At 49.2% G+C, this 136,679-nt stretch overlaps 9 protein-coding genes and 1 non-coding gene across 23 annotated transcripts in view; 5 read left to right on the top strand and 5 right to left on the bottom strand.

The window, feature by feature from the left end:
- Nucleotides 1-11,926: 11,926 nt before the first annotated feature.
- NPR1 (natriuretic peptide receptor 1) lies at nt 11,927-28,303 on the bottom strand. Its single transcript, XM_003892689.5, has 22 exons — nt 26,659-28,303; nt 25,775-25,974; nt 25,182-25,295; nt 24,640-24,775; nt 23,890-23,981; nt 22,972-23,107; nt 22,659-22,743; nt 21,394-21,514; nt 20,299-20,373; nt 19,980-20,057; nt 19,431-19,535; nt 19,095-19,166; nt 18,826-18,982; nt 18,394-18,549; nt 17,937-18,105; nt 17,057-17,203; nt 16,845-16,968; nt 16,310-16,378; nt 15,850-16,024; nt 15,507-15,605; nt 12,724-12,815; nt 11,927-12,567 (listed from the first exon to the last, which is right to left on the bottom strand). Exons 1-22 carry the CDS (start codon nt 27,377-27,379, stop codon nt 12,505-12,507), a joined length of 3,186 nt encoding a protein of 1,061 aa, XP_003892738.1. The 5' UTR covers nt 27,380-28,303; the 3' UTR covers nt 11,927-12,504.
- A 6,561-nt stretch (nt 28,304-34,864) lies between these two features.
- On the bottom strand, nt 34,865-34,936 carry TRNAM-CAU. The gene has a single exon. It is a non-coding gene; the product is annotated as a tRNA-Met (tRNA).
- Nucleotides 34,937-35,147: 211 nt separating this feature from the next.
- ILF2 (interleukin enhancer binding factor 2) lies at nt 35,148-44,351 on the top strand. 2 transcript variants are annotated; one of them, XM_003892687.3, is made up of 14 exons: nt 35,148-35,269; nt 35,969-36,028; nt 36,320-36,362; nt 37,585-37,689; nt 38,065-38,142; nt 38,486-38,588; nt 40,719-40,784; nt 41,110-41,226; nt 41,921-41,999; nt 42,261-42,348; nt 43,098-43,159; nt 43,244-43,358; nt 43,580-43,670; nt 43,820-44,351. In XM_003892687.3, exons 1-14 carry the CDS (start codon nt 35,265-35,267, stop codon nt 43,978-43,980), a joined length of 1,173 nt encoding a protein of 390 aa, XP_003892736.1. In that variant the 5' UTR covers nt 35,148-35,264; the 3' UTR covers nt 43,981-44,351. The 2 variants fall into 2 exon arrangements, with proteins under 2 accessions (XP_003892736.1, XP_021779659.1); XM_021923967.2 differs by lacking the exon at nt 38,065-38,142 and having other exon boundaries at nt 43,820-44,343.
- Nucleotides 44,352-44,544: 193 nt separating this feature from the next.
- On the bottom strand, nt 44,545-47,821 carry SNAPIN (SNAP associated protein). Its single transcript, XM_031653017.1, has 4 exons — nt 47,456-47,821; nt 47,157-47,203; nt 46,779-46,897; nt 44,545-45,171 (listed from the first exon to the last, which is right to left on the bottom strand). Exons 1-4 carry the CDS (start codon nt 47,596-47,598, stop codon nt 45,070-45,072), a joined length of 411 nt encoding a protein of 136 aa, XP_031508877.1. The 5' UTR covers nt 47,599-47,821; the 3' UTR covers nt 44,545-45,069.
- Nucleotides 47,822-56,073: 8,252 nt separating this feature from the next.
- Nucleotides 56,074-68,154, bottom strand: CHTOP (chromatin target of PRMT1). 7 transcript variants are annotated; one of them, XM_021923924.1, is made up of 7 exons: nt 67,793-67,907; nt 65,505-65,586; nt 63,710-63,863; nt 63,021-63,104; nt 59,878-60,064; nt 58,936-59,073; nt 56,085-57,244 (listed from the first exon to the last, which is right to left on the bottom strand). In XM_021923924.1, the coding sequence occupies exons 2-7, from the start codon at nt 65,567-65,569 to the stop codon at nt 57,039-57,041; spliced, it is 834 nt and encodes a 277-aa protein (XP_021779616.1). In that variant the 5' UTR covers nt 65,570-65,586; nt 67,793-67,907; the 3' UTR covers nt 56,085-57,038. The 7 variants fall into 7 exon arrangements, 6 of the variants coding, with proteins under 6 accessions (XP_021779617.1, XP_021779632.1, XP_017802757.1 ...); XM_021923925.1 differs by lacking the exon at nt 63,021-63,104 and having other exon boundaries at nt 56,074-57,244; nt 67,793-68,154; XM_021923940.1 differs by lacking the exon at nt 58,936-59,073 and having other exon boundaries at nt 56,074-57,244.
- Nucleotides 67,916-84,365, top strand: S100A13 (S100 calcium binding protein A13). 3 transcript variants are annotated; one of them, XM_009181854.2, is made up of 4 exons: nt 74,862-75,026; nt 75,550-75,665; nt 76,622-76,835; nt 84,110-84,365. In XM_009181854.2, exons 3-4 carry the CDS (start codon nt 76,683-76,685, stop codon nt 84,251-84,253), a joined length of 297 nt encoding a protein of 98 aa, XP_009180118.1. In that variant the 5' UTR covers nt 74,862-75,026; nt 75,550-75,665; nt 76,622-76,682; the 3' UTR covers nt 84,254-84,365. The 3 variants fall into 3 exon arrangements, with proteins under 3 accessions (XP_021779652.1, XP_009180118.1, XP_009180123.1); XM_009181859.4 differs by lacking the exons at nt 74,862-75,026; nt 75,550-75,665 and adding an exon at nt 75,779-75,868; XM_021923960.2 differs by lacking the exons at nt 74,862-75,026; nt 76,622-76,835; nt 84,110-84,365 and adding an exon at nt 67,916-68,198 and having other exon boundaries at nt 75,550-75,664.
- S100A1 (S100 calcium binding protein A1) lies at nt 70,463-74,773 on the bottom strand. Its single transcript, XM_003892682.4, has 3 exons — nt 74,651-74,773; nt 72,481-72,634; nt 70,463-70,804 (listed from the first exon to the last, which is right to left on the bottom strand). Exons 2-3 carry the CDS (start codon nt 72,619-72,621, stop codon nt 70,661-70,663), a joined length of 285 nt encoding a protein of 94 aa, XP_003892731.1. The 5' UTR covers nt 72,622-72,634; nt 74,651-74,773; the 3' UTR covers nt 70,463-70,660.
- A 1,820-nt stretch (nt 84,366-86,185) lies between the features above and the next one.
- On the top strand, nt 86,186-88,909 carry S100A14 (S100 calcium binding protein A14). Of its 3 annotated transcripts, none has more exons than XM_009181821.4 (4): nt 86,186-86,316; nt 87,217-87,328; nt 87,776-87,922; nt 88,139-88,909. In XM_009181821.4, the coding sequence occupies exons 2-4, from the start codon at nt 87,299-87,301 to the stop codon at nt 88,274-88,276; spliced, it is 315 nt and encodes a 104-aa protein (XP_009180085.1). In that variant the 5' UTR covers nt 86,186-86,316; nt 87,217-87,298; the 3' UTR covers nt 88,277-88,909. The 3 variants fall into 3 exon arrangements, with proteins under 3 accessions (XP_009180085.1, XP_009180079.1, XP_009180093.1); XM_009181815.2 differs by lacking the exon at nt 86,186-86,316 and adding an exon at nt 86,802-86,862; XM_009181829.2 differs by lacking the exon at nt 86,186-86,316 and adding an exon at nt 86,902-86,924.
- Nucleotides 88,910-89,979: 1,070 nt separating this feature from the next.
- On the top strand, nt 89,980-96,185 carry S100A16 (S100 calcium binding protein A16). Of its 2 annotated transcripts, none has more exons than XM_003892676.4 (3): nt 89,980-90,196; nt 94,917-95,095; nt 95,401-96,185. In XM_003892676.4, the coding sequence occupies exons 2-3, from the start codon at nt 94,943-94,945 to the stop codon at nt 95,557-95,559; spliced, it is 312 nt and encodes a 103-aa protein (XP_003892725.1). In that variant the 5' UTR covers nt 89,980-90,196; nt 94,917-94,942; the 3' UTR covers nt 95,560-96,185. The 2 variants fall into 2 exon arrangements, with proteins under 2 accessions (XP_003892725.1, XP_003892726.1); XM_003892677.4 differs by lacking the exon at nt 89,980-90,196 and adding an exon at nt 93,780-94,220.
- A 34,147-nt stretch (nt 96,186-130,332) lies between these two features.
- The window catches only part of S100A2 (S100 calcium binding protein A2), a 6,733-nt gene continuing 386 nt past the window's right edge, over nt 130,333-136,679 (top strand). Inside the window, exons 1-3 of one of the 2 annotated variants that reach the window (XM_003892675.5) lie at nt 130,333-130,564; nt 133,073-133,226; nt 136,583-136,679. The exon at nt 136,583-136,679 is cut by the window's right edge and continues 386 nt beyond it. In XM_003892675.5, the coding sequence (XP_003892724.1) occupies nt 133,083-133,226; nt 136,583-136,679 (241 nt within the window). In that variant the 5' untranslated portion in view covers nt 130,333-130,564; nt 133,073-133,082. Of the gene's footprint in view, nt 130,565-131,043; nt 131,763-133,072; nt 133,227-136,582 lie in introns of those variants that run through there. The other variant, XM_003892673.5, reaches the window with a different exon arrangement.

Genomic DNA, 136,679 nt, shown 5'->3' with positions numbered 1-136,679 from the left:
AGATCTCAGCTCACTGCCTCCTGGGTTCAAGCGATTCTCCTGACTCAGCCTCCAGAATTGCTGAGATTACAGGCATGCACCACCACTCCCGGCTAATTTTTATATTTTTAGTAGAGATGAGGTTTTACCATGTTGGCCAGGCTGGTCTGGAACTCCTGACCTAAAGTGATCTGCCTGCCTCGGCCTCCCAAAGTGCTGGGATTACAGGCGTGAGCCACCTCACCCAGTCTATAACTTACTTTTAATTACATGCAAATTAAGAAGTGGGCTATGCAGAAATTTCTAGGAAAAGGTTGGTAATTTTCAGGCCATCAGGTTGTTGCAATGGAAAGGGGCGGAAATATCCGAGTGTTGCCATGGCAATGGTGAACTGACAGGGCACACTGTTGGACATGTCATGGAAAGCTGCTTCTCTTCAGTCTGTTTTAGCAAGTCGTCAACTTGGTCCTGTTTCTGAGCCCCACCTACTGAGTTGAGTCCTGCCCGCTACCTCTCTAGGACCATTGGAAGAGGTGGGGAACCAGTCTGGCTTTTCTATAAATGTGAAAGGCATTTATATTAAATACCTAACATCAAACAATTTTTTTTTTTTTGAGACGGAGTCTCGCTCTGTCGCCCAGGCTGGAGTGCAGTGGCCGGATCTCAGCTCACTGCAAGCTCCGCCTCCTGGGTTCACGCCATTCTCCGGCCTCAGCCTCCTGAGAAGCTGAGACTACAGGCGCCCACCACCTCGCCCGGCTAGTTTTTTGCATTTTTTTTTTAGTAGAGACGGGGTTTCACCGTGTTAGTCAGGATGGTCTCGATCTCCTGACCTCGTGATCCACCCGTCTTGGCCTCCCACAGTGCTGGGATTACAGGCTTGAGCCACCGCGCCCAGCCTCATCAAACAATTTGTAATTAACATTGGAATGATGTTCATCAGATTTTTTTACATTTTATTTTCATTTTTTATTTTTTTGAGACAGGGTCTCACTCTGTAGCCCAGGCTGGAGTGTGGTGGCAGGATCTCAGCTCACTGCAACCTCTGCTTCCCAGGCTCAAGCAATCCTCCAACGCCAGCCTCCCTGGTAGCTGGGACTATAGGCACGTGCCACTGTGCCAGGGTAAATTTTTTTTTTTTTTTTGAGACGGAGTTTCACTCTTGTTGCCCAGGCTGGAATGCAATGGCACGATCTTGGCTCACTGCAACCTCTAGTTCCTGGGTTCAAGCAATTCTCCTGTCTCAGCCTCCTGAGTAGCTGGGATTACAGGTGCCCGCCACCACGCCTGGCTAATTTTTGTATTTTTAATAGAGATGGGATTTTGCCACGTTGTCCAATCTGCTCTCGAACTTTTGACCTCAGGTGATTTGCCCACCTCGGCCTCCGAAAGTACTGGGATTACAGCCCTGAGCCACTGTGCCCAGCCTTAATTTTTTGTATTTTTAGTAGAGACAGGATTTTGCCATGTTGCCCAGGTTGGTGTCGAACTCCTGAGCTCAAGTGATCCATCTACTTCTGCCTCCCAAAGTGCTGGGATTACAAGGGTGAGCCACCGTGCCTGGCCTTATTTTTAGTTTTTTAATTTTTTAAAAATGCGGGTTTGGCCGGGCGTGGTGGCTCATGCCTGTAATCTCAGAACTTTGGGATGCCAAGGCAGGTGGGTCACCTGAGGTCAGGAGTTTGAGACCTGCCTGGCCAACATGTTGAAACTAAAAATACAAAATCAGCCAGGTGTGGTGGCGCCCACCTGTAATCCCAGCTACTTGGGAGGCTGAAGCAGGAGAATCACTTGAACCCCGGAAGCGGAGGTTGTAGTGATCTGAGATCACACCACTGCACTCCACCCTGGGCCACAGGGCAAGTCTCAAAAAAAAAAAAAAAAAATTCAGGGTCTTGCTCTATTGCCGAGGCTGGAGTGCAGTGGCTATTCATAGGCTGGATCCCATTACTGATTAGCATGGAAATGTTGACCTACTCTGTTTTTGATATGGGCCAGTTTACCCCTCGTAAGGCAAGCTGGTGGTCTCCTGCTCCCAGGAAATCACCAGATTGATGCCCAATGTGGTGGGGACACCTGATTGCATAGTGCACTACAGCCCAGAACTTCAGCACTCAAGTGATCCTCCCGCCTCCCCACCCCAAGTAACTGGGCCTACAGGCATATACTACCAGGCCTGGCCAAATATTAACAAATACTATATTTATAATTGTAGAGACAGGGTCTTGCTATATTGCTTAGGCTTGTCTCAAACTCCTGGGCTTCAAATGATCCTCCTGCCTTGGCCTCCCAACATGCTGGGATTATAGATGTAAACCACCATGCACTGCCAATAATGACTATTTTGATGTCAGAATCTTAGGTGATTTTTTTTTTTTTTTTTTTTTTTTGGTAAGTCTGCGTCTCACTGTGTACCCAGGCTGGAGTGCAGTGGCATGATCATGGCTCACTGTAACCTTGAACTCCTGGGTTCAAGGGATCCTCCTGCCTCAGCCTATTGAATAGCTAGGACTACAGGCATGTGCCACCACACCTAGCTAATTTTTTTTTTTTTCTTCTGTAGAGATGAGGTCTTGTTATATTGCCCAGGTTGGTTTTGAACTCCTGTCCTCAAATAATCCTCTTTCCTGGGCCTTCAAAGTGTTGAGATTATGGGTGTGAGCCACCATGCCTGGTCTCTTAGGTGATTTTTTATTTCTTCTCTGTAATTCCTTTTCTAAGTGTATGTTATTTCTAGAAATAATAAGGTCACTAATCTTTTTATTTATTTATTTATTTTGAGATGGAGTCTTGCTCTGTTGCACAGGCTGGAGTGCAGTGGCACAATCTAGGCTCACTGGAATCTCTGCCTCCAGGGTTCAAGCGATTCTTCTGCCTCAGCCTCCCAAGTAGCTGGGACTACAGGCTGGTGCCACCATGCCTGGCTAATTTTTGTGTTCTTAGTAGAGATGGGGTTTTGCCATGTTGGCCAGGCTGGTCTTGAACTCTTGATCTCATGATCCACCCACCTCGGCCTTCCAAAGTGCTGGGATTACAGGTGAGAGCCACCTCACCCTGCCCAAGGTCATTAATCTTAAAAAAAAAAAGAAGAAGCTAGGCCTGGTGACTCACGCCTGTAATCCCAGCACTTTGGGAGACCAAGGCAGGCAGATCACGAGGTCAAGAGTTCGAGACCAGCCCGGCCATCACGGCAAAATTGCGTCTCTACTAAGAATACAAAAATTAGCCGGGTATGGGGGCACGAGACGGTAGTCCCAGCTACTCGGGAGGCTGAGGCAGGAGAATTGCTTGAACCCGGGAGGCGGAGGTTGCAGTAAGCAGAGATTGTGCCACTGCACTCCAGCCTGGGCAACAGAGTGAGACTCAGTCTCAAAAACAAACAAACAAACAACAACAAAAAAAAACTCGACCAGGTGTGGTGGCTCACACCTGTAATCCCAGCACTTTGGGAGGCTGAGGTGGGCAGATCACCTGAGGTCAGGAGTTCGAGACCAGCCTGGCCAACATGGCAAAACCCCATCTCTACTAAAAATACAAAAAAATTAGCCAGGCGTGGTGGTGTGCCTGTAATCCTAGCTGCTCTGGAGCCTGAGGCAAGATAATCGCTTGAACCTCGGAGTCGGAGGTTGCAGTGAGCTGAGATCATGCCACTGCACTCCAGCCTGGGTGGCAAGAGTGGGACTCCGTCTTAGAAAAGAAAAGCCTCTTTTAGATACATGTGGTCTCCAAAGTTCTAATTCAGCTACTGAAATACCTCTACCGTTGCTTCTTCTCTCAATTATCACACAAGTGGATTAAGTTCATCCTGAGTTTCATGATGTGTATAAAAACTCATTCCAAGCTCAACAAAACAGAGGATCTCCCATCCAACAAGATGTGCCTTCCTGGCTGGGCCTGGTATCTCATACCTGTAATACCAGCACTTTGTGAGGCAGAGGTGGGCAGATCACCTGCGGTCAGGAGTTCGAGACCAGCCTAAAACCTTACCACTGCTAAAAATACAAAAATTAGCCAGGCATGGTGGCGGGTGCTGTAATCACAGCTATTGCTATTAGGGAGGGTGAGGCAGGAGAGTCACTTGAACCCAGAAGGTGGAGGTTGCAGTGAGCCGAGATTGCACCACTGCACTCCAGCCTGAGTGACAGAGTGAGACTCTTATCTCAAAAAAACAAAGAAATAGGCCGGGCTCGGTGGCTCATGCCTGTAATCCCAGCACTTTGGGAGGCTAAGGTGGGTGGATCACCTGAGATCAGAAGTTCAAGGTCAACCTAACCAACATAGTAAAACCCCATCTCTACTAAAAATATAAAATTAACTGGGTGTGTTGGCAGGTGCCTGTAGTCCCAGCTCCTCGGGGGGCTGACGCAGGAGAATTGCTTGAACATGGGAGGCGGAGGTTACAGTGAGCCAAGATCTCACCACTGCACTCCAGCCTGGGCGACAGAGCAAAACCCTGTCTCGAACAAACAAACAAACGAAACCCAAAGAAACAAACAAAAAGCAAAAAAAGGTGCACCTTCCTTAGATGGCAGTTTCAGGGTCAAGCCCCCTTTTCCACAAATAAAATGAGCTTCTGTTCCCTCAAAAGGAATTGTGATGATTGAAACATTTCCATCTTCTTCTTCTTCTTCTTCTTCTTCTTCTTCTTCTTTTTCTTTTTTTAGATGGAGTCTTTCTCTGTCGCCCAGGCTAGAGTGCAGTGGTACGATCTTGGCTCACTGCAACCTCTGCCTCCCGGTTTCAAGCGATTCTTGTGCCCCAGCCTCCCAAGTACCTACAATTACAGGTACCCGCCATCATGCCTGGCTAATCTTTTTGTATTTTTAGTAGAGACAGGGTTTCACCATGTTGGTCAGGCTGGTCTCGAACTCCTGACCTTGTGATCTGCCCACCTTAGCCTCCCAAAGTGTTGGGATTACAGTTGTGAGCCACCGTGCCCAGCCAAATTTTTTTTTTTTTTTTTTTTTTTGAGAACGAGTTTTGCTCTTGTTGCCTGGTCTGGAGTGCAATGGCGCGATCTTGGCTCACCACAACCTCTGCCGCCCGAGTTCAAGTGATTCTCCTGCCTCAGCCTCCTGAGTCGCTGGGATTACAGGCACGCGCCACCATGCCCAGGTAATTTTTGTATTTTTAGTAGAGATGGGTTTCACCACGTTGGTCAGGCTGGTCTCGAACTCCCAACCTCAAGAGATCCACCCGCCTTGGCCTCCCAAAGTGCTGGGATTACAGGCGTGAGCCATCGCACCTGGCCGAAGATCACGGATATTTTTTTTTTGTTTTTTTTTTTTTTTTTTTTTTGAGACGGAGTCTTGCTCTGTTGCCCAGGCTGGAGTGCAGTGGCCGGATCTCAGCTCACTGCAAGCTCCGCCTCCCGGGTTCAGGCCATTCTCCTGCCTCAGCCTCCCGAGTAGCTGGGACTACAGGCGCCCGCCGCCTCACCCGGCTAGATTTTTGTATTTTTTAGTAGAGACGGGGTTTCACCATTTTAGCCAGGATGGTCTTGATCTCCTGACCTCGTGATCCGCCCGTCTCGGCCTCCCAAAGTGCTGGGATTACAGGCGTGAGCCATCGCACCTGGCCGAAGATCACGGATATTTTTAAAAGGATTTCAGACCTGTAAGCAGTTAGATTGCATAATCTGTACTTTTTCTTTTTCTTTCTCTCTCTCTTTTTTTTTTTTTTTTTTTTGAGACAGAGTTGCCCTCTTGTTGCCCAGGCTGGAGTGCAATGGCGTGATCTGGGCTCACTGCAACCTCTGCCTCCCTGGTTCAAATGATTCTCCTGCCTCAGCCTCCCCACTAGCTGGGATTACAGGCATGCGCCACCATGCCTAGCTAATTTTTTTTTTTTTTTTTTTTTTTGTATTTTTAGTAGACACAGGGTTTCTCCATGTTGGTCAGGCTGGTCTCAAATTCCTGACCTCAGGTGATCCGCCTACCTTGGCCTCCTAAAGTGCTGGGATTACAAGCATGAGCCATCACGCCCGGCCTAATCTGTACTTTTTCTAATACAAAGATTTTTAGATCTTACTAATATCTCTCATTAAGGGGTTCAATCAGGTGCTGCATTTCACTTTCAACTATTCCCCAGACATAAGCAACTCCTTAAATCTAGCATTATGGGCCAGGTACATTGGCTCACACCTGTAATCCCAGCACTTTGGGAGGCCAAGGCGGGTGGATCTCTTGAGGCCAGGAGTTTGAATCAACCCTTGGCAACATAGTGAAACTTTATCCCTACTAAACTTTTTAAAAATTAGCTGGGGGACAGGCATGGTGGCTCACGCCTGTAATTCTAGCACTTTGGAAGGCCAAAGCAGGTGGATCACCTGAAGTCAGACCAGCCTGGCCAACATGGCGAAACCCCATCTCTACTAAAAATACAAAAATAAAATACAAAAATTAGGCCAGGCGTGGCAGCTCATGCCTGTAATCCCAGCACTCTGGGAGGCCAAGGCAGGCGGATCACGAGGTCAGGAGCTTGAGACCAGCCTGACCAACATGGTGAAACCCTGCCTCTACTAAAAATACAAAAATTAGAGGCCGAGCACAGTGGCTCATGCCTGTAATCCCAGCACTTTGGGAGGCCGAGGTGGGCAGATCACGAGGTCAGGAGATGGAGACCATCCTGGCTAACACGGTGAAACCCTGTCTTTACTAAAAATACAAAAAATTAGCTGGGTGTGGTGGCGGGCACCTGTAATCCCAACTACTCAGGAGGCTGAGGCAGGAGAATGGCATGAACCTGGGAGGCAGAGCTTGAAGTGCGCCGAGATTGCGCCACTGCACTCCAGCCCAGGTGACAGAGCGAGACTCTGTCTCAAAAAAACAAAAAAAAATCAAAAAAACAAAAAGTAGCCGGTCATTACACACACCTGTAATCCCAGCTACTCAGGAGGCTGAGGCAGGAGAATTACTTGAACCCAGGAGGCGGAGGTTGCAGTGAGCCGAGATCACGCCATTGCACTCCAGCCTGGGCGACAGAGTGAGACTCCGTCTCAATAATCATCATCATCATCATCATCATCATCTAATTAAAAATACAAAAATTAGCCAGGCTTGGTGGCAGGCACCTGAAATCCCAGCTACTCAGGAGGCTGAGGCAGGAGAATCACTTGAACCTGGGAGGCAGAGGCTGCAGTGAGCTGAGATAATGCCATTGCACTCCAGCCTGGGTGAGGGAGTGAGACTTCATCTCCCAAAAAGAAAAAAAGAATTAGCTGGTGGGGGTGGTGTGCTCCTGTAGGCCTAGCTACTCGGGAGGCTGGGGTATATGAATCACTTCACCCCAGGAGTTCTAGGTTGCAGTGAGCTAGAATTGCTCCACTGCACTCTAGCCCAGCCTAGGAGACAAAGTGAAACTCTGTCTCAAAAAAAAAAAAAAAAAAATTCTAGCGTTATGGTTTCTATAATGTTGACTCTTAATCATACCAACAAACACTTACCTAATTGTTATTACCTGCCAGTGTTCTGAGGATGTAACAGGAATTATTAAGTCATGTAATTCTCAAAACATACCTATGAAGTAGGTTGTATGATCATTACTGAGTTACAGAATAGAAAACTGAGGGCAGAGGGAAGTTGAGTAGTTTGCACAAGGTTACATTGATTATGAGTGACAGAGCTGGGATCTAAATCCAGGCAGGCTATCTCCAGAGTCCAGTCTCTTACCCAACTTTGCACTGCCTCTCATTTGATAGAGGAGTGTAATTGTGCCAGTTTTGAACACTGAGATCTGCATGGTATTTTGGCCTAGTTTTTGCCTGCCTGAAGTTTAGTGGGCTGACCTGATCATCGGACATGCAATAGCCAAGGCATACCATATGTAGTCCACATTTGGAAGCCAAAGGCAGATAGTCATGCTGGGATGATTGCATCAGTTTCAGACAGGGTGCCACTGTCATGAACAGATGTGCCTGATTATGGAATCTTCCCTTTGGAAAGGTTCTTAAAGGGCAACCAGCCTATCCTCTGACTCACTGGTGCCAGTGGATGTGGTATGGAAGTGGGTGGCTGGGGTCTTTTCCTATCTGGACTCTCTCACTACTTCTCTAACCTTGGTCTGAAGTACAGTCAAGCAGGTTTTTGCCACCACCTCCCCTGTTCCTGGCAGAATGCAGTCTGGGAGCAGGCACGGGATGTGGGCTCATCTTCCTCCAGAGCGTTCTCTCCTGGCTTTGTGCAACACCAAATTCATCCTCATCCCGACCCTTCATGTTGGTGGTAAACACCTCGCCTGGAATCTTACTTGTGTTCCAACCCAAAGAGATTAAATCTCCCTGGACAGTATTCTTCTTTATAAATAAATGGTTAATTTATTTATTTTTATAGCTCCTGCAATTTAATTAAAAAATTGACTTTCAGTCTGCAAAACTGGCCTCTGCTTAATTAGATTCCATGGATCTGTCCTGAAAGGTATAAATCTTTTTTAAAAATAATTGTTACTAAATATACTGCTATGATAAATAAATTACTCAAACCCTTTGACGTAGAGAAAAGAGCGGGTGGGGGAGGAGGTTATTTGTCTGTTTCTGTCAGCTCCATTTTTGTTCCAGGCCCTGGCCTTGTTCGGGGCTGGCTGGGCGGGGGTTCCCTCTGCACAGCCTCCAGCTGGCCCTCCCACCCGCCTGCTGAGCTGCCTTCTCAGCCCGCCCCACTCTTCTAGGGGCGTCACGTGGGCTGATGAGATAATGTATGTGAAAGCCGTTGTCAACTGCAAGGCATAATTGAATGCCAATTATTATTGTTATTATTACCATACTCTGGGGAAACCCTGTGGCCCCCATCCCTCCCAAACGTACTAGGCGGGACAGCCCGGGAAACTGAGAGGCTAGACTGCCCCTCCCACGTGGGCGGAGGTTCCTGGCACAAGACGGTCTCCGCGGCCTGCGGGGAGGGCTTTATTGCTACCCTCCTGCCCCCTCACAAATGGCTTTCCCAGTTCTTCCTGGCTTCAGGGGCCTTCCTCCGGAAGGAAATCTCCTTAGTTCCAGTGAAAGTTCTCGGGCCGCTGAAATTATCGACTCCTTAGGCCCCTCCTCACCTCCGCCGCACAGCCCCTTCCCCTCCCGGTGCCCACAGTGGAGCCAGGCTGCCCCGGAAGGATCTGACCGGCAATTTCCTAGAATTGTGCTTCTGGAGCTCCTCAGTCGTCCACTCCCTGCCCCTCTTCCCCACCTCATTTAAGACTCCTCTCCCCAGAGCCCAACTCCCCGTAGCTGTCCCAGCTCCACCCTGATCTAACTTCCTAGGCCTCACAGCTCTCTTTATCATAGCCAGTCTCTTCAGGGGCTGTCTACCACCCTTGTGGGGGGGACCTGGGGCACGGGAGGCTACAGGGCCACCAGGGCCCATCAGGAAGTTCAGTAGCTGTGGTTGACAGGACAGCCACTCTTGGTTAGGCCTTCCCACTGCTGTTCATCCGTGGCTTGGCTGGTGAGAGGACTGAACCATGTCTGCTCCCTCTCCCAATAAATTGAGCCTGACTGGGGCCAAAAAGGGTGGGTGGGAAGCACAAAACAAGAAGAGTCACTGGACAGGAGGGGAGCAATTTGTCTTTTCTTCATCCCGAACTGCCAGCTGTGTACCACGGAGTAGTGCCACGCCAGACCTCCAAGCTCCCAGTGGCCAGCCTACGTCCAGGTCCTACAGGGTGGACTCCAGGAAGAGGCCTGGGAGGTCAGGGTAGAGACCTGCCTGCACTTGATGGATGGTCCTGAAGAAATGTCTGGCACTTTCCTCCCCCGTGGGGGTGGTGGAGCTGCAGCCACCTCTCCCCCGCATTCCTGCCTGCCTGCCGCGGAAGGAGGGGGTGAGGGGTGGGTCCAGCAAGGAAACCAGGGCTCCTGGCCCAGCTGAGAGGCATTTTGCAAACTATGACTCACATTTGTCTACACTGACATGGGAAATGGAGGAGCAGGTGGACAATCGCTAAATTTCACCTGGGTTGAAAGGCATCCATATGTTCCCACCCGACTCCCACTTCCTCCCCAGCTCCCAGGACTCTCCATTCAGTCCATATTAATTATCTGATTCCTACTGTATGCCAGCCATTGAGTAACATAACAGTTCTCAAGGTGTGGTTCACAAATCCTGGGAGTCCCCAATATTTTTTCAGGGCATAGATGAGGTCAAACGATTTTCATAATAATTCTAATACGTTATTTGCCCTTTTGAGACAGAGTTGACACATTGCATGGAAGTGCAAAAGCAATGGGGGCAAAACTGCTGTGGCTTTACATAAATCAAGGCAGTAGCACCCAGTTAGTATTGCATGCATTCTTCACCACTGCACATTGGAAAGGCTAGTTTCACATAAAAATGTTCTTGATAAAGCAGTCAAAAATTATTAACATGTAATGGGTTTATTATTGTTATCTTATATGAGTTAATAAATAAGGATTTGTGGCCGGGCGCAGTGGCTCACGCTTGTAATCCCAGCACTTTGGGAGGCCGAGGCAGGCGGATCACGAGGTCAGGAGATCGAGTCCATCCTGGCTAACACGGTGAAACCCCATCTTTACTAAAAATACAAAAAATTAGCTGGGCGTGGTGGCGTGCACCTGTAGTCCCAGCTGCTGGGGAGGCTGAGGCAGGAGAATGACGTGAACCTGGGAGGTAGAGCTTGCAGTGAGCCAAGATCACGCCACTGCACTCCAGCCTGGGTGACAGAGCAAGACTCCATCTCAAAAACCAAAAATAAATAAATAAAAAATAAATAAGGATTTGTTTTAATATCTACTATGGCAAATATCAATAGATATTCACATAAACAAAAGCTCTTTAGGTCCTTAATACTTTTTTTTTTTTTTTTTGAGGTTGAGTTTCACTCATTTTGCCCAGACTGGACTGCAATGGCACGATTTCAGCTCACTGCAACCTCTGCCTCTCGGGTTCAAGCAATTCTCCTGCCTCAGCCTCCCGAGTAGCTGGGATTACAGGCGACCACCACCATGCCCAGCTAATTATTGTATTTTTTTTTTTTTTTTTTTTTTGAGACGGAGTTTCGCTCTTGTTGCCCAGGCTGGAATGCAATGGCACAATCTCGGCTTACCACAACCTCTGCCTCCCAGGTTCAAGCGATTCTCCTGCCTCAGCCTCCTGAGTAGCTCAGACTACAGGCACGGGCCACCATATCCAGCTAATTTTTCTATTTTTAGTAGAGACAGGGTTTCCTTATATTGGCCAGGATGGTCTCGAACTCCTGACCTCGTGATCCACCCGCCTCAGCCTCCCAAAGTACTGGGATTACAGGTGTGAGCCACTGCGTCCGGCAACTAATTTTGTATTTTTAGTAGAGACTGGGTTTCTCCACGTTGGTCAGACTGGTCTCAAACTCCTGATCTCATGTGATTTGCCCGCCTCAGCCTCCCAAAGTACTGAGATTACAGGCGTGAGTCACCGTGCCTGGTGTTTTTTTTGTTTTTTTTTTTGAGACAGAGTCTCCCTCTTTTGCCCAGGCTAGAGTGCAGTAGTGCCATCTTAGCTCACTTCAACCTCTGCCTCCTGGGTTCAAGAGATTCTCCTGCCTCAGCCTCCCGAGTAGCTGGGATTACAGGCACATGCCACCACACCCAGCTAATTTTTGTATTTTTAGTAGAGATGGGGTTTCACCATGTTGGCCAGGCTGGTTTTGAACTCCTGATCTCAGGTGATCCATCCGCCTCAGCCTCCCAAAGTGCTGGGATTACAGGCATGAGCCACTGTGCCCGGCCAATAATAATAATTCTTAAGGGTGTAAATGGGTCCTTAAACCAGTTTCAGCACTGCTGGGCAATTCATAGGCTGTTACTACTCTCAGAGCCTGCATTCCCAGCTTAAGAATCGAGTCTTTTTTTTACTTCTCCTTCTAGGCCCTTGTAGAACAAGAAGCGAGAGTCTTATTTGAAGTAGAGAGTGGAGAACTGACTGTTTTCTGGCAACCCTGTCTCCCTCAAGAAGAGACACTGTCACTGGAATAAAGATTTTAATTGTCTCTGCTCACAGTAGAAGCAAGGCATACAGGCCCCCAACCCTTCTGCGCCACCCCTCTTCTCCCCTGTGCACTGTGTCTACTGCTGCGTGGAGGGGGTCGGGGAATCAGGTATTGTGGGCCAGGCCCAGATGTGGGCTCCCCTGCCCTCACTTCATCTAGTCTCTTTTCTTGTTCCCCTTCAGGTGACTATTTCTCCTCCCAATAAGTCACAGGGTAGCAAGGCTGAGGGAGGAGAGCATGGGGAGGGGAGGGGAGCAGGAATCCACAGCCCAGCCCGGCCTGAGTCCAGGTGGAGAGCAGGTGCATGTGCCTGTGTGTGTGTCCCTGTGCATGGCCGTGGGCTTGGCTCAGCCTGTAAGCTCTGAGATCCCCCCATGCCAGTCCCCTCTCAGAGGTCCTATCTGGTGTCTTCACTGGGGTCAGCACACCTGAGCTATTCAAACGACTTCCATCCTTTGGTGATGGGGCTGCTGTGGGCGAGGCTGAGGCCTGGCACCTCTGTGGCTTCTGGCACAGGGTAGGGAGGTGTGGAGGGATAGGAGAGGAGGCAGGTCAGCCTCGGGTGCTACTCCCCCGCTCCCCCAGGAGCCAGTAGGTCCGAACCTTGCCTTTGCCCTGGAGGGAAAAAGAAGAGGATGGGCTGGGGAGTGGCACATGCCCTTTCCCCAGTCAGATGAGAGGCTTAGGGATGGGAGTGGTGTTGGCTGCTTGAGAAGGGTAACTCCTTCTAGGACCCCAAAAGGTGGGGAGGACAGAGGCTTCCCCCTCTACCTTCATTTCTACATCCCCTCGAAGCTCCAGCTCGAAACCACCAAACTCCTCCAGGACAGCCTTGGTCTCAGAAGACAAGTGGATCTTCAGGGCTGGGTAGGACAGGGGAGAACGGAAGGTGAGCAATGTGGGACAGGAGAGCAGGAAAGTAGAGGCAAAAGAGACCAGGGACTGTGGGGGTGGACAGGTACCCTCTCTCCCTCTTTTCCCTCTCTAGCTCAGAGCTGCCCCACTCCCTGCATGTAGTGCGTGACATTAGCCTCTCATTTAGAACTCTGGAGCTGTGTAATCCAATACAGTAGCCACTAATCACGTGTGCCTGTTTCAACTTAAATTAATTTAAACTAAATACAGTTAAAAATTCAGGCTGGGTGCTGTGGCTTACACCTGTAATCCCAGAACTTTGGGAGGCTGAGGCACGAGGATCACTTGAGGCCAGGAGTTGAAGACCAGCCTGGCCAATATGGCGAAACCCCATCTCTACTAAAAATACAAAAATTAGCTGGGTGTGGTGGCTCACACCTGTAATTCCAGCTACTCAGGAGGCTGAGGCAGGAGAATCACTGGAACCTGGGAGGTGGAGGTTGCAGGGAGCTGAGATTGCACCACTGCACTCCATCCAGCCTGGGCGACAGAGCGAGACTCTGTCTCCAAAAAAAAAAAAAAAAAAAAAAAAATCAGGGCCTCATTTGCACCCGTCACATTTCCAGTGATCAGTAGTCACATGTGCCTAGAGGCTACTGCATTGGACAGCACAGAATACAGAGCATTTTCATGACTGCAGAACATCCTGTTGGACAGCACTCTGGAGTGTCACTGGGCTCAACACAGCATAGTGCTTAGGAGCTGGCACTTTGGATCCTGCACTGCTTCAGTATGAACCTCAGCTTGGATACTTGCTTGGGTATGTAATATAAATTCTCTCTGCTCCTTTTCCTAATCTGTAAAATGCTGATAGTGTCAGTACCTATCTCAAAACCTTGTTGTGAGGATTAAATTCAACATCCGTAAAGTATTCAAACGGAATGTGCTACCTAGGAAGCACTATGTAAATTGTTGCTTTCACGATTTAATAAATTATACCCTCATTTTGTGGCCGAGGACCTGAGGCCCAGGGTGATCTGCCCAAGTGGCTGAGGAGGTCAGTGATGGAGTGGGGCCCAATATTGCCACACCCTCTCTTTGACCACTGTCTGAACTCACGTCCTTACTTCTGGGGTTTGCATCAATCACAGTGGCCTTGTTGTGTTTAACAGTTTCTTTCTTTTCTTTTCTTTCTTTCTTTCTTTTTTTTTTTTTTTTTGAGACAGTCTCTCTCTGTTGCCCAGGGGTGCAATCTCGAATCACTGCAACATCCACCTCCCGGGTTCAAGTGATTCTCATGTCTCAGCCTCCTGAGTAGCTGGGATTACAGGCACACGCCACCACGCCTGGCTAATTTTTTGTATTTTTAGTAGAGACAGGAGGTTCACCCATGTTGGCCAGGCTAGTCTCCAATTCCTGGCCTCAAGTGATCTGCCTGCCTTGACCTCCCAAAGTGCCGGGATTACAAGCGTCGCCGGCACCCAGAATGTTGAACAATTTCTGGCAATGTGCTCCTTGAGGACTGGACCTCAGCAAGGGGCTCTACTCTGACAGCTGCCAAAACAGTGCCCAGGGAATATCTGCCGAACTAGATCCCTCTGGGCTCCCAGAACTGGCTCCCAAGCAGCCTTTCTTTCACCATAAGGTTTAGATGGGGTCCACGTGAATTTCTCAGCTAACTCTGGGTCTGGATCATGTTACTATCCAAGGGCCTGGCATTCAGTAGTCACTCAATAAATGTTTACTGCATTGAATTATGTCGAATACAGTAGGAGGACGGAAGATAAACAAGAGGCAAGAGCAAGGGGCGGGTGGGAGCAAGAATTTATTAGGTGCCTACTGGGTACCAGGGTTTGTGCTAGGCTTCTTGCAATCCTGAGATAGACATCATTTTACAGATAATCAGCTAAGGCTTGGAAAAGTTAAATGACAATTATGTGGTAGACATTTTTTATGGATTTCTCACATAATCCCTGTGAGGTAGATTTTTTCCTCTCATTTTACAGATGAGGAAAACCATGGCTCAGAGAGGTATAGCAAACTGACACACAGCCAGCTGTGGAGCTGAGATTCACAGCCAAGTATGCTGGCTCTGAAGCCATCTTTACCACATCAAAGGTGGAGCAGAGGGTTTTTTCTCAGACAGAGTTTCACTCTTGTTGCCCAAGCTGGGGTGCATGGTGCCATCTTGGCTTACCGCAACCTCTGCCTCCCGGGTTTAAGCAATTCTCCTGCCTCAGCTTCCCGAGTAACTGGGATTACAGGCGCCTGCCAGCACGCCTGGCTAGTTTTTTGTATTTTTAGTAGAGACAGGATTTCATCATATTGGTCAGGCTGGTCTTGAACCCCCGACCTCAGGTGATCCACCCACCTCGGCCTCCCAAAGTGCTGGGATGACAGGTGTGAGTCACCGCGCCCAGCCCACAGAGGGTCTTAAAATAGGATTCCTGCTGGGAATTCTCCAACACTGGTCTGGAAATACTTTTACATCGTTTGACAAGAGGGGCAGCAGGAACCTGAGTCTCTGATTACAGTCAAGGTGATGAGCCCAGGTTGAACTATTTATATTATGAGAAGGGGAACTTGGGAGGCTAAAGGGCTAGGAGCTGAAACGGGCTGTGCAGGCACAGGCTGCCCCAGGGTGGCATTTCCCTTGGCCACCCTGCCCTCCCCATTCCCTCTAGAAGGGGGCACTGTACCTTCCCCATTAGACTCCATTCTTGAGGCTGTGTTGACTGTATCTCCAAAGAGACAGTAACGGGGCATCTTCAGTCCCACCACTCCAGCACACACGGGTCCTGGGAGGAGCAAGGGAAGGAGCAGAGCCCACCAGCGAGTGAGGGAGGGAGGGGTGTTAAGGGAGGTAGGTGGACAATCCAGGAGAGGCAGAAGGCAGGATCTGAGGTCCCAGCTGTGTGTGTGTGTGTGTGTGTGTGTGAGATAGAGAGAGAGAGATGAAAGGGTGAGGGGCTGGGCCAGGGGACAAGTTCCCTTGTGAAGCCTTGGCCTCTGGATGCCCGCCTGCACCTTCAGTGGCTTTACCTGTGTGGATGCCAATGCGCAAGCGCAGCTGCTCCTGCGGACGGTGGCGGATTCGGAAGGAGCGCACAGCATCCAACAGAGCCAGGGCCATGCGGGCTACCTCGCAGGCGTGCAGCCGCCCGTTCCGCACAGGGAGCCCCGACACCACCATGTAGGCATCGCCAATTGTCTCCACCTGTGGGAGTGGCAAGGGGGTGAAGGACTTGAGGGCTGCAACTGTGCGGCTAGCCACACCGTCACACTGGGTGCAGCATCTGTCATTCTGTACCCTCATCTATCTTTGCTCATCCCCCATCCCACATGGGTTCTCTACCTGTTCCCGGGTCTCCCTGTGTCACTGTCTCTGCCTGTGTCTCCTGGTCTCCTCTCTTAAGACTCCACATCATTCTGCCTATGCCTCATCTTTTTCTGACCTTGTCCATGTCTGTCTGTCCCTTCCCATCCCCACTCCCACCCTCACCTTGTACACATCAAAGTTATCTATGACAGCATCAAAGCAAGTGTACAGGTCATTGAGCAGCGTCACCACCTGGAAGGGAAGAGAAGCTAAGAGAGACAAGGCCGGGCGCGGTGGCTCAAGCCTGTAATCCCAGCACTTTGGGAGGCCGAGACGGGCGGATCACAAGGTCAGGAGATCGAGACCATCCTGGCTAACACGGTGAAACCCCGTCTCTACTAAAAAAATACAAAAAACTAGCCGGGCGAGGTGGCAGGCGCCTGTAGTCCCAGCTACTCGGGAGGCTGAGGCAGGAGAATGGCGTAAACCCGGGAGGCGGAGCTTGCAGTGAGCTGAGATCCGGCCACTGCACTCCAGCCTGGGCGATAGAGCGAGACTCCGTCTCAAAAAAAAAAAAAAAAAAAAGAGAGACAGGAAGTAGGGGACCCCACCTGGGGTCAGGTGGGTAAAGCAGAACCAGAAGGCAGGTCTGGTGGGATCCAGACACTGAACCAGGCCAGCGTGCTTACCTGGCACCTGCAGCTGAACCCCAGCCTACCTGCATGGGCGTGCTCTCTGCCGACAGCGCCGTGAAACCCACAATGTCACTGAAGTAGATGGTAACGCTGTCAAAGGCTTCGGCCTGCACTGTCTCCCCACGCTTCAGCTGCTCAGCCACTGAGCTAAGGGGTCAGGGCAGGTGCAGGATCAGAATGGGGTGTCGGGACAGGGGCTTTGTTTGTGTGGGGGTCCCCAGACTCAGGCACTCACTGAGGCAGGATCTGGTAGAGCAGGGCCTCAGCCTTGCGCTTCTCCTCCAGGTACGCCTGGGTCCGTTCCTCCACCAGTTCCTCCAGATTGTTTGCATACTGCTCCATGCGGGACAGCAAGTTGTCCAGGATGTTGCTGCTGTTCTCTCTGGGGGCAGAGGGTGGCAGTGGGGGTGGTGAGAGAGGAGCAGCACAGCCTACCCGGGAGCGCCCACCCCTAGGCTCTCCCCTGGCTCAGGCTGCAGTGGGGTCTCTAGAGAGGCTCAGGGTTGAGGGCATAGCAGGATACTGGGGAGCAGGGGAAAACAAAAGGAAGAAAGTTCAATTCCTCTCTAAGACCCCAAGGTCAAGTATGAAGCTTCAGACATATGGACATTTTGTTCATCTTTGTTGAACCCAGTGAGTTAGAAGGAGGTAGAGAAGGTGGAGAATGACAAGGGTCAATTGTGGACAAAGTGATGGCCACAGAAGGGTATGTCTGGAGGAACTGGGCCTGGTGGGCACAATGGGGAACGGAAATTAAGGGCTGGGCCAGGAGCTCCCATAGAGGGCGAAGAGCCTACAGGGCAGGAGGCAGGAGGCCCATCTACTCTACACACTGCTGAGAAGTCTAGAGACCAGCAAGGGGAGTGGGCAGGAAGGGTGTGGGGTGTCAATGGTGGAGGGAAGGGGTATGAATGGCAGGGGACTGGGGGGACAGCTGAGTCATGCTGTATTTGTGAAGAGGGTCGTGAGGCTGTGGTGGTCTGGAGCAGACTATGTATAGGGAGGAGATGAGTGGTCTTCCTCTGCCACTGCTGGGATAAGCCAGAGCCAGAAGCATTGGGTAAATGGCGGCTGTGGAGGAGGGGCCTGGGGGATCCATGACAAACACCAGGGACCTGTTAAACTTGCGCAACGTCAGACGGATCTGCTGGAATGGTGGCCTCTCCTGTGGGTCCTCAGCCCAGCACCGCTGCATCAGCAGTCCCAACTCCTCCAGGTGACTCTGCAGGGCCAGGGAGGGCCGGAAGGGGGGCTGCTCACCCCGAGTCACCCGCTCGATGATCTCTGTATTGGGGGGTAGGGGAGCTGAGGGGTGGGGCCACTAGGCCAAGGGCCTAGTGAGAGACTGGGACAACCAGCTGGGATGGCAGGGGAAGTCCAAGACCAAGGCATGGGGGCGGGGGACTGGTCACTGGCAGCAGTGGGTCAAAGAGTGGTGACTGAGCCCCATTCCAGAAGGAAGATGTGGTGGTGCTGCCAGGGGACCCTCTCCCTGGGGCTGGGGTTCTTTGAGACTGTGGCCGGGGTTCTTTGAGACTGTGGCTGGGTTTAAGGAAGGCGTGGTCCTCTCACCTTTGGGGCTGAGGTCCAAACCTTCCACATGGAAGACCCCACTCCTCAGGGCAATCTCCTGAAGGATGATCCCAAAGCTGTATATGTCACCAGCCTGGGAGCCCCGCACAGGGGGTGAAGCCATTCGCAGGAGCTCAGGGGCCGTCCACAGCTTTTCTGTGGGTCAGAGGTCGGTGGTCACCGAGTGAGGGAGCCCAAAGCTAAGGGGTGAGGGGGAAACAAGGATGTGGCCGAAACTGATCTGGATGCATCACAGAGTGTTAGAGCTAGAGGAGGCCTTAGAGACCACTTTGTCTGGCTTTCCTTTTCATGGGTGAATGAATTGAGACTGGAGTCAGGACAAGCATGCCCAAGCCCATCAGAGGCCTTGCATCAGTCTCCCTGCTGGGTGGTGCTGGGGGCAGGTGTTAGGGTTCAAGAGTCGAGGCTCACTGGCATAAAGGGTGTGTCCTTGCTCTGGGTCCAGGTCTCTGAAGCTCTCCAGCCCATAGTCGGTGATCTTGAGCACAAAGCGCCCATCTACCACGCAGTTGGATGACTTGAGGTTCCCATGGGAGCAGATAGCCCCATTGTGTAGAAACAGCATGCCCTGGAAACGTGAGTGGGCAGAAGTCTTGGCCATGAGTGGGACCTACACCCGTGGCCAGGAGAAGCATACCTGGCCCCTCCCCTACACATCCAATAGGTGCTTAGGGGCATACCTTGACGATGTCATTGGTGAGCGAGTACCGGAACATCCAGTCCAGGGTGATGCTCTCATTCTCCAGAATGTCCTACTGGGGCAGTAAGAGTCAGACCAATCCCCTGCAGACCCCCCTGGGAGTTGGAGGAGGGTGCAGGGTCCTACTGATGAGAACTGGTAGAACAGGACAAAACTTTGGATTGGCTCTAGTGCCACTGCCCTCCCCCAACTCCCATTTTACACATGGAGCCAGAAAGGTCAGAAAGAGGGTGAGGTATGCCTGGGGTCTTATGGCCAGTCAGGGGCAGAGCCAGGGCTAGAATCCAGGTTTCTTGACACCCCTTGTCCCCCTCACCTGCAGGCTCCCACGGGGACAGTACTCTGTGAGGATGCAGATATTGGGGGGGTCGGTGCAGGCTCCCACAAACCTGGTCAGGTGTTCATTCTGCACATCCCGCATCTGCAAGTGGGACCAGCATCCGGAGCTTGACAGAGACCTCACTCGTCACCAAGCTGCTCATTAGCCTCAGGGACCCTCACTCTTCTTAACTCCTTACTCATTTTCTGCAACCATCACCAGGATCTTCCCTGGTGATTCCCACCCATGTCCTTTAGCCCACCCTCCCCAGAATCTGCTCCTACTCCCTCTGCCTCCTAAGCTCTCTCTTCCCCAGGGACATCACATATGGCCCCTCAAGATTCCTCCAGGTTATCTCCAGTGGTCTCTTCTCCAAGCTTAGGATCCCCCCATCCCACCCACAAAATGAAGGTCCATCCCAGGGCTCCAGTCCCTGCCTCTTTCTTGGGGTACCCTGAGGTCCCTCCATAACTAGTTCTGTTGGCCAGTCTCCCTTGTGTCCCCATGGGCCCCTTCTCCATGCCACTGCCTCACTCCCCACATTACATGCTTCAGTTCAAACAGGACTTTTCGTGTCAGCTCAATGCGTTTACGGTTCACACGTTTCACAGCCACGAGGTTGCCCTGGGCATGGAATGGAGACTGTCACTGTAAGAGCATGGTCCCATGTCCTGGGAATTCCAGCTGCTCCCGACAGCCCATCCCTGCCCTCAGGACCCTCACTTGTTCCCAATAGCCCACCCCCAGGGCCTCCATCTGCTGCTCCCCACCAGCTTACTCCTTCCCTCAGAACCCCCCACCAGTCCTCCATCAGAGTACACTCCTGCCCCAGTCCCAAGGCCCAGTGATCTTTCCCCAGGCCCACCTTATAATATGCTGTCTTGGCAAAGACTTGGAACTGGCCCTCTGTGGTTAGCAGGGAGCCGTAATTGGAGCCTCTCTGAAAGGAGGGAGAGCAGGAGGAATGGTCAACCGATGGGCCCAGTCTGCATCCTGATTGCTTGTGCTCTGGTCTTTATTACCCTGCCTTATCCTGCCTTATCTTTGTGCCCTTTTTGATGTTGGGTTTTTTTTTGAGATGTAGTATCGCTGTGTCGTCCAGGCTGAAGTGCAGCAGCGCTATCCTAGCTCACTGCCGCCTCAGACTCTTGGACTCAGATGATCCTTTCACCTCAGCCTACAGAGTAGCTGGGACTACAGGCATGTGCCACCATGCCCGGCTAATCTTTGTATTATTTGTAGAGATGATGTCTTGCTATGTTGCCCAGGCTGGTCTTGAACTCCCAGGCACAAGCAATCCTCCTGCCTTGGTCTCCCAATGCGCTAGGATTGCAGATGTAAGCCACCGTGCCTGGCCCGCCCTGCTTTATATTCCACATCACAAAATCTCCTCATTTGCTTTTTTTTTTTTTTTTTTTTTTTGAGACGGAGTCTCGCTCTGCTGCCCGGGCTGGTGTGCAGTGGCCGGATCTCAGCTCACTGCAAGCTCTGCCTCCTGGGTTCATGCCATTCTCCTGCCTCAGTCTCCCGAGTAGCTGGGACTACAGGCGCCCGCCACCTCGCCAGGCTAGTTTTTAAAATTTTTTTAGTAGAGACGGGGTTTCACCATGTTAGCCAGGATGGTCTCGATCTCCTGACCTCGTGATCCACCCGTCTCGGCCTCCCAAAGTGCTGGGATTACAGGCTTGAGCCACCGCGCCCGGCCGCTTTTTTTTTTTTTAAATGTGTTTTCACAGGTACTGTCTCCTCTGACCTTTAAAAGAGCCCTGTGAGGGAGGCTCTGCAGCTGTAATCATCATCTGAAACAGTCTCAGAGAGGGACTATGAGTCGCTCAAGGTCACACAGCAAGTGAAAGCGGAGCTGGGACTAGACTCCTGCTCCCTTCCCTACCCCTCAGGCACTGCCCCTTGTACCTAGCTCTCCTTTATTGCCCCCCAACACAAACACTAGCGTTCTTACCCCGCTCAGGGTCAGCCGGCTGCCCGCACTCCGCAGGTGCCTCTCAAGGCTACTGGGCTCAACGTCCTCCCAGCGCACCCGCCACAGCTCCGAGGCCAGTTCCTTCTCCAGCTGCATCTTCCTGGGGTACGAAGGTTGCATCTGAGCCCATGGCTGAGCCCCTGACCCAGGGCAGGGTGCTCAGCAGCCCCTCCTCAGAGCCGTGGGACCACACCATGATGCGTGGTCAGAGATGGAGGGGGAATTATATACTCTGGACCGAGAATCAGGACGGCTGGGGGAAATTCTGCCTCACTGGGGACCTTGGGGGAATCACCTCAATGTCCTTATTTGGGAATGAGGCCTCAATATCTATTTCATTCTTAACTATTATAAGAATGAAAAGAAAGTGTGTGTGAGGCCAGGTGCGGTGGCTCATGCCTGTAATCCCAACACTTTGGGAGGCCGAGGCGGGCAGATCATGAGGTCAAGAGATCGAAACTATCCTGGCCAACATGGTGAAACTCTGTCTCTACTAAAAATACAAAAATTAGCTGAGCGTGGTGGCATGCACCTGCAGTCCCAGCTACATGGGAGGCTGAGGCAGGAGAATCACTTGAACCTGGGAGGCGGAGGTTGCAGTGAGTCGAGATCATGCCACTGCACTCCAGTCTGGCGACAGAGCGAGACTCCATCTCAAAAAAAAAAAAAAGAAAAAGAAAAAGAAAAAAAGAAATAGTATACGTGGAAGTGCTTGGCATATATTTTATGTTCAACCAGCAGTGATTTTCTCCCCTCCTTCTTTGCTTTCGTATATCATTAACTCCTCCTATACTTCATTTTAGCCTCCACTGGACGGCAGGAACAGGGCTCATTTAGCTCCCCTCTCCACTCTAGGTTGGGCACCTGGCACACACCAGGGCTCACCACCCTTCTCAACTAACATGGGCATGATCCCAAGGTTCAGAACATTGCTTCCCATCTGGCCTGCAAGAGTAGCAAGGGAAACCAGTCTACGCCCCCATGATGTCACGCATCAACTTCTCTGCTTCTTGGATCTCTCTGACTCTCCTTGGCCATTCCTATCCTTGTCTCCTCCCCTCGCCTGCCATTCCCTTCTCTTTCTCTCTCCTCTGGCTTTTAAGCCTCCTTTCTTCCTCATCTCCCTTAGTTTTCCCCTGCTGTCCGTTCACCCCTGCCCTCTTCCCTCTGGGTCCCCACCACCTCCTCTGCTATTGGTTCTCCGGGTCCTCCAGCCTCACTCAGCCCCCCACATCACAGCTCACCTGTATATGAAGAAGGAGACAATCAGAATGCTGAGCAGGGAGAGGCTGCCCACCAAAGCCAGCACCTCCAGGGTAGAAAGGTGATCTGCAGGAGAGAGTCCATATTGCAGCAAGAGAGATTTGGGTTAGACAGCAGGAGGAAGAACTTTCTAATAGTCCATCAGTGAACTGGGATGATGGATGAAGGGGAGAAAAAGGCAGGAATCATTCTCCAGGAAGCCCTCAGTGTGGGACAGGAGCACCTACTCAACTGTGCTTAGGGGAAGGATGCAGCATCTCCGGGATGGAGGCCTGGAAGGCAAGGGGCAGTCACCTTGGTTGCATGCTGGGTCTTCGTTGTCAAAGCCACATTTGGGGATGTCAGGAGGAGGGTACCCCAGGGGCCAGTTCAGTTTGCGCCCTGACACGGCCACCAGCTCTTGGGAAGTCCCATTGTAGTTCAGTACAACCTAAGGGAGAGCAGGAGTGGTGGCTAGGCCAGGGCCTGTGGGGAAGGCCTGCTGTGCAGTGCAGCAGTCTCACCTCCCACCTACCCCAGCTCTGCTTCCAGAGCCTATATGTATCTGGGTTGTCACCTGCTTACCAAGCCCCTGCTGCAACTGGATACAGGACCTCATACCACACACATATTATTCAAGTGGAAACACCTGAAAACTATCAAGGGATTTATAAAGAAAACTCCATTTAGAACACGATGTCTACACTCAGGGGGTTTATAATCTTGGTTGAAGCACCAACCAAGCACTGATTTTTCTCTACCTATTTTCTTGGTAGAAAACAGAAGGTAGTGTTCACCTCAGCCTACATTCCCAGGCCCAGTCCATGTGCCCCTCTTCCAGGAGGCCTTCTCTGGATGACCTGTCCCTTGCCACCATTGGCCTCAGCACCTTCCTGTCCCCACTCAATTACAGAGTTATGTAATGTGCGTCCTTCACCACCCTGTCTCTGCTGGGAGGTGGTCCTGCTGCCTCCTTTCAGGGCTCCCCGAGGGCAGGGTTGTGCTCCTTCCTCAGGCATGGGGCTCCCCAAGTGTGATGCCTGTGGGTCCCTATCATTCTGGTGGCTTCCCCAGACTGGAGCTGGGTCTGTTTTATCCAGGGCTCTCGTAAGTGTCCAGGCACGGTAGAATGGCTACAGGATAAACAGGTGCCCTGGCAGGGCTGTGGGGAGGGAAGTGGGAGGGTGAGATGTCATTTGGAATTGGCACTGTCTTCTGGGTGCACAAACTTACGCTGAAGGCACCAGTCTCGGGATCCATATCCCAGAGGGAGAAGTCTGTTTCCCGATCGCCACTGCTATCAATTTTTAGGTATCCTGTCACACCTGAGGACATGGGGGAAGACGATTATGTTTGAGAGAATGGAAGTTCAGGGGTGCCCCACTTCATCTCTTCATCCTCTAATCTTTTTTGTCTTGCCTTCCAAACATATATGTATACAGAATGATAGTAAATGGTAAAAGGGCTGGGCACTGTGGCTCACACTTGTAATCCCAGCACTTTGGGAGGCTGAGGCGGGCAGATCACCTGAGGTCAGGAGCTCAAGACCAGCCTGACCAACGTGGTGAAACCCTGTCTCTACTAAAAAAAGAAAAAAGAAAAAAAAATTAGACAGGCATTGGTGGAGGGCACCTGTAATCCCAGCTACTCAAGAGGCTGAGGCAGGAGAATCGCTTGAACCTGGGAGGCGGAGGTTGAAGCGAGCTGAGATCGCACCACTGCCCTCCAGTCTTGGGGACAGAGTGAGACTCCATCTCAAAAAAAAAAAAAAAAAAGTAAAAGAATTCAGTGCCCAGCAGGGATGATTGAGATTGGACACTTAGTAGGACTTCTGAGGGATGGGCCTGAATAAAAGCTGTGGAGGAAAAGGCTGGTGTGCATAGGTAACTGTGCTGCAGGGCAATAGGCTTCTCATGGCTTTACACTGGGCACCTGGGATTCATCCCCCAAGGCAGCCCATTCCAACCACCTCCAGGCCCTGACCTTGAAAGCTTCGGTTCCACATCCGCTGAGTGATGTTCTCCCCATCAGTAACAGTTCCCCCATGTGCCAGAGTCTCCGTCACTGCCTGGATATAGAGCAGGAGCCCATCGTGGAAGGATGCTGGGATGGTGTTCACCTGTAGGGGCAAACAGAGGTTGGCTGGGGTGGGCGTATGAAGGGTATGGAGGTGGGAGCTGTGGGGAAGGGAATGAGAGGCACTGGGATTTTGGAAGAGGATGGGAGAAAATAACACCGCTACTTCACAGGGAGATTTTACTATTTAAATGATGCCTTTGGATTAGCATCACGTCCTGAATCCTGCTAGGTAGACAGAGCAGGATGTATCGTCTCCATATTACTGATGATGACCTGAGTTTCAGAGGCTGAACTTGCCAGTGTCCTCCTCCATCATCTCGAGAGACATGGAACAATGGGAAGGGAGGGAAGGGGAGAACTGGGAATAGGGAAGGATGGAGGCTGGCAGAGGGTCGTGGAGTGGGGGCTGGAGGTCCACGCTGGAGGGTCCCGGGACCCCTTCTTACCAGGCCATCCTCCACGGTGAAGTTGAACTGCTCACGAGCCAGGTGTTTTAGCTGCTTCAGGAATTCCAAGTACTCGGGATTATCTGGCTCTTTATATGTAATGATTTTGGCAGCCTGAGGAAGGTGTCAGTGGAGAGCAGAGAGTTGGGAGCTGACTCTATCCCCTCAGTACTGTGGGGCCCCAACAGTCGGGAGCCCACCTCCCAGAGCTGCATCTCTGCTTAGCTCAAGGTCAAACTGGACCCTATGCCCTGCATGAAGTGATGCCCACTCCAAAGCAGAGGATCCAATGGGATGGCTTCTCCAAGTCCTGTCCAGGCTGTGGGACTTTATCCTCCCCCCGCCTCAAGCCATGTTCTTATCTTTTTAGCCTGCTGGTGCCAAAGCGCCCCTGTGCAGTCCCCTGCCCTTCATTGCTTAATTCCCAGTGAGCATCACCAACCTCTTCTGTTCTGTGAGTTACCAGGAGTGCATAAAGAAACAAACAGACAAAAACCTCTTTTCTGGAATTCTTTCAGACGCTGAGGGACACAGTGCCCAGAAATTATGTGCCACAAGCTGAGACAGCCTGGGCTTCAAACCTAGGTACTCACTTGAAAGGCCTGGCGGGCACTGACATCCTGTCCATCCCCTCTCTCCCAGGGCCTGCGGGGAGCAGGGCCCTGTCCACCTTGCAGGCTTTGCCCAAAGATATCCAGGTGGAAGAAAACGTAGTCCTCCCCACACAAGCCAGCTTCCAGGGCCAGGAGCATCAGGGTTCTGAAGGCGTCAGGGGAGCTGCAGATGTAGATAACTGGAGAAAAAGACGGGGAGTCAGAGGGAGAAGCCTAGGTACTGCGGGAGAGACAGGAGTAGGAAAGCTGGGGCATCCAGGGTAGGAAGTTTAGAGATAGGGGGCAGGAGAGACCCAGTGAGAGTTAAGTGGTAACTCCCGGCTCAGCCTAGGCCACAGCAGGAGATAGACGAAGGGTGGAAGGAGAGGCGGGGCGTGGGGGGGGGGGGGGGGAAGGGGAAAGAGGGGAGGAGGGGGCGGAAGCGAGGAAGGAACAGGTAGGGAGAGCGGGATAGTGGAGCTGAAGGTGGAGAAGGGTGGGGCCAGGAGGGCGAGAGGAGTGAGGGAGGGGGAGAAGAGAGGAGATAAGGAGCAATGGGAGGAGAGGATGAAAGAGGGGAGAAGGCTATAGGGAAGAGAGAAAATGCAGGAGGAAAAAAGGGACCGGAACCGAGCTGTACTAGGGTGGGAGGGAGTGAGTGGGGGTCGGCGAGGTGAGAGGATAGAGATGTGGTGAGGGTGGCGGAAGAAGAGAGGGAAATAGAAACTCAGCTGTACAAAGGACCGGGGAGCTGAGAGTGGAATGAAGAACGGCGAGGAGAAAGAAGAGTACCCCCAGACAAGAGAGGAGGTCCCGATGCCTCCGGCCGGTCAGAGGGGAAGCTCTGCAGCTAAGCTGCGGGACGGGGTGTGCCAGCGTCTCACCTCGGCCTTTGCGCGGCATGGTCCGCAGCAGCCTGGTGTAGTGGCTGAGGTCGTCCTCGGCGAACTCCAGGTGGTCCACCGTAATATTGAGGCGGTCGCGGACCCGCATGAACAGCCCCTCCACGAGGAAGAAGCAGTGTTCTTCGTCACCCGGCCGGTAAGCGTAGAGCATGAGCGCTTGGCGCTCCCAGCCCAGCCGTCGGTGCAGCGCCGCCACGAAGTCCCCCAGCTTGGCGTAGCTGGGCCCCGCGCGGGTGGTCAGCGCATACTCGTCCTTGACACCGAAGCCCAGCGCCGGGGCGCCGGCAGTCAGCAGCGGGACCCGCCAGTGCGCGGTGAAGCGCCCCACCGGGGCGGCGGCGTACACGCAGCCCGGGCCCAGGAACGCGGCGGGGTTGTGCTCCCACTTGAGGTCCACCGCGGCCAGGGGCGCTGCGGTGTCGGAGCAGACGCCCAGCGCGTTCTCGCTGCTGCCCAGCACCGTGCGGACCGTCCAGCCCGGCAGCAAGTCGGGGCGCGCCTTCACCCGGGCCAGGGCCAGCTCCACGGCGGGTCCCACGCGCGCCCACGACCATGGGTACGAGGTGTTGGCCAGCGGCAGTACCACGGCTACTGTCAGGTTGCCCGCGTGGCTGCCCCGGAGCAGCAGCAGCAGCGGCGGCAGCAGCAGGAGCAGGAGCAGGCGCAGGCGGGAGCCGGCGGGGCGCCGGGGCCGCAGCATGGTCTCAGCGGGCACCGCAGCGGGCGAGCGCTCCCACCATGGCCTTCTCGGTCCCCACCGGCTCAGCGGCCGGTCCCAGGCATCAGGCGCGTCCCTATGGGAAGGAGCAGGAGCGGGAAGGGGGCGCTCACCCCGGGGCTCGAGGCCCCCTGTAGCTGCGACGGTCTGGGCCGAGAGCGCAAGGGGCGCGACGGAGGGAGGCGCGCAGGGCGCCGCGGAGCAGGTGGGTGCCAGGAGAACGTCGGACCGGAGAGGACCCGAGTGTGAACAACTGGGCGTGTGCGTGCGTGTTAGAGAGAGAGAGTGAGAGAGAGAGAGAGAGAAAGGGTGCGAGCGAGCGCTTCGTGAAGAAGGATGGGAGAGGGCGCGCGAGGGAGGAAAGAGGAGTGTGTGTTTGTAGCGTGCGTGTGCGCCTGCCCCAGGGAGTGTGCCAGAAGGGGCGTCCGGCCGGCCCAAGTCTCCAGCTATCCGGAGGGAACCGTGGAGGACCCGAGCCAAGCTCCGAACCCTCCCTCCCAGCCGCTTCCCCTCCCAGACTCAGTGACTGAAGAGCCAATCCTGGATCTTTAACTCCTTCCTCCCCGCCGCCCAGCCCGCGCGCTTCGCGGTGGACCATCTTCCCGGGTCTCGGCCGCCCCACGCCTACCTCCTTGGAGGACAGGACCTTCTGAAGGCGCGCCCTTGCCGGAATGGAAAGGAGGGCTGAACGGAGGCTGTGTGTGGAAGCAACCGGGGCCCGCTTGCGCCCCACCTTTTCCCTCGCCCCACCTTTTCCCTCGCCCCCTACCTGGTCTTATGGGGGAAGAGTGAAAGGTGTGCTGGTTTGGGATCCTGGCAGGAAACTGTGTGAGTGCGTGGATGTGTGTGTTTGGGAGTGGGGTGGAAGGTGACGGGTTTCTGGAAAGTCCGTTAAAGTTGAAGGCGAGCCCAGAGTGCTTGTTACCCAGTCCTTCTATGATCCCCCTCTCTTTCCCTCCGTGCCACCTTCCAGATTGTGCAGATTAGCTGTGAAAAATAATCTGGTGTCAGGGCGGAATTAAATCTTTAGCGCCCAAATTGTAGGAAGATGGGGAGAGTGGGTAGGTGGCTGGGAGGGAAGAAGTTCACACCTCAGGGCCGCCCCAAGAAAATGACTGTTTTGTGTTGAGGGTTGTTAAAATGAAGGCTATGGAAGATGTTGTTGGAAATGACCATTGAAGGCGTAAGTTGCGGGAGTGGGTTTTGGAGCACTTGACAGCTGGGCCCCTGGTGCAGACTGCTGTGGAATCAGTGTGCCCTCTAATGGTTATCAGGGGTCATTGACGGCATTGCAGCGCCGACCTCTCCAACGCTGCGCCTAAGCAGGACATGTAAGATCACCAAACTTCAGGTCAGCAAATATTTCCAGAGAACCTTTGGTGCGTCAAGCACGCACTAGGTGCTGAGGGCTTAAAGATGAATATATATAGTCCGTGCCTTTGAGGAGCTCTATTTGGGACGAATAACCGTAATGCAACATGCATTAAGCACTACACGGGAGACATGGATAAACTGCTAAAGGACTCAGTGAGGGCTATTCATTCTGCTTGGATTGGGGCCAGAAAATCTCCAAAGAGAAATAATTCAAGAGGACAGAAGGATGAGAAAGGTATTCTGTGTAGACAGAGCAGAATTTTGAAGTATATTTCCTATATATGGAATTTTAGGAGACTTGAATATTCTTATTATCTGGAGCAAATTGTGGTCGATAGGCCAACTTGAGATGGTAGGCATGCTTTGGTTTGCATTCTCTCTGTGTATATTGTTTTTAATTCCCCACACTTAAAAATAATAAGATGGGGCCGGGCAAGGTGGTTCAAGCCTTTAATCCCAGCACTTTGGGAGCCAGGGTGGGTGGATCACGAGGTCAGGAGTTCAAGACCAGCCTGGCCAAGATGGTGAAACCCCGTCTCTACTAAAAATACAAAAATTAGCTGGACATGGTGGTGGTCACCTGTAATCCCAGCTACTTGGGAGGCTGAGGTAGAGAATTGCTTGAACCCGGGAGACAGAGGTTGCAGTGAGCCAAAATTGTGCCACTGCACTCCAGCCTAGGCAACAGAACAAGACTCCGTCTCCAAAAAAAAAAAAAAAAAAGTCATAAGATGGCACATGAATATTTGGATTTCTGACTTTTTTTTTTTTATTCCAAATATGGAGGTCTCTCTATGTTGCCCAGGCTGGTCTTGAACTCCTAGGCTCAAGTGATCCTCTTGCATTGGCCTCCTAATATTCCTGGATAACATGTGTGAGCCACCAGGCCCAACCTGGATTTCTGACTTTTCCTAAAATATTGGAAGAGCTGGCAATATATTGTCCTGCATCCCTCCATGAGCAACCAACCAGAACAAGTATCCATTATCTCCTTGAAATGAGTCTAGTTCATCATGGTTCCTAGGCACCCTGCTTCATTCAGGTGCATTACCTGCCTGGCTGTAGTAGGAGTCTGTGTTTTCAGCCCTGATCTTGGATGTAAGGTGTCTGCATGTAGGATGACTGAGGAAAAGAGGCAGGGAAAAGGGCAATGGAGGGAAGATTATGAAAGCTTTTGTGTGACAGGCATAATGTTCTTGTCCTGTGATGGAGATGGCGGGTTCCAGAGATTGTAGAGGTAGACAGCAGTTGGAGATGGGGAGATGTTTTGTAAGTAGAATCAGTTGAACTTTGGGAAATGAGGACATTATACAAATAACAGGTCTAGGTGACGTTGACCCCATTAGTTGAGAAGCTGAAGAAGGAGGTTTTGGAAGGATGATACTTTTAGTTTATTGGATGTGAGGTGCCTACAGATACTCAAGTGGAAGTGTCTGATAGGCCTTGGACTAGTGGAGCTGGAGCTCAGAAGAAATGACTGGACTAGAAATATAGTTTAGTAATTGAGCTCCTTTCAATAACGGTGAACTAGCCCTAAAGCTATAGACAACTAAAAGTGTTGGATGAAATACTTTTTTTTTTTTTTTTTTTTTTGAGACGGAGTCTCGCTTTGTCGCCCAGGCTGGAGTGCAGTGGCGCGATCTCGGCTCACTGCAAGCTCCGCGGATGAAATACTTTTTTAAAAATCAAAGAACTGGCTGGGCATGGTGGTATATCCCTGTAGTCCCAGCACTTTGGGAGGCGGAGGTGGGCGGATCACTTGAGGCCAGGAGTTCAAGACCTGTCTGGCCTTCATGATGAAACCCTGTCTCTACTAAAAATACAAAAATTAGCCAGGCAGAGGCCATGTGCGGTGGCTCACGCTTGTAATCCCAGCACTTTGGGAGGCTGAGGCGGGCGGATCACCTGAGGTTGGGGGGGGAGTTCGAGACCAGCCTGACCAACACGGAGAAGCCCTGTCTCTAGTAAAAATACAAAAATTAGCCAGGTGTGGTGGTGCGTGCCTGTAATCCCAGCTACTTGGGAGGCTGAAGCAGGAGAATCGCTTGAACCTGGGAGGCAGAGGTTGCGGTGAGCCGAGATCGTGCCATTGCACTCCAGCCTGGGCAACAAGAGAGAAACACAATATAAAAAAATTAATCGGGCTTGGTGGTGCATGCCTGTAATCCCAGCTACTCGGGAGGCTGAGGCATAAGAATCAGTTGAACCTGGGAGGCAGAGGTTGCAGTGAGCCGAGATCGTGCCACTGCACTCCAGCCTGGGCAACAGAGCAAGACCCTATCTCAAAAAACAATAAATAAATAAAAATAAAAATAAAAGAACTAATAAGATAGTGAGGTGAGGCACAGTGGCTCACGCCTGTAATCCTGGCACATTGGGAGGCTGAGGCAGGTGGATCACCTAAAATCAGAAGTTCAAGATCAGCCTGGCCAACATGGTGATACTCCATCTCTACTAAAAATACAAAAATTAGCTGGCGTGGTGACAGATGCCTGTAATCCCAGCTACTCGGGAGGCTGAGGCAGAATTGCTTGAACCCAGGGGTGGAGGTTGCAGTTAGCCGAGATCGTGCCATTGCACTCCAGCCTGGGCAACAAGAGTGAAACTCTGTCTCAAAAAATTAGCCGGGCTTGGTGGTGCACACCTGTAATCCCAACTACTCGAGAGGCTGAGGCACAAGAATCATTTGAACCTGGGAGGCAGAGGTTGCAGTGAGCCGAGATTGCACCACTGCACTCCAGCCTGGGCAACAGAGCAAGACCCTGTCTCAAAAAACAATAAATAAATAATAAATACATAAATAATTAATAATTAATAAAAGAACTAATAAGATAGTGAGGCCAGGCGCAGTGGCTCACGCCTGTAATCCTAGCACGTTGGGAGGCCGAAGCAGGTAGATCATCTGAGGTCAGGAGTTCAAAACCAGCCTGGCCAACGTGGCAAAACCCCGTCTCTACTAAAAATACAAAAATTAGTCAGGCGTAGTGGCGGATGTCTGTAATCCCAGCTACTTGGGAGACTGAGGCAGAATTGCTTGAACCCAGGGGGTGGAGGTTGCAGTGAGCTGAGATCGTACCATTTCACTCTATTTCGAGCAAAACTTCATCTCAAAAAATAATAATAATTAAAAAAATAAGATAGTGAGAAATTATTGGTGTGAGAGCACAAAAGTACAGGAAAGTAGAGAAGTAAGCCCAGTAGTAGGGCTGATTTTACCTTGGGGTCATTTGCTAATTTGGAATTAGTGGCAGAAAATACGCTGTGTGGGGCTGGTGAAGTCCAGGCCAGGTGTGGTGGCTCACACCTGTAATCCTAGCACTTTAGGAGGCCAAAGTAGGAGGATGGCTTGAGCTTAGGAGTTTCAGACCAGCCTGGGCAACAGGGCAAGACCCCATCTCAATTTTTTAAAATTAAAAAAAAAAAGGGCCAGGCACGGTGGCTCATGCCTGTAACCCCGGCACTTTGGGAGGCCGAGGTGTATGGATCATGAGGTCAGGAGTTCAAGTCCAGCCTGTACAAGATGGTGAGACCCCATCTCTACTAAAAATACAAACATTAGCCAGGAGTGGTGGCACGCGCCTGTAAGCCCAGCTACTTGGGAAGCTGAAGCAGGAGAATCACTTGAACCCAGGAGGCAGAGGTTACAGTGAGCCAAGATTACACCACTGCACTCCAGCCTGGGCAATAGAGGGAAACACACTCTCAAAAAAAAAAAAAAAAAAAAAAAAAAGGAATCCAAATGTCCCCAAAGGTGATAATCTTGGTAAACCACCTTCATGTTTTGGGCTAGGATCTCAAAAGGCTGCACTCCTAGGGGCAACCTGGGAGTAGAATAAATAGAAAATTTAAGGTCCTGCTTGGTGGCTCACATCTGTAATCCCAGCACTTTGGGAGGCTGAGGTGAGGATCACTTGAGCCCAGGAGTTGGAGACCAGCTTACGCAACATAGTGAGACCTTATCTCTACCAAAAATTAAAAAAATTAGTTGGGTGTGGAGACATATGCCTGTAGTCCAAGCTACTCTGGAGGTTGACACAGGAGGATCACTTGAGCCCAAGAGGTTGAGGCTTCAGTGAGCCGTGTTTATGCCACTGAACTCCAGCCTGGGCAACAGGAGTGAGACCCTGTCTCAAAAATAATAATAATCCAGACCCAAAACATTAAAAGACCAAAATTAAGAACCAATTGATAGATTTAATACTATGTTAGACTTAACTGAGGAGCAAGTAATGAATTGGAAGAAAGGACAGCAGAAACTACCTAAAATGAAGAATGGGTAAAAAGGAATGAAAAACATAAAAAGAGAGGGTAAAAGCCCTTTGCAGTGGCTCATGCCTGTAATCCCAGCACTTTGGGAATCTGAGGCGGGCGGATCACCTGAGGTTGGGAGTTCGAAATCAGCCTGACCAACATGGAGAAACCCTGTCTCTACTAAAAATACAAAATTATCCAGGTGTGGTGGTGCATGCCTGTAATCCCAGCTACTCGGGAGGCTGAGGCAGGAGAATCACTTGAACCCAGGAGGCAGAGGTTGTGAGCTGAGATCACACATTGCACTCGAGCCTGGGCAACAAGAGCGAAACTCCGTCTCAACAAACAAACAAAAACGAACAAAAAAGACTAGCTTTGACAGCATATAAAGTACCCCATCTCTAAATAAATAAATACATACATACATAAATAAATAAGCCCGGGGGCAAGGGAGGTGGCTTATGCCTGTAATCCCAGCACTTTGGAAGACAGAGGCAGGAGGATCACCTGAGGTCAGGAGTTCGAGACCAGTCTGGCCAGCATGGTGAAACCCCATGTCTACTAAAACTATAAAAATTAGCCGGGCATGGTGGCATGTACCTATAGTCCCACCTACTCAGGAGGTTGAGGCAGGAGAATTGCTTGAACCGGGGAGGCAGAGGTTGCAGTGAGCTGAGATGGCGCCACTGCACTCCAGCCTGGGAGACAGAGGGAGACTCCATCTCCAAAAAAAAAAAAAAAAAAATTAGCTCAGAGTGTTGTGGCCTGTGCCTCTGAGTAGTCCCAACTACTGGGGAGGCCGAAATGGGAGAGTCTGTTGAGCCCAGGAGGTCGAGGCTGCAGTGAGCTATGATGGTGTACCACTGCTCTCCAGCCTGGGCAACAGAGTGAGACCCTGTGTACAAATAAAATAATAGAAGAGAGGGTAAGAGACAAAGAGATTACTGGGGGAAAAGTCTAATACGTCTTTGGAGTTCAGGAAGGAGGGAAATAATAGGTAAAACTAATACTGGAAGATATAATAGCTAATAAATTATATAAATGGACGACAAACCTCAAGCCATTGATTCAAGAAGCTCAACAAACCTCAAGCAAGATTTTTTTTTTTTTTTTTTTTTTTTTTTTTTTTTTTAAGACGGAGTCTCCCTCTATCGCCCAGGCTGGAGTGCAGTGGCACCATCTCAACTCACTGCAACCTCCGCCTCCTGGATTCAAGATTCTCCTGCCTCAGCCTCCCGAGTAACTGGAATTACAAGTGCCCGCCAGCACAAGCCACCGCACCCGGCCCTTTTTTTTTTTTTTTTTTTTTTAATTAATAACATTTATTTTAATCTGGTTGGTGGTTATGTGGACAGAATAAGTTTAGACTTAAGATGTTTACGTTCTGCTGTAGTAAATTAAATATCAAAAAAGTACGTATGGAAGGGAGGTAGATGAGGGATAAAAGTCTACAAGTTGGATTCAGTGTATACTGCTCGGGTGATGAGTGCACCAAAATCTCACAAATCACCACTAAAGAATTTATGTAACCAAGCCGGGCGCGATGGCTCAGGCCGGTAATCCCAGCACTTTGGGAGGCTGAGGCGGGTGGAACACCTGTTTTCTACATTAATTCAATCAATATACTCCTCCTATCTGAAACCTGTTTCTCCTGCTTCGAGTTTGTAGACGTGTAGTGTTCATAGTTGCCTAAACTCCCTTTTCCGCATCAACTTCAACTGCTGGTGGCAAAAATGGCTGATACCGCTTGCATTTTTGAGGTAGGAAAATCGGCAAGGTATTTTCATTCACTGAATGAAATGTAAATTACGTGTGCCGTACAGGGCAATGAAAAAATTCCGATAGCAGAGGATGGTTTCGATCCATCGACCTCTGGGTTATGGGCCCAGCACGCTTCCGCTGCGCCACTCTGCTATCTGAAGTCAAATGTTCTCATAACTCTTATAGAAGACCACGTAGTCGTTGTCCTGACTTCTTCAGTGCCACCTAATGTCTGATCAAAAATTCGTCATTACTATAGAACCAGTTCTTATTGGCTAGTTCCTGACACAGTAGGCGTTTTTTATTGGTTCATAAGCCCGGTTTGACAAAGTAAGCCAATAGGCATAAGCGATGGGGTAAGGCGGGAGCCAATCACGCCGGGTTTTATTGGGACACGCCGGCAAGACGCCTCTTCAGTTGTCTGCTCCTCAGAGGAAAGGGGCGGTTGGTGCGGCCTCCATTGTTCGTGTTTTAAGGCGCCATGAGGTAAGGGGGTCGAAGTGGTCGAAGGTTTCAGGTATTCGACGGAAAACTTTGGGAACGTGGGTCGAAAGAAGTCGGAGTACCTAAAAGGACCATGTATCCGGGAGCTGGCCAAAAACCTGAGAACTCCTGGTCTAGGAGAGTGGGAGAGAGTGAGGCCGGTAGAGGCGGGGAAACTTGGGCCCGGGATGGGGTTGGGGCCCAGGAGTGGGGAGGCGGGTTCGACACCTCTCTCTGAAGGGTTGCGATGAGGAGGTGTCCTCAAGTCCCCGGAGGAGCTCCCCACCTTCTCTCCGCCCCCGTCATCCGGGCTGAGAATGCTGGAGCGAGCCGCATTCATCCTCAGTGCGAAGGGCTTGACATACAGGACATGCCCGATAAATGTGTACGTTAATGAAGAAATGAGCAATCTTTAGCTTCCGAAGTATTAGGATTCGTGTGGCCCAGGATTATGGGTTATTTCGTGTAGGGCTCACTGTCTGAGCCCCATCATTACTTGATGGGGGGTTGTGATTAACTTATCCAGAATGAGGAGGTTATGGGGGTGTAACTGGGCACCATTTGGAATGGGGAGAAGTGTAAGTGTGAGTGGGGTCTCTTGCCTACCGTTGGGAGGTTCCGAGGGATGAAAGTAGCCAACTTGAAATGATATGGCCGGTGGGTATTCCTTCAATGAGATCAAAATAAAATCTGCATTTCTAGGGGTGACAGAGGCCGTGGTCGTGGTGGGCGCTTTGGTTCCAGAGGAGGCCCAGGAGGAGGGTGAGTGCCAGCTTTTAGCATCTCTGCACTTAGTTGTTAGTTTCTGCTTGTCATCTAAATAGGAGTTTTGGAATAGACTAATGTCACTTGGTTTTGTGAGAGCCAACTGTGGTCTTTTCCGCACTCCTGCTAAATGAATTTGGCCCCACTATGCTAAGAATGATTCTCTCCCTCCCCAGAGACTTTGTCACTCATTCTGAGGTCTGACATGTTTTCAAAATTGTTGGTGTGTTATTTAAATCTCACTTGATTCCTACATAGGGAATAATTTGGCTGTTTTTTGTGTTTTAGGTTCAGGCCCTTTGTACCACATATCCCATTTGACTTCTATTTGGTGAGTACCTTGGGTTAATAATACACAATTTCTGGCCATTCTTGAAATGGAGCCTAGTATCTCCCAGTTAATGAAGTTAGATAGTGGTTGAAGAGGGCAGGCACAGTGCCTCACACCTGTAATCTCAGCACTTTGGGAGGCCGAGGCGGATGGATCACCTGATGTCAGGAGTTTGAGACCATCCTGGCCAATATGGTGAAACCCCATCTCTAGTAAAAAATAAAAAAGTTGGTTGAGTGTGTGCCTGTAATCCCAGCTACTTGGGAGGCTGAAGCAGGAGAATCGCTTGAAAACCCGGGAGGCGGAGGTTGCGTGAACTGAGATGGCACCACTACCAAAACAAAACAAAAAAAAAGTGGTGATTGAAATGGGGGGGAAAGTGATTTTTAAAAAGACTTGGGGTTTTGAGTCAACTGTGTGTTGCTTTACCTACAGAAACAGTGTAAGCATGGTGGGGAGAATAATTCCTTGACTACTGTTGGCATTAAACATGATTATAATCTTTGTTCTGAACAAGTAATCGTATCTACGGCTAATTTGTTACTATAAAGATAGTGATAGCTTAAATTATGGCTATTCCAGCTTGTATCCTTGTTTGAACATTTTTTCTTTTTTTTTTTGAGACAGAGTCTCACTCCGTCACCCAGGCTGGAGTGCAGTGGTGCAATCTTGGCTCACTGCACTGAACCCGGGAGGCAGAGGAATCAGGACCTCTGCCTCCCAGGTTCAAACAGTTCTCCTGCCTCAGCCTCCCAAGTAGTTGGTATTATAGGCGCCATGCCCAGCTATTTTTTGGGTATCTAGTAGAGACGGGGTTTCACCATGTTGCCCAGGCTGATCTTGAACTCCTGACCTCAAGTGATCTGCCCAACTTGGCCTCCCAAGGTGCAGGGATTACAGGCGTGACCCACCATGCCTGGCCTTTGAAGAATTTTTTTTTTTTTTTTTTTTGAGGCAGGGTCTTACTGTGTTGCCCAGGCTGGAGTGCAGTGGCACGATCTTGGCTCACTGCAGCCTCGCTTCCTGTGTTCAAGGGATTCTCCCACCTCAGCTGGGATTACAGGCGTGAGCCACCATGCCCAGCTAATTGAACAAATTAAGGAGTAAAAACAAGTGTAGAATTTTCTATTTTTAACCTTTTTCTGTCGTAGTAATAGAAAAAACAATCTCTCCTGTATATTATTTTCGGCAAATAGAATGTAGTTGTTTACTTCTGGTTTAGTGTGAAATGGCCTTCCCCCGGGTCAAGCCAGCACCTGATGAAACTTCCTTCAGTGAGGCCTTGCTGAAGAGGAATCAGGACCTGGCTCCTAATTCTGCTGAACAGGTATGTTCTTTTGGCTGTCTTCCAGAAATGTCTCTAAAGCAGGTAAAAGTATTGGTAAAGAGTAACTGTTGGTAAGGTTAAGAATGGTGTTAACAGAGCCTGAAATCCACAGAGGGTTTAATTGTTCTCCTTATTTCTCATTGTGGGTGGAGATAGCCAGGTGGATATATAAACAAATTACATATGCATTCTTATTTTTATTGGGGACAAAGAGTTGTTCTCTTTCCATATATTCAAGGCCAGAATGAAGTGTTTTTAAAGTCCTAGGTCAGTATTGAGTCAGCTTGTATGGAAGGGATTAGGAGAAAATACTCAAACTCTGAGAAGTTGCTTCTAATTTTTCATCTTCGAGTATTGTTTCATGCTGTTTTTCAGGCATCTATCCTTTCTCTGGTGACAAAAATAAACAATGTGATTGATAATCTGATTGTGGCTCCAGGGACATTTGAAGTGGTGAGTTTTTGATGATTTAGTTTTAGGAAAGGGCACCTTTGGTAGTGTGGAAATTTCCTTGGCTCCTGACTTTTAATTTTCAGTTGTCTATTATCCAAAGCCAAGCTTAAAATGAGAACGTACAGTGGGATTTCTTTGTAGTACTGATCTTGGGGACAAGACTTGTATCACTGTTATGCTATCTGTGATGTATCAGGCTTTCATGTGGTGGTTCTGGGGGTGATTTCACCTCTGCTACTTCCTAATTTGGGTAACAGGTGGCTATGTTGTAACAGTTCTGGGAGGACTTAGGCACCTTTTTTTCTTCTAAATTGTTTTTCCCCCGAAATCCTTTTTCCAATAGCAAATTGAAGAAGTTCGACAGGTGGGATCCTATAAAAAGGGGACAATGACTACAGGACACAATGTGGCTGACCTGGTGGTGATACTTAAGATCCTGCCAACATGTGAGTGTGCCTGTTTCTGGTCATGGGAACAGAACATAGCACTTGGATTAGGGACTTAGGGATCTTTTTTTGTTTTGAGACAGATTCTCACTCTGTTGGCCAGGCTGGAGTGCAGTCAGTGGTGCCATTGTGGCTCACTGCAGCCTTGACCTCCACTACAGCAAGTGATCTTTCTGCCTTAGCCTCCCGAGTAGCTGGGACTACAGATGTGTGCCACCACACCCAGCTAATTTTTTAATTTTTTGTAGGTACAGGGTTTCACCATGTTGCCCGGACTGGTCTCAAACTCCTGAGCTCAAGCAATCTGCCCACCTCAGCCTCCCAAAGTGCTGGGATTGCAGGCGTGAGCCACTGTGCCCAGCCCTTAGGGATCTTGAAAGCTCAAATTTCTTGTGCGAAATGATGTTTATTTATTTATTTATTTTTTGAGACGGAGTCTCGCTCTGTCGCCCAGGCTGGAGTGCAGTGGCCGGATCTCAGCTCACTGCAAGCTCCGCCTCCCGGGTTCACGCCATTCTCCTGCCTCAGCCTCCTGAGTAGCTGGGACTACAGGCATCCGCCACCTCGCCCGGCTAGTTTTCGTATTTTTTTAGTAGAGATGGGGTTTCACCGTGTTAGCCAGGATGGTCTCGATCTCCTGACCTCATGATCCGCCCGTCTCGGCCTCCCAAAGTGCTGGGATTACAGGCTTGAGCCACCGCGCCTGGCCTCACGAAAGGATGTTTATAAGACAAATGTTTTTAGTTTTTGTTTTTGAGACGGATCTCGCTCTGTTGCCCTGGCTGGAGTGCAATGGCGTGATCTTGGTTCACTGCAACCTCCCCTCCTGGGTTCTAGCTGTTCTGTCTTGGCCTTCCGAGTAGCTGGGATTACAAGCATGTGCCACCACTCCCGGCTAATTTTTCTATTTGTAGTAGGGACGGGGTTTCACCATGTTGGCCAGTCTGGTCTCAAACTTCTGACCTCAGGTAATCCGCCTGCCTTGGCCTCCCAAAGTGCTGGGATTACAGGCGTGAGCTACTGCACCCTGCCTGACAAATGTTTTTTAATGGGTGATAAGGGACAAACGCTGAAGTGTGTCTGAAAGAATGTATAGCAGGTTACTGTAGAACCATGTTTCTCAACTGGAGGTAATTTTGCCACCCAGGGGATATCTGGCAGTATCTGGAGGTACTATTGATTGTTAAAACAAGGGGGTGCTACTGGCATCAAAAAACGGTGGAAGCCAGGTGTGGTGGCTGTATTCCCAGCACTTTGGGAGGCTGAGGCAAGAGGATCACTTGACCCCAGGAGTTTGACCAGCCTATGTAACATAGAGAGACCCTGTAGCTGCAAAAAGAAAAAAATTAGCTGGGCATGGCCGTGCATGCTTTGGTCCCAGCTACTCAGAAGCCTGAGGTGGGGCCGGGTGCAGTGGCTCATGCCTGTAATCCCAACACTTTGGGAGGCCGAGGCCTGGAGTTCAAGACCAGCCTGGCCAACATGGCAAAACCCCGTCTCTACTAAAAATATAAAAATTAGCCAGGCGTGATGGTGGGCGTCTGTAATCCCTGCTACTTGGGAGGCTGAGACAGGAGAGTTGCTTGAACCTGGGAGGCAGAGGTTGGAGTTAGCAGAGATAGTGCCAGTGCACTTCAGCTCGGGTGACAAGAGTGAGGCCCTGTCTCAATAAAAACAAAGAAAAAAAAGCGGCATCCTGAGGTGAGAGGATTGCTTGAGCCCGGGAGACTGAGGCTGCAGTGAGCTGTGATTGTGCCACTGCACTGCAGCCTGGGTGACAGAGTGACACCCTTTCTCAAAAAAAGAAAAAGGATAGAGGTCATGGATGCTGTTAAAACATCCTACATCCCCATCACCCCAAAGATTTATCTAGCCCAAAATGTTTTTAGTGCCACTGACCTAAAAAACCTTGCTGTAGAAAGAGGATATGAGTACAGGAGGGGTCCTGTTGCGTGAGTCTTGCAATTTTTCTGTCCAGGCCTTGGCTTCCTCTTATAAAAGTATTTATTCTATTATTTACCCTTGCTTCAGCCTTGGATATGGGACAAAAATGAGAGTGCAAAGTAGCTTAGAGATATAAAGTCTAGATAAATAAATTATTACAACATTATGTCCTTTTCTGTCAATTAGTGGAAGCTGTTGCTGCCCTGGGGAACAAAGTTGTGGAAAGCCTAAGAGCACAGGATCCTTCTGAAGGTTTGCATTTGTTGCTGATTATGTATTTAGTAGCCACAGGAACCAGGTCTTGTAATTGTAAGTACACTTTCAACAAAATCAGGTCAGACTAGATGGAAGAGTAAATGCAGAGTTTTATGTTGTGGGAGTTTTTGGCAGGGGCTTCAGGTGTTCAAGGTGTTCAAGGGAGATCTGTTTGATCTCCCTTCTAAAGCTCTGTATTCTAAATTCTCATTCTGGACTCTGTGCTGTTTTTAAAATCCACCTGTTCCCCCGCACCCTGGATTTAACTTTGGTCATCTAATGGAAATGTGAGTTATAGTTTTTGTTTATTCTGTTTTTTCAGTTTTAACCATGCTGACCAACGAAACTGGCTTTGAAATCAGTTCTTCTGATGCTACAGTGAAGATTCTCATTACAACAGTGCCACCCAATCTTCGAAAACTGGACCCAGAACTCCATTGTTAGTTCTTTTTTTTCCACTGCTGGAAAATTTAGGGGATATTCAAAACATGGTATTGTTGCTGTTTAGTTTACTTAGCTTGTTGCTATTCCACATGCAGCTTTCTGGGAATTGAAGAACTTAGGTTTATTCTGAGCTTTGCTCTCTCCCTCTGTAATTTGGAAATAGTTTTTTTATCAGCTTGCCAGTGGAATTTTCAGATGGGGTGACCAAGAAAGCATTTGGAGGACTTAAAAAGGACCGAAAAAATATTTATGGAGGAGGATAGGCTTTTGGAGAAAATCATCGCTCTTGCCTGCTTCTAGTGATTTTTAGACAAGTGATTTGCTGATATGAGAAACACGGGGTGGCTTAAAGAATTGCAAAGTTGGTTAGGCGCAGTGGCTCACGCCTGTAATCCCAGCACTTTGGGAGGCCGAGGCAGGCAGATCACCTGAGGTCAGGAGTTGGAGACCATCCTGGCCAACATGGTGAAACCCCGTCTCTACTAAAATACAAAAATTAGTGGGGCATGAGTAGCTGTAATCCCAGCTACTCAGGAGGCTGAGGCAGGAGAATCACTTGAACCCCGGAGGCGGAGGTTGCAGTGAGCTGAGATCGCGCCACTGCACTCCAGCCTAGACTGTAGCAGTGGTAACGAGTAGCTTGTTTAATGAAAATGTTTCATCCTGGCCTATCATGCTTGTCTTTTTAGTGGATATCAAGGTATTGCAGAGTGCCTTAGCAGCCATCCGACATGCCCGCTGGTTCGAGGAAAATGCTTCTCAGTCCACGTGAGTCCCACCCTGACCATTTGGATTAAGATAAACTTTTTAATTGCAGTGAATAGCAGGATACCCCCATACTTCCTCTGACACAACTATTTTGCCTGTGACTTTTTTTCTGGATTTTTATTTTTACCTTAAGCAAGTTAAGATTTAGAGAAAGCAGAGAACGTATAGTTCTGTAAACAGCATAGTCAGCTTCAATTCTACCTTAGGCGTGGAAATACATGATGATATTGATTTTAATGTTTGGGTCACTATTACTTTCAGAGTTAAAGTTCTCATCAGACTACTGAAGGACTTGAGGATTCGTTTTCCTGGCTTTGAGCCCCTCACACCCTGGATCCTTGACCTACTAGTAAGTAAAGATGGACAATTGGAGTTCCTCATCATCCTTATTTACTAGTAGTAGTAGTAGTAGTAGTAGTAGTAACTCTGAAATTCACCAGAGTCTGAAATTTGGTGAAGCTTAAAAGAAATTTTATTGGTAGACAAGTAATCCAATAAAAATTCAACATTTACATGACTCAGAGACATTTGTTTAAAAAAAAAGAAAAAATTCAAAGTTTTTTTTTTTTTTTGGTATATTCAATTAAATGAGTAGTTACTGAGTTATAGTGTCCTGTTTTCTTCTCATGACTGCTACCATTTCATCATGGCAGTAGAGAGAAATGAGTGAGCAGCCATTTCAGAATTGCTTCTGAACAACATGAAAATTTTGGCTAGGCTTAGACCTTAATAACCAGTTTTCCTCGTGATGATTTAAGGTTTTAGTTTGATGCCTGTAATCCCAGCACTTTGGGAGGCTGAGGCCAGAGGATCACTTGAGGCCAGGAGTTTGAGACCAGCCTGGGCAAAATAGTGAGACTGTCTCTACCAGGAAAAAAAAAAAAATATATATATATATCCAGTTGTAGTGGCTTGTACTTACAGTCCTAGCTTCTCAGGAGGCTGAGGCAGGAGGGTTGCTTGAGCCCAGGAGTTTGAGGTTACAGTGAACTATGATTGTGCCACTGCACTCCAGCCTGGGTGACAAAGTGAGGCTACAGTTCTGGTTATCAGAATTGCCATTTTGATGGCACACCTACTGGATTTATTATTTTCCAGGGCCATTATGCTGTGATGAACAACCCCACCAGACAGCCTTTGGCCCTAAACGTTGCATACAGGTACAGCATGCTTCTTTGGGTTTAGGGTTGGTTTTAAGCTATTTTGTGCATTCTTTTAATACCTGATACTTCCCTGTGTTTTAGACGCTGCTTGCAGATTCTGGCTGCAGGACTGTTCCTGCCAGGTTCAGTGGGTATCACTGACCCCTGTGAGAGTGGCAACTTCAGAGTACACACAGTCATGACCCTAGAACAGCAGGTATTGGGACAGATACGAACTGAGTTGTTTTGCCCCATTCTTGAATACTCCTAGTCAGCTGGCGAAGTGGAATATGGTCTTTAGGGGTCAGGAATTGGGGGATTCTGAAATACTTTGTTCCTGAGATTTAAAAAATTGTCTTAATCTCTGTTTTCACAAGGGTATTACTCAAAGTCTTTTGATTTTCCTTGCTAACTTACTCTCACTTTGCTCTCCTTCAGGACATGGTCTGTTACACAGCTCAGACTCTCGTCCGAATCCTCTCACATGGTGGCTTTAGGAAGATCCTTGGCCAGGAGGGTGATGCCAGCTGTGAGTGACTACTGTGGGTCGGGGTTTTGTATTGTAATCTGGTCTACAAAGAAGCTGTACACTATTTAAATGTCTTTAATATTTCCACAGTGTAAATAATGTCTTTTATGCTGGGCTGCTTGTCTAAATCACCTTTTTCTCTTTCCTAGATCTTGCTTCTGAAATATCTACCTGGGATGGAGTGATAGTAACACCTTCAGAAAAGGCTTATGAGAAGCCACCAGAGAAGAAGGAAGGAGAGGAAGAAGAGGAGAATACAGAAGAACCACCTCAAGGAGAGGAAGAAGAAAGCATGGAAACTCAGGAGTGATGTTCCCTTCACTCCTTTTCCTACCCAAGGGGGAAGACTGGAGCCTAAACTCCCTGCTACTGGGCTTTACATGGTGACAGACATTTCCGTGGGATAGGGAAGATAGCAGGAAGAAAAGTAAACTCCACAGAAGTGTCATTCCACTGGGTTTTGATATTGGCTTTGCTGCCAGTCTCCCATTTGTGACCTATGCCATCCATCTATAATGAAGGAGGATACCAACATTTCTTCCTAATATTCTAGAATCCCCAACTCCTGAAAACTCCTCTCTCAATTAGTACTTTGCTGTTGAAATGTTGTGAAATGTTAAGTGTCTGGAATTTTTTTTTTCTAAGAAAAACTATTAAAGTACTTCCTAGTAGGGCTCTTGGCCTTTTGGTTGGTTTTTTGGGTCTGTTTTTTTGCATGTGGCAACCTTTTTTGCTTCTTTTTGCTTTGTATACTCTTGCGTTGAAAATAGTATTTGAGTCTTTTAATTATAAATACTCAGATCACAATTTGAAGCTGTCTTTGAATTAAAGTACAAACTCCTAGAACCTTTCCATATACCAGAGTAAACTAGAATACCGTTTTAAGTATTTATTGAATAAAATGATTCTATCAATACTGCTACTGTATTGAAGCCAGTGCAATAAAAAACTGGGTGGACAGAGGTCATTCACTTTGACTTTGCCTGCCCTCTCCAAATCCCCAGTGTAAACAGGAAAATGAGAAGTCACAGGTAGAGGACATGCTGCCCAGGCCCATGTAACTAGGCATGTAACAAAGGAAGCCCCTCTGGTTAACTAGGCCTGAAGAAGGTAAGCCTCAAGTATGCAGGTTAAAAAAAAGTAGAGGCCTCTGCTCATTTGTGAAAGGAAGCAAGAGCCATAATTAACGTAAGTCCTTTGGGAACCTCATTCTGGCTGTGTGTAGCTTTCCTGGGGCCCCTACATAAATGAGTAAGACAAAGTGCTTCAAACAACCCATACAGCTGCCTTTTTAAATGTCTGAAGGTCTAAGGGGACTGTCTCCTAGGATCTTTGCATGTCTGTCGAAACAAGGCAGCTGGGAACAGTACTTGCGCTACTGAGTCCATAGGCTCATCTGTTATTTGCTTGGGGAGCCAGGGGGGTAAATTCCCGAATCCAGCATTGCTCTCCTGCGGGCTGTTTCCTTGGCAACACTGTGGTTTAGCCGCCTCAGTCGTTCCTGCAAGACAAGGGAGGTTTGGAATCTTAACCACTGTGAAAGGCTTTAGAGTATAAGTGAACTAGGTGCTGAAAAATATCGGGCTTGGTCTACCTCAAAGTCAGTCTTCTAAAGCATATATAAGAATGTAGGTGGGGCATGGTGGCTCACCTGTAATCCCAACACTTTGGGAGGCTGAGGCGGGTGGATTACCTTGAGGTCAGGAGTTCAAGACCAGCCTGACCAATATGGTAAAACCTGTCTCTACTAAAAATACAAAAAAATTAGCTGGCCATGGTGGCGGGTGCTTGTAATCTAAGGCAGGAGAATCGCATGAAACTGGGAGGTGGAGGTTGCAGTGAGTTGAGATCGCGCCACTGGCCACTGCACTCCAGTCTGGGTGACAGGGAGAACTCCGTCTCAAAAAAAAAAATAGTCCAGGCATGGTGCTCATGTCTATCCCAGCACTTTAGGAGGAAGTGGCAGGAAGATCACTTGAGCCCAGGAGTTCGAAACCAGCCTGGGCACCATAGTAAGATCCTTTTTTTTTGATACGGAGTTTTGCTCTTGTTGCCCAGGTTGAAGTACAATGGTGCGATCTCAGCTCACCACAACCTCCGTCCCCCATGTTCAAGTGATTCTCCTGCCTCAGCCTCCCTGGTAGCTGGGATTACAGGCATGTGCTACCACACCCAGCTAATTTTGTATTTTCAGTAGAGACGGGGTTTCTCCATGTTGGTCAGGCTGGTCTCAAACTCCCGACCTCAGGTGATCTGCCCGCCTCGGCCTCCCAAAGTGCTGGGATTACAGGCATGAGCCACCTCACCTGGCCAATCCTGTCTTTTTATTAAAAAAAAAAGAAAAAAGGCCAGGCAGGCCGGGTTCAGTGGCTCGCACCTGTAATCCCAGAGTTTTGGGAGGCCCAGGCAGGTGGACCACTTGTGTGCAGGAGTTTCAGACCGGCCTGGGTAACATGGTGAAACCCTGTTTCTAGAAAAAAATACAAAAATTAGCTGGACATGGGGGTGCATGCCTGTAGTCCCAACTACTCAGGAGGCTGAGGTGGGTGGATGGCTTGAACCTGGGAGGTAGAGGCTGCAGTGAGCCGTGATCATATCACTGCACTCCATCCTGGGTGACAGACCTTGTCTCATAAAAATAAATAGCCAGGTGTGGCGGCTCACTCCTGTAGTCCCAGCACTTCGGGTGGCCGAGGTGGAAAGCTCACTTGAGCCCAGGAGTTCCAGACCAGCCTGGGCAACATGGCAAAACCCTACCTACTAGAAAAAAATACAAAAATTAGCTGGGCGTTGTGGTGCACGCTTGTAGTCCTAGCTACTTAGGAGGCTGAGGCAGAATTGCTTGAGCCCAGGAGGCAGAGGTTGCAGTGAGCTGAGATTGAGCCACTGCACTCCAGCCTGGGTGACAGAGGGAGATCATCACATACACACACAAAAGAATGTAAATGGCAGCAACTGAATACTGAGAATAAGACGAATTCTCCTAGGTATTTTCCAAGTACTGAGAGAAGTGAATTTCCTTTTCGCTGTTTTAAAATTACAGCGGCTTTCACTGTGTTGAGGACTTACAAAAAAGGGCAAAGAATCACAGGTATGATATTCTTTTACCTGAGCATTCTGTAGAATGTTGTTGACCAAGACAACGCGTCGCCGGGCATTAAGTAGCTTCTTAACATACGGGTCAAGATCCAGGGCCACCTTCTGATCCTCATTGATGCGGCACAGTTCTGGGGATGCAAGGTGCAGCTAAGATCTAATGGCTCATCTCTTGTTCTGAGGGAAAGCAGGCTGGTAACGGGAGGGAAAACACTTGCACCCAAACGGGCCACAGCCATTAGAGATTTAAGACATCCCTGAAAGGAGGAGTCCTTTGGCAGCCCTGATGCCCTGGAAGCAAGCGATAGAAACCCAGCCCAGGAGTTGGCAAAAACCTAAGGTCCTGAAAGTGGGCTGAAGGGTTCCGGGTACACAGGGATGCTCACTCACCTGTGGCTAGGTTGTCAATTTGTTCCCGGAGCTCTACCTGGCTCTCTCTGCAAAGAGGTACAAGGCCTACACGGTCAGGCAGTTACCGGAGCTCAGGAAACGAACTCCCCCCTACGTATTTACCAAGTACTCAAAGAAGCCAGCCTCCGCTGAACCCTCCACCTGCGGCCTTCCGCCTGTCCTCCCCGCCTCGAATCAGTTTCCTAAATTTATGCCCACTCCCAGCTAGAACACTTTCTTGGCCCCGCCCCTACAAAGCCAGAGAGACAGGTCCCGCCCCCAACTTCCCTCCCGGGCACCTGACGGCGTGCACGTGAGAATCGAGCTGCTGCACAGCTGGTCGCAGGAACTCCAGCAGCCCTTCGGCGAAGAGGTCGCGGCCTGTGGGCCCCGCCACCGGTGTCCCTGCCCCCGACACAGCGGCAGAACCAGGCCCCGCCATCACGAACTGTCCTGACGCCCGGAACCTGCCGCGAGGGCCGCCGGGAACCGGAGCCGCGCCGCACTGCCCCGCGAGGGGGCGTCCGGAAAATGCTGTCTCCACCAAGGCACTGGGGTTTCTGGGAAATGGAGTCTGGAGCGAGCCGGGCGGGGAGGAGGGCCAGGCCCTAGGAGTAGAGGCCTTGTGGCTGGTCTTGAAAATCCTCGGGCCGGGCGCGGTGGCTCAAGCCTGTAATCCCAGCACTTTGGGAGGCCGAGACGGGCGGATCAAGGTCAGGAGGTGAGACCATCCCACAGCTAACAGGTGAAACCCCGTCTCTATTAAGAAATGGCCACAAAAACTAGCGGTGGTGGCGAGAGCCTGTAGTCCCAGCTACTCGGGAGGCTGAGGCTGGAGAATGGTGAACCCGGGGGCTGAACTTACCCAGTGGTGAGATCCGGCCACTGCACTCCAGCCTGGGGACAGAGAAAGCGAGACTCCGTCTCAAAAAAAAAAAAAAAAAAAAAAAGAAATCCTCAAAGGTCAGGTTGTAGAAAGGAACCAGTTTTGGAGTGGATACTTTTTGTTTTTTGAGCGAATCGCTCTGTCTGAGCTGGGCTGATGGCAGGATCTCAGCTCACTGCAACTGTCTCAGGTTTGCTGCATTCTCCTGCCTCAGCCTCCCTTCAAGCCCTCCTGTGATTTTTGTGTTATTGAAGCCGAGGGGGTTTCTGATGTTAGCAGGATATTCTCTTGTTCGTGTCACCGTCTCGGCACATAGTGCTGAGGATGAGCAACCACAGCGCCCGGCCTGAAGTCAGGCTCTTTTGTTTTCTCCAAAGGTGAAAATAAACACGAATAACTTCCAGTTGTCCATAGCCTTCCCATGTTAACTTTATGAGATAGTCGGGCGTGGTGGCGGGTGCCTGTAATCCCAGCTACTTGGGAGGCTGAGACAGGAGGAGCAGCTTGAACCCGAGGCAGGGTTGCAGTGAGCGAGGTCGGCGCCACTGCACTCCAGTCTGGGCGACAGAGAGACTCCACCTCAAAAAAAAAAAAAAAAAAAAAAAAACAAACGAAAACAAACCAAAACCAAAAAACTTTATGAGAAAACCACATTATATTCATAATAATGTTTTCTGTTTCTAAAGAGTTTTTTGTGGTTGGTTGTTTTTAAGACAGGGTCTCTCTCTGTCGCCTAGGCTGAAGTGCAGTGTCACGATCTTGGCTCACTGTGGCCTTCACCTCCAGGGGTCAAGAGGTCCTCCTACTTCAGCCTTCCAAGTAGCAGGGACCAGAAGTGTTAGCCACCATGCCTGATTAATTTTTTATTTTCTGTAGAGAAGAGATCTCACTATGTTTGGTGCCCAGACTAGTCTGGAACTCCTGGGCTCAGGTGATCCTCCCACCTCAGCCTCCAAAAGTGTTGGGATTACAGACGTAAGCCACCATGCCTGGTCTATTTCTAAAGAGTATATTTTTAATGGCATTAAATATGTACAAAACTGCATGTATCCAAATTTCATTCCTTTTTAAGGTTGAATAATATAAACATGCAGGCTGGGCATGGTGGCTCACTCCTGTAATCCCAGCACTTTGGGAGGCTGAGGCAGGAGGATCACCTGAGCCCAGGAGTTCAAGATCAGTCTGGGCAACAAACCTAGTGAGACCCTGTCTCTACAGGAAATAAAAAATTAGCCAGGCATGGTGGCTCACAGCCATGGTCCCCGCTACTTGGGAGGCTGAAGTAGGAGGACCTTGAGCCCACGAAGTTGAGGCTACAGTGAGCCAAGATCGTGGCACTGCATGCACTTCAGCCTGGGTGACAGGGTGAGACCCTGTCTCAAAAAATAAAAATAAATTTTAAAGTTTCCTTAGTTCACTTTTTTCCTTTCATTTTTAGAGACAAGTACTCACTCTGTTGCTGAAGCTGGAGTGCAGTGATGCTATCATAGCTTACTGTAACCTCAAACTTCTGGGCTCAAGCCATCCTCCTGCCTCAGCCTCCTAAGTAACTGGGACTACAGTCACCTGCCCCCACGCTTGGCTAATTTTTAAAATTTTTTGGTAGAGACAGGGTCTCCCTATGTTGCCCAGGCTGTTCTCGAACTCCTGGCCTCAAGACAACCTTCCCTGGTTTTCTTTTTCCCTGAGGCTTATGAAGACAATGATTCCTTTTGGATTCGGTGTGGTTTTTCATGGCTTTCCAGATAATTTACATCTGTCTCCTAGGCTCTAATGTGTTCCAGTGGCTCCCAATTCCCTAGGCCATGGGGAAGGATGTATGTGCAGAAATGCTTCTGAGGACAGGCAAAGGCATCCATAGTGATAAATAGGCACCAGAATGTTCAACCTCAAGCTTCATCTTCAGTAATAAAGGAAGATAAGGCATTTGAATCACTGTGAGATTTGGTGGTCAGCAGCTCTAAACCTGAGACCCCAACTATGATAACTTTTTTTTTTAATTTTCTGTAGAGACGAGGCCTCTCTTTGTTGCCCAGGCTGGTTTTGAACTCCTGGATCAAGCGGTCCTCCCACCTCGGCCTCCCAAAGTGCTGGGATTACAGGTGTGAGCCACCAAGCCCAGCCCCAACTGTGATAACTTGTAAAATCTTATACACTTACACTGGGTGGGATGGCTCACGCCTGTAATCCCAGCACTTTGGGAGGCTGAGGCGGGAGGAATGCTTGAGGCCAGGAGTTCACGACCAGCCTGTGCAACACAGGGGGACTCCCATCTCTACAAAAAACTTGATTAAAAAAATAATAACTGGGCATGGTGGCACACACCTGTAGTTCCAGCTACTCGAGAGGCTGAGGTGGGAGGATCGCTTGAGCCTGGGAGGTAGAGGTTGCAGTGAACTGTGATCATGCCACTGCACTCCAGCCTGGGTGAAAGAGCAAGATTCTGTCTAAAACACACAGACACACACACACACACCCCAAAAACAACCTTATACACTTTTTGTCGTTGATTACGCTTGTGTCCCTGTATCTTCCTCTCTGGTGATTAGAGTAACGCTCTTGTGAGAGGCTAGGAGCTTATTTTGGGAGTAAGTGGCAAGGCAACTGCAACCTGCTTCATAGTTGGGCCTTGGGAAAAGGAAGCCCAGGGGAGAGAGTGGTGACAGTGTTGAAGAGGAATGGAAAAGTGTTGAAATCTCTAAGGCTTGTACTGGAGAGAGAAAACAGGTGTTGACCTGGGCTGGGAAAGGGCCTTGGAGGTTGATGGTCCACTGTTTGCACAAGAAGCCCTTGGGTTAGGCCACTGTCCTTTCAGGTGCCTCTTCAACTCTTTAGATTAAATGCTCCCTAATACCAGATTTAGCAAACAGAATAAACAAAACATTTGGGACACCAGGTAAATTTGAATTTCAGATAAACAACCAAAAAAAAATTTTTTTTTTAAGAGTCTTGCTGGCCGGGCGCGGTGGCTCAAGCCTGTAATCCCAGCACTTTGGGAGGCCGAGACGGGCGGATCACGAGGTCAGGAGATCGAGACCATCCTGGCTAACACAGTGAAACCCCGTCTCTACTAAAAATACAAAAACTTAGCCGGGCGAGGTGGCGGGCGCCTGTAGTCCCAGCTACTCGGGAGGCTGAGGCAGGAGAATGGCGTAAACCCGGGAGGCGGAGCTTGCAGTGAGCTGAGATCCGGCCACTGCACTCCAGCCTGGGTGACAGAGCAAGACTCCGTCTCAAAAAAAAAAAAAAAAAAAAAAAAAGAGTCTTGCTTTGTTGCCTGGGCTGAAGTGCAGGGGTGTGATCTCCGCTCACCTCCCGGGTTCAAGTGATTCTCCAGCCTCAACCTCCCGAGTAGCTGGAATTACATGCGCCCACCACCATGCCTAGCTTTTTTTTTTTTTTTTTTTTCCTCCAGATGGAGTTTCACTCTTGTTGCCCAGGCTGGAGTGCTGTGGCGCAATCTCGGCTCACTGCAACCTCTGCCTCCCGAGTTCAAGCAATTCTCCTGCCTCAGCCTCCTGAGTAGCTGGGCTTACAGGCGCCTGCCACCACGCCTGGCTAATTTTTGTATTTTTAGTAGAGACGGGGTTTCACCATGTTGGCCAGGCTGGTCTCAAACTCCTGACCTTAGGTGATCCACCCGCCTCGGCCTCCCAAAGTGCTGGGATTACAGGCGTGAGCCACCGTGCCCAGCAACAACAAATAATTTTTTTAGTATGGTTATCTAGTAATCTGACTTCAAAGGCTGGTTCTCTGAGGAAAAGCATGTGTTTTGTTTTTATGCTTTCCTTTTTCTTGACCTTTATCTCTCATGGGGTCTATTGCAAAGGCCTCCTGATCTTCTTGCCTGTAGTCTGTATATTCCAGGTCAGTCTGCATTCTAAAATACCAGTCAGATTTCATAATACACCTGCTTAGAGAAAATTAGTGCTGAAAGGAATTTTAGACTCTCTCCTTTGTTCCTGGGACACTTGTGAGGAAAACTGGGCAAGGGTCTTGAAGAATCCTTGAAGTTTGATAATAGGTTGAAGGCCAGTGCTAGTGTAATTTTTCATTCTCTAAACATGTATCACACTCTAGGCCCAAGGTATTCAGCACAAAACCCCCTTCCTCCCTGCCTTCACCTGTATCATACAGCTGTGGCCCGCCCTCCTCCAGGCCTTGGCTTTTCCAGAGAGACTGAAGATATAGGTCCTAAGAACGCCCCTTCCCAACCAACTACTGCACATACAACCACTATGCTGTTTGTATGTCAGGGTCCAATCAAGAGAGACAAATGACACAGTATCAACAGGGAGAGTTTACTGTAAAGAATTATCAACTCTAGTTGATAACGGGGGATTGGAGTAATGAGGAATTGGCTAATAAGCAGAGAGAACTCTAAAGCACATAGGAAGAGCAGATGTTAGGAGCAGCTGTTACTCCTAGAGTTAGAGTACATAGGGAAGAGCCCTAGCCACCAGGTCTGAGATCCAGACATTGTTGAATATATATATATATATAAAATCAAGATTTTTAAAATATATATATATATATAAAATCAAGATTTTATATATATATATATAAAATCAAGATTTTATATATATATATAAAATCAAGATTATATATATATATAAAATCTTGGGGTGATGAGTTGGGTGCTTTTGGGATTTCAGTGACTACAAGCCTTTCTGTTCTAGACTTTAGGTCTCTTCTCATCTCCTGGAAGCGCTGGCTCTTCCCTACCTCTCAGACCCTCTCTTCTGACTCTGTTCTGCCCATGCTTAGGTTGAACTGCCTTCTTGCTGGCTACCTCAAGGTGGGTTCTGGGGTAGGCCCATGTGGAAGCTCTGCGGGAACATGCTATACTCTCAGGCAGTACACATAGTGCCCTCTGCCTGGAGGCCACCCGCAACCTGCACCCTCTGTAGAGCCTGGGTGGGACTTAGAAGGAGGCCTTTCTTGTGGGAGAGAGGGTTCACAGAATGGTGTCTGGTAATACCTTTAACTGGGGAGGAAGACCTGAGAGTCAGACTTCTTTGGGCCTCTGTGAGCTCCAAAGGATAGGGATGAGGATATTCCTGGTTCATCCTGCTTTCTGGGAGGCCAAACCTCTGTTTGGGGAGCCTTACCATGCTTCACTGGAAGAACCGGAGGGGCAGCAGTAGCGGCGGGAGCTGGGAGGGGTTAGGGCAGGCAGTCAGGTCTGTGGTTCTAGCTATCTTAACTGGTGCTCCTGGAGAGCTGCCATCCCCCCACATCCCCCATGGGTGAATATCTGGCCAGACCCTAGGACTCCTGCTTATCACAAAAGGGTCAGAGGCTGAAGGCGAGGTCCTGCCTTGGAAGTGCTGAGGAAAACATTAGGGGCCTTTCTTCTTTTATCTTTCCCGTCTACCTTTCCCCCATCTCCTTTCTCTTCTCTGTTGTCTGAACTGGCTTTCCTCTTGAAATTAAACTTGAGAGTATATGCTTTGAATTAAAATCCAAAGGGGAGGCTGGGTGCGGTGGCTCACGCCTGTAATCCCAGCACTTTGGGAGGCTGAGGTGGGCAGATCACCTAAGGTCAGGAGTTCCTGTCCAAAAAAAAAAAATTCCAGAGGAAAGTTTTAGGACTTTCTGAGGGAACCCCTTCTCCCATCTCCTCATGGATATGTTTAAATCTTGAGCTGATAATCACTTACACTAAAGGGTAAGAAACTAAATCGCCCGGCATGGTGGCTCATGCCTGTAATCCTCACAAGGTCAGGAGATCGAGACCATCCTGGCCAACATGGTGAAACCTCGTCTCTGCTAAAAATACAAAAATTAGCTGGGCGTGGTGGTGCATGCCTGTAATCCCAGCTACTCGGGAGGCTGAGGCCGAATTGCTTGAACCAGGGAGTGCGAGTTTACAGTGAGCAGAGATTGCACCACTGCATTCCAGCCCGGCGACAGAGCGAGACTCCAAAAAAAACCACAAAAAACAAAAAACAAAAAAAAAACCCCAAAACCAAGCCTAAATGGAGCATTTAGTGAATCCTTTAAAGAGACCTCAGGGGGATCTTAGCTGTCCCAGGTTGCCCACACAGTTTGAGGCCTATGACTGGGGGCTGCTGCCACCATTAAGGGTCCCAGAGCTGTCCAGGGCCTCAGTCTCCACCCTCAGGAGTCATCCTGCCCTGCTTCACAATGCTCCCCTCTCCTTCCTTCCTTGCCCCTGGAACAGGTGGTCAGCCAGAGTCCCCAGCACACCTGACTGGGTCACTAGCCAGGGTGTGATGTAGGTGGGAGAGCCCACCCAGGCATAAGTGGGAGCCTCTACCCTAATCCCTGCTGGGTCCATGGAGCTAGCCATAGTAGCAGAACCTTTTTTTTTTGTGACGGAGTTTCGCTCTCGTTGCCCAGGCTGGAGTGCAATGGCGCAATCTCAGCTCACTGCAACCTCCGCCTCCCGAGTAGCTGAGTAGCTGGGATTACAGGCATGTGCCACCATGCCCAGCTCATTTCATATTTTTAGTAGAGATGGGAGTTTCTGTGTTGGTCAGGCTGGTCTCGAACTCTTGACCTCAGGTCATGTGCCCGCCTCAGCCTCCCAAAGTGCTAGGATTACAGGGATGAGCCACCGCGCCCAGCCTCAGGTGTTCTTTCAGCAGTGTACCTTTACACTTGGTTCCCTCTGCTTGGTGTATTCTTTTCTCTATACTTTCCCGTCTTACAAGATCCAGCTCATCGACCTCTTCCCTGTGCTCCCAACCTTACAAAGGATGCCTTCGTTGGTATGGCAAGCCGTCAGCACATGGCAGCTGAATGAAAGGCTGACCCAGAGGTGTTCAGGTTTACTCACCTTGTCCCACACAACCAGTGACTGAGGATGACAGGGACACAGGCCTCAAGAGACCCTGGGAACTGTAGCAAGCAGTAGGTGGGGCTGGAGGACCCTCGGCTGATAGGAGAGTTTCCTGTGCCCCACTGAGGGGCAATTTGGGGATAAACTCTTTCATGAGGTAGGAAGGACATAGAGGAGGTAGAGATGGAAGCCTAGGCTATGGCAGTCACCTCCTTCATTCAGAACTCTTAAGCATCAGTCTCCTCTGGGGTGGGAGGGAGCCTGGCGTTTTGCACTTGTTGGGGTTGTCGGGGAAGGGGAAGTCGTCGTGCTTTAGCACTGGAAAAGGCAGAGGGAGCTGAACTGGGGGTTCAGTTCTGCAGTCACTGTCCAACCTGTAGCCTTCTGCTAGACCCCCACTGCCCATCTCCCTTAGCACCTTCAGACACCCCACATCACAGTCAGGATTCAAGTTTGGGTTGTCCTGACCAAAATTTCCTTCCCAGTCCCAAGTACAACGTCCTAGCAGGTTAGAGTGAAAGGCAGCCCAATGACAACTGGCTTGGCTGGGCGCTACCAGGTTCTTTTCTCTTCCGCAACACAGGGAAAAAGGGAAGTATGTGCCAGGGCCCAAGGGCCCAGAATGTTGCCCAAGACAATCCTCCTCGAGTTTTTGTGGGCATGGTATTATTTCTGCAGAGCTCTGAGGAAGTCAAATTCTTCACCTTCTGCTCAAAGCCACAGGCTCTCCAGAATTTTAACGCAAGTAGGAAGAAAGAGACTCTCGACCACACAAGGGGTATATCAAGACATCATTAAAGTGGCTGGGTGCAGTGGCTCACGCTTGTAATCCCTGCACTTTGGGAGGCTGAAGCGGGCGGATCACCAGGTCAAGAGATCAAGACCATCCTGGCCAACATGGTGAAACCCTGTCTCTATTAAAAATACAAAAATTAACTGGGTGTGGTGGCACGTCTGTAGTCACAGCCACTTGGGAGGCTGGGGCAGGAGAATCGCTTGAACCAGGGAGTTGGAGGTTGCAGTGAGCCAAGATCGCGCCACTGCACTCCAGCCTGGTGACAAGAGCGAGACTCTGTCACAAAAAAAGAAAAAGTAAAAAAAGACATCATTAAAGTAGCCATGGCATTTTGAGGCACCCCAAATAAAGAGAGTCCTGGGTGGATCTGAGCAAACGATTTGTTATAATGAACCAGAAATACAAGATTCTACTGCAACTGGAACAGTTGATAGAATATGGTTGAACTTAATTGAATCTTCAAGGGAAATAAAGGTGAAACAAAGCTAATGAGTGGGAAAGTCCAAAATTAGTTTGCGATAAAACATGAGGATATAATTGCATTTTAGCATGGGTATCTTCTGACCTCTTCCAGCAGTTCGTCTGCCATCATTCTTCCTTCTGACACACCTACCAAATCAAATGGCTTCTTCCTCTATATTGCAGTATAAACCAACCCTATAGTATCCCTCTGGCCATGATACACACCCTGGAGAAAAGTTTGTAAATCTCATACAAGGGTAGAAAGTGCAATTCAACCCAGCACGCTGGTTATGGTATATGTGGTGTCAATGTACATGACAGCAACTTCAATCAAATCAGAGCTGCTACCACAGGTAAGCAACCTCTTATGCTGCCCTGTAGTGATGTCAATGTTCTCAGTTTACTAAATTATCAATGTGGAAGAATGCATTTTTGAGCTCCAGACTTTCTAAATATTTTAAATAGGCTATCAAAGAGGATGTAACAGAACCCTATCTCAGAAACCTAAGCATCAGGGAGGAACACTGACCGGTTTTTCTGGCATCTTTCTGTGGGGGCAACAGAGATGAACAAAAGAAATGTTAGCATGTCATAGCATATGACAAGTGAGGGGAGACAGAGGAAGAGGATGTTCTAGCCACAAGGCTAATGCATTTGTGTTCAAAGAGAAGTCTGGGCAAAGGAGGGGAACCCCCCCCCCTCCAAAAAAACAAAAACAAAAACAAAAAACCAAATTAAAGGACAAAAGGGTTTCATACAACACAGTATCAAAAAGTAACACACTAAATGCACAAGCTGGTGGCAAGTAAGTCCACAACCTATTGTGATAGGTCCGTCCAGCATCAGTCAGATTTCTTCTCATCTGTTATCTCAAGGTTATTTACAGATGTGTTGACTAACAAGAGTCTCTCATGGGAGGGTGGACAGGCTTCAATCATTGGTTTCGGGATCTGTCTGCGCCATGTAGGCATCCAACTCAGCATCCAGGTGTCCTTTTGTTTTCGACATGTATGCATCCAATTGGTTGTCCAGTTGCTCCTTGGTCAATACAGGGCGAGTTAGGGCACCTCTCCCTCGTCCACGGCCTCGGCCTCGGCCTCCAAAGCCCCCTCTTCCCCGACCTATCATACCCCGACCTAGCCCAAAGGGGGGGGGGAAAAAAAAAAGAGAGAGACAGTTACAAGTAAGTTTAATAGGTGCTGCAGTAAATGCCCCTTAGAGCAGTGGGGCCTAGCTGAGAAAAGCTGAAGGGCAGGGCAAAGAGGAGAAATCTGGAAAAACAGGAAACACACTGGGTAGAAAGCAACACATGGAAAGCACACATAATGAATCCTCTATCACATGATCATCTCTAAATGCTATTTTAACCATTTTTATTCTATCAATAAAGGAAAATAATTAACTGACAACTGTAATTTTAAAAAACCTTAATCGATCCTAAGATAAAATTACCTAATATTTGAGATTCACTAAGTTTGTAATTAAAATACGTGATAGATAACCCCATTTAGTAAGATAGAGAGGTGGTAACAAGGGCACAGAGAATGAGGGGTGTGAAGATAAGACAGTTTTCAAATTAAGTTTACTGGAGACCCTTCTGGAAAGTCATCTCATCTTTCCTTAAGCTTATCAAGTCTAATGAGCTAACTGACCTCATGTGTCAGGAGACTGAGTTTTTCTGACATAGGAACAATGTAGGGGAGATTTGAAAAAATATTTTGAGTTGTCCTAGCTATTTCTACCTCTAATTCTAGTTACCTTATGACAACTGACAATTGTGGTTATCTGAGTAGTCTGAATTCAGTTAACAAAACAAACTCAGCTTTTTGAAAAGTTATTTTAGTCTCTGCCACCCTCGTGATGTCTCTCTATCAGAATCCAAGTCAAGATAATTTGGAAATATGTTATTTCATCCTGAAACCCAAACTAGCTTGCACTTCACTCAGTAAGCCAAGTATCATATAATGGGAGAGAAGAAAACAAGCCCCTGGTTATCAACTTAGAAAAGTTATTATTCCTTGGCAACTTCAAGGTCAGAAGTTATGGAAGACCCAAGACACCTTTTAAGAGAACCAAAGCAAATATACACAGGGGCTACAGTAGTGTTTTTTTTCCTGGACAGGTGTTGTTGGAAGTTTTCCAGTAAGCTCTGAACCAGAAGGCTCCCATGAGATTTAGTATTAACAGCAGCAACACCATTCAACTCTTTGCCAATCTGGGTCATGAGGTCACAAGACAGACTTCAATAAATTTCAAAGGCAAGATTATCAACAAGAGCCAGTTAGTTAACTGATGATAATTCCATCTTGCTCTCTACCTTGAGCAAAAAAAGTCATCTCTGGTTCTCCACAGGCAAAAATGTGACACTGAATTTATCTGGTTTCAGAGCCAATGCCCAGCTCCAAGTCTCACCACCCTCTTAACTCTGCTTCACCTTTGTACCTCTCTCTCTTCTATATTCTCATGTGACTCAAACCAGGATCTGGAGCTACATGGTGGTGTGTGGTGGGGCAGGGGCAGAGAAAGGTAAAACCTAAACTGACCATTTTGAGGGGTATTTTCAACTGTACAAGTTAAATTTGCAAGAGCCTGGAGGAAGATGGTGTATAATCTGGCTCTATAATATGCACTTGATTGATTCTTGGAAAAATCATGAGACTTTTGCACTACCAGCATGGCAATTTGAAAAATAAGCCAGTTTCAAATAACAAAACAAGACAAACAAAGAAGCCTGCCTATGACTTGAAGCTGTGCAGAAAGGTGGCTCTGAGTTTTTAAGGGAGGAAAGTAAAGGGGAGCTACTCTCTGAAGTTGGTAGCTGACTAACCTCTACCACCGATTCCGCCACGACCCATAGCTCCACGCCCTAGGCCCCCTCTCCCAGGACCTCCACGACCTCGAACACCACCTCTTCTTAAGCCCATTCGGGGAGCTACGGCTCGTCCACCTCGGAGCAGGTTTTGACCTTGGAGAGGAGGCATACAATGTATATGCAGGTAAATCCAAGAGACACAAAGTAGATTCTAACCAAAGGAAGGCGGTGAGGGTTAAATGAGGGTAATTCAGTTAGTTTTTCGGTTGGTTGGGGCAAGCTGCATACTGCAAATAGATTAAGCTACTCTTTATTCAATCAATTCAACAAGTCTGACCACAAATCCATTTTTGGAAGAAGTTGGGAGTTAATTCAATCAGTAAGTGCATACATTTAATAAATATCTACTGAATAATCAGATAGATGCCTAGCATTATGGTAAATTTAAAAATAAATGCTATGGTTCCTGATCTCAACAGATTATTCTAAGGAACAAGAACTATACAGGGAACAGAACAAGAGTGCCCCAAATGAACATACATAGGTAAGTGCTGTGGGTCAACTTGTCCTCTTTTTCCAGCTGTATCAGTGTTTTACTAGCACCAGGAACAAAGAGTTAAGATACAGGTCAAAAGACCTATAAATTTCTTACGTTTGACTTACTTCTAGAACTTGAATGTGCTTTGATTCAAGCAGCAGCAGGGTGTTTTAAAATGGAATGGAGATGACATGAATTACCTGTTGTTACGCAGGTCATAGCCTCTCACCATTGCACATTATCAGAAAAGGAATGGTATCGATAAAAGACATGCAACACTATTAAAAATATGTGATTTCACAAGTTATTATTTAATACAAATTCAGGCTTAAAGATGTTAAACGAACGTGTCCATAAGCAGCCCAAGAGAAAAGGGAAGGGAGTAGGGCCCGACAATTATCAGGGTACGCAGCACTGACCTCGGAGCGACATCCCGCCCCTAAGTAGGGTTCTGGTAGCACGTCCCCCACGTAGTCCTCCTCTGGGCAAGCCTCTCTGGATTATGGGTAGGCCTCGTCCTCCGATGGCTCCCCTGGCCAGGGCCCCTATGGGTCGGCCTAACCGTGCCTGGATGTTACTCTTACCCAGGCGCTGCTTTAAGCTCTTCTGGAAGAAAAGGTGTTAGGGGATTGAGATCAAAAAAGCAATCCAACAGGATTTGGCAACTCAAAGTGCAGAGAAAAAGAAGCAAGTGAGATGCTGGTGTGAAGGGAGATAAACCTGCTGTGGGTGTCATAAGGATCCCAAACCAGAAGCAAGCCTTTGCCTCAGAACATGTTACACAAGCAGCAGAATTTTGATCCAGAGCAGAAACTCCAAGAAGCTCAAGGGTGGTCCCATGAAATGGGCATCTCCACAAATTACCTCACTAGTTTGGCTACGTATGTCATACACTGCCAGTTGAAATTTAAGTTTCAGTAAGAACATTCTATAGTTCAATCCTGGATTGTACTGCTTTTCAACTACAGGTTGACGATTATATGACTTGATTCATACCTGCCCATGGACTACCACTGTCTTCAAAGGCTTACTCAAACACCACAGGAAGTTCATCATACTCTGGGCAAAACTTAAATTACAAGTTCACTTGAGTTCTTGTCACTTAACAACAACATTGATTTCTCAAAGAGGCCCGTGTGCTCCATTTTTCCTCTGGGAATCTATTTCCAGATGGTCCACTTTTTACCTTAAGATGTAAATAAACACAAGAAAGTCAAACCTCCTTTCATTTCTTAAAAATCCCTAATTCCATGCCTGCACTTGCAAACAGCTCCTTTAAAACAATATGATGACCTTAAATTCAAAATAAACATGTAACTCCAATATATCTCCACAGCCAGCCAGCCAAACATATGTTAGAATTATTCGGGTGATTACAAAACTCAGGGCCATATACGAGGACAAGGACACACTACAGAGATAGAGTATTTTTAAGAATCTGTTCTCAGAAAACCATTAAGACTACATCTGAATTAAATTCCTTCAAAGGAAAAAGGGACAGCAATAGCCCTGAACACAACCAAGGTCCTAGCAAGCCTAATCGTCCATAAAGTCATCAGTCAATATGAAAGAAAGTAAGTTCTATGGCTTCTTCAGGCTCCACCCAGAAGTGACTACCAATGTGTGTGTGTTTTCTAATCATACCTCTCAAAAAACATGCTGTGAAGCATTATTGTTAACTTTCTAGCACAAGATCATAAATCGCTTCTAATCAGTGGGAAAGGCTCCAAACATTATGCATCTAGCATAAGTAGGTGTAACCAACCATAACGGCCTGTCCTATTACTCCCCTGATTAACACACAATTATGAGGTCAGACTGCATTCCACAAGTCTCTTGCATTCAGTTATCCTGCATATATTAATTTCCCAAGCTTTGTGCTTTAAAGGGAGAACTGTACAGTGCTCGGAAGTTCTTTATCCATTCCAATCCTTAACTGCCACCAATACTGGCCTTTAATATTAACAGGAAACTTAAGGATGTCAATTCTACCACTTAGTTTTCACTCTAGAGCTGTGCTGCGTAAGGCAGCCTCTAGCTACATGTGGCTATTTAAATTATTATTATTTTTATTTTGAGACAGAGTCTCGCTCTGTCGCCCAGGCTGGAGTGCAATGACACGATCTTGGCTCATTGCAACCTTCGTCTCCCAGGTTCAAGCAATTCTCCTGCCTCAGCCTCCTGAGTAACTGGGATTACAGGCGCTGTCACCACGCCCGGCTTATTTTTGGTAGAGATGGGGTTCTGTCATGTTGGCTAGGCTGGTCTTGATCTCCTGACCTCAGGTGATCCACCTGCCTGGGCCTCCCAAAGTGCTGGGATTACAGGTGTGAGACACCAGACCCAGCCTAAATTAAAAGTAAATTTTATTTATTTTCTTGAGACAGAGTCTCACTGTCGCCCAAGCTGGAATGCAGTGGTGCTATCTCCACTCACTGCAACCTCCACTTCCTGAGTTCAAGATATTCTCCAGCCTCAGCCTCTCGAGTAGCTGGGATTACAGGTGTGCTTCACCATGCCCGGCTAATTTTTTTTTTAGTAGAGATGGGGTTTTGCTGTGTTGACCAGGCAGGTCTCGAACTCCTGACCTCAAGTGATCCGCCTGCCTTGGCCTCCCAGAGTGCTGGGATTACAGGCCTGGCCTAAAATTAAATTAAAAAAAAATTAAGCTCCTTAATTGCACTAGTCACATTTAAAGTTTTCAATGGCCACATGTGGCTAGTGGCTACTGTACCAGATAGCAAACACAGAACATTTCCATCGTTATAGAAAGTTCTGGCTGGGCACGGTGGCTCATGCCTGTAATCCAAACACTTTGGGAGGCTGAGGCAGGCAGATCACTTAAGGTCAGGAGTTCAAGACCATTCTGGCCTTGAACCAACATGGCAAAACCCCGTCTCTACTAAAAATACAAAAATTAGTCAGGCATGGTGGCGGGTGCCTGTAATTCCAGCTACTTGGGAGGCTGAGACAGGAGAATTGCTTGAACCCGGGAGGTGGAGGCTGCGGGTGAGCTGAGATTGCGCCACTGCACTACAGGCTGGGTGACAGAGTGAGACTCATCTCAAAAAAACAAAACCACATAAAAAAATTCTATGTAGTCCCATCTACTGGGGAGGCTGAGGCAGGAGAATGGCGGGAACCCGGGAGGCGGAGCTTGCAGTGAGCTGAGATCCGGCCACTGCACTCCAGCCTGGGCGCCAGAGCGAGACTCCGTCTCAAAAAAAAAAAAAAAAAAAAATTCTAGTGAATATTACTACTCTGGATCGGGACTACTTCCTGCAGAGCCTATACTTAAAGCTTCTTGTTGAAAGGTCTTTTGGAATGATCTGTCAGAGACTGATCTTCAGCAATTTCCATTTACTCTTGGAAAATGGTGGTGCCTTTTGCTGCTTTCCTGAGTCAGGGAGGAATCCAGTCACTCCAAGGCTTAAGACAGCCGAAGCAGAAAGTCTTGTTTATTTTTGGTCAGTGAGCCCAGTGGTTCAGGGTGGGGGTGTAAGGGTGTTATATTTAACTGCTGAATTTATGCACAGCCATGCAATGCTACCAAAGCCCTTACAGTTGCATGGCACCGCCCTCCAGACGCCCAGCCACAGCTTGGACATATCCTTCCACAGCCACTGTCCGGACTTGCATATAAATTCTATGAATAATAAAGAGTAGGTTTTATTCAGGTCTGAATAGGATTATCTCTCACTGTAAGTTTGAAAGAGAACCCCTAACTCAAATTACTCAGTACTCTTGCTCCACTTTACTGGTAAAACTTTAGGTGCTGTGGAAATGAAGGTCACTCTACTCTGTATATTTTAGCATTGAAAATCTTTGACTAACGCCATGCAAACTCCCTGCACTAGGGGAACAAGAATAAAATTATTTCCCTGGTGGGTAAATCATTTAACAGAGAGTAAAGGATGCTGTGAGATTATCTAAAGCTGAAATAAAGTTTCTTTGTGGAATAAGCCATTAATTTATGTTAAGCGTTAAAGATCAGAAAACAAAAGATTAATACTCATTGGTAACAGAAACAGGCCACATAGATGGCAAACTCCCTAAAAGAGAAAGACAATAAAAAGTTACTTATTGGTACCTGCCAAAATTGGAATTCTCTGAACTTCTCTTTCTTCCAGAGAAGTTTCAGTTTTTTGCCCTGAGCCACTTTGCAATCATCCATCACGTTCTGACAGCCTCAGTAGACTCCCTGACAGAGATCACCAGCTGCTTCTGGAGCATTAAGACCCATTCTCTCACCTGCTTAAGTTTTAATGCTGCCTGGACAGAGGGTCTATTCTCCATCTGCTGGGCCAGTCTTCTGTTTCTGGCACTGGCTAGCTGCTGTTGTTGCTGCATCGAAGCCCGAATATTCACTGGCGTCGGCTGTTTGTTCTTCAGCATATTAGTAAAGCTTCAAGGTCGAACAAAATGGATGTTTAAATAAAAGCTTTATTACAAACATTTATTGGCATTTTCATGGCTTGCTAGACCAGGAGCTCCAGATCCCACGAACTTTTAAGTAAAGTGGTACACTTAGATCAAGGCTGATGTGGGTTAAAGACTCCTCTGTTTCCACAAACTTGCAAGAATCAGAAACTCAGAAATGCAGCTAAGTGCAGCACATTCAACCAAAAGTGATAACAAGGGCTCAGGTAACGGCTTTTAGAGAGGTGGAAGGTATGAAAAACACGCAATAAGCAGATATGACAAGAGACAGAAGATATAGTTTCAAAGACAAACAAAGAAAGCCTAAACCTTGGGGGATCCAAGGTGCATTCTAAGGCCAAATATGAGGAAGGACTAGAGCACCTTCAAAGCTCACAGCAATTAACATACTCTCATAAATTACAGGAGTGTATCACACTTTAAAATATGTCACTTAGTAACATGCAAACATAAATATTATTATGTAAACATAAATAATTAGCCTATAGCCAAAGAGATAAGGAGAGAAGCACACATGCCTCAGAAGAGGCAAAAATAGACATTAAGTAAATTCCAGTGGTCTAAAGTCAACTTAATGAAATCACTGATCAAAGGCAATCTTTTTTTTTTTTTTTGAAACAGAGTCTCACTCTGTTCTCTGTTGCCCCGGCTGGAGTGCAATGGCACGATCTTGGCTCACTGCAACCTCCGCCTCATGGGTTTAAGTGATTCTCCTGTCTCAGCCTCCCGAGCAGCTGGGATTACAGGCATGCGCCACCACGCCCAGCTAATTTTTCTATTTTTAGTAGAGACAGGGTTTCACTATGTTGGCCAGGCTGGTCTTGAACTACTGACCTTGTGATCCGCCCTTGGCCTCCCAAAGTGCTGGGATTACAGGCATGAGCCACTGCGCCCAGCCAAAGGGACTCTTAATGAACAAAGTTGTCAGAAATAGAAACTGCCTTTAAATACTTTTCTTAGTCTCAAATCATCACTTTTTCTGACTCCAAGTAGTTACTTTTGAAAGTTAGATTAGTTCGATCATTTATGAGCCCGTGAAGAGACTCATTATTGCTGTCAAGGAAGTGTAATGGAATGGAAGAGAAGAACACTTAGCTGTAAAAGAATCCAAAACAAAACCAAACTAAAAGCAGAATGGAAAGAAAGTGAAATGGAGCAAAGCAAGTGCCTCTTACAAGGCCCAAGAACGACATTCAAGGACCTTTGGACATATTCATGGCTTGCTACCTGCCTCTTACAGGCCAGACACAACACTGCTGGCCTTGGACTGGGCAGCAAGCCTACTGTAGCCAGGGTACCATGCTACCGTGCTGCACGACCCCTGTATCAATGTAAAAAAATGTGAAAAGGGAGGGTGTTAGGAGTCTTTTAAAATACATCCCACCAAATAAATATTTCAGACAGCTTAACATAAAAGTCTACTGATAAGGGGTTTTGAAACAACCGCCCAATTTGTTTTGTGTACCACATGAGATGCAACTAAGAACAGAGGTCTGTAGCCTTCTGTTGGTATTTAGCTTAAAACTGGCTTTGTGCACTGGACCCCAGGGCCAAGTTAAGTAATGTTTTCTTAGGAAGGAGCTGAAGTTGCTGTTGGCTGCCTCACCGCTCATTTAGAGACATCTTGGTGGTGCTTTTTAGCACAACTTTCGGCGCTGACTGTGCAGCCATCTTCAAATCCCGAGAATCTACAAAGGACAATACGTAAAATGAGCAAATCACAATAGTGACAACATCATTTCTATAAGTGGCAAGGCCCAAGTCAACAATAAATAAAAAGGCCTTATCACTGATGACTTAAGAGCACATGAGGGCACATTTCAAGTGCTTAAATTTTTCTTTTTTTTTTTTTGAGAGAGGGTCTTACTCTGTCACTCAGGCTGGAATGCAGTGGCATGATCTTGGCTGCAGTGGGTCACGGAAGCTGTAATCTCCTGGCCTCAAAGGATGTTCCCACCTTGGCCTCCCAGTGTTGGGATCACAGATATGAGGTGCCACGCCCAGCAAAAGTGCAAAAGTGCTTAAATTTCTATGGCAGTTACCTCACATTACTGTAACTTCAAGGTGGCTGGGCATGGTGGTTCACCACCTGTAATCCTAACACTTTGGGAGGGTGAGGGCACAGGATGGTTTGAAGCCAGGAGTTAAGAGATCAGCTTGGGTAACAAAGTGAGACCGAGTCTCTACTAAGAAAATAAATAAATAAATAAATAGTAGTGCATGGTGGCCAGCACCTGTGGTCCTAGCTACTCAGGGGGAGCCCAGGGGTTGGAGGCTGCAAAGAGCTGTGATGATGCCACTGCACTCCAGCCTGAGAGAGACCCCATCTCTTTAAAACAAACAAACAACCCCAAACAAACTCCAAGGCCCAGAAAATACCCAGGAAATTCTCAAAAACGGCAGAACCCAATTTAGCAATCAAAGTATGGAGTCTGGCCTTTTTTTTTTTTTTTTTTTTTTGAGACGGAATCTCACTCTCTCGCCCAAGCTGGAGTGCAGTGGTGCGATCTCGGTTCACTGCAACCTCTGCCTCCCGGTGCAACCGATTCTCCTGCTTCAGCCTCCTGAGTAGCTGGGACTACAGGCACGTGCCACCACGCCCGGCGAATTGTTTTTGTATTTTTAGTAGAGACGGGGTTTCTCCACGTAGGCTAGGGTGGTCTTGAGCTCCTGACCTCACCCGATCCATCCACCTGGGCCTCCCAAAGTGCTGGGGTTACAGGCGTGAGCCACCGCGCCCGGTCGAGTTTGGCTTTTTCTCTAGAGCAGTCATTTTCAACCTTGACTACATATGACTTATCCAAGGAGCTTTCAAAGGGCCGGACAGGCCAGGCGCGGTGGCTCACGCCTGTAATCTCAGCACCTTGGGAGGCCAAGGTGGGCGGAATGCTTGAGCCCTAGAGCTCAAGACCAGCCTGGGCGACATGGCAAGACCCCGTTTCCATAAAAATATAAATTAATTAAAAAAATAAAAAATACAGATATCTGGGCCTAGATCAATTAAACCACAATCTCTAGTAACGAGGTTTGGAAATGAACAATTGTGGGGTGGAGGGAAAGCTACCTAGGTGCTTCTAGCGTGCAGTTAAAGTTGAAAACTACTGATCTAGAGTGAAAATATAGGCAGGGCCGGGCGCGGTGGCTCACGCCTGTTTTCCCAGCACTCTGGGAGGCCGAGACGGGCGGATCACCTGAGGTTGGGAGTTCGAGACCAGCCTGACCATCATGGAGAAACCCCCGTCTTTACTAAATATACAAAATTAGCTGGGCGTAGTGGCGCATGGCTGTAATCCCAGCTACTCAGGAGTCTGAGGCAGGAGAATCGCTTGAACTCGGGAGGCGGAAGCTGTGGTGAGCTGAGATCGTGCCACTGCACTCCAGCCTGGGCAAAAAGAGCGACACTCCGTCTCAAAAAAAAAAAGCCTAGTTTAAAAATTGGCTTTCAACTCCAGAATCAAGTAGAGACTTTTGTAACAATAAACTAATGATCTCGGGGAGTGCGTAGGAAAGGTTTTCTAAATTCACCTGGGGAATGAGCTCGCAAAGAGCCCTCCACAAAACTTAACCCTAAAGCCGCCATTAATTTCCAACATTCCTCAAAGTCTTGTATTTCTTAATCTCCCTACCATCCTCAAAGCCCTATCAAGACTTCCACTTTTGCTCAACCCAAGTTTCCTTTTAATCCCTATCAAACCCCAACCTCCATCAGTCCCGCCACCAGGTTCCAGTTCAGCCCCTCCCCCGCCCCTTCGCAGGGCTCCGCCTCCTCCCCCGGGCCTCCACGCTCCAACACCGTAGCTGTGTCCACATGCCACCACCCCCTTTCCGCGTCCGCCAGCCCCTTCCGCTCCCCAAGACCCCGCCACCCCGCTCCTTCTCACTACAGAAACTCACCGAAGGAAACAGACGCCAGTGCTCCTCCCGGGGCTGCCACCACGGCTCCGGCAGGCGGGCCGGGGACCGGCCGAACCTGAGTTGACGGTGGAGGGGCTCGGGTTAGCTAGATGGGCGGTTGGTCAGATGCGTAAGCGGTAGTATGCGAGCTCAGTTCGTTGTTGCTGGTTGGCTGTCTAGCCGGCCGATCCGTCTGCTCACCCGGCCTGCCCTTTCTTGCCTTTCGTCTGCAGCGGCCGCCAGCTCCGGCTCGGTGTCCAAAACAAAATGGCCGCCACATGCAGTGCTTGTGGGACCGGCTAAAATGGCGTCTACTCCATTACGTCAGGCGTCAGATCCGCTCACGACTAGAGGGCGTGAAAGATTTGAGCTACGCCTGCGCAGGGATCAGAGGCGGAGCCTTAAGGTGAACTTCAGCAAACTTTACCTCCGCGGTATAAGCAGTGCCCCGCCCTCTGGGGGCGTGGCAGTGGCCCTATCGGGGCGTGCCGGGACTTCAAGTTCCCGTAGTGGTTAAGCTGCAACCTCCTGGGTTACTAGTTAGTAATCAGGGTCTTAGAGGGGATTTGGGTTCCGAATTCCCTTGCCCCTCTGTTCCTTAGTCAAGGTACACCGTCTAAAAATCTTTACGCGGACTTGCCTCGTCTTCTTCCGGACAACTGGGCCTGGGGAATTTGCACTGGTTTTCCCCTCGTGGCCGGTCGCCCAGTCTGAGAGTTGTAAAGTGCCATAAATGCTCCCGCCAAGGCCCAGGAGGCCAGTATTGGGAGCACATTCCTCTCCCATCCTGCGCTGGCCAACACCACCGCCCGTCCATGTTTTCCTCCTCACTTCCTCCCCTTCCCAACTTGGCCTAAATACTGTTTAATCCTTCTTGCGGGGGGTGCACCTTTGCGTCCTCGATTGCGCTTCCATGTCCTCCCTCCACACCTGCCATCCGTGTTTATTTTGTGGTAGACCTACATAGGGATTTCTCTTTTCTCGCTTTCTGATTTGTTGTTGTTGTTGTTTTGAGACGGGGTCTGGCTCTGTTGTCCAAGCTGGAGTCAGTGGCGCAATCAATCACGGATCACTGCAGCCATGACCTCCTGGGCTCAGGTGATCCTCTCACCTCAGCCTCCCGAGTCCTAGGATTATAGGCATGAGCTATGTGTCCTGCTCAATTAAGGGATCTTTCTTTCTTTCTTTCTTTCTTTCTTTCTTTCTTTCTTTCTTTCTTTCTTTCTTTCTTTCTTTCTTTCTTTCTTCTTTTCTTTTCTTTTTGCAGATGGAGTCTCACTCTATCACCCAGGCTGGAGTGTAGTGGTACCATCTCGGCTCACTGCAACCTCCGCCTCCCAGGTTCAAGCGATTCTCCTGCCTCAGCCTCCTGAGTAGCTGGAATTACAGGCGCGTGCCACCACGCCCTGCTAATTTTTGTATTTTTAGTAGAGATAGGATTTCACCAGGCTGGTCGCTAACTCCTGACCTCGAGTGATCTGCCCACCTCTGTCTCCCAAAGTGCTGGGACTACAGTCGTGAGCCACCATGCCCGGCCTCAATAAGGGATTTTTCTTTTTTTTTTTTTTTTTTTTGAGACGGAGTCTCACTGTGTCTCCCAGGCTGGAGTGCAGTGGCGCGATCTCGGCTCACTGCAAGCTCCGCCCCCCGGGTTCACGCCATTCTCCCGCCTCAGCCTCCCAAGTAGCTGGGACTACAGGCGCCCGCTACCGCGCCCGGCTAATTTTTTGTATTTTTAGTAGAGACGGGGTTTCACCATGTTAGCCAGGATAGTCTCGATCTCCTGACCTTGTGATCCACCCGCCTCGGCCTCCCAAAGTGCTGGGATTACAGGCTTGAGCCACCGCGCCCGGCCTCAATAAGGGATTTTTCTAATGGCTATGTGCACAATACAGTGTGCATATGTTTGAGTAATGAGAGAATGACACATCTGTCCCTGCCCACCCTTTCTCCGCCCCATAGGCACGTGAAGACCCTTTCATTTTCCTTCCTGGCACTGGCATATGTGTGTGTGTGTGTGTGTGTGTGTGTAAGGCCCATGTGAGGGTAAGGATCGTGGTTATTTTGCTTAATGCTGGAGCCTCAGTTCCTACACAGTGTTTACACACAGTACCACTTAGGTAAATGTTCGTTGATTGAAAGAAGATTATTTTGGCCAAGCGCGGTGGCTCACACCTGTAATCCCAGCACTTTGGGATGCCGAGGCAGGCAGATCACAAGGTCAGGAAATCGAGACCATCCTGGTCAACATGGTGAAACCCCGTCTCTACTAAAAATACAAAAAATTAGCTGGGCATGGTGGCAGGCATCTGTAGTCCCAGCTACTCGGGAGGCTGAGGCAGGAGAATTGCTTGAACCCGGGAGTTGGAGGTTGCAGTGACCCGAGACCGTGCCACTGCACTCCAGCCTGGGTAACAGAGCCAGACTGTGTCTCCAAAAAAAAAAAAGAAAGAAAGAAAGGAGATTCTTTCTTCCTCTGGTTTTATAGCTGAGAAGGTGATGTCTCCTCGACTTCCAACTGGAACCTTGAACCCCCACATTCCTGGACCTTGAGCTTTCCTCAAGTAGGAAGATGTAATGCACCTTGACCTCTTTCTAAATAAGACACTTCCCCAAATAAGGGAAGTGGGATCCACCCACTTCCAGATCCCAGAGGAGACAGACATCGGATGGCTGGCGAGAGAGAAGCCTTTAATGAAAGATGAGTTGCAGGCTTGGACCGCTACTCTTGCGCCCTTGGTGTGTGTGTGGGTGGGGTGGGCAGGGGTGGGGTTATGGAGAGGGATAAGTGGGATGAGGTGGAAGCAGGGGCAAGAGGCAGATCTGGGAGGGTGGAGAGGAAGGGCGCTGCCCAATGTGGCTATCTGCTCAACTGTTCTCCCAGAAGAAGTTGTTACAGGCCACTGTGAGAGCAGCCACAAGCACCACATACTCCTGGAAGTCCACCTCCCCGTCTCCATTCTCGTCTAGCTCCTTCATCACCTTGTCCACAGCATCCACATCCTTCTGGGCCTGTGGTGGGAGGAGAGGAAGAGGGAGGTGTATAGGGAGGGGTACAGCACTGAGTCAGAGGCAAGGGGGTGGTTGAGGAGAAGGAGGCAGAGATGAGCGAGAGGAACTGCACTGAATTATGGGACTATTTTGGGCCTCAAAACTCTTGAGGGCTCCTGTTGCCTACAGCATAAGCTCTTTCACCTGGCAGAATGAATAATAATAACACCAGTTACCGTATGTTGAGTGCCTACAATACAGCAAGCACTACACTAGGAGCTTTACAAGCACTGTCTAATTTAATTCTAATACAAATAACGTGAGGTATGTTTCATTATTTCCATTCTAGAGAAGAAACAAATTGGTAATTGGTGGTTAAATAAATATGCCCAAAGTCCCACAGCTAGAAAGTAGCAGGGCTGGAATTTGAACCCAGTCCAATAAAACCTCAAAACCGGTGCACTTTCTTTGTTTGTTTGTTTGTTTTTTTTGAGACGGAGTCTCGCTCTGTCGCCAAGGCTGGAGTGTAGTGGCGCGATCTTGGCTCACTGTAAGCTCCGCCCCCCGGGTTTACGCCATTCTCCTGCCTCAGCCTCCTGAGTAGCTGGGACTACAGGCGCCCGCCACCTCGCCCAGCTAGTTTTTTGTATTTTTTAGTAGAGACGGAGTTTCACCGGATTAGCCAGGATGGTCTCGATCTCCTGACCTCGTGATCCGCCCGCCTCGGCCTCCCCAACTAGTGGGGTTTTTGGGCTGGCGCCACCCCCCCGGCCGTGTTTTGTTTTTTTTTTTTTTGACACGGAGTTTTGCTCTTGTTGCCCAGGCTGGAGTACAATGGTGTGATCTCAGCTCACTGCAACCACCGCTTCCCGGGTTCAAGCAATCTCCTACCTTAGCCTCCCGAATAGCTGGGATTACAGGCATGCGCCACCACGCCTGGCCAATTTTGTATTTTTAGTAGAGACGGGTTTTCTCCGTGTTGGTCAGTCTGGTCTCGAACTCCCAACCTCACGTGATCCACCTGCCTCGGCCTCCCAAAGTGCTGGGATTACAGGCGTGAGCCACCATGCCCGGCCTAAACTGATGCACTTTCTACCATATCCTGAGGCTTCTTTACTTTGTGGCCCTGGTTAGCCTTTGCAGCCTACTTTTCTATATCCTTCATGCCAGTCGAATAAAACTACTGGCATGCACCACATTCTTCTTTCTCTTGTGCTTTTGTTCATTCAGTTACTTCCTCCTAAAATGTCTGCATTTACCTAGATAATCTTCCAATGGAAATCCATGGCTCAAGTGCTACCTCTTCAGGAGAGCCATCTTACTTCAATCAGGTTAATAATCTCTCATAACCCTTTCTGGCACATCTATTAAGGCTCTGTGTACTTCCTGGAGTTCATGGTTTACTTTTAATTATCAATCTTTCCCTTCTAGTCTGTGAGTCTTATTACTGATGAATCTACACAGGGCCTAACACTTGTTATAGTGATCAATAACATATTGGTGATCAATAAACCGGGGCATTTTGACTTGACCCAGCTGGAGTAGGGGAGCCTGGAAAAATCCAGGAGAGAAGCCTGGGAAAGGAAAGAAGGAGGCTGGGCTGAGCTGGAGGTGGGGTGGGGAGACAGCAAGGGGGTGCCCACCCCATTCCCCCAACCTTCACCCACTCCACTCCCACTCCACCACTCTGTACTTACATCCAGGAAGCCAGAGAGCTCTGTCTGCAGCAGCTCTTTCAGCTCCTTCTTGCTCAGCTTGTACTTGTCCCCCTCTTTGCCCGAGTGGGCGTGGAACACGTTGATGAGGGTCTCCATCGCCGTCTCCAGCTCCGAGCCCATTGCAGCAGTGCACCTACCCACCCCCATCATGGAAGTGAGCCTTGAGGACCAGGCCCAGAGTACCAGGGTCTAGGTGAGGGGAGCCCTCAGGCCTGGCCCTGGCTGACAGCTCAAATAACTGTGGGATTAAAGCCCAACTGCAATTGATCTTTCCCTGAGATTTTAAAATGTGAGGGAAACCCCAGCAGACCTAAATGCAGACCTGTTCTCCATGTCCCTCAGTCTGTACCCCAGCCAAAGGGAATCAGGGTTAGGGCATGGAGAGACAGCAGTTGGAGCTGGGCTGGCTCCAGAGGCCTGTGGTAGATGTCTGCAGTGGCTGCCCAGGCAGGGATTGAGGAGGGTGGGGCAGGCAGGGGTGGTCACAGGACGAGGCCATGCTTCCTCTGGCTCTATTTTTACCCTGGACCTTGCCTGCCTAGTATAGCTAAGCTCTGCTGTTGAGGGTGGTGGGCTGGGGTGTCCACTACAGCCTTCCCTCTGCTGCCCACCCCTAGCAAGAAGTCAGTCTGGTACCCTCGGTCAGCCTGGTAGAGGGGGTTGCAGCCCCAGTGGGCGGGTGGCCTAAGGCTTCTAGGGGAGGGAGGTCTCACTGACTCTGAGTTTCCTGTCAGCAGCTGGGGGCCCCTTTTGGTCCTTCAACTCTGTTCTCTCCTGAACATGTCATTTTGGCTTCTCTGGGGTATGCTCCCATTGCTTCTGCAAAATTATCCCTTTCATCTGGTGGGTGGCAGAAGGGGAGAGAGGAATGTTTGAGCCTTTTCCTTGGAGCCAGGGTTCCCAGGGAAGGGGAGAGGAGACCTGCAGGCATTGTCCCTGCGACTGCTCACTCCTGGTTGATTTGGGGATAGTGGGAGCAAGGGGAATGGGGCTGGTATGTGTTGGGGGAGATAAAGGGCTGAGAGCATGCAGTCCTTTGAGTTCAAGGGGCTGGGAGAGAGTAGGAGAAGAAAGGAGAAAGGAGGGGTCTGTTGAGAGAGAAGACTGCCAAGGGGGGCCTCTTTCCTTTGGCCCTGGGACAGTCTGGCCTTCCGCAACCCCAGGGGGGCAGCTCAGGTGTCTCGGATCAGATGTCCCCATCCTTCCCCAGGCCTGGGGGCTGGACAATGGCCCCTGATCGAATGACATCCCAGTTCTTCAATGGGGCCCTTGTGAGTGTCATCTGAACTCCGGACCTGAGAAGCGGTTGTCACAGAGACATGGGGGAGATGGAACCCAAGCTGTGGCTGATGAGGGGATAAGGGGTGCTTGAGGGAGGGATGCTGGTGGCTTGATTACCTGCTCCATGCCAGAGGGGCAGCTGGAGGTCGTCTGGAGCCCTAGAGCAGCCTGGGATTTTATGTGGTGGCAGTTCTGAGAGGACTTGGGGGCAGGGCAGATGGGAAAACAAAGAGGAAAGAATTGGGGGAAAGAGGAGTCAAGAGGTCTGGGCCAAAAAGGGTAGGAGGAGAAAGGGGAGGTCCTGTGGAGGTAGCGTTGGGAAGGGGTACAGCACCCTCCATCCCCCACTTCCCCATATCTTGGGAGCTTCGCCTTGCCGCCCCCAGACTCCCCAGAGACCTGAGCTCTTGGCAAGGCAGGGTGGGGGTGGCAGAGACTAAGGCTGGCAAGAGAGGTGGGGGCAGAAACAGCTGTTGTATCTGCTCTCTTCTTCTTACCCCACAGGAGGCGAGGCAGGGGAGGGCTGGGGCCCTTCCCAACACCTGGGAGACAGAGGGGGCCTTGGCAGGGACTTGAGGGCTCCCTGTGGGAGGGCCAGGTGGCCAGGAAGCTCTTGGTGGGTTCCCCACTGACTTCCTCCTTTGCTGAGCTGCCAGCTCTCTCTCCGACCTTCAGTTCATTTGTCTCTCATCACCACCTTCCAAACCCTGTCTCCCCCAGATCCCAAACTGCCCTCACTCTGACTGACTCCTCCCAGATCCTTAGTGCCCCACAGTGCTATGGGCCCCAGCCTCTTGGAGCCCTTCTGAAGACCCCTCTCCCCGAAGCTGGCAGGCCAGGGACTAGCACAGTGGGGCAGGGTACTCACCGTCGGCCTGGGCCTGAGGTGGGAGCAGGTTCTGGACAGATAGCCGAGGCTGCAAATGTGGCTGCTGGAGCTGTGTATGGAGACCTGTCTTCAACAGTCCCTCCCCCGCTGACCCCCCCACCGACTCCACCCCTTCACAGACGAACACCCTGTGGGGCAAGGGGCCAGGAGCAGACAGAGGCGCCCTCTGTCTCCTGGGCTGGAACAGGCGGCCCTTGTCTCTTTCCCAGCCTTGCTTGCCCCATTCCCTTCTCTTTAGGCAGCAGTGGATGGTGCAGGGGAAAGAGGTGGGAAGGAGGTCCTGGGAGGGATACTGGTTGTCTCACCCCAAGCCGGGCCTTGCAGTACCTGCAGCTGACTGTGCTGGTTGACCCGGGTAAGGGGGTAATTCTGCTGAGGGGGTCTTAGTCTGTGGCTCCTCCATGGGGCCTCACTGAGAGGACCCTCAGTGAGTAACTTAGTCTTGGGAGTCTGAGAACCCACAGAGGGATTTCAATCCAGGACTCTTCTATGGGGGTATCAACCTGGATCCCCCTGTGTGTGTGGGGCCTCAGCCTGGGGTTCTCTGAGGGATCTTGGGCTGTAGCATCCTTTGTGGGGTTTCATTCTAAGGGGCCTCCGTGTATGTCTCAGATTGGGCCTCTCAGTGTTGAGCTCCCTCAATTGGTTTCCTCCCTCTTCCCCTCTCAGCATACACACTCCTGATTAGACGTGGGGTGTGGTGGCAGCAGCCCCCAGTATTGAAAGGACTAGGACCCTGGGACCCCTGCTGAATGAAATCTGTCCAGACAGCTCCTCTCCCTGACCAAGTGGGGGCGCTCGTGTGCCTGGCAGGGAGCCCGGGTCCAGGCCTGAGGGTTCAGGACAAGAGGCCTGATTGGGCTGTCTCTGGTCTTCAGAATCCACCACTGAAATTTGACACCTCCGGGCTTGTGAGCAGCTCTCTCCTCCTTCCCTGCTGCTTATAAACCTCAGCCCTGAGACTCCAGCTCGCTCCACCCCATCTCCTTGCCCGGTAAGTCTCATTGCCGACCCTGGAGGGAGCCTGGAGATCATTTTTTCTTCCTGGGCTCCCAGGTCCCTCCCCGAGAGCCAGCTCAGACAGGAATTCAGGAAGCAGCTTTGGATGATCGAGCAACAGTGCATGCCGGAGTGTGTGACGGGGGGACGGAAAAGAGAATGCCTCTTCCAGCCCCACCCACCGCACCCCAGGGGGCTGTGAGTGCCTGTACTAAACCCGTCATGGGGCAGGGAGTCAGAGACACCCCGTTCCAGGACCCTTATCTCCCGATGGGGAGGCAGGAGCGGGGAGGATCTGTGGGGTCCTGGGTTCAGCACTCTGCCCTGCTGCCCTGAAGAGAGAGGTAAGGGTGGATCCCGGCAGAGAAAATGGGTCTGTTCAGACAGAGCCAGCTCTGACCACAGGGGACATTTGCCAGACCCTGTGCTTCTCTGCTGGGAGAAGCGGTCAGAGTGTGTGTGGGCGGATGCGAGTGGCTGGAGACCAGGTCCCAACATAAACAAGCTTTGGAGACAAACAACCTTGTGACCTGTGAAGCTGGGTGAGACAAGAAGGGACTCTTGAGACAGACACGCCACAGAGGGGCCACCAGACTCGAAGGACTCCAGGAAGGACCCTCAACTGAAAACCTCCTCTCAAGTAGAGAGGTCTCTAGATCGAGGCATCACCACAGAGGGGTCCCTAAGCCACAGACATTTAAAAAGGAGCCCAGATTGTGAGACCTACAGAAGAGGGGGTTTCTGGAGCCGAATCTTCTGCCCCCACAGAAACTGAGATGCTGTTGTCTGGTCTGCTGCCCCAAGCTCAACCCCTGTCCTCTCCCTCTTTCCCTATAATGCCCTCTCCAGGCCAAGACCTGATGCAGTAACACCAAGGCAGGGGCCTTCTGAACCATTCCTACATCTTGGGGCTCCATGACTCTCCCTCTCTGCTCCTCCTCTGTTCCACAGGTCAGCCCTGACAAAGGTCAGCTAGCCCCTTGAGGACATCAGCTTTGGCCTCAGGGTCCTAATGGCAGCAGAACCACTGACAGAGCTAGAGGAGTCCATTGAGACCGTGGTCACCACCTTCTTCACCTTTGCTAGGCAGGAGGGCCGGAAGGATAGCCTCAGCATCAACGAGTTCAAGGAGCTGGTTACCCAGCAGTTGCCCCATCTGCTCAAGGTAGGCAGAGGTCTGGGACTGAGATTTTGTGAGACGGTGATTATGGGACACTGTGTTTAGGACGTGATGGTGCCAAGTACGATAATGTGACCACAAGAAAGGATGTGGGTAGCTGCATGTATAAATGGTTGCAGGTTTTATTTATTTATTTTTTGAGACAGAGTCTCACTCTGTTGCCCAGGCTGGAGTGCAGTGTTGCGATCTTGGCTCACTGCAACCTCCATCTCCAGGGTTCAAGTGATTATCCTGCCTCGGCGTCCTGAGTAGCTGGGCTTACAGGTGTGTGCCACCACACCCAGCCAATTTCTGTATTTTTAGTAGAGACAGGGTTTCATCAGGTTGGCCAGGCTGGTCTCGAACTCCTGACCTCAGGTGATCCACCTGCCTTGGCCTCCCAAAGTGCTGGGATTGGTTTTCTTGCCTGGTGTGTATGTGTGTGTGTTTGTGTGTGTATGCATATAATTAGATAAGCAAAGATACTATGTGCCAGTGGAAGTATGGGTTTGTATTAGAAGATGCTGTTGGGTTCTTGTGTATGCTCTGTGCCTTTCTGGTCTAATTTCCCCAAGACAGAACTGGACCCAGAGCTGGCTTCCACGAGATTCACAGACTGTCACAGCTGGAAGGAGGCCAAGAGAAAACACAGTCCGTGTTCCTCACTTCACATATATAGAAACTGAGGCCTAGCAGTGGAAAGAGGCTTATCAAAAATGAAAACACAGCCAAATTCATGGAGTCATAGATGTCAGTGTAGGGGGTCTGTGGGATGCATCTGTGAAGACTCCCCACTCGCTATGGGCATCCCCTTACTAGGGTGTAAGACAGAGTCATTCCTTCTCTCCCACTCACAGGCTGGAGTCAGGTCTTAAATTTCATTGACTCTGGGCTCGAAGAGGCCTGGTCATTCCAGGCTGTTGACAGTTTGTTTTACGTCTTTTCTGAAAATCCACAGGCACATTGAAGTGTGTGAATATGGACTCCTTGAACACAGTGAGTCTCTGAAACTCATGGTCTTTCATCTGCAAAATCCCCTACAACTTCCAACTTCTCAGATTTTATTTTTTTTGAGACAGTGTCTCACTCTGTTGCCCAAGCCACTGTGCGATCACAGCTCACTGCATCCTTGACCTTCCAGGCTCAGGCAATCCTCCTGCCCCAGCCTCACCAGTAGGTGGGACCACAGGCACATGCCTGGCTAATGTTTTCTTTTTTTGAGACAGTCTCACTCTGTCATCGAGGCTGGAGTGCAGTGGTGCGATCTCGGCTCACTGCAACCTCTGCCTCCTGGGTTCAAGTGGTTCTGTTGCCTCAGCCTTATGAGTAGCTGGGATTACAGGCAACCGCCACCATGCCCAGATAATTTTTATATTTTTAGTAGAGACGGGGTTTCACTATGTTGGCCAGGCTGGTTTCGAACTCCTGACCTCAGGTGATCCGCCCACCTCAGCCTCTCAAAGTGCTGGGATTACAGGTGTGAGCCACTGTGCCTGGCCTAATTTTTAAGTTACTTGTAGGGATGAGGTCTCTCTATGTTTCCCAAGCTGGTCTCAAACTCCAGGCCTCAACTGATCCTCCTGCCTTGGCCTTCCAAAGTGTTGGGATTACAGGTGTGAGCCACTGTGCCCAGTCAGACATTTCCTTTCATCTTTTTACTGGAAACTTCAGTTTCTCTCCTGAAGGGACAGCATTCCTTATATTCTTGTCAAGCAGTGACTTTTTTTTTTTTTTTTTCCTAAATTCAACTTCCTCTGGGCCTGGAAATGTAGGAAGTGACCTCTCTGCTTTGCATTACCTCTAGATTTTAGTTTCTTCTTCTTTCTAAGAGTTCCCAGCTCCTTGGAAGCTCATCTGCAACCTGCCATTCTTTTTATTGCACTCCTTACAGCTCTTCAGCTCCTGGCTCACTGTTTTCTTCTCATCACTGCTTCTGTTGTTATTCTCAGTGGCTTCAGCATCCACACAGACAATTCATCCAACACCTGGGCCTTTTAATTTTCTCAACTACTCATTTCCAAAAAGATTTGTCTTCTTCCATCTCAGCATCCCACTCCTCTGTTCATGCTTTAGACTGTGTCATTAACAAAATGACGCACCACTTCCAAAATCTTGATTTCAAGTCTCCCTTTATCTGCTGACCTCCTCCTGTCATTCTGATTCTGTTCCCCTCTCTAGCTTCTCCACTCCAGCACTTCCCTGACTCCTCAGGTACCTTCAGTCTCTTGACCCTCTCACTTTTGCATCTTCCATCAATATCCCTCATGTCCTCATTGCCCTTCTTCCTCACCTCAGGTTCTAAGGCTTCTCATTGTAATCACTGCCTTAACTCCATTGATTCTGTCTCTCTCTGTTCTCAACCCAGTTAATCCACCATTTCACCTGTAGTAACTTGCTGGTTAAATCCACTGTTCTGCACCTGCACTTGGATAGCTGAATCTGGCTGGAGAAAAATGCACAGCTTTGTTGACTTGTCTCACTTTAAGTCTATAACCACAGACCCCAAAAGGGACCCTTGGCAATGCCTGGCGGTTCTACTAGGTTTCCCTGGTTGATTCATTTACCAGTTCTTTCAGATGATTATTTCACAATTTGTCTTCTCTCTTCAAAGCTCAGTACATCTTTCCACATTCTCCCTTTTCCTGAGAAGTTTACTCATTGAGAAGGTCAGGAGTTCGAGACCAGCCTGGCCAACATAGTGAAACCCCATCTCTACTAAAAACGTATTTAAAAAATCAGCTGGGCATGGTGGTGTGCGCCTGTAATCCCAGCTACTTGGGAGGCTGAAGCAGGAAAATTGCTTGAACCTGGGAGGCAGAAGTTGCAGGGAGCCAAGATCATACCACTGCACTCCAGCCTGGGCAACAGAGGGAGACTGTCTCAAAGAAAAAAAAAAGGAAAAGAAAAAAGAAAATAGGAGCAATCAGGAAACTTGTACATGCTCCCTCCCTGAAATCAGCAGTCTTTCCTGTTATGCAAATGATCTGTCACTGCCCCTAAGGCCAATCCTTCACCGGTGCCCTGGATCCCATCCCCTCTCACCTACTTAGAGACTTTCCTCTTGAAATTACTCCTCTCTTTCTTGCGTCGTCAAATTTTCCTTCTCCACTGTATCATTCTTATAAGCTTACAACTGATATCTCTTTTTTTTTTTTTTGAGACAGGATCTCACTTTGTTGCCCAGGCTAGAGTGCAGTGGCATGATCACAGTTCACTGCAACCTCCACCTCCCAGGCTCAAGTGATCCTTCCACCTCAGCCTTCTGAGTAGCTGGGACTACAGGCATGTGCCACCATGTCCGGCTAATTTTTAAAATTTTTTGTACAGACAGGGCCTCTGTATGTGTGCGTGCATGTAATTAGGTAAGCAAAGATACTGTGTGTCAGTGGGAGTATGGGCTTGTATCAGATGATGCTGTTGGGTTCTTGTGTATGTTCTGTGCCTTTCTGGTCTAATTTCCCCAAGACAGGACTGGACCCAGAGCTGGCTTCCAGGAGATTCACAGACCATCACAGCTAGAAGGAGGCCAAGAGAAACCACAGTCCGCATTCCTCATTTCATATATATGGAAACTGAGGCCTAATTTTTAAATTTTTTTTGTAGAGACAGGACCTCATTATATTGCCCTTGCTGGTCTTGAACTCATAGGCTTACGTGATCCTTCTGCCCTGGCCTCCCACAGGGTTGGGATTACAGGCATGAGCCACTATGCCCAGCCCAATCCTTTACTGATGGAAATTTTTCTTATGTCCATTTCTTCCTTCTTGCACATATCCGTGTTTGTATACCTACGTACTGGTGGGAAAATAACAACATAAGGTAAATGTTTGGCAGTAGAAATATTAGGTTAAGTGGCATGTTCATTTTCAATTTTTTTTTTTTTTTTTAAAACAGACTCTTGCTCTTTCACCCAGGCTGGAGGGTAGTGGTGCAATCTCGGGTCACTGCAACCTCTGCCTCCCAGGTTCAAGCGATTTTCCTGGCTCAACTTCTCTGAGTAGCTGGGACTACAGGCTCATGCCACTACGCCTGGCTAATTTTTGTATTTTTAGTAGAGACGAGGTTTCACCATGTTGGCCAGGCTGGTCTCGAACTCCTGACCTCAGATGATCTGCCTGTCTCGGCCTCCCAAAGTGCTGGGATTACAGGGCTGAGCCACCAAGATCGGCCTTCATTTTTAATTTTTGTGACTATTACCAATTTGCCTCCTAAAAAAGTTGTACCAGTTTATATGGCCACCCACACTTCATGCGATGCCTGTGTACTTGTCCAAACTGGGTATTATTGAGCTTTTAATTTTTGCTAATCTACGATATGAAAATGGTATCTTTTTCTGATTTATGCTTATATAATTTGGAGTGAAATGGAACTTCTTCATCTTCTTCTTCTTCTTCTTCTTCTTATTTTTTGAGATAAGGTCTCACTGTGTCACCCAGGCTGGGCTGGAGTGCAGTGGTGTGATCTCGGCTCACTACAACCTCTGCCTCTCGGGTTCAAGCGATTCTCCTGCCTTAGCCTCCCAAGTAGCTGGGACTATGGGCATGCGTCACCATGCCTGGCTAATTTTTGCATTTTTAGTAGAGATGGGGTTTCATCATGTTGGCCAGGCTGGTCTTGAATGCCTGACCTTGAGTTATCCACCTGCCTTGGCCTCCCAAAGTTCTGGGATTAACTTTGGTGAGCCACCATGCCTGGCCAGTAACATTTTATAATGTTAAAAAGAATCCTGTAAGCCGGGTGTGGTGGCTCATGCCTGTAATCCCAGCTCTTTGGGAGGCTGAGGTGGGTGGATCACCTGAGGTCAGGAGTTTGAGACCAGCCTAGCAAACATGGTGAAACCCCATCCCTGCTAAAAATACAAAAATTAGCCAGGTGTGGTGATGGGTGCCTGTAATCCTAGTGACTCGGGAGGCTGAGGCAGGAGAATTGCTTGAACCCAGGAGGCAGGGGTTGCAGTGAGCTGAGATCATACCACTGCACTTCAGCCTGGGCAACAGAGTGAGACTCCATCTCAAAAAAAAAAAAAAAAGAAAAAAAATCCTGTAAATAGTTTAATTGGGATCATATAAAAGATATATTTTAGGGAAAATTGACATTTTTACCCAGTTGAGCCTTTCTCTTTAAGAAAAATGTATATTTATCTAATTTTCTATTTATTCAAGTTTTTTTTAATATCCCTGTGGTATAATATGAAATATATAGTTGTCATTTTGTATCCATGGGAATTATTCCCAGGACTCCCTTGGATGCCAAAATCCTTGGATGCTCCAGTACCTTTTTTTGTCCTTTTCTTGTAGAGATGGGGGTCTCACTATGTTGCCCTGGCTGGTCTTGAACTCCTGGGCTCAAGCGATCCTCTCACCTTGGCCTCCCCAAGTGCTGAGATTACAGGTGTGAGCCACCATGCCTCGCCTCAAATCCCTTATATAAAATCAGATAGTACTTGCATATAACCTATGCACATCCTCCTGTATACTTTAAATTACAAGTAACTCTAGGTTACTTGTAATACATAATGCAATGCCTACTCATCACTTCATTCACTTGGATTCAACGTAGTACTTAGCATGGGGCAAAATTTAAGTTTTGCTTTTTGGAATTTTGTGGATTTTTTCCTTCAAATATTTTTGGTCTTAGGTTGGTTGAATCCAGGGCTGTGGAACCCACTGATACCGATATGGTATTTGGTATTTGGCCTTTGTTTTGTTTCTGTCTTCAGCTCTTTTTTTTTTTTTGAGAGAGTCTCGCTCTGTCACCCAGGCTGGAAGGCACTGGCTTGATCTCGGCTCACTACAGCCTCTGCCTCCCATACTCAAGGGATTCTTCTGATTCAGCCTCCCAAGTAGTTGGGACTACAGGTGTGCACTACCACACCCAGCTAATTTTTGTATTTTTTTTTTCTTTTTTTGAGACAGAGTCCCACTTTGTAGCCCAGGCTGGAGCGCAATGGCGTGATCTCTGCTCACCACAACCTCCACCTCCCAGGTTCAAGCAATTCTCCTGTCTCAGCCTCCCAAGTAGCTGGGATTACAGGCTCCCACCACCATGCCTGGCTAATTTTTGTATTTTTAGTAGAGACAGGGTTTCTCCATGTTGGCCAGGCTGGTCTTGAACTCCTGACCTCAGGTGATCTGCCCGCCCTGGCCTCTCAAAGTGCTGGGATTACAGGCGTGAGCCACCACACCTGGCCTGCCTAATTTTTGTATTTTTAGTAGAGGTAGGGTTTCGCTTTGTTGGCCAGACTGGTCTTAAACTCTTGACCTCAAGTGGTCCACCCACCTCAGCCTCCCAAAGTGTTGGGATTACAGGCGTAAGGCACCACACCCTTCCTGCTTCTTCCTTCTTAATACTTACTTATTTATCTTTACTAATTGAATGCACCCCCAATATAATGTTACAGTAGTCATCCTTGCCTTCCACTGGCAGTGCTTGTAGTATATTATAATTAAATGTGGTTGTAACTTAAAAAAAAAAGTCTTTTTAGCTCTTCTGTGAATCAGCTTTGTTCCCTTTAGAGATTTGGTGAGTCTTCTCTGTCTGCGTCCAAATGTTGGTTCAAACCTTGAGCATCACACCCTGCCTGAGGCACCCTTCTCTGGTTTGATGTTGAACTATTGTTCAACAGTCAACGTTTTGGTTGTGCTTGTTTATCTGGCAACAGGTCCTTCGATCAGGACATCTGGTTTACTGTTGCCATTGATTTCACAGGCCTATGAGAGAGACTGTGTCAAGGGCCCCCTGAAAACCCAGATACTCCATGTCTTTCCCCTGATCTAGTGACCCAGCTAGATAAATGAAAAGACACAGGGGTCGTGCGAATGAGCAGCTAAGTACTGGGAACTTCTTCAGCTTTCTGATAAAGAGGAGGGTGGCCCCAGAAAGCTCAGACTGGGTCCAACCCTGCAGCATCTCCCTGAGATGCTGGCAAATCCTTGGGCCGATCCCACAGCAGCTGCAGCAGTGTGCTGGTGAGAGCAGATTGTGTGCATTTCTTTCCAGCTTTATATTAAGCGACAACTTGTTTGTGCCATGGTGGAAGTATTTACACAATGGCAAGCACTAGGACTCAGGACCCCCACCTCTCTCTGTTGGTGCTCCTTGGAGAGGCACCCCGTGGCAGTGCAGTTTTGGGGCTGCAGCCTCATTCTTTAGAGAAGGGGCAGGTGCCACTGCTCTCTGAGGGAAGGGCCTTGAGAGAATGGCAGCTGGCAATTCTTCCCTCTCTGTTTTCTCAAGAACCCCAGTTTCTAACTCTACCCTTTCGTTTGGTGTCTTCTCAGGATGTGGGCTCTCTTGATGAGAAGATGAAGAGTTTGGATGTGAATCAGGACTCAGAGCTTAAGTTCAATGAGTACTGGAGACTGATTGGGGAGCTGGCCAAGGAAATCAGGAAGAAGAAGGACCTGAAGATCAGGAAGAAGTAAAGCCGCCTGGCTGGGATGGGGGTGGGCAGGGCAGGGCTGGTCAGGGCCAAGTAGAACTGCACTCTTCTCAAATAAAGCTTCATCCTTGAAACACAAATGTTTCTTACTCACACTCCATCCTGATTTCTTTTCTTGAGACCAGAGGGTGGGAAAGCTCTCTCTTGACCTGAGGATGGATCTGAAAATTATGAGCCCCTTGAGGACAGGGAATGTTATTCATCTTTGAACATTCCGCATCATCTAGCACCAGGTCTTGTACAGAGCAGATGCCCAGTAAATGGTTAAATGAATATATGAAAAGTAGAGGCAGAGGACTGGGCACAGTGGCTCACGCCTGTAATCCCAGCACTTTGGGAGGCTGAGGCGGGTGGATCACTTGAGGTCAGGAGTTCAAGACCAGCCTGGCCAACATGGCGAAACCTCATCTCTACTAAAAATACAAAAATTAGCTAGGCTGGCGCCTGTGATCCCAGCGCCTCAGGAGGCTGAGGCAGGAAAATCACTTGAACCCAGGAGGAGGGTCTGTAGTGAGCCGAGATCGCACCATTGCACTCCAGCCTGGGAGACAGGAGCAAAACTCCATCTCAAAAATGAAAACAAAACAAAACAAAAAAAATGAAAAATGAAAAAGAAAAAAGAAAAGTAGAGGCAGAGATGTGGGGCAGGAGAGGTGACTCAGGGGCTCAGCTGCATGGTCCTGCTGTGTTTCCTTTTTCTTGGAGCTTGTCCGTTGGATGACAGTGATAGTGGTGAACATGTATGGAGGGCTTACTAAGTACCAGGTGCAGTGCTAAACATTCTGCCTGTATTGTCTTAGTTAATTTTCACAGTCCTTTGAGGAAGGCGCTATTTTTAACTCCTGTATTAAAGATCAGGACTCGGATCTTAGGTAAAGTCATAAAGACAAGAATAGGTGGATTTCAGAGCTCTGATTAACCAGGATCCTCTCTGGCTGGGTGCTCAGGAACACTAGGCCCTCCTCCCCTTACCCTCTGGAGCAGTGGGGAAGCCAGAAGGAGGGGCCCGATGTTCTGCTCAAGGACTGTGGGGTGAGGGTGTGGTGGTGCCACCGGAGGCAGAACTTGCCTTGCCTTCCTGGCTTGAGGGGCATATGGTGTACACGACCACCACCAGAGGGTGCAGGGGCAGGCAGCTCGGTGGCCGGCCTCCCAGGACTGTCTCTGCCTCACTGGCAGGCATCCATGTGGGGCAGCCATGAGTCCAGAGGAACCTTTATGCTGAGGAAGCTCCCCGTTACACACCATGAGAGGATCCCAGATAGACCTCAGAGGGACCCCCAGACTGGGAATCCAAAGGGCCATTGGTGGAGACATTCTAGAGGGGTTCCTGTACTGAAGGGCTCCCTCACTGTGAGAAGCCCTGTGAGGAACCCCCAGCCTGAGCCTCTTCCTGAGGAACCCAGGCTAAGTCACTCTCAGAGGGACCCACAGGCTGAGAGACCCTCAGAGGGACCTGCAGGTTGAAGCCCTTCAGAGGAACTCTCAGAATGAGACACTGTTGGAAGGTCCTCTCCACTGAGACACAGAAGGCCCTGGGTTGAGAAGGTGACATGGGGAGGAACGTAGTGGGCTGTGCTCTGATCTCAGCGTTTAGGAAAAGATCCTGGGAACTTTGGCTCTGGGTCGCACCCCATCCTTGCCCTGACTCATGCCTACTGCTCTGCCCTTCTTCCTACCCCCTCCCTGTGACTTCAGGTTGTGGGTGTCTGGGCCTGGGCAGGTGAGGAGGGCCACTGGGGTTGGGCTCTCTGGGATGTCATTCTGGGTTCTGGATCAGGGGGTGTTGCTCTGCAGCTGGGTTAGGGAAAGCATGGGGCTCTGAGGGAGGGAGAGAGAAACACGTGGCCCGACCAGTTTGGAGTGGGTGTTAGCTGCCAAGCAGCGCAAGTGGCCTTGCATTTGTGCACTCTGGGCCGCTGAGGGGAGCTGAAGGGAGGTCAGGTGAACACTCACTCAATCTGCGTCCCTCCACCAGGCTGCCCTTCTCTGGCTTCTTCCTCCTGATCCAAGTTCTCTACATTCATCTCTCTGCCTCCAGGACTGGTAAAGGCTGGGCTCCGGGATCCAGGCAGGCTTGAGTGTCAGTATCCAAACTGGGCCTGGCTGGGAGAAGCGTATGTGTGTGTGTGTGTGTGTGTGAGAGAGAGAGACAGACAGACAGACACACACATGGAGGGTACAGAGGCTCCTGCTTCTCCTTTCCTGGTCACAGATTCAGACCCCCTCTCCCTCCCTGCCCTACAATTTCCCAGGGCCCTTCCACTTCCTAGGGTGACCCCATGAGGTCTCCAAGTCCTCCCTGTCTCCTCAGCCTTCTCGCCTCTCTTTCTCTGGCTCTGCATGCTGATCTGAGGCCAGGGTTTTCCCAGCCCCAGCGCTCTGTGGCTCTCTCCTCGTGGCAGGGTCAGGGTAGGCTCTGGAACTCTGGCTAGTGCAGGGTGGGGCTCATAAAGCTGGCTCACAGCCCAGGCTGCTGCAATAGCAGGGGTGGCTTAGGCCCAGCCCCTGCTTCCACTCCCTTCCCCCAGGTATAAGAGCTGAGCTCAGGTGAGCTGGCTCCTCCTGTCTTGTCTCTGCGGCTGCCAGCAGGTAAGGAAACCCAGGGCTTTTCACCCAAATATACAGCCTGCTGACCAGAGGGCACACTTAGGGTAAGGCCTGGGGGATCAGATCCTGGAGGTTGGTGTGTGTGTTTCAAGCAGAGGTGGGTGGTTGGAGGAGGTGGAAAGAATAAGGCTAAGGTGAGGCCCAAAGGATTCCCCCTAGATGCGTTGGCCTGGGGGATATGACCTCGGCTCCTGAAGCCTAGGCAGGGCCTGGGCCTGTGTGGTGTTGGTTTTAATCCCCTGGTGAGGCACAGAATATCTGAGGTGGAGCCAAAGTGGGCAGTTGAGAAAGAAATGCTAGACTCTCCCCTCACCTCAGGCCTGCCCCCTCCTTTAGGCAGATCATGAGCCATCAGCTCCTCTGGGGCCAGCTATAGGACAACAGAACTCTCACCAAAGGACCAGACGCAGCGGGTACCATGGGACAGTGTCGGTCAGCCAACGCAGAGGTGGGCTCATTCACTCCTGGCCTTTCTGCTCCAACACTCCTCTCCTTCACCCTGAGGGTCTATGTCCCCCCACTGACTTTTGTCCTTCACATTGGCCTTGCCCTGCACCCCAGACCCTGTGAGTGAGATGTGAACCCTCCTCTGAGGCCCACACAGGGTGATGCAGATGGAGTCCTCCTGGGAAGAGGATGCCTGGGTGCATGCTGGGACCTGCACTGCCTGCAGCTGGGGGGTGTGGGGAGGGAAGCCTTCCCCAACCTGTGGCCGCTGTGGCCTGAAGGCCGAGCTGGGGTAGGGGAGAGGGGCTAGATTCTGGGCTCTGGAGTGGGTGGGAGCTGTGTGCCTTCCAGCAGTCTTCTGCCCTGAGGGCTTTGCCAGACTCCTGGAGAAGCAGGGTGTTGGGGTGCGTGGAGCTTCACTGATGTGGGTGATGTCCCCTGCCCTCAGGATGCTCAGGAATTCAGTGACGTGGAGAGGGCCATTGAGACCCTCATCAAGAACTTCCACCAGTACTCCGTGGAGGGTGGGAAGGAGACGCTGACCCCCTCTGAGCTACGGGACCTGGTCACCCAGCAGCTGCCCCACCTCATGCCGGTATGGAGGGAGTACACCCCACCCCAGCCAGTCAGTACCCTGACTTCCCAAGCAAGTGTTCCAGGACCCCACCCACACTGGCACTTGCAACCCCCAGCTCTTCCCCCTTCCCAGAGCTGGGTAGGCTCTGCTCCTGCTGTCTGCCCCTGGGCAGGGTGGGGTGGGAAGATCGGAAGCTGCTGCCTCCCTGAGCCATGGTGTCTTCACTCCCCTTAGAGCAACTGTGGCCTGGAAGAGAAAATTGCCAACCTGGGCAGCTGCAATGACTCTAAACTGGAGTTCGGGAGTTTCTGGGAGCTGATTGGAGAAGCGGCTAAGAGTGTGAAGCCAGAGAGGCCTGTCCGGGGGCGCTGAGGACTCCCGCTGGAATTCTTGGGGGTGTTGGGGAGAGACTGTGGGCCTGGAAATAAAACTGTCCTCTACCACCACCCTGTTCCCTAGCCTGCAGCCCTCCTCATCTCTGCAAAGTTCAGCCTCCTAACGGCCTTCCCAAGGGTCTCTGTGCACTTCTGTCTTGGATGCTCTGTGGAGCTCATGAGTGCAGGAGTCCCCACCAGAGGGAGGCTCAGGGGACTGTTTGGGCCAGGGATGAATATTTGAGGGATAAAAATTGTGTAAGAGCCAAAGAATTGGTAGTGGGGGAGAACAGAGAGGAGCTGGGCTATGGGAAATGATTTGAAGAACGGAGCTGGGAATATGGCTGGATATCTGGTACTAAAAATGGGTCTTTAAGAACCTACTTCCCAACCTCTTCCCCAACCCAAACCATAGCTGTCTGTCCAGGGCTCTCTTCCTGCCTCCAGCTGTGCCCCAGGTTCCTCCTAGACTCTGTCCCTGGGCTGGGGCTGGAGAGGAGGGAGAGTAGGGTTGGGAGAGAGGCTGAGGAGGGTGTGACACGCGGGGAGAGGACCAGCTGGGTGCTTGGGCATTGACAGAATGATGGTTGTTTTGTATCATTTGATTAATAAAAAAAATGAAAAAAGTGAAGCATATTGTCTTGATTGGACACCCCCTTCCCCAGGGTCCACGGGTGAGAGGAGCTTGGGGGTGAATGGCAAAGTCATTGGTAGGGTGGGGCATGTGGGGCTGGAATGGTTGGCAGTGGAAGTGAATGGGAACTCACTTTTCCCTATGGGTTTGGGTTGAGGGTGGTACCAGGCCCAAAAGGGCAACATGGTCCTCTCTGAGGGGCAGGTTCCTCTTTGCCAATGGGCAGACCCTCTTATAGGAGAGGAGAGTATGTGTGCACACTTGGGGAAAAGGATATTAGTCCAGGTGTTCTGAGCCCCGGCTGACATAACAAGGGAAATGCGGTGGGTGGGGGTGGAGGGTTAGAAACAGGCTGACTGGCCTGAGTTTGGATCTGAGATCTGCCACTTACCATTGGAAATTTGGGCATGCTCTTAGTATCAGTTTCCTCATCTATAAAATGGGGATTATGAATATTACTTCCACAGGATTGCCAGGAGGACAATGCCACATGTCATGTAAAGCACATGTCAGAGAGCCTGGCACATGGCGAGTGCCCAATGAGCCAATGTCATTACTGCTGGAGTGGGCGAGTGGGCCCCTCTTTGGTTTCAGCTGCTGCCCTAGTGTAGGGAGGTCGAGTTGGCCAGTTTCCTCGGGTATCTTAGGGCAACAGTGGGGTGTGGGGAGTTTCCAGAGGAGTCCTCCTCTTAGGGCTGGGTCTCAGAAGAGCTGATGGGCCGGACTGGAGACAGAAGACCAGGGAGCCAGACAGGTCCCTGGCATCTGCCTTCTGATTTGAGCACAGAAGTCGGGAGTTACTTCTGAAACCCCAATGGCAAGGAGGTTTCTGTGGCCAGTTAGGCTGGCCTGGAATGTTAACTGAACTTGTCTGTTGGGAGCCCCCGAAACTGGGATCCCAGTGACCCAGGTGAGAAAGGCAGGTGACAGTCCTTCCCTTCCTTTGTCTGCCCTGTCAGGTTCTGCTCAGCCCCTGCGGGGCTGGGAGGGTGGGGTTGGGGGAGTGCCAGCTTTCACCACTCCCTCTGGGATGGGGGTAGAGGAGTGTGAAAAAAGGTGTGTATCCCTTTAACAAGGGCCCAACCCCAGGGCCAAGTCAAGAGGCAGCTCAGCCACTATCTCCCCACTGAGCCAGCTCAGCGGGCAGGGCTGGGAGGGAGTGGGACAGATTCTGGGAGTGCAGTGGGGAGGAGTCCCGGCTGGGCTGAGTGCAGGGAGCTGCTTGGCAGTGCCAGAGCCCAAGCCCCAGAGCCCTGCTGGAGCGGAGGCAGACCGAGGCAGCAGGTGAGCACCCCAGGCCCGGCCTGGGAGGTCTGTGGCTGCCGGAGGGCCCCACAGTATTGGGAGGCCAGGAGAAGGGGCAGTGAAGGGGGCCTGGGAAGAGGGGCCTGCTAGAGAATGGGCAGGAAGATTTTGGTAATTATTAACTTTCCCCCACAGGCCAGTTTGGGAATGTGGAGTCCTGGGGGGTTGGGGACTGGGTGAGGCCTTCAGAGGGGATGCATGGGGTGGTGAGACCCCTCCCTGCCGCAGCAGCTGACGGAGCTCAGCGTTTGGAAGCTTTGCCCACAGCTACTTGATCCTTCCCAATAGGAGAGGACAAATGCGTGTTGGTCTGGGTTGGGGGTGGTCAGAGCTTGGACACAGGCCTTGCTGGGCTCTGGGAGCTGTGTCCTGGGAGAGGCGATGGGGTCCAGAAGGAACCAGGCAAGTCCCAGGGAGCCTGAGATTCCGGGAAGAGGAGGCAGGGGCTGAGGTGGCGTCTCCTCTACCTCATGACCCAAGCAGGCCCCACCGTGTTCCAGGAGCTGTTCCTTGAGGGGGATGATGAGATCTGGGAGGAACCTGAGTGAGGCTGTGGGGAGCCTGCGAGCTCTCTGGAAGAGGGTCTGAACTCAGCAGCTTCCCCACCTCAGGACCCAGGCAGGCCCCGGCTTGAGTTGCTTTTCTTGGCAGAGCCACCTGCACTATGGGAGCCTTCCCCTGCCCAGCCCAGTCGGGATGGAGGTGAGGGCAAGGGTTCTGGGGAGCCAGCTCTGCCTTTCCCCATATTCTAGTAAGTGTTGGTGAGGCTGAGACAGTTGTGTGTGTGTTGGGGGAGGCGGCGGCAAGATCCACACCGAACTCCTCCAACTTCACTTGTCTGGAAAAATATCAGAGGCTGGCTTCTTGCTCCGAGAGCTGAAGTGAGTGGAAGGGCGATGGGTTACCCAAGCAGAGGGGATCAGGAATGGCAGAGGTCCTTGCTCCGTGTGTGTGTGTGTGTGTGTGTGTGTGTGTGTGTGTGTGTGTGTGAGTTAGACGCAGAGAGTCCTGTGAGGATGGTGAGGGGTGAGGCAGAGTGGCTACCTCGCGACCCAAGCAGGCCCCACTGTGCTCCAGGAGCTGTTCCTGGAGAGGGCCTTGTGGAACTAGAGAAAGAACACAGGAAGGAGCAGAGAATGGAACAGCTGAGGCTGGAGAAATTTCATTTGAAACAGCCTTACTGATAGAGGTGACATTGTCAGCCCAGTTCGGATGGCACCTTCCCTATATATTGAAGGCAGAGAGGACAAATGAGTAAATGAAAAAGGGAATGAATTAATGAATGTGCAAGAGAGTGAATGCATTATTGAATGAGCAAGTGAATGAGTGAGAGTGAGTAAATGAGCCACTGAATGAATGAGTAAGCAAACTCATGGTGCCTAAGTGAGCAAATGAATTCCAGGTAGATGGAAGGGACACAGAGAATCCATACTTAGGCTTGGCAGTGGGCTAGGCTCTGGAGAGAACAGTGACCAGGAGGGACAGGAGTCTAGGGACACATCCCAACACCTGGATAAACCTTAAGACTCTAGAGGTGTGTGTGGGGTGAGAAGAGAAGGTGGACTTAGGAGGGTGTGGCGGATGTTCGGAGCTCCAGATGGAAGGAGCCTGGGGATGTTGGGGGTGGTTAGGAGGCATCTGGAGGGCGTGGGGCCCAGAACCTGGGGGTGGGAGGGTGGGGCTGGAGTGGCTGGGATCCATGGGCATGGTGTCAGGGCAATTTGGGCTTTCGGAGAAGTCAGCAAGTTGGGCTGAGGTGGGCGGGGTGGGGGTGGGAGACTGCCGGTTGCTCAATGATGAATCAGCCAAGGGGAAGACAATGAGAACATTGGGGTAGGGCTGGAGGCCTGAGGTGAGAGGGCCCATTGGAGGACTCGTGGTCCTCCCATTCCCACATTTCTGGAAGGCTCCAGGGTGCACTGTCCACTCAGGCCAGGATCTACCTGTGGCAGGGCCAATGCAGGAACGACCTCCTGCTTGACCTTTCTAGGAAGGGGCTGATGGGATAGAACATATGCCCCACCCCTGAACCAGGAGACCCAGGGCCTGGCTAGTGGGGGAATGGGGCAGGCGGGAGGAGTAAGTGGTTTGTGGGATGGTGGGGTGGCAGATCCTATCTCCTGGCCTCCAGGGTAGGGAGGCAGAGGAGGGTAATGATCCCTGCCTGCCTACTACCCTATCCTTCCTTCAGAAAAAGCTCCAGAAAAGCACTTGTCAGATGGTTATCTCCAGCACTGTCCATTTTACCGAAGGTGGGGAGTGGGTGGATTCCTGGGAGGATGGGCTGGGAGCTGAAGCCCTGAGGCGCTGGAGTTCCCGCTGTGGGTCTCCCAGTACTCCTGGGAGCAGGTGGCAGAGTCATCTCTGGGGCTCATCTGTGTCTTGTCCACTTGGCTGCTGCCAGAGGCCAAGCAGGGGTTGAGTCATGATATTGAGGAGGGCCCGGAGGAGACAGCTCAGAGAAAGGACTCCAAGAAGGCAGGTGGTGGGAGAGGTAGGCTGCCCTGTGGGGAGAGTGGCAGAGGGAGGTGTACCACCCATTTTCTTCCCTCTTCCTCTCCCTGACCATTTCCCACAAGATCCCTCATTTAGGGAACGAGGATTGGGGTGGCTAAGTGTGAAGAGGTTCTCTGAATTATCTTCCCACTCCCAAGGCTTGGTTGGGAGTGAACTTGGCACAGTCTTTCCAGAAATGGGCACTGTTTTCAGAATCACCTGAAACACTGGTTATGAACCTGAGCCACCTCCAACCCAAGGGCAGCATAGCGGACAGACCACAGGTTGAACAATGGTCTTCCTCTTCATCTGTAAATGTTAAAGCGTTTGTATGAAAGTCTTATAGTGGAATAGACATGGAACCATGCAGTTACACACTTAAATAAAAGAATATGGAAAAGTGTGCGGCTTCCTGCCATCCTGGTACTGTGCTCCATCCTCCCAGCTGGGACTAGAGGGTTCGGGCAGGTGGAGGAGGGGAGACAAGGGCAGGATTTCCCTTCAGAGAAGCCGCAGCCTGACTCTTCCTCTCAACTCTCCTTCCTTCTTGCTTCCTGGCCTGTTCCCTCCTGGTCCCACCCTTCCTTCAGAAGAAGCTTCATGAAAGAAAAAGCTTAAAAGGTGGTCAGGGACCTGCGATACCTGTTATCAGGACTGGAAGGAGGTGGAATATTTATAGAACGTCTACCTTGAGCAAGGCACTGGACCAGGCAATGTGGCCTGGAGAGATGCAGAGATTAAAAGCAGGGAGTGGTGTATACCCAGGATTAAAAAAACTGTCCTAAAGTCTGAGTCCCGCCGTTTGGTTCAGAAAATACATTGGCCGTGCGTAAGAAAAACAATGCTTGTCTCAAGGAACAAGACAGGACCCAGGAAGACACTGTGGCCTCACCAGTTAGTGGGCCCCAGCTAGTGCTAGCTGAATGGTGATGACAGACACGTCTGTGGGAGTCAGGGAGGATGGCGCCCAGGGCAGGGGTCAAGGCGGGCTTACTTCAGAGGCGTGGTTTGGGCAGGGCCCGAGTGATTGGCAGGCTTCAGTTGGCTGGAGAGGGCAGGGCAGCCGGCATAGGAGTAGGAATGGCCACCAGGGGCCAACGGAAAGCAGGTGGCAGGACAGGAAGCTGTGGTGGGGCAGCCTTTCCTTCCAAATCTGACCGTGGCTTGCTCAGGCCCTTATGGTGGCTGTGTCCCTGTTTTGTCCATCTCCTTTCACCAGGACCCGCCGGGTGAGGGTGGCTGGAGCACATTCCTGGGCTTGGGAGTGGGAAGGGAGTCTGATTTGCCCGGGGTTGATGTGGGGGGGCTCTGGGCACGGGCCGTGACTCACAGAGTAGATCCAGATCCGCCTGCTCCCCTCATATCCTGTTATTCAGAAGGCTGTATCCGCTTGGAAAGTGTCTTTTGTCCAGGGGTAAGCGGGTGACGCATGTGCCCTCTGGCAGTCTGCTGCTGTGTCCAGGGTCCGACTCCAGCTGGGCTGTAACTGGGCTTGGCCCTGCCTTAGGTAATGAAGTGTGGGTGGGGGTGTTCTTGAATCCTGCTGTGTATTTAGGGATGGGCATAAGGGAGGAGAGGCTAGCAGGGTGTGGAGCGGTGTGTTGGGAGAGCTGCACAAAATCTGATCCAACAGATCTGGACCTTGTCCTTTCCCAAAAGGGGCAGCCGGGGCCTGAGACCCTGGACTCACAGCCCTGGAGCCCGGCAAGGGATTGGGGAAGGCCTACTCCTTCCTTTCTGCTTTATTTCCTGGGAGTGGGAGGCAGTAGCCTCTGCCCCTAACCTCCATGGCTCATCTCAGCTGTCCCAGCCATGCTCGGACCCAGGGAGGTAGGCCAGCTGCGGAGCAGGGTGGGAGAGCAGGTGGACTCTTCTCCTCTTCTCGTGAGAGCCTCTTGCCCCTTAGGTCTCTGACACTAGGGATCTTGCTCCCTAGGGCTGGAACCTGGTGCCTGGGGCTGGGGCAGGGCCTGGAGAACCTGTTGAGGTGGTTCAGCTGGGGAGTACCTGGATTAGAGGAGCCGCATAGTTCTCATTCCAGGGCTTACTCTCCCCCACCCACTCTGTTCCCCTTTTCCTGCCACCTTCTTCTCCAGGGACCAGAAGCAAGGGAGGAGGAGGGACCCAGGGCCTAGGGTGGGCGTGGAGGAGGAGGTATGGCCTGTGGGGGTCTCTTCTCAATTCCCCTCCTCCTGGTGTCCAGGTCCCACCAGCAGGCGAAGCAGGGAGATGTCAGACTGCTACACGGAGCTGGAGAAGGCGGTCATTGTCCTGGTGGAAAACTTCTACAAATATGTGTCTAAGTACAGCCTGGTCAAGAACAAGATCAGCAAGAGCAGCTTCCGCGAGATGCTCCAGAAAGAGCTGAACCACATGCTGTCGGTAAGGCCTCTCACCCAAGGCCTCGCCTCCCTCTCCCCTTCCCTCCCCTGCAAGCCTCTGGCCTCTCAGGGTGTCTTTCCCTGTTGAGGCCTCTATCCTTCCAGTGCCCCCTAACTCCAGGGTCTCCTCCACCCCCAGACTTCTGTCTTCTCAGGATGCTCAGGCCTAGCCAGTGGGGCTGTGTTTGCATTTCCCAAGGGAAGCAGCTGCCCAGGCCAGATCCTAGGTCTCTGCCTAGGGTCCTGCCTGGAGTCTCTCTCTGGGGTTTCCACCCTCAGCATTGCTGACCCCTGCTTCCTCCCCAGGACACAGGGAACCGGAAGGCTGCGGATAAGCTCATCCAGAACCTGGATGCCAATCACGATGGGCGCATCAGCTTCGACGAGTACTGGACCTTGATAGGCGGCATCACCGGCCCCATTGCCAAACTCATCCGCGAGCAGGAGCAGCAGAGCAGCAGCTAGAGACCCCTTTGGCCACACCTTCCAGGCACGCCTGACACCCCGCCCTGGTGCTCTCCCCAGGCTCCCTCCTCAGCCTCCTGCCCACCCAGGGCCCTTTACTCTCTTCTCTCTCCAGACCTTCCTCTGACCCTTGCTGAACTGGGGTCCTTTTGTGAGTGTCTCAGTCTAGGGGTACCTCCCTCCCTGGGGTGTCTCAGCCCCTGGAGTCAGTGGGCTCTTGGGGCCCCTCTGTGAGATTTTAGTGCTGTCTGGGGACCCTAAGAGTTTTCTCACCTGTTCAGTCTCATCTAACTTTCCAATGTCTGATGTTCCTGCCCAATTCCTGCCAGATTCTGGGTCCGTCCTGACCTCCAGAGGTCAGCCTGGTGCTTGAGGTCTCCCTGCTTTTGGTGGCAGTGGCGGCGGCAGCAGCAGAGACCTCTCCACTTTCCTTCCTTAGCCCCTCTGTTGGGTAAAGAGGCACTTTCAGGGACTTCCCTCCAGTTGCCTCTTCATCTGGGAATGAGCTAAGCAAGGCTGAGCCTCCTCCCGTTGCTTGAAATAATGGTGATATAAAGGCCGGATTTGGAGTTTGTATCCCCTGGTCCCTTTGGGATGCTCATTAAAACCTTCCCACCCCTTGGAAACGTTTTATGCTTTGGTGGTCTTAGGCCTTGGGCCCTGTGACGAGAGAGAATCTCACAGAAGAACCTCAAAGGCAGAGCAAGAAAGGAGCCAGAACTCCTGAATTCCAACAGGCACTGTCAGCTGTGGACCAGCAGCTCCCTCCATCCTCCTCCATGAAGGGCCAAAGGCCTTAGGTCACCAATCTCTGGGCCCTTTTAGCCCAGACTCAGACTCAAATTCAACTTCCAGGCACACAATAAGTCCCATTTAGTCCTCACTGCAATTCCACGAGAGAGGGGCCATGACCCTTAGTCTTTTTTTTTTGTTTTATTTGGAGAGTTTGATAGGCCAGAAGGGGCAAGAAGGAAGGGAGAAGGAAGAAGCTCCCCTGTACAGAGACAGAGGGAGGGGGGCCCCAAAGCTGAGAGAAGGAACCCCAGCTGCCACAGATACCATCTAGGTATATACACAGAGGCTGGAGGAGGAGGTGTCTGATTTGCATAGGGCTCAGGGGATTGGTTTGACTATGCATGGCATTCACGTAGCCCTCGGAAAAAGTTGGCCCTCCCACTCTAGCTTTTTTTTTTTTTTTTTTTTTTTTTTTTTTTGAGACAGAGTTTCACTCTTGTTGCCTAGGCTGCAGTGCAGTGGCGTGCAATCTCGGCTCACCACATGCTCCGCCTCCCGGGTTCAAGCGATTCTCCTGCTTCAGCCTCCTGAGTAGCTGGGAATAGAGTCATGTGCCGTGACACTCGGCTAATTTTTTTTGTATTTTTAGTAGAGATGGGGTTTCTCCATGTTGGTCAGGCTGGTCTCGAACTCCTGACCTCAGGTGATCCGCCCGCCTCATCCTCCCAAAGTGTTGGGATTACAGGCGTGAGCCACTGCATCCGGCCCCACCCTAGCCTTTTAATATGCAAGTGCAGGGTACCATGATGTTCTACACACCTGGGGATACGTGAGGGCGGCCACATTGCCAGGAACATGTGGGGAAAGGGCCAGAAGGCCGTGGGAATCACCATGTTTGGGTGGACCCAGTTTCTACGGGCTTGCATTTGCATATCAAAGGTTGCCAACCTGACTCTAAGGGCTGGGGCTTTACAAGAAACTTTTCTGGAGATGCTTTAACAGAATGAAAACATGGAGAACCCCCATCTCTACTAAAAATACAAAATTAGCCGGGCATGGTGGCACATGTCTGTAATCCCAGCTACTTGGGAGGCTGAGGCAGGAGAATCGCTTGAACCCGGGAGGTGGAGGTTTCGGTGAGCGATCACGCCATTACACTCCACCCTGGGCAACAAGAGCGAAACTCCGTCTCACAAAAAAAAAAAAAAAAAAAAGAAAACTTCCCAAGGACCCAAGGATCCCTTTTCCTCTCTATCTGCCTAAAATAATTTCTTAATAACTCCTACAACATTCCCCCCTGTGGAGATGCTACACTAACTGCTGTTAGGGGGTTTTGGGCGACGACTCCTTCTGGCTACTTCTTGTTGAAAAGGGGCATCGAATGGGGAACAGCAGCTAGGGCTACTCCTGGGGTCAATCTAAGGGTCCTCAGAAGAATGGCGTGTCCATGTGTGGCTCTGTTTACAGCACCATTTGGAGTTTGATTGTTTCTAGATGAGAAGAAACAATTTGAGTTATAGTATTGTGTATACAGGGTCCAAATATCAATACAAGACACACAAGCAAGAGAGGGCTTAATAAAGGGGTTAACTAATTCCATAAAGAATACTGCAATTTATTAAAGAGGGATTGTAGCCACTCGGGGATGAAGCTGGCATTTTCCCTGAGCCTGTCAATAATTTTGATTTGTTTTTTAAGTATTCGTAGATTTTCCTTTACTTTACTAGAAGTGTTAATCCAAAAGCAGCATGTTTCATTTAAAACTGCATCACTAAACCCAATAAAAAGTCCTAGCAGATTCAGTGATAGTAAAACTTTCATGCTTCCTTTTCATTAGTAACTACTATCCCTGCTATAAGGATAATGATTAAGCAAAATATGACAGCGATGGAAACTCTCTGTTTAATATTTCAGTTAGAAGGTGCTACCATGTATAATCCGATTGCAAATAATAGAGTGAGTAGGGCAGTTTCCATACGTGTGGTGTGGTAGATAATTTCCGTCTAAACTTTTGCCTGTCAAGATATAGAATTCCCTTTTGGGGGTCTATGAAGTTCCTTGGTTTTATTTTCCTAAACAAAGAAACCTCTGGGTTATGGCACCCTACTCACTTTTATTACCTGGCAGAATTTGCAGAATAATTGCCCAGAACTAGTATACTGATGCAGATTTTCTGTTACCCATCCCTTATTTTTTCTTCCAAGCTGCAGGAGATCACTGCTTGATTCACAGGAATAAGTAGGGTTAGTCTAAAATGTAGGCGAAAAGCTTGAAAACAATTAATGAGACTAGGACTTAATGATAAATGTATGATAAGCTTTGGAGCACCGTTTTTCTCTCTAGTCCTCATTTTTGGAAAAAACAAATCACGAATAAACTGTGGTCTTACGCTTGGCCTGATTATTTGCATAAAGTGCAGCAAGAATGGTTATTTCCGCACAGACCTTTTGGATTGGCTTTGATGAAACTCTGTTTCACAAGGAATTTCAGATAAGACTATTAAAGCCTAGCCCAGTCATGGGTTTGTATCCTCAAATACCTGTTAGTTGAGTGATCCTCTCCTCTTGAGATCCCAAGATAAACTCGGAGCTCCCAGACCTGTTAGAAAGTGACATTCTTTACTGACCATAGGTTAGGAACCCTGTGCAGAGATTGTGTAGACAAGGCATGACGCCAGTTCTCCCCAAGGGGCTTTTATTGACTCTGCATGTCAAGCTTGATTCAGATAGTTTCCAAAATCTAGAGGAACCAGGCAGAGAAATAAACATGCTCCAAATTTTGTTCATAGGAGTACACCTTACTCAACGTTTAAAGGCCATAAATAGTTTAAAATAAGTTTCCTTGACTCAATCAGATGAACGAATTTCCTTTCCTGGCCAATGCACTAAAATGATATGTCTCTGATGAGTGGAGGAACACCAAGGTTCTTGGTCCTCATGCTGGTTTAGATAAAACGACACGGACACATGTGGAGTGGTTTTAAGGAGCAGAGAGTTTAACAGGCAAGAGGGACAAGAAGGAAGGGAGAAGGAAGAAGCTCCCGTATACAGAGACAGAGGGAGGGGGGCTCCAAAGCCAAGAGAGGGAACTCCCACGACCCTTAGCCTTGAACCATGAGTGGCACTGAGGCTCTGAATTCTCATTAGTAGACTATCCTGATACAGAGAGAAGTTGTGGGATGGAGAAGTAGAGGTGCAAGGAAGAAGGAATGTGGGAGGCCAGGGGGAATGGAAGCTATGAGTTGCAGCTGCTGGAGGGGACATTGCCAGTTCCTTGGTTTCTCCCCTGCTCTTGCACTGAGGGAGATCCCAGTAGGAAACTCACCGTGCAGAACTGGGAATCAGTGGTTTTTAGGTGGGAACAGCTTAAGGCTTTCCAAAAGATGCACAGGCACAATAGTTTTATTGGCATCCGCTTACAGATCCTCAGCCTTCTAAAACTGATCTGCCCTGGAACAGGGCAGTGCTCAAGGTTTGGCACTGTTCCTCCTTTCTCACCCCCAGTAGCTGGGATTACAGGCTGGCGCCACCACACCCAGCTAATTTTTGTATTTTTAGTAGAGAAGGGGTTTCACTATGTTGGCCAGGCTGGTCTTGAACTGCTGGTCTCAAGAGATCCACCTGCCTCAGCCTCCCAGAGTGCTGGAATTACAGGCGTGAGCTACCATGCCCAGCCTACTATGCTATCTTGACTGAATAATAAAGAATGAGTTAACATATTTTGTTGGGGGGCGTTTATCTCTCTCTCTCTTTCTCTCTCTCTCTCCATCCATCCATCTATCTTTGTATCTATCAATCTATCATCTATTTATCTACCTACCTATCTACCTATCTGCTATCTATCTATCACTATCTGTTAACTGGTTAAAAAAAGACATAAATTTACTCTTTTTTTTAGTGTGCATTACAGTATTATTAACTGTATATACGTTGTACAACAGATCTCTAGAACTTTTTCATCTTGCACGATTGTAACCCTATACCCTTTAAACAACAACTGTTTCTCCCTCCCCACAGTGAATATAATTTTACTTTCTGTTTCTTTTCTTTTCTTTTTTTTGAGACAGAATCTTGCTCTGTCACCCAGGCTGGAGTGCAGTGGCACAATCTTGGCTCACTGTAATCTCGACCTCCTGGGTTCAGGTGATTCTCCTGCCTCAGCCTCCCAAGTAGGTGGGACTATAGGTGTATGTCACCACGCCCAGCTAATTTTTGTATTTTTAGTAGGGATAGGGTTTTACCATATTGGCCAGGCTGGTCTCGAACTCCTGACCTCAAGTGATCCATCTGTCTTGCCCTCCCAAAGTGTTGGGATTACAGGTGTGAGCCACTGTGCCTAGCTATTCTCTTACTTATTTCTGCTCTAAACTTTATTATTTCCTTTCTTCTGCTAACTTTGAGATTCTTCTTTTTTGTAGTTCCTTAAAGTGTAAAGTTAGGTTGTCAATTTGAGATCTTTCTTCTTTTTCTTTTTCTTTGTTTTTGTTTTTTGAGATGCAGTCTTGCTCTGTCACATAGGCTGGACAACAGTGGCGCGATCTCAGCTGGCTGCAACCTCTGCCTCCCAGGTTCAAGCAATTCTTGTGCCTCAGCCTCCCGAGTAGCCGGGATTACAGGCATGTGCCACAAGGCCCAGCTGAGTTTTTGTATTTTCAGTAGAGACAGGGTTTTACCATGTTACCAGTCTGGTCTCAAACTCCTGACCTCAGGTTACCTGCCCACTCAGCCTCCCAGAGTGCTGGGATTACAGGTGTGAGCCACCGGGCCTGGTCATCTTTCTTCTATTTAAATTTAGCATTTACCACTATAAACTTCCCTCTTTATACTACTTTTGCGGCATCTCGTAAGTGTTGGTATGTTGTGTTTTTGCCATTATTTTATTTTTTTTGGAGATGGAGTCTCGCTCTGTCGCTCAGGCTGGAGTGGAGTGGCGTGATCTCAGCTCACTGCAAGCTCTGCCTCCTGGGTTCACGCCATTTTCCTGCCTCAGCCTCCCGAGTAGCTGGGACTACAGGCACCCGCCACCACACCCGGCTAATTTTTTTTTTGTATTTTTTTAGTAGAGACGGGGTTTAACCATGTTAGCCAGGATGGTCTCGATCTCCTGACCTCGTGATCCACCTGCCTTGGCCTCCTAAAGTGCTGAGATTACAGGTGTGAGGCACCGTGCCCAGCCTTTCTCAAGATGTTTTATAATTTCCCTTGTGATTTCTTCTTTGACCCACTGGTTGTTCAAGAGTATGTTGTGCAATTTCCACATATTTGTGAGTTTTCCAGTTTTCCTACTGCTATTGATTTCTAGTTTGATTTCGTTGTGATCATAAAAAATATTTGGCATGATTTCAATCTTCTTAAATTTGTTAAGGTTTACTGTGTGACATGACATGTGCTCTGTCCTGGAAAATATTCTGTGTGTGATTAGGAAGAATGTGTATTCGGATGTTATCAAGTGGAGAATTCTATGTATATTCTTAGGGACAATTGATCTATACTGTTGTTTAGGTTCTCTGTTTCCTTACTGATCTCCTGTCTGGCTGTTCTATCATACATATATATTTTAAATGGATGATGGAGGCCGGGTTCAGTGGCTCATGCCTGTAATCCCAGCACTTTGGGAAGCTGGGGTGGGCAGATGACCTGAGGTCAGGAGCTTGAGACCAGACTGGCCAGCATGGTGAAACTCCGTCTCTGCTAAAAAATACAAATAATAGCTGGGCATGGTGGTGCATGCCTGTAATTCCAGCTATTCAGGAGGCTGAGACACGAGAATCACTTGAAACTGGAAGGCAGAGGTTGTAGTGAGCTGAGATCATGCCACTGCACTCCAGCCTGGGCAAAAGAGTGAGACTGTGTCTCAAAAAATAAATGAATGAATAAATAAATAAATGGATGGTGGAGGGTATCAAGTCATTATAATATTTAGATTTAATTGAACATACATTTAGAACAGAATCTTAGCAGTTTTATTTTAAAACGTTGCAATATGTAAAACACTTCAGAAACTGCACACTTGGCAATGATTTAAACATGATGAAAAATCTTAACTGCCAACCTGAAAAATGTGCAAGCCAGTACATAGTTTAAGAAATTCCTTTAGGGCTCAAGAAAAGAACAATTCCTTCAGGGAGCACAGAAACAAACCTTGTGAAGACAGACTACTGCTTTAGGGAACAGCAGGGTCACCAGCAATGCAGAGTAGGTGCTACCTAGGAAGGCTTCCTAGAGGAGGCATGAGCTGGGCTGGAACAGAAGGCAGGAGCAGGGCAGGCCTGGAGGGGGTGAGGAGGAAAAAGGCAAAGAGCCTTCTGTGGAAGACAGAGCAAGGATGATGGTGCCAAGGCCTTGGGGTGGTGAAGGAGGTGGATCCTCATAGCCCAGGGAATGGGGGATCTCCTGGAAAGTCCTGGAGGCAATTCAGGATTGAGCTGCCCTTCCTGCCTCCTCCCTCATTTTCCAGTCCTTAATACTGTGCCTGTTCCCTCTCACCCCACTCAGCATTCCCGTCTTTCCTTCTAAAAGGAGAAGGGAGATGGTTGCTCACGCCTGTAATCCCAGCACTTTGGGAGGCTGAGGCAGGCAGATTGCAGGCAGATTGTCAGGAGTTCAAGATCAGTCCGGTCAAGATGGTGAAACCCCGTCTCTACTAAAAATACAAAAAATTAGCTGGGCGTGGTGGTGCACGCCTGTAGTCCTAGCTACTCAGGAGGCCAAGACAGGAGAATCTCTTGAACCTGAGAGTTGAAGGTTGCAGTGAACCGAGATCGCACCGCTGCATTCCAGCCTGGGCGACAGAGCGAGACTCTGTCTCAAAATAAATAAATAAATAAATAAATAAATAAATAATAAATAAAAGGAGATGGAAACTGCGGAGAGAGGGCAATGCTATCTCTGTATCAGAGACAAGACAGAGACTCTCTTAGGAGGGGTGAGGGAGCAGCTGCAGGCCAGCCCCATCTCTGTCACCAACACCACTTCTGCCTCCTTGAGAGAAGATGGGTTTTGCTCCCCTCACTGCCTGCAGTACTTGGATGAAACCAGCCCTTCCACCCCACCGAGACTGTAGGACAGCTGGCAGGAAATGAGTATGTGTGTGATGCTAATTAGAAGCCTGTTGCTAGGGGGTTTAAGGGCTCTGGGGAGGAAGCTGAACTTCAGAGGAGGTCAGAGGACTGTAACAGTAGCCAGAGCTTTGGCTTCAGAGCCTGGAGCCAGAGAGGTCCCAAAGGAGAAAAAGCAGCCACTAGAGGGTCAGTGGGCTCAGCCTGCGGCCTCCCTCCGGACTGCTGGGGCAAGAGAAGGGCATGCCTCCCTTACACAGGAGCTGTGAACCAGATGCCTGCCTGAGCATATCAAGAGAGAGAAGGGCCAGAAGCAGGTCTCTGTGGGGCCTCACAGTGGAGCTGAGAAGGCCTTTCCTCTGTCTGGGGTCCAGCGCTGGCCTGGCCCAGTGTCTAACTCTCTTGGGACTGAGGTGGTGGGTGCCCCGTAAGTTGTGCCTGTCAAATCCATCTGTAGCACACCTGCCATTGTTTTTTATTTTTGAGACAGGGTCTTGCTCTGTTGCCCAGGCTGGAGTAGGGGTGTGATTACAGCTCACTGCAGCCTTGACCTCCCCAGTTCAAGCAATCCTCCTACCTCAGCCTCCTGAATGGCTAGGACTACAGGTGCAGGGTCACCATGCCTGGCTAATTTTCAAAAGTTTTCTGTAGAGATGATGTCTGTTTATGTTGGCCAGGCTGGTCTTGAACTCATGGGCTCAAGTGATCGTCCCACCTTGGCCTCCCTAAGTGCTGGGATTATAGGTGTGAGCTATCGCACCTGGCCTCAGATCTATCATTCTTTAGGGTGAGAGCCTGGCTCATTTTGTCACATAGGGTGAGAAACCTGAAATTATCTGTGTCAACTTTTGTATTTTCTGTAAATTTGGTTTTATTTTACATTTAGATTCCTAGTAAAGTCCCTTTTGAAAAACTAAACAATACTATCTTTGTCCAGTGTTAAAAGTGTTGTTTTTGGTTTGGCATAGTGGCTCACACTTGTAAGCTCCCGGCACTTTGGGAGGCTGAAGAGGGAGGATTGTTTGAGCTCAGGGGTTCCAGACCAGCCTGAAAAACATAGTGAGACTATATATATATACACACACACACACACACACGCACACACACACACACAAAAGTGGATTTCTTTCTTTCTTTTTTTGAGACAAGGTCTCACTCTGTCATCTAGGCTGGAGTGTAATGGCATGATCCTAGCTCACCACAGCCTCAAACTCTCTGGTTTAAATGATCCTCCTGTTTCAGCCTCCCAAAGTGCTGGGATTACAAGTGTGAGCCACTGCACCTGGTAAAAGTTTTTTTTTTTGAGACAGAGTCTCGCTCTATCGCTCAGGCTGGAGTGCAGTGGTGCAATCTTGGCTCATTGCAACCTACGCCTCCTGGGTTCAAGCAATCCTCCTGCCTCAGCCTCCGGAGTAGCTGGGATTATAGGCACCCGTCTCCACACCCGGTTGATTTTTTGTATTTTAGTAGAGACAGGGCTTCACCATTATTGGCCAGGCTGGTCTCAAACTCCTGGCCTTGTGATCTGTCCGCCTCGGCCTTCCAAAGTGCTGGGATTACAGACGTGAGCCACCACGCCCAGCCTGGCAAAAGTTTTAATGAGCACTTTCACATCCAAGGTTTTTGTGGTCCTCTTGACAACTGCAGTGAGACAAGAATCATGACCCACATTTTACACATGAAGATGTCAAGGTTCAGAGAGGTGATGTGACTCAGCCAAGGACTCACTGCTGGTGACCAGGAGACTTGTGACTCAGACCCCATCTTTTACTAACTCTGTGTGGACTGCCCAAAGGGCAGAGGTTCTTGTCCGGTTTTGGCACCAATAATTATGGAGGAGTAAGAGTGTTCCCCAGAGGCCCTGTATAGTGGCTGTGTGGTTTCTGCTTCAGACTCATTTATTCATTCAATAAGAATAAAATACCTTGAGGCTGGGCGTGGTGGCTCACGCCTGTAATCCCAGCACTTTGGGAGGTAGAGGCAGGCAAATCACGAGGTCAGGAGTTTGAGACCAGCCTGGCCAACACAGAGAAATGCCGTCTCTACTAAAAAAAAAAAAACACACACACACAAAAATTAGCTGGGCATGGTGGCGTGTACCTGTAGTCCCAGCTACTTGGGAGACTGAGGTAGAAGAATCATTTGAACCCAGGAGGCGGAGGCTGCAGTGAGCCAAGATTGCCCCACCACACTCCAGCCTGGGTGACAGAACAAGACTCCATCTCAAACAAACAAACAAACAAAAAAACGAAACAAAAAGAATAAAGTACCTTGTACATTCCGGACACAGTAGATGCTGTAGCAAAAAGAGTAGAAACAGACATGCTTCCTGATTTTATGGGGCTTACAGTTTAGAGGAAAAGTCAGCAGATAGCCACAGGGTCACACAAACAAGTGGATAATTACAAATTGAGATAACTTCTGAAGGATCACATTTGTAGGAGTTTTTAACAAAGAAACTTGACTTAGTGTCAGTGTGGGAAGATCCTTGTGGAAGGGACGCTTGAGCTGAGATCTGAAAGATGAGCATAAGTTATCCATGCAAGGGGAGCAGGTGAGAGTGGAGTTGAGGAGGAAAATGACTTTCCAGATAGAGGGAGCATCATGGGCAAAGGCCCTATGGCATGATGAGTTTGTAACTGAGAGAGAGAGCAGGCATGGCTGAAGCTCAAGAGCAAGAAGGAGGGAGGCACCAGGTAAGGCTGGAGAAGCAGGCAGGGCCTTGGGGGACACAAAAACCACAGAATGGTTTTTCTAGTGATGTGTGTGTGTGTGTGTGTGTGTGCTTGTGCATGTGACATGGATTTGCATTTTGGAAAATTTCACTCGGTCTACAGTATGGAAAAGATCAAGAGGGGCAGAATAGATGCAGGAGGACCAGCTAAGAGGCAAAAAATAACATCTAATATTTATTGAGTACTTACTTTATACCAAGTGCTATTCTGAGTATTTTGCGTGTATTAACTCCCTAATCCTTACGACCTTATGAAGTAAGGACTTCCATTATTTTCATTTTACAGATGAGGAAACCAAGGTGCAGAAAAGTTACATAAGTTGCTGGAGATCATAGAACTGATAAGTGGTGGAACCCAGATGCTCTGATTTCAGAGCTTCTGCTCTTCACTGCGATTGTCTCCTGAGCACTTGGGTGGTGATAATGAGGACTCATGCATCGTGCATTCAATCAACATGTACTTATGCTGTGGTCACTATGTGCCAGGCACTGTTCTATTTTTTATTTTTTGTTTTTTTGAGGCAGAGTCTCACTCTGTTGCCCAGGCTGGAGTGCAGTGGCGTGATCTTGGCTCACTACAACCTCCGCCTCCTGGGTTCAAGCGATTCTCCTGCATCAGCCTCCTGAGTAGCTGGGATTACAGGCACCCACCACCATGCCCGGTTAATTTTTATATTTTTAGTAGAGATGGTGTTTCATCATGTTGACCAGGCACCTGACCTTAGATGAACCACCCACCTTGGCTTCACAAAGTGCTGGGATTAGCCACCCAGTCCAGTTGTGAGCCACCGTGCCCAGCTGTTTTTTTTTTTTTTTTGGAGACAGAGTCTTTCTTTGTAACCCAGGCTGGAGTGCAGTGGCACAATTACAGCTCACTGAGGTCTCAACTTCTCAGATTCAGGTGATCCTCCCACCTCAGCCTCTTGAGTAGCTGGGACTACAGGCGTGCCGCTACCACACCTGGCTAATTTTTAATTTTTATTTTTTTGTAGAGACAGGGTTTTGCCATGTTTCCCAGGCTGGTCTTGAACTCCTGGGCTCAAGTGATCTGCCCATCTCGGCCTCCCAAGTCCCATGCTGGGACTACAGGCATGGGACACCACTCCCAGCCTCAGGCACCGTTCTGTCTCTGCCATCACAGAACTCATAGTCCACTCAGGTGGAGTTACACAATCAGTAAGCAGACAAGGAAATCGTATGGCATATGGAGAAAAACAAAGCAGGAAAGAGAACAGTGAGTCCCGAGGAATGGGGCTGGTGGAGAGATGTAACAATGGGATGGATTTGGGAGAAATGTAAGGGGTAAAAAGGTCAGGCCTTGATTATGAACTGAATCTGATGGACCAGAGAGAGGAAGGTGTCCAGGCAACTCCCACATATCTGGTTTGTGCAGCCAGAATGGTAGTGTCATTCATTGATATAGGCAATACTGGAAGAGGCCCAGAACCCTTTTTCAGAGTGGGTGGGGAAGGAGGACATGTGGACACTGCAAGTTTAGTTTCAGACATCCCTTTGGGGTAGTGATGTGGTGATGACAAAATGGTAGTTGAGGGGTGCACAGCAGGCGCGGTGGCTCTTGCCTGTAATCCCAGCACTTTGAGAGGCTGAGGCAGGTGAATCACTTGAGGCTAGGAGTTCGAAACCAGCCTGGGCAACATGGTGAAACCACATCTCTACTAAGCATGCACCAGTAATCCCAGCTACTTGGGAGGTTGAGGTGGGAAAATTGCTTGAACCCAGGAGGCAGAGGTTGCAATGAGCCGAGATCACGCCACTGCACTCCAGCCTGGACGACAGAGTGAGGCTCCATCTCAAAAAAAAAAAAAAAAAAGGATAGTTGGACATCCACATCTAGAGTTCATAGGGGAGGGCTGGATTGGCAATTTGGGAGCCAGAAACATTTAGATGGTAACTTAAGTGTTGGGCATGGATGAGCTTGCCCATGGCAAGCATGGAGTGAGAAGAGGGTCTGTCGAAAAGGCACATCCAAATGCAAACTCCATATGCCCCCTGTGTCCTCAACCTGCTCTTCCCGCTCTGGTTCACTGGCAGCTCTGTTCTCAGCATGGAGCCATTCATTGTTTCTTTCTATATTTCGCATCCCACATCTTGTCTGTTTTGAAATCCTGCTAGTTCCATCTTCAAAACACATCCAGAATTAATCCCTCTCTCCACTTCTACTGCTACCATATTGATCAGAATCATGCTTGTCTCTTACTTAGACATTCCAAGCATCTCCCCTTGTTCCTTTATAGGAACATACTAACCTTATATACTTATATAGCAGCCAGAATCGTTCTTTAAAAATGTGCTTCAGGCTGGGTGCAGTGGCTTGTGACTGTAATCCCAGCACTTTGGGAGGCCGAGGCAGATGGATCACTTGAGGTCAGGAGTTCAAGACCAGCTTGGCCAACATGGTGAAATCCCATCTCTACTAAAACAAAAAGTAGCTGGGTGTGGTGGCACATGCCTGTAATCCCAGCTACTTGGGAGGCTGAGGCAGGAGAACCGCTTGAACCTGGGAGGTGGAGGTTGTAGTGAGCCGAGATCGTGCCACTGGACTCTAGCCTGGGCCACAGAGCAAGACTCCGTCTTGCAAAAAGAAAGTTATGAAAGTAGACCATAATAAATGTTATTTATAAAAAAAATACAATTTGAATTATTTTACTTGTAGTTAACCAAAGGGAAAATGAACAAAATATTGAACTCAGGTAATTTTTTTTTTTTTTTTTTGAGATGGAGTGTGTCGCTTAGGCTGGAGTGCAGTGGCCCGATCTTGGCTCACTACAACCTCTGCCTTCCGGGTTCAAGCAATCCTCTTGCCTCAGCCTCCTCAGTAGCTGGGATTATAGGTGTCTGCCACCATGCCCAGCTAATTTTTAAAAATACTTTTAGTAGAGACAGGATTTCACCATGTTGGCCAGGCTGGTCTCAAACTCCTGAGCTCAGGTGATCTGCTCACCTCGGCCTCCCAAAGTGCTGGGATTACAGGCATGAGCCACTGCGCCCGGCCCTCACCACAGGTTTTCATTTTAGACAGCGACTTATGAATTCTTCCAGGGGGATGAGGAAAATAATACATTTACACTTCCATTTCCCGTACCCCAGTGTAGCACTATCTGATAGTTACATTATGTATACAGCATTTACATTTTGCCTTGTAACCGTGATTTCCATGTGAGTTTAGCCTCAGTTCTCTGAATGCGATGCTCACAGAGCGCTTAGCTTGGCTTCTTAATTCCTGCATCCTTAATGTGATTTATTATTTGGTTGGTTGGATTTCAAAGGGCCCTTGTTTTATGTATTCCCTGAGTTCTTTCAACTTGAGTCTTTTGCTACTTGGCAGGGAATACAATTCTTGGGTCTCTCTTTCTCTCTGAGCCCTGTGACCATTGCTCTACTGTTTGCTGACATTGTGTGTTTCATGGGAAAATCGCAGGGGAACTGGTCTCTCCTCCCTGATCCACAGCTTGCTTTCTGTTCATGGATGCTCTTCCTTTTTAAAGATTCTTTTTCTTTTCCTATTGTTCTAATGATGAAGTATTTCAAAGGTACAGAAAAGTACAGAATATAACACAATATCTAATCATAAGCTTTGTTGAATTTGGACATTTTTCTATATTTGTGTTAGATTGCTTTAAATAAATAACTAAAACTTACAGATCCAGTTAAAGACCTCTGTGTACACTTCCATATTGTACTTGCGCTTTCCACAGCTGTAGTCACTATCCTGAATTGTGTATTTATGATCCCCTTGATTGAAACATTTTTTGATCACATGTTACAAATTTCTGAACAGTATATTATTATTATTATTATTTTTGAGATGAAGTCTTGTTCTGTTGCCCAGGCTGGAGTGCAGTGGCACAATCTCGGCTCACTTCAACCTCCACCTCCCAAGTTCAAGTGATTCTCATGCCTCAGTCTCCCAAGTAGCTGGGATTACAGGCGTGTGCCACCACGTCCAGCTAATTTTTAAACAATATATTATTTAGTATTGCACGTTTTTGCACTTTACATAAATGGTATCATAATGTATAAATTCTTCTGCAACTTCCTCTCTTGTTTAAAATAAGATTTTTTTTTTTTTTTTTTGAGACGGAGTCTCGCTGTGCTCCCAGGCTGGAGTGCAGTGGCCTGATCTCGGCTCACTGCAAGCTCCGCCTCCCGGGTTCACGCCATTCTCCCGCCTCAGCCTCCCAAGTAGCTGAGACTACAGGCGCCCGCCACCACGCCCGGCTAGTTTTTTGTATTTTTAGTAGAGACGGGGTTTCACCATGTTAGCCAGGATAGTCTCGATCTCCTGACCTCGTGATCCACCCGCCTCGGCCTCCCAAAGTGCTGGGATTACAGGCTTGAGCCACCGTGCCTGGCCAAGATATTTTATTTATTTATTTATTTGAGACGGCGTTTCACTCTTGTTGCCTAGGCTGGAGTGCAATGGCATGATCTTGGCTCACTGCAACCTCTGCCTCCAGGGTTCAAGCGATTCTCCTGCCTCAGCCTCCCGAGTAGCTGGGATTACAGGCATGCACCACCATGCCCGGCTAATTTTGTATTTTTAGTAGAGACTGGGTTTCTCCATGTTGGTTAGGCTGGTCTTGAACTCCCGACTGCAAGTGATCCACCCACCGTGGCCTCCCAAAGTTCTGGGATTACAGGTGTGAGCCACCGCACCCGGCTAAAATAAGAGATTTATTTTAAGATTTATATTGATGGAGTTCATTCATTTTCACTACTCTATCATATTTCATTGTATGAAAAGTACCTTATTTATCTGTAGTCCTATTGATGGACATTGGGCTGTTTTTAGTTTTTTGGGGTGATTTATTTTAAAACTCTTTTATTATCTATTTTTGTTTGTTTGAGACGGACTTTCACCCTATTGCCCAGGCTGGAGTGCAATGGCTCGATCTTGGCTCACTGCCACCACCGCCTCCCGGGTTCAAGCGATTCTCCTGTCTCAGCCTCCTGAGTTACTGGGATTACTGGCGTGTAGAGACTGGGTTTCTCCATGTTAGCCAGGCTGGTCTCAAACTTCTGACCTCAGGTGATCTGCCAGCCTCGGCCTCCCAAAGTGCTGGGATTACAGGTGTGAGACACCGTGCCTGGCCTTTTTTTTTTTTTTTTTCTTTAAAGACAGCATCTTGCTCTGTTGCCCAGGCTGGAGTGCAATGGCACAATCATAGCTCACTGAAGCCTCAAACTCCTGGGCTCAAGCGATCCTCCTGCTTCAGCTTCCCAAAGTGCTGGGATTATAGGTATGAGCCAACACATCTGGCCTTAATCTGATAATAGTGAGTCTCTGAAATTTTTCATGGCTTTTTTTTGTAGCATCCAACATATTCAATATTACCTGATACATACATGCTAGAAAAGAATATGTATTTTCTCTTTGTTGGGTGTCAAATTCTGTATACACCAATAGCTTATATATTTTTTTGTTGTTGTTGAGGTGGAGTCTTGCCCTGTCACCCAGGCTGGAGTGCAGTGTCATGATCTCAGCTCACTGCAACCTCTGCCTCCCGGGTTCAAGTGATCCTCCTGCCTCAGCCTCCCTAGTAGCTGGGACTATAGATGCCTGCCACCACCCCCAACTGATTTTTGTATTTTTAGTTGAGATGGGGTTTTGCCATGTTGGCCAGGCTGGTCTCGAACTCCTGACCTCAGGTGATCCATCCATCTTGGACTTCCAAAGTTCTGGGATTACAGGATTGAGCCACCACGCCCAGCCCAATAGCTTGAATTTGCCAATGATATTATACAGCTATTTTATATCTTTGCTTATTTTTGTCTCCTTGATCAACAAGTTTCAGAGAAGGGTGTGTAAAAAATCTCTAACCATAATTAATCTATTTCTTCCAAAAAACATTTTTTCTTTTTAATTTTTAATTTATTATTATTATTTTTTAACAGAGATGAGGTCCCACTATTCTGCCCAGGCTGGTCTTGGAACTCCTGGGCTCAAGCAATCCTCCCACCTCGGCCTCTCTAAATGGTGGGATTATAGGCATGAGTCACCACACCCAGCCTCAGAAATTTTATCAGTTGTTGTTTTATATATTTTGAGGCTATATGAGTAGGCTTTTATGTTCCTGGTGTTTGTATTTTCTTGTATTACATCCTTCTTTGTCTTTTACATTTTTCCTCTTATATCCTCTTTTGTCAAATATTAAAATTACTTCCCTGATTTTTTCTGGTTCATATTTGCTTCATGTATTTTCTTCCTTTAGTTTACTTCTTCTATTCTCTTGTTTAAATATTTGAAAAAGTTGTTTTTAATTTCTATTTATTTATTTATTTTTTTAGACAGAGTTTCACTCTTGTTGCCCAGGCTGGAGTGCAATGGCGCGATCTCGGCTCACTGCAACCTCTGCCTCCCGGGTTCAAGCAATTCTGCTGCCTCAGCCTCCTGAGTAGCTGGGATTACAGGCATATGCTACCACGCCCGGCTAATTTTTCTGTATTTTTAGTAGAGATGGGGTTTCTCCATGTTGGTCAGGCTGGTCTCGAACTCCAGATCTCAGGTGATCTGCCCGCCTCGGCGTCCCAAAGTGCTGTGATTATAGGCATTAGCCGCTGCGACCAGCCCTTGATAAAGTTTTTTATTTTCAGTGTTTCTCTTGTATGCAACATATTGCTGAACCTTAAAAAAGAAACTCAACCCAGGAACCTTTGCCTTTTAAGAAGTGTGTTTACTTTATCCACCTTTATTACAATTACTATATTAGGACTTATTCTGTCATTTAATTTTATATTTTTTCATGTACCGTGCCTTCTTTGTTGTTTCTTTCCCCACCTTTATTACTTTCCATCAGATAGAGCCAACATTCTTCTCATGTTTTGAAAACTATACATTATATTTTCTTGTTAAGGTAGTTGCTTTGACTTTATGCTACTTCATTGGATAATTTTTAATTATTTATATTCTCCCTAATAATAAAGTACCTTTCACACCCTCCTATCCCGTTAGTCTTGTCTTTCCTTCTTCTTTTCTTTCTTTCTCATTTTCTTTCTTTCTTTCTCTCTTTCTCTGTCTCTTTCTTTTTCTTTTTTTTTTTGAGATGGAAACTTACACTGTCTCCCAGGCTGAAGTGCAGTGGTGCAATCTTGGCTCACTGCAACCTCCACCTCCTGGGTTCAAGCAATTCTGCCTCAGCCTCCTGAGTAGCTGGGATTACAGGTGTGTGCCACCGTGCTTGACTAATTTTTGCATTTTTAGTAGAGATGGGGTTTCACCATGCTGGCCATGGTTGGCCAGGCTGGTCTCGAACTCCTGACCTCAGGTGATCCGTCTGCCTCGGCCTTCCAAAGTGCTGGGATTACAGGCATGAGCCACGGCACCAGGTCCCTTCTGCTTATTTTCATCGTATTCATAGTATGTAGAATTCAGGTTATTTTTCTTTGGTGTAAGTTCCCAACCAATGGCCTTGTCCTTTGATTGCTTTTCCTCAGGCTGATGATAAAAGTTCTCTGTGAAGGTCCTTTTGCTTCAGCTCATCTATGGGACAGAATCCAGCTGCAAATATATGCCATAGTAACTAGAGACTCTACTCTCCAACCAATCATTCCATTCTGATTACCTCTTTCTGTCTCCTCCACCTCTTCTTTCTCCCTCTTCCCCCTTTAGCTTTTGTTGATATTCGATTTTATGATGTCATTTAACCACATTTAGTTCCTATATTGCAGGCGTCATCCTATCCTCTTGAACTTATTTCTCTTATTTGAATAATTTAAGAATTTTAAATGTAGGTCTTTGTGTGACAAACATTCTGAGGCTTTTGTAATGTGAGAATTTTTTTTTTTTTGAGATAGGGTCTCACTTTGTTGCCCAGGCTGGAGTGCAGTGGTGCGACCTTGGCTCACTGCAGCCTCCGCCTCCTGGGTTCAAGCAATTCTCTTGCCTCAGTCTCCTGAGTAGCTGGGACTACAGGCACACACCACCATGCCCGACTAACTTTTGTATTTTTAGTAGAGACGGGGTTTCATCATGTTGGCCAGGCTGGTCTGTAACTCCTGACCTCAGGTGATCCGCCCGCCTCGGCCTCTCAAAGTGCTGATATTACAGGCATGAACCGCCATACTTGGCCGATAATATTTTTATTATATTTCCAAATTTGAATGACTATTTGCCTACACAGAAATTTTCTCTTTCTTTCTCTCTCTCTCTCTTTCTTTCTGAGACAGAGTCTTGCTCTATCTCCCAGGCTGGAGTGCAATGGTGCAATTTGGCTCACTGCAACCTTTGCCTCCCAGGCTCAAGCAATTCTTGTGCCTCAGCCTCCTGAGTAGCTAGGGATTACAGGAGCATGTCACCACGCCTGGCTAAGTTTTGTATTTTTAGTACAGATGGGGTTTCAATGTGTTGGCTAGGCTGGTCTGGACCTCGGGTGATCCTCCCACCTCAGCCTTCCAAAGTCCTGGGATTACCGGGGTGAGCCACCACACCCAGCCTAAAATTTCTTTCAATGCTTACAAACCTTACCACTTTCTTGTATTCAGTGTTTCTATTGAGAAGTCTGATGTTAATTTGATTCATGTTCCTGTGGGACAGTTCTCCAGGTGGCCTTGGCCTTATCCAGTTATCTCCCCTTTATCACTTGAAGCGCTCAGGAATAACTGTAGGATGTGCTGAGATACAACATCCCGAGATAAAGAGGGACTGGTGAACAGCCTGGGCCCCGTTCCAGTAACCCCTAGAAACAGGATGTCCTTCAACTCTTTAGCCAAGCATGTCACATTGCCCCAGGGGTGTAAATCCAGGGCAGGCTGCTTTTTTTGTTTTGTTTTTTGAGACAGGGTCTTGCTGTGTTGTCCAGGCTGGAGTGCAGTGGCATAATCATGGCTCATGCAGCCTTGAACTCCTGGGCTCAAGAAATCTGATCACTTCAGCCCCCCAAGGAGCTGGGGTTACAGGTGTGTTCCACCATGCCCAGCTGATTTCTTTTCTTTTCTCTTTTTGTTTTGTTTTGTTTTTTTTTTTGAGACAGAGTCTCACTCTGTTGCCCAGGCTGGAGTGCAGTGGCCTGATCTGTGCTCACTGCAACTTCTGTCTCCCATGTTCAAGCGATTCTCGTGCCTCAGCCTCCCAAGTAGCTGGGATTACTGGTGCTTTTGCTTTTCCCAAGTGCCCCAAGGCCAAAACCAGTTTAGCATTACTTTTTATGCTGATTTCTTGGCTTGGGGGTTTTCTGAACCATGCCAGCCATGTAAACTAAAATCCCAAATCTGCATGAAGACAGGCCCAAGGTTAAAATTTCTCTAAGAAAACTTCCTCCATCCAGAGCCCAGGTGAAGACAAACAAGCTTCCTTGAAATCTCATTTTGTTCATGAGAGGTTTTTCTTTCAGACCATTCTTTCAAGGTCTTTGGGGGACCTTGCTTCATGTAAGGTGGCTTTCAGATTCCCAGATACTTGCAGATATGAGGACCCATCTCTTCATGATTGGTCCTTGGAAACCAAAGCCCCTTGTATTCTGAGATTAGAAACCCTCCCTTCCCAAGAACAGCTGTAGCATTAACTCGCGCTTAATTGGTTTTTAGTTTCCCCTTCGCTTTGGGCCTAGAAGGGTTTTCTTTACTTTAATATGAACTTAGCTATGAAATAAAAAAAAAAAAAGCACTGTCATGTTTTAATCAGATAGATTCTATCGCAGAAGCCCCTGCTGAAAAATAAAAAAAAAAAAAAAGAAAGAAAGAAAAGAAAAATAACTGATAGAAATGGAAGTCTAGCTATTTTTCCTTAATACAATAACTTCATCACAATATGTCTTGGCTTTGATAAGTCTGGATAATTTTCTTTTCTTAGGACATGATGTGCCTGACTGGGGACAGCGGCTCACACGTATAATCCCAGCACTTTGAGAGGTCAAGGTGGGTGGTGCACTTGAGCCGGGAATTCGAGGCCAGCCTGGGCAACATGATGAAACTCTGTCTCTACAAAAAAAATATACAAAAATTAGCCGGGCATGGTGGCTCACTCCTGTAATCCCAGCACTTTGGGAGGCCGAGGTGAGCGGATCACCTGAGGTCAGGAGTTTGAGACCAGCCTGGCCAACATGGTGAAACCCCAACTCTATTAAAAATACAAAAATTAGGTGGGCGTAGTGGTGCGTGCCTGTGATCCCAGCTACTTGGGAGGCTGAGGCAGAAGAATTGCTTGAACTGGGCAGGTGGAGATTGCTGTGAGCCGAGATCAAGCCACTGCACTCCAGCCTGGGTGACAGAGTGAGACTCTGTCTCAAAAAAAAAAAAAAAAAAAAAAAAGGACCTTCTCAGTTGTAGAAGCCAGGAAATAGAAAAAAGAAAAAAAAACCCTATGGCCTTCAACTTTGAAATGTTTTACTTTTTCCCTTTTATTTCTTTTCTAAAATCTGCCAATTTTCCCTTCTTCACCTTCTTTTGCTATATAATCTTTTCTCTGAAGCTTTGTATTTCATTTTAAAAATTATTTTTAAGGTGGGGTGCGGTGGCTCATGCCTGTAATCACAGCACTTTTGGAAGCTGAGGAGGAAGGATTGCTCAAATCTAGGAGTTTCTTAAAAAATTATTCTTTAAAGAAGAAGTCATGTTATATGAGTTTTTTTTTCCTTTAGATTATGGAGAAATATTTGTCAGAATTCTTCCTGAGTTTATTTGGGTATATTGATAGTTATACTTCATTTTTTGCTGCTTATGTTTCTTTCCTCCATTTATCTCTCTCTTATTTTTTTTAAAGACAGGGTCTTGCTCTGTGGCCCAGGCTGGAGTGCAGTGGTACAGTCATGGCTCCCTGCATCCTTGACCTCCTGAGCTCCAGCCATCCTCCTGCTTTGGTCTCCCAAAGTTCTGGGATTACAGGCATGAGCCACCGCACCTGCCCTATTTCTCTCATTTTTAAAAGAGCATTTAAAAGCCAAGTTCCCAAGTTAATTCCTTTCTAATTGTTATTCACTTTGAATGGGGCTAGTTATCAGCTGAAGGATGGTGTGGTAGAGTGGAGTGGAAGTGTAGTGGGCTTTCGTGGTACTTGGCAGTGGGGGATGGGGAACACATGTTTTCTTCATTTTTGGTTTTTGGCAGATAGGGTTGCTTCACAGCAAAACTTTTCTTTTTCTTTCTTTCTTTCTTTTTTTTTTTTTTTTGAGACAGAGTCTCCCTCTGTCACCCAGATTTTAATTTGCATTTCTCTGATGATTAGTAATGTTGAGCATTTTTCATGGTTTTTGGTTGCTAGCATGTCGTCTTTTGAAAAATATCTGTCCGTGTCCTTTGCTCACTTTTTAATGAGCTGATTTTTTTCCTTAAGTTGTTTGAGTTCCTTGTAGATTCTGGATATTAGCTCTTTGTCAGATGCATAGGTTGCCAACATTTTCTTCCATTCTGTAGGTTGTCTGTTTACTCTGTTGATTATTTCTTTTGCTGTGAAGAAACGTTTTAGTTTAATTAAGTCCCATTTATCTTTTTTTGTTTTTGTTGCATTTGCTTTTGAGGACTTAGTCATAAATGCTAATTTAGGCCAATTTCCAGGAGAGTTTTTTCCTAGGTTTTCTTCAAAGATTTTTATAGTTTGAGATCTCACATTTAAGTCTTTAATCCATGTTGAGTTAATGTTTGTATACAGTGAGATATGTGGGTCTAGTTTCATTCTTCTGCCTGTGACTATCCAATTTTCTCAGAACCATTTATTCAATTGAGTGTCCTTTCCCTGGTGTATATTTTTGCCAACTTTGTCAAAGATCTGTTGAGTAGCTATGTGGCTTTATTTCTGGGTTCTCTATTGTGTTCCTTTGATCTATGTATCTGTTTTTATACCAGTACCATGCTAATTTGGTTACTATAGTCTTGTAGTGTAACTTGAAGTCAGGTAATATGATACCTCCAGCTTTATTCTTTTTACTTAGAATTGCTTTGGCCATTTGGGTTCTTTCTTAGTTCCATATGAATTATAGAATAGTTTTTTCAAATTCTGTGAAAAATGATGTTTGTAATTTGATAGGAACTGTGCTGAATCTGTAGATTGCTTTGGGCAGTATGGTCATTTTAATGACATTGATCCTTCAAATCCATGAGCATGGGATGTCTTTTCATTTGTTTGTGTCATCTACAATTTTTTTTTTTTTTTCTTGAGATGGAGTCTCACTCTGTTGCCCAGGCTGGAGTGCAGTGGCACGATCTCAGCTCACTGTAAGCTCCGCCTCCCGGGTTCATGCCATTCTCTTGCCTCAGCCTCCCTAGTAGCTGGGACTACAGGCGCCTGCCACCACGCCCGGCTAATTTTTTGTACTTTTTTTTTGTTTGTTTGTTTAGTAGAGATGGGGTCTCACCATGTTGGCCAGGATGGACAGCAAAACTTTCCTTTCTTTTTTTTCCAATCAGCTTCCCCAGGTTGAATCACAGCAAAACTTGGTGGAATGTGGTCTGACACTCTCTGTCTCCTCTCCTGCTTTATCCCAGTTCACCTCTGGTGGTGTTCCTGACAAGGCAATAGGAATGTCACGCCAGCATGGTTTCTTCTTAAGCTCCCCCTTCCTTGCTATCTTGGAATGTCAAAGTCGGTCTCCTCAGGGAGACCTCTCCCTTAGCCTCTTCTCAACCTCAAATAGGTTGGTTCCTTTCACAGGGCTCTCCACCAAGGGCTTGGTGGCATGTTCTGCTGTCATTGAATGTCCTTGCTTAGCTCCCTGCAGAAATGCATTCGGCAGATGCCTTTTGTGATTTGTAGCTTAGGGTTGTATCAGTTTCATTAAACATGGCTTTTTACCCTTTCTCTATTTGTTCTGTTTGATTGTTCTTAGTGATGTCCCAAGGTTGAAGAAATAATCTAATCTGCCATCCTTTGTTGGGAATTCCCTAGAATCATCTTTAAGACCTAAATCAGATAATGTCATTCCATCATTTGAATGGAATGACATTCCACTGGCCTCTCGTTGGAGTTAGGAAAAAACCATAATTCCTTACATTGCCCTACAAGGCTCTGCATGATTTGACCCCTGCTCATCTCTCCAATTCCACCCTGTGCCATTCTCTCTGTATCTCTTTCCATCCATGCTCCAGCCACACTGGTCTTCTTTTACTTTCTGTATGTACCAAACTCTTTACCATCCCAGGGCCGCTGCCTGCAATGCTCATGGGCTCTGCTCCCTGCATGGGTAACTCCTCATCCTTCAGTCTCAGATGAAAGCCTTCCTCCTTAGCAAGCCCCTTTCCTGACTGTACCCAGGTGGGTGCCTGGGGCCCCCCATGGTTCTCCATCATTACACCTATTTGTCTGTATTCATAGCATTTACTACTACTTGTAATTATATATTTTTCCCCTTTCTTCTCCCAGTTCATTATATGCTCCACCAGGGCGGGAAATATGTCTGTTTTATTCACCAATCTCTCTGCAGGGTCTATCTAGTCCAATGTCAGTTCTTAATAACCATTTGTCAAGTACATGAATAGAGAATAAATTAGAGAGTTTTATCCTTGAGAGCCGTGTTGAAGAGTTTAAATGATGTGATGGTCCGTGAAGAGACCCAAAAGGTTTTTGAGCAAGTGAGTGACAGAACTAAGAGCTATAATCACAATGGATGAAGAAGGGAGAGACTCGAGTCCAAGGAGAGGTTAGCCAGGATGTTGCCAAGAGGTGGCTGTCCCAGGACAGGCTGGTGTGAGGCAGTAGCTACAGGGACAGACAGAACGGGCTGGCCAGGTGAGCTTCCAAGGAAAACCCAGCAGCACTTGGTGTGTGCTCAGTGGCTGCTTGGCTGGATCTGGGTTTCTATAGAGCAAGGCAGAGATGATACACATTGGGGCTTGGATGACGGGATGGAGCTGGGGTATGGGGGAGCAGTGAACTCACTGGCAGAGCCCGGGGTTGGAAGGGCGGAGCTGGTGGAGTGGAGATTCAAAAGCTTTTTAGGAGCTGTGTAATCCAAGGGGTGTGGCCAGGCGTGGTGCTGAGTGCCTATAATCTTAGCTATTGTGTGCCAACGGAGGACTTGGGGGAGTTGGGGTGGGAGGATCACTTGAGCCCAGGAATTCAAGACCAGCCTGCGCAACATAGCAAGAGCCATCTCTATTAAAATAAATAAATAAACTGAGGGGTGGTGATGCTGTGAGAAAGAGGAAGAAAGAAAAAGGAGACAGAGGGAAGCAAGCAAGAGAGAAAAGCTTAGAGGACCAACGTTAGCTCCACCAGCTGGGGTAGAGGGAGGAAGAGGACCTGGGGAAGGGGCTGGAGAAGAAACTCTGGGTGAAGGAATGGCAGAGTCAGGGTGATTGAGGAGTGGTACTCTGCAGCCATGCCAATCTGAGTTCAAATCCCAGCTCTACACTTAATTCCTTGAGCTTCCATTTCCTGATCTATTAATCACAGACATTGCCCACATTATAGAATGGTTGAGAGGAGTAAATTAGATAATAAATGTACAGTACTTAGTGTAATGCCTACACAGTATAAACACTCAGCAAATTTTAGTTTCTTCATGCCTACCTGTCTGTCTGCCTTCTCTTTTTCCCTTCTTCTTTTCTTTTTTATTCTTTTTTGAGGTAGGGTCTCTCCCTGTCACCAAGGCTGGAGTGCAGTGGTGTGATCTCAGCTCACTGCAACCTCTGCTCCCTGGGCTCAAGTGATCCTCCACCTCAGCCTCCCGTGTAGCTGGAACCACAGGTGCATACTATGAAGCCTGGCTAATCTTTGTGTTTTTTATGGAGATAGGGTTTCACTTTGTTGCCCAGGATGGTATTGAACTCCTGGGCTCAAGCAATCTGCCTGCACTAGCCTCCCAAAGTGTTTGGATTACAGGCATGAGCCCCTGCATCTGGCCCACCCGCCCTTCTTTCCCTCCCTCTCTTTCTTCCTTTCTTCCTTCTTTTCTTTCTTTCTTTTTCTCTCTCTCTCTTTTCCCTCCTTCCTTCCTTCCTTCCTTCCTTCCTTCCTTCCTTCCTTCCTTCCTTCCTTCCTTCCTTCCTTCCTTCCCTTCTTTGTCTCTCTCCCTCCCTCCCTCCCTTCCTCTTTCCTCTCTTCTTTTCTTTCTTTTTTTGACAGGGTCTTTTTCTGTTGCCCAGGCTGGAAAGCAGTGGTGCAATTATGGCTCACCACAGCCTTGATTTCTTGGACTCAAGTGATCCTCCTGACTCAGCCTCCTGAGTAGCTTGGACTATGGACATGAGCCACCATGCCCAGCTAATTTTTATATATAGATATCGTTTAAAAATTTTAATTTTCATTTTTATATATAAAGGTGGGCTCTTACTATGTTGCCCAGGCTGGTCTGGAATTCCTAACTTCAAGCAATCCTCCTGCTTCGACCTCCCAAAGTGCTAAGATTACAGGTGTGCGCCTCTGCTCCTGACCTCTTCTTTCCTTCTTAGGAACAGATATTTATCTAGCCAGAAGCCAGAAGCTGGGCAGGTTCAGAAGGTCATTCTTTTTTTTTTTTTTTTTTTGAGACGGAGTCTGGCTCTGTTGCCCAGGCTGGAGTGCAGTGGCCGGATCTCAGCTCACTGCAAGCCCCGCCTCCCGGGTTCACGCTATTCTCCTGCCTCAGCCTCCCGAGTAGCTGGGAGTACAGGCGCCCGCCACCTCGCCTGGCTAGTTTTTTTTTTTTTGTATTTTAGTAGAGACGGGGTTTCACCGTGTTAGCCAGGATGGTCTTGATCTCCTGAACTCGTGATCCGCCCGTCTCGGCCTCCCAAAGTGCTGGGATTACAGGCTTGAGCCACCGCGCCCGGCCCAGAAGGTCATTCTTTATCACTTCACTGAGGGATGCTTTTGTTCTGAGAGACTAATTATTGTGCATCTTTATGACCGCAAAATAAACACAAACATTCCAGGAATTAGCTCAATTTCTTCCCAGAATTAAAGTCGCTTTGAGAATCCAAATGCAAACCAGAGGCTGGTTGGTGAATGGAGAGCCCGGAGGTGGATGAGCTTAAAGGATTGCTTGAGTAAACCTGGTTGATGACGTGTGTGTCTATCCCCCTGTAGGGAGCCAGTTTCTTATTTTGAAATGGGGGGAAGCATTGAACTGGATCAAGCAAGCTGTCATCAAAGTCCATTATTTTTGAAGCTAGACTTAGATGTTTTACCAATTATAATGAGAAAAGTATGGCCATTTCCAAACTAGGAGAAATAATGCAGCAAATTAACAGATTATTCTCAACTTTAAGGTTTTCTTTACTATTTTTCCTTAAACTAACACCTGATACTTGCAGATGACAAAAAGTGGGCTCAAAGGATAAATAAATATTGATAGGGAAACCAGGAGTAGATCATGATCCCTGTATTTTAGTGGACGTGGGGTTTGGTCATGGTTCTATGTTGCTGATACATCAGATGGCCCCATCTTGGCCATGACACTGGCTCTAAGTATATGTCAGTTTTCTTCTTCTTCTCCTCCTCCTCCTACTCCTTCTTCTTCTTCCTCCTCTTCCTCTTCCTCTTCTCCTTCTCCTCCTCCTCCTCCTTCTTCTCCTTCTTCCTCTCCCCCTTCCCCTTCCCCTTCTCCTTCTCCTTCTCCTTCTTCTTCTTTTTTTTTGAGACGGAGTCTTGCTGTGTTGCCCAGGCTGGAGTGCAGTGGCATGATCTCTGCTCACTGCAACCTTCCTCTCCCGGGTTCAAGTGATTCTCTTGCCTCAGCCTCCCGAGTAGCTGGGATTACAGGAGTGCACCACCACACCAGCTAATTTTTGTATTTTTAGTAGAGTTGGGATTTCACCATGTTGGCCAGACTAGTCTCAAACTCCCGACCTTGTGATCTACCCACTTAGCCTCCCAAAGTGCTGGGATTACAGGTGTGAGCCACCATGCCAGACCCATAGTTTCTTCTTCTATTGCTACATGTAACAACACTCACTGAGTCCTCCCTATACTTTACATACATACAAATGTGTTATCTCATTTGATATGTGAAGTGGGCAATAGTATTCCCATGTTACAGAAGAGGAAACTGATGCTCAGGAAAAGGTTAAGTAATGTTTGTAAGGTTACATGGTGAGTGTAGTAACTGAGGTAACTGGCTTTCTTTTTTTATAGGAGACCCTTGACCACACTGGCTAATCATAGTACCCCGTCTCCCTGGCAACAGAAATTGGCCCATGGCTAAGTACATGAGCCAAGCAGGGCCAATCAGGGCTCTTCTCTGGATTAACATATAGATAATTGGTTTACAAAGCTGGAGCAGTCTGTGGCCACGTTCCTCATTATTTGGAGAGGCTCTGCTATGCTACACTAAGGGCGACACCCACATGCAAAAAGACACAAACCCGCATGAGAGAAGAACGGATGGATGGATGGTGTTGAGTTCCTCATTCTGGTCCCCAAGGCAGTGGTTTATTGACCCTGTGAATTATCACAGTGACCTTAATGCGATGTGACACAATACACTACCTTTTTACTTTGGTGAGTTTGAATTAAACTTCTGTCTCTTTTAGCTGAAAGACCTTGATTGACAGAATTAGAATATGGTGGAGTCAAGGTTCAAATCCAGAATCCAAAGTCTTAATTCCTTTGCAATAACCCCATTTCCTAGTATTACACATTGATCTCCAAAAACGTCTTTCTTTAAACCACTTCCTCATGAGCAACACACTATAATATTAAAAATCACCGCTTACTCTCCTGAGTCACCTTTCTTTTTCTGAAGCTGCCCTTAGTCCCTTTCTAAGATTTAGAAAGTAACTTGATTTATCAGAACACAGAATGCATCTCTCAGGTTGGGTGTTTCTGGGAAGATTGTGAATCACCCTGATTTATGTTGATGCCTGTTAGCGCTAGTTTCGGTTTTACCAAGTGACATTGTTCCTTCTTGGTCCTCTATGCTGGCAAATAGTGGAACTTGGCTTCAGACTCAAGCCTGCCTTATACTCAGGCCTATGCCCTTGCCAGGACAGCAGCGGCCTCTGGCTGTGGGAGACCACGAGGGGCTAGCAGGCCAGGGTGGAAATATCCCGCATTCTTGAGCCAGGTGTCAGGCGTCAGAATTCAGGAACTATGATACGCTGACATTATTATCATTCTTGTTTTGTATAGCCCACTCTGTTGACCAGGCTAGTTTCACACTTGGCCTCAAGCAGTTCTCCTGCTTCAGCTTTCTAGTGCTGGGATTACAGGCATGAGCCACCATGCTCATCCTGATACACTGACTTTATGTAAGGAGTTGTATATTGGGGAGGCAAGTCTCAGCGGGACCTGAGGCCCAGCAGGAAATAGTACAGAGTGGCTGGCTCTTTCTGGCCTGCTGCTTTCAAGTAGGGGCACCCACGAGGGAGGTGGCGGAGGCTGGGGGGCACAAGGAGTGTTTCTTCCCACCATTGCAGATCCCCTGAGGAATGTAATTCTGGGCACAGTGTGTGTAGACAAAAACAGAGTGGCCAAGGCGGAGGCCTGAGTATTAGGGTTTTTGAGGGTGCTAATTGTTCACATCTTTTCTCTTTTTTTTTTTTTTTTTGAGACGGAGTCTTACTCTGTCGCCCAGGCTGGAGTGCAGTGTAGATCTCAGCTCTTCACTGCAAGCTCCGCCTCTCCCGGCTAGGCCATTCTCTGCCTCAGCCTCCCGAAAGTAGCTGGGACTACAGGCGCCCGCCCACCTCGGGCCTCGGGCTAGTTTTTGTATTTTTAGTAGAGATGGGGTTTCAACTGTATAGCCAGGATGGTCTCGCCATCTCCTGACTCGTGATCCGCCTGCCTCGCCTCCCAAAGTGCTGGGATTACAGCTTGAGCCACTATGTACCAGCCTCTATTGTCTGGCGCCGGTCTGACGGACCGGTGATCCGCACCAACGTCCATTTATCTTTTGTCGATGATTTTAGGGTTTCATTGATCCTGACTTCCCGAAATGATAATTACATCTATGATGAGCGCCGAAGAGGACGGATCCTCTGACCTTTGATCCGACGCTGAGTTCTCGAATAGTTATTGGGATTACAGGCGTGGAGCCACTGCACCCAGCCTACATCCTTCTTTTGGATGCCCTGGGGAAAAGACAGGGGTCTAGCCAGAACCAGTGAATGTAATTTGGAGCTGAGGCCGGAAAGATATTTCTATTCCTCTCCCGTTGCTTCTTGAAAGAACCTTCCTTGTAGCTCATCCTAGACAGCAACTGCCCAGCTGCCAACCCGGGCGGTGGTGGGGCCATCAGCGCAGGTGGAGAGCACAGGATGCAGGGCATGTCTTCCCGGGACCAGACTGACTGGGAAGACGAAGCTGCAGTGAGAAGGGGCAGAGCTGAGGCTGCTCAGAGCCTATCCCTCAGTCGCACCTCTTCCTTTGGGAGAGGGAGAGAGTGGTGGAGAGAGGAGTGGGTGGCTCCTCCCTGCTGAAGAACTCTTTTGAGAGTGGGGTGTTAGATTGCTCCCTCCCCAAAACACTGGTATTGGCAAGAAGAGTTTCCGGTGACATAGGAGAAAGTTGGTTCCGTAGAATGGCAGCAAGTCAGTTTTCAGGAGGTTCTGGGGGTGGAGGTGGAGGATTTAGAGCATACCTGGAAAAGTGGTTTTGAAGGGAGGAGAGAGGGTGGTGGTTACGAGGGGCAGCACTTGTGCCTCTGTGTCAGGCACTGGGGATATGGAGCACTGACAATACTCAGTGCCTGTTTCTCAGGAGCCCAGTCTAGTGGGAGAGACACATATATAGTCACAAACGTAAGAAATAATGGGGGCCGGGCATGGTGGCTCACGCCTGTAATCTCAGGACTTTGGGAGGCCAAGGCAGGCGAATCACCTGAGGTTCGGGAGTTCGAGACCAGCCTGACCAACATGGAGAAACCCGTCTCCACTAAAAATACAAAATTAGCTGAGCGTAGTGGCGCATGCCTGTAATCCCAGTTACTTGGGAAGCTGAGGCAGGAGAATCACTTGAACCTGGGAGGTGGAGGTTACGGTAAACTGAGATCATGCCACTGCACTCCAGCCTGGGTGACAGAGCGAGACTCCATCTAAAAAAAAAAAAAAAGAGATAGAGCGATGAGCAAGGGGCTGCAGGAGGAACACTAGCTGTGTGTGGGCATGTGTGTGTGCACACTCTTCTGCTCTAGCAGGTGGGAGGCTGGGAAGTAGATTCCAGGGGCGATGATCTTTGAGCTGAGTTTAAAGGGTGATTAGGATTGACAGGTGGATCCCCTGAGGAAGGGCTTTTCAAGGGCATAGGCAGGTGCTTGGAAACACAGAAGGGCGCGGCATGCACATCAGTGTAGTTGCTGTGCCAGCAAAAGCATGCCATGCCAGAAGGCCTTCTTCTGAAAGTTATGGGGGTTCACTAAGCATTTGAATCTGGGGTGACATGCTCAGATTTGAATTTTAGGAAGGTTACTCTGGTGGGAGAGCTGAGAAGGGGTTGGAGTTGGGGGGCAAGGATGGAGGTGGGAGGGGAGTTGAGTTGTGTTTGCTGTAGTCCAGGAGCAAGATGATGCTGAGGGATCTAAGGCAGAGTGGACAAAGCTGGGGGGTATTTAGAAGGTAGAAACAATAGGTCGACTGACCAACATCTGGAGGGCAGAGAGGGGGAAGCGGGAGGCTAGAGGACAGGAGGACAGCCACATTTCTGGTTTGGGTGATTGGGTGGATGGTGTCGTTATTTGTGGCAAAGGGGAAGCCAAGAGGAGGTGAGGCATTGAGAAACTGTTCTTTTAAGCGTATTTGATTGTATTATTATTTTTTTGAGACAGGGTCTCACTCTGTTACCCAGGCTAGGGTGCAGTGATGTAATCTCAGCTCACTGCAACCTCCACCTCCTGGGTTCAAGAGACTCGTGTGCTTCAGCCTCCTGAGTAGGTGGGATTACAGGTGCGTGCCACCATACCCGGCTAAATTTTGCATTTTTAGTAGAGATGAGACTTTGCCATGTTGGGCAGGCTGATCTCGAACTCTTGGCCTCAGGTGATCTGCCTGCCTCAGCCTCCCAAAGTGCTGGGATTACAGGTGGGAGCCACCACGCCCAGTCTCTTTTATATTTGTATTTAATCCAGGCTAGGCTGGGTATGGTGGCTCATGTTGGTATCCCAGCACTTTGGGAGGCCGAGGCAGGAGGACTGCTTGAGCTCAGGAGTTCAAGACCAGTCTGGGCAACATGGCAAAACTCCGTCACCACAAAAAATGCAAAAAATAGCTGGGCACAGCGGCGTGCACCTATAGCCCCAGCAACTGAGGAGGTTAATGTGGGAGGATCACATGAGGCTGCAGTGAGCTGTGATGGTGCCACTGTACTCCAGCCTTGGCGACAGAGTGAGACTGTGCCTCAAATAAGTAAGTAAATAAACAAAAATTAAAAAGAATCCAGTCCACAGGGCATTTGAAGGCCAGAGGAAAAGATGCCAGAATCAGAGATGGGGAGAAGCTGGGCTTCTGGCAGCTGCTGAGGTTGAGAAATGAGACAGATAGGCTGGGTGTGGCGGTGGAGAGAGGGTGGGCAGAGAGACTGAGGCTGGTCTGAATGGAAATGAAATGTTAGGGCTCTCAGGGTTATCAGGGGATGATTGGAGCTTCTAGAAAAGGTTTAACATTGTGACCACCTGTGTTCGTCATGCCTCGCCACCCCTTAGTAATTATGTGAATTTGGGCAGACTTTGAGTCTCAGTGATCTCCTCTGTGAAGTGGGGTCAGCTTATTCCAACTCCTGGGATTGTTGTGTGAATTAAATGGGGTAATGTACAGACAGCACCTGATGCACAGCAGGTGCTTCGAAATTTCAGTTCTGCACCCCTCCAGCAAAGGATATGCACACACCCATTGTGAGTGACAAATCCAGGATGACCTGAACCCAATGTGATAACGTGGATCCTCGCATGCTGGTCATGCTGTCGGGAGACACTTATGGATTCGATTAGTAAAACGGGAAATAAATTATTTAATGCATTTTGCTAAGCGAGAATACTTCAGAACGTATTTTGTGGGGTGGGGCATAATAAAGGGGTCCATAATAAAGGGAAAACGTTTAAGCTCAGGTTCGTGGCACCACTCAACCAAGGTCGACAGTCACACAGTGAGCCAGAGGCCATGCCAGGACTTAAACTAAACCTGTGGCCCCCACAGTGAGGCCATTTCTCTTTCCCCTGAATGGCCTGGGGAAAGGGGGTGGGTGGGCAGAACTTGGCAGTGGCCAGTCCCTCACTTCTGACCCCTGGTTTCCTTCTGCCCCTATCTCTAGGCTTGTATTCATTGACTGAGACAGGGTCTTGCTCTGTCGTACAGGCTGGAGTGCAGTGGCACGATCATGGCTCACTGCAGCCTCAAACTCCTAGGCTCAAATGATTCTTCCGCCTCCTGTCTCCCGAGTACCTATATCCCTAGGCTTTTAAAACGGCTTCCAGGTATCTGGCTGCCGTCTCAGGCACCCACCTGGGCTTCTGGGCAGGGACTGTCCAGGAAACCTCATCTGTGTGAAGCAGGTGTGGGTGTAGGAAGGCCGCTTGGAAATGAATCAGCACTGTCTCCTGAGTCGTCAGCAGGGCGCCGGAGGGTCTGGCGGACAAGGATGACAGGAGGCCGGCACTGCAATGACACGCCTTACCCACCAGAGGGCACGAAGCAGCCGAGCAAAATCCCGCGGGGCCGCTGGTGGAAAATTTCTGGCACCTGGAACCCGGAGAGGGCGTGGACGGAATGTGAGGACCCAACTTCCTTAGGCTGGTCCGGGGTAGAATCACTGCCTTGGGTGTCCGCAGGGCCTGCCCGTGTCTTGACTACTCTGCCTTTGTAGACAGCTGGAGAATGTCAGACTGGAATTGGGATTGGACACTAGGGGCCATTCCGTACAAACTCTCCTGTTCTGCCGTGCGGGAGGGAGTTGCCCAGGGTTACGCAGCAAGTTAGTGGCAAATGAATACGATTATCACCAGTCTCAGGAATATGGCCATTTGATGGGCGCAGTCGCAGCCTTGGTTCCTGAGACAGAGACACCTGATTAAGGACAGGCCTCCAGGAGCTGACCCTAGTGACCCGCGGCTCTGCTGCTGTCTCCGTTTTTCTCCCTGGCTTTTCCATCTGACTGACTCTTTGTCTTCTTTGTCTGCCTCCTGTCTCCGTCTCTGCTCAACTCCCTCACTGGGTCCTGGGAGCCGCGTTTCCTGCTGTCACTCCTCGGGGATTTGTAGCTCTCTGAAGCTCTTTTCCGACCCGTTGTCTCGGTTCCACTCTTGGGATCCAGAGGAGAGGTGATTATTTCGTAGCTTAGTCAGTGGTGTGATTTCACGGGGTGAGAAGGACTCCCTGGCTCCTAAGCACTCCTCCAGTGACCCCTGTTGCCATGCGGTAGACATAAACACTGGCTGGCACCTGGTGCGGGCGAGACCCTTACCTCATGCAGAAATGAGTAAGACCGGTGAGCTCACCATGTGGGGGTGAGGCTGAGAGAAAACAAGTACACAAGTGATTCAGTCAAAATCAGAATGCTCTAAGTACACACGAGAAGGGCAAAAGGGGTGCTTTGTACAGGACAGAACAGGTAGAGACTGAATCCGGTTGGGCCCTGGGAAGGCTCCCTGCAGTGGGTGGCATTTCACTGGCCTTTGAAGGGTGGGTGGGGTTTCAGCAGGATAGAGGGCGTGGGCATGTGTGGGCACGTTCTGAGCAAGGGGTCAGCACAAGCCAAGGGTCTTGGTCACACTAGTTGCATGTGCTGGTGTGTTTAAGGGACACGCAGGAGCAGGCCGAGTCTGAAGCGTCTCACTGCCAGGCTTTAAAAAAATTTTTAATTTTAATTCATTTTATTGTTACTTTAAGTTCTGGAATACATGTGCAGAACATGGTTTGTTATATAGGTATACATGTGCCATGGTGGTTTGCTGCACCTATCAACCTGTCATCTAGGTTTTAAGCCCCGCATGCATTAGGTATTTGTCCTAATGCTCTCCCTCCCTTTGCCCCCATCCCTCTCCCCCCAACCGCCCACAGGCCCTGGTATGTGGTGTTCCCTTCCCTGTGTCCATGTGTTCTCATTGTTCAGCTCCCACTTATGAGTGAGAACACACTGCCTGGCTTTAAGGGACAGCCATGGGGATGCACTGCAGTTTCTGAGCAGGGAGGGCCCTGCGGAGGCCCTCAGTTAAAAGCAAAGAATGGCTGTGCAAAGCGATGCATTGCGCTCCCTTGTCCCTCACCCTCAGTGTGAAGGGTTTTTATTCTGAGTCCTACTTGAAGTAGGCTTCGGTGGGAAGACAAGTAGCATGAGGGGTTCAAGTGCCGAGGGCAGCAAGGGACACTGGGTGACTGTGTCAAGGTGTAGAAGAGGACACTGGGGGCCCCAAGGCCTGACTTCATGTACACTGCTCAGGCTCGCACCCAAGTGGCACGGTGACCGCCAGGAAAGGACCAGCCTGTTCTCAGTCTGATCCTCCTGCCGTGTCATTATCCAAAGCTCCTCCTGGCAGGGCCGGTTTAAGGTCTCCGTGCCAGTGCTTTCCCTGCCAGCCTGGGCTGGGGCTTCCACCTACTGCTCTGGGACTGCTGCTGCCCTGGCCCTGGGGGAGGAGGGTGGTGCCGCTGAGTCACTGCCTGGGCATCTGGGCCTGGAACCTCGGGTGAGTCACTGAGGGCTGGGGCAGAGGGGCTGGGGGAGGGGAAGAAGCTGCCTAACATCTGGAGCAGGGAGGGGAGCTGGGCCACAGGAAGGGCGGTGGCCTGATGCCCAGACTGGGGTTGGGATAGACAAAGGGCCAAGGAGGAAGGGGCCCTGGGAGGGGGCAGCCCTCCCTTGGGCTGGGCTCTGAATGGCCACAGTGTTTGCCTTTCTCCAGGTCTGGGGAGGACATGTGTGTGGGGGCAGTGAGAGAGGGCTGTGGCTGGGAGCTCTGCTTCAGGCCTGGACCCTGGCTTGGGAAGCTGTCTGGCTGGTATTTTCAGCCCTAAGTAGGGATGTACCCCTACCCACCCACCCAGCCCTCAAGCTGGAGAAGAGGCCGCTAAAGTTTTCCTATTCACCCTTTAACAGCTCGGGACTTCCTTAAACTCCCCACAGACTGTTACCCAGCCCAGCTGGGGCTGTGTGCAGAGCAGCCCCATTTCTCCCTGCTTCCCCATCCTTCCAGACCCCTTCCTACACAGAGGGGCCTTCGGAGGTATTTCTAAGCACACTTAGTTACTTCATTACCTCATTAAGAGGTATTCTGGTGCTGGCCATTAAAATTAACTCCACTTCATTCATGTCCTGAAGTCAGTCCTGTCCTTCTTCTCCTGATGTCCCCCAGCTGCCTCCTCTGGCCCCCAGCTTCCTAAGGGTGGCCCCAGGTTGCTTCTGTCTCTCACACACAGGCACATGTATGCACATGAGCACCTGGCCCTGAAGGCCCAGCGTGTGCCCGCAGCCTCTCACACAGGAGTGGGCTGTGACTCACAAGCATGTCATGAGAATGAGGCCTGGCACCAGTCTCCAGGCCCCAGAGCAGGGTTGCCTCCCCTCACCCCTGGCCCAGGCTGCCCAGTCCCCATGACACCTCCCACTTCCTACTGTGGCCTGGGTGGGCTCAGGGGCTGCCCTTGACCTGGCCTAGAGCCCTCCCCGAGCTGGTGGTGGAGCTGGCACTCTCTGGGAGGGAGGGGGCTGGGAGGAAATGAGTGGGAATGGCAAGAGGCCAGGGTTTGGTGGGATCAGGTTGAGGCAGGTTGGGTTTCCTTAAAAAGCCAAGTTGGGGGCCAGTGGGGCCCGCGTATAAATCCTCACCCTGGGAGCCTGGCTGCCTTGCTCTCCTTCCTGGGTCTCTCTCTCTGCCACCTGGTCTGGTGAGTACCTCTGTCCTGCTGAGGGCAGGGTGGGGAGGACCCCCGTGGGTCTCTGTCTCCACAGTTCTCTCATTCCAGCTTCCCTGGTGGGATCAACCTGGGCCTCTCTGGGCCTTCCCCCTTGGAAGAACCCTTTGTGAAGTGTTGACTGAAGGGTTTTTCTCCAGGTTCCTCTGTGAGGTCTCAGTGCAGCGGTTGCTCTGAGGCCCTCCTCTGGATATCCCAGTCTAGGGGCCCTTCTTTGGGGGTCTAGGCCTAGGAGCAGGAGGTGTACATGTGGGTGGTGCTACAGTAAGAATCCTGAGGTTGTTTTTTTTTTTTTTTTTTGCAAAGTCCCGGCTTCTAGCAAGACTAAGGAGCAAAAGGCAGGGGTCTCAAGTGCAAGACTCTGCCTGGGTCATGGTCCCGAGCAGCAAAGCTCTGCCCCCCGCCTTGGTGAAGGCAGGGCCGGCAGGATGGGCCCAGGGCTTGCCCTGCCTCTGGCATAGCTCCTCAGGCCTCACCCTGAAACCTGCCTAACCTTTCCAGGCTGGTCTGAGTATTCTCAGAGGCCTTGCTGCTGAGGTCTGTTCCATCCTGATCCCAAGGCAATGAACATTTCATATCTTTAATTCTAATTCCAACAGGATCCTTCCTGGTGGAGAGGATGTTAAGTTGCCCCCACCCTACCCATGCCCCTCTCTGCATAAAGGCTCAGGGGCCTTCAGGGTGAGGGGAGACACATTCCCCAGCCTCTGGGAGCTCCTAGTCTGAGAGAGGAAACGCCCCTGCCCCGGGGAGCTTCCAGTTAGATGGCAGAGAGAGACGCCTCTGGCTTCAGGAGCCCCGAGTCTGAGGAGGGAAATGACTCCTTCAGGGAGCTTCCTGCTCCTAGGTGTAGCTATGGCTCCTGCCAGACCGCACAGGAGCCCCCATCTGCCAGCTGGTGCATGTGGCCCTGCTCCCCAGCGCCTGGGCAGATGCCGTCAAAATGGGGCTCTGGTCACCCTGTCATTTCCCTTCTGGCAGACACTCAAGCGGGGAGCCCTGCCCTCAGGGGGATGGCCCAAGTGCCATCAGAGGAGGCTTCGGGCCCTGCCATTGGTGACTCCCAGACACAAGGGAAGCTTAGCGTCTGCCCTCAGGGGGCGGCAGAAGTATGGCCCCCGGCCTGAGGGAACCACAGTCTGAGGGGGACATGCTCCCTGCCTTCCCATTCAGAGAGGGGTTTTGTGAGGTGGCTTGGGGGCACAGGGCAGAAGTGGATCCTGCAGGCCGAGCTAAGGCCCCAAGAACCTCAGCAGTGTACCCATCACCTGGCACCTCTGCAGCCACAGATCCATGATGTGCAGTTCCCTGGAGCAGGCGCTGGCTGTGCTGGTCACTACCTTCCACAAATACTCCTGCCAAGAGGGCGACAAGTTCAAGCTGAGTAAGGGGGAGATGAAGGAACTTCTGCAAAAGGAGCTGCCCAGCTTTGTGGGGGTGAGTGGCACAGGCCTCTGGGGGAGGTCCTGGTGTGAGTGTGGGGGTGCAGGTTAAATCTCTCCCCCAGTTCCGGGTGCCTATCGATGCAGGTACCAGGGTGGGGCCCAGCCCTCTCTCCACTTTTGCTTCATGGCTCCACTGGAGTGGAAATGAGGCCCAAGTGGGAGTGCTTTATCAATGGCTGTTTCCTGCAGCATTCCAGAGAACCGTGTGCTGTGAGGGCCTTCAGGGTCCATCTGTCTAATCCTGTCATTGGAAACTTGAGAAACCAGAGCCCAGAAGGGAAAAGTGATTGTCCCAAGATCACACAGTACTGGCATGTTCTCTCTCCCTTTTTCCTTTTTTTTTTTTTTTGAGACGGAGTTTCACTCTTGTTGCCCAGGCTGGAGTGCAATGGCACGATCTCGGCTCACTACAACCTGTGCCTCCAGGGGTCAAGCGATTCTCCTGTCTCAGCCTCTTGAGTAACTGGGACTACAGGCGCATGCCACCACGCCCAGCTATTTTTTTTTTTTTTTTTTTTGAGACAGAGTCTGGCTTTGTTGCCCAGGCTGGAGTGCAGTGGCGCGATATCAGCTCACTGCAAGCTCCGCCTCCCAGATTCACGCCATTCTCCTGCCTCAGCCTCCCAAGTAGCTGGGACTACAGGTGCCCGCTACCATACCTGGCTAATGTTTTGTATTTTCAGTAGAGACGGGTTTTCACCCTGTTAGCCAGGATGGTCTCGATCTCCTGACCTTGTGATCTGCCTGCCTCGGCCTCCCAAAGTGCTGGGATTACAGGTGTGAGTCACCCTGCCTGGCCAAGTTTTATATTTTTAGTACAGACAGAGTTTCACCATATTGGCCAGGCTGGTCTCAATCTCCTGACCTCGTGATCTACCTGCCTTGGCCTCCCAAAGTGATTTTTGTATTTTTAGTAGAGATGGGGTTTCATCATATTGGTCAGGCTGGCCTCGAACTCCTGACCTCAGGTGATCTGCCCTCCTCGGCCTCCTAAAGTGCTGGGCTTACAGGCCTGAGCCACTGTGCCCAGACTCCTTTTTTTTTTTTTTTTTTTTTTTTAATGGTGGGGGGACAAGAGCTCACTCTGTCACCCAGGCTGGATCATAGCTCACTGTAACCTCAAACTCTTGGGCTGAAGCAATCCTCCCAAGTAGTTGGGACTACAGGAGTATGCCCCCATGTCTGGCCAGTTTTTATTTTTGTAGAGATGGAGTCTTGCTATGTTGTCCAGGCTGGGCTTGAACTCCTAGGTTCAAGCAATCCTCCCACCTCGGCCTCCCAAAGTATTGGAATTACAGATGTGAGCCACTGTACCTGACCTCTTTCCATTTTTATATGTCAAACTAAGAAATTATGTAGGGAGAGAAAAGCCCAGCTAAGATATACAGTCTGGAACATTTTGTGGAGAAATGCATCAACCTTCAATTTGTCCCTCACCCTCCCTATACTGACTCATTGGTGATTTCCAAAGTTAGGTGTCAGGCTTTCAACACATGAGGCAGGTCCTTCTTTCCTTTTTTTTTTGTTTTGTTTTTGTGGTTGGTTAAACTTTTCTAATTATTTTGGCTAGTATTAAAAAAGTGTTTTGCAGCCGGGCGTGGTGGCTCACACCTGTAATCCCAGCACTTTGGGAGGCCAAGGTGAAGTAGGATCGAGGTCAGGAGGTGGGGCAGTCCTGTGGCTAACTGCGGTGAAAATCCGTCTCTGCAAGAAGAAAATAAAAGTGGCCAGAAGCCCGAGGGCAGTGATTGGCTCAAGCCTGTAATCCCAGCTGGGAGGCGAGATGGGGATCCGCGAGGTCAGTCAGAGACCATCCTATGGCTAACATGGTGAAACCCGTCTCTACTAAAAAATACAAAAAGCGGCCCGAGGTAGCGGTGGCTCAAGCCTGTAATCCCAGCACTTTGGGAGGCCGAGATGGAAGCAGGATCACGAGGTCAGGAGATGAGACCATCCCTGGCGAGCACAGGAGTGAAACCCGTCTCTACAAAATAAAAAAAATAGCCAGGGGCCGAGATGGCCGGGGCCTGTAGTCCCAGCTACTCCCGGGAGGCTGAAGGCCGGGAGAATGCGTGGGCTCCCGGGCCGGAGGCTTGCAGTGAGGCTGAATCCGAGCCACTGCACTCCAGCCTGGGCTACAGAAGCTGAGACTCCGTCTCAAAAAAAAATACAAAAAAACTAGCGGGCAGTGCTGACCTGTAGTCCCAGCTACTCGGGAGGCTGAGGCAGGAGAATGCGGCGTAAAAAAACCAGGCCCGAGGAGCTTGCCAGTGGCTGAATCAACTCCTGCACTCCCTTCCCTGAAGCAGTGAAACAAGACTCGCCTCAAAAAAACCAGCCAGGCGTGGTGGTGGAGCACCTGAGTCCCAGCCTGAGGAGGCTGAGGCAGGAGAGCAATAATGAAGCCAGCGAGGTGGGCTTTGCAGTGAGGCAGTTCACCACTGTGCTTCAGCCTGGGCAGCAAAGAAACGAGAACTGTCTCAAAAAAAAAAAGTGTTTTCAATACTGGGTGCCATGGCCCAAGCCTGTAATCCCCATACTCTGGGAGGCTAAGGCAGGAGGATCTCTTAAGCCTAGGAGTTCCACCAGTCTGGGCAACATAGCAAGACTCCATCTCTACAAAAATAAAAATTGGCCAGGCTTGGTGGCATACGCTTGTAGTCCCAGCTACTTGGGAGGATTGCATGAGCCCAGGAGTTCGAGGTTACAGTGAGCTATAATACAGCCTGGGTGACAGAGTGAGATCACTCTGGTTGCCAAGACCAGCCTAGGCAACATAGTGAGACCTTGTCTCTACTAAAAATAAACAATTAGCTGGTTGTGGTGGCATGAGCCTGTGGTTCCAGCTACTTGGGAGGCTGACGTGGGAGGATCACTTGGGCCCAGGAGGTTGAGGCTGCAGCGAGTTGTGATTGTGCCACTGCACTCCAGCCTGGGCAACAGAGCAAGACCTTGTCTTAAAAAGTAAAGTGTTCTTCTTTACTGAATCCATCTGGCTGGTGTTGGGGAGCAGCAACCGTCGGTTTCCGCATCAGCAGAAAGGGGTGATGATACCTACCTCGCTGGGCTCCTGTGGGATTCGAGCTGATGCACGCTCAGAGGAGCACTCAGTGTCCTCCCTGTGTCCAGGAGGAGGGCACACTGGAGATGCTCACCAATGAGTATCTGTCTCTCTCCTTACTCACTGGGCCCTCTTAGTAGCTCCCAGGGCCTCCTGCACACCATATACCCAGTTGCCCAGTGGGGAGGGAGAGCTGGGAACCAATTTGAGTGTGTGGGGGTCTGGGTGTTTGGTGGAGCTGGGGTTGGGGCTGGCTTGGTGATGAGTGTATTTCCTGTCACTTTCAGGAGAAAGTGGATGAGGAGGGGCTGAAGAAACTGATGGGCAACCTGGATGAGAACAGTGACCAGCAGGTGGACTTCCAGGAGTATGCTGTTTTCCTGG

The sequence above is a fragment of the Papio anubis genome, chromosome 1 (assembly GCF_008728515.1).
Source record: "Papio anubis isolate 15944 chromosome 1, Panubis1.0, whole genome shotgun sequence".
Taxonomy (NCBI): Eukaryota; Metazoa; Chordata; class Mammalia; order Primates; family Cercopithecidae; genus Papio; species Papio anubis.
This window is presented reverse-complemented; position numbering and strand designations above follow the sequence as displayed.

Excerpts from the sequence above, each read along its gene's own strand:
- NPR1 (XM_003892689.5), bottom strand. The coding sequence starts at position 27,379 with ATGCTGCGGCCCCGGCGCCCCGCCGGCTCCCGCCTGCGCCTGCTCCTG. Across the intron at positions 25,296-25,774 it reads GTGCCCGCCAGGCCTTTCAA|GCTGCCAAAATCATTACATA; the intron begins GTGAGTACCTAG and ends CACCTTCCTCAG. Across the intron at positions 18,550-18,825 it reads AGGACACACCCTTTATGCCA|AAAAGCTGTGGACGGCCCCT; the intron begins GTGAGCCTCGAC and ends TCTGACCCACAG.
- ILF2 (XM_003892687.3), top strand. Across the intron at positions 37,690-38,064 it reads CTCCTAATTCTGCTGAACAG|GCATCTATCCTTTCTCTGGT; the intron begins GTATGTTCTTTT and ends GCTGTTTTTCAG. Across the intron at positions 42,349-43,097 it reads CCTGGATCCTTGACCTACTA|GGCCATTATGCTGTGATGAA; the intron begins GTAAGTAAAGAT and ends ATTATTTTCCAG.
- SNAPIN (XM_031653017.1), bottom strand. The coding sequence starts at position 47,598 with ATGGCGGGGCCTGGTTCTGCCGCTGTGTCGGGGGCAGGGACACCGGTG. Across the intron at positions 47,204-47,455 it reads TCTCACGTGCACGCCGTCAG|AGAGAGCCAGGTAGAGCTCC; the intron begins GTGCCCGGGAGG and ends ACCTCTTTGCAG. Across the intron at positions 45,172-46,778 it reads ACATTCTACAGAATGCTCAG|GAACGACTGAGGCGGCTAAA; the intron begins GTAAAAGAATAT and ends CTTGTCTTGCAG.
- CHTOP (XM_021923924.1), bottom strand. The coding sequence starts at position 65,569 with ATGGCTGCACAGTCAGCGCCGAAAGTTGTGCTAAAAAGCACCACCAAG. Across the intron at positions 63,864-65,504 it reads AAGATGTCTCTAAATGAGCG|CTTTACTAATATGCTGAAGA; the intron begins GTGAGGCAGCCA and ends TCGACCTTGAAG. Across the intron at positions 63,105-63,709 it reads CAGCATTAAAACTTAAGCAG|AATTTATATGCAAGTCCGGA; the intron begins GTGAGAGAATGG and ends TATTATTCATAG.
- S100A13 (XM_021923960.2), top strand. The coding sequence starts at position 67,935 with ATGCGAGCTCAGTTCGTTGTTGCTGGTTGGCTGTCTAGCCGGCCGATC. Across the intron at positions 68,199-75,549 it reads ATCAGAGGCGGAGCCTTAAG|AATCCACCACTGAAATTTGA; the intron begins GTGAACTTCAGC and ends TCTGGTCTTCAG.
- S100A1 (XM_003892682.4), bottom strand. The coding sequence starts at position 72,621 with ATGGGCTCGGAGCTGGAGACGGCGATGGAGACCCTCATCAACGTGTTC. Across the intron at positions 70,805-72,480 it reads AGCTCTCTGGCTTCCTGGAT|GCCCAGAAGGATGTGGATGC; the intron begins GTAAGTACAGAG and ends CTCCCACCACAG.
- S100A14 (XM_009181821.4), top strand. The coding sequence starts at position 87,299 with ATGGGACAGTGTCGGTCAGCCAACGCAGAG. Across the intron at positions 87,329-87,775 it reads GTCGGTCAGCCAACGCAGAG|GATGCTCAGGAATTCAGTGA; the intron begins GTGGGCTCATTC and ends CCCTGCCCTCAG. Across the intron at positions 87,923-88,138 it reads AGCTGCCCCACCTCATGCCG|AGCAACTGTGGCCTGGAAGA; the intron begins GTATGGAGGGAG and ends CACTCCCCTTAG.
- S100A16 (XM_003892676.4), top strand. The coding sequence starts at position 94,943 with ATGTCAGACTGCTACACGGAGCTGGAGAAGGCGGTCATTGTCCTGGTG. Across the intron at positions 95,096-95,400 it reads AGCTGAACCACATGCTGTCG|GACACAGGGAACCGGAAGGC; the intron begins GTAAGGCCTCTC and ends CTTCCTCCCCAG.